Source organism: Myotis nattereri (genome assembly GCF_964212035.1).
Source record: "Myotis nattereri genome assembly, chromosome: 9".
Classification (NCBI taxonomy): Eukaryota; Metazoa; Chordata; class Mammalia; order Chiroptera; family Vespertilionidae; genus Myotis; species Myotis nattereri.
This window is the reverse complement of record NC_138084.1, coordinates 81,125,361-81,261,074: the sequence shown is the minus strand read 5'-3', so window position 1 is coordinate 81,261,074 and position 135,714 is coordinate 81,125,361. Positions and strand designations below refer to the sequence as shown.

The window sequence follows — 135,714 nt, the reverse complement described above, 5'->3', positions numbered from 1 at the left end:
GATGTTTCCATCTCTCTCTCCCTCTCTTAAATTAATAGAAATATTTTTTAAAATAAAATAAATATTAAACAATGCTGCAGTGCATAACCTTGAATATATATAATTTAGCAAATTCATCTGTAGCACACATTTCCGGAGTGGAATTGTGAGGGATGCACATTTGAGTTTTGATGGACGTTGACTAGCTGTTCCCTGTAAAGCTTGTACGACTTCAGACCCCAGCAGTGTTTCAGTGCCTCTTTCCCCAAACTTCCCCCAAAAAGATTTTTTTAGCTTCTTGAGCTTTGCCAGCCATATTTTAATTTTTTTCAAAATGACAAGAGGAGACATTTAAGAAGGGAACCCCAAATTTTGCCCCTTTCTGCAAACTCATGAATTACTTCTGGTTTGAAGGGACCTCTATATGTTCATTCCCTCTTCCCCTCCCTGGAAAGACATCTCATGGCAAACCGGTACTGTGGTGGCATTAACGTGGGCGCAGTCACAGATCTGGGCGTGAATCGCAGGGCCGATAATTGGAGCTACGGAGTCTTCAACCAAGCACCTTGGCTCCTCCTGCTCCTCATTTGCAAAAATAAGGATATTAATAGCAACTTCGTAGGATTATTATGAAGATTGAATGACATAATCTAAGCAGAATGTCTTCTCACTCAGATAGAAACACTTACCACCCAGGGATTTCCATAGTCACTGGCCAAGATACCCGCTCTCAAACCATCCATTTCCTTTTTCCAAACAGGCCTCCAGGGGAAAACATAGAGTTAGGAATCCCAAACGTCCCCCTGCTGAGGAAATGCGGTGGCTGTCACTTCAACTTCCCCATCGTCCCTGAAGAGAGTGCTGCTCCAGTTCTTCGGTGCTGCTTTTTCGTGGGGAGGGAAGGGCCTCTCCGCTATTCTTCTCCAAAGGCACCCCTTCCATTAGGTAAGCACTGGCTGCGTTTGCTACTGCCCTGCACCCGTGAGCGTGTGCTTCTGCCCTCCCACGGAATTAGGTGTAGCTCCACCTGTGACTAAAAGGACTGTAATTACTCATCCCAGCGTGGACAGGTGGGGGCAGTCCTGGCCAAAGGCAAAGACGCAATGGTTTGGGGCCATGAGCTCCTGCAGAGCAGGCCCTGGGTGTCGCTGACCCCTGGGCCCCGGTGCCCGGTAGCCTCTGTTCCAGCGCAGGGAACGCCTGCAGGGTAAGTGACCCTCCCAGCTGCACGCTGGGACCTTGAGATTCACACCCAAGGGGTCTTGTGTTGTCAGAGGACGTGGCAATCACATAGGCTGGGCTGGCTTGTTTCTGTTTGTTTGTTTTGTTTTCACGCTTTATTTAAAATCAGTTAAATTGTCGCAATGAAATTATACCAATGAGCAAAATTCACATCTCTCAAAGAGAAAAATGACAGGAATAATTATTATTTGATTATTATTGTTTCACCTGGTACAAGCTTGAAGGAAATGTTGCACTAAAACATTTCCTTTCTCTTTCTTTCTAGTTGTCTGTAAATTGTACTCTTAGCCCAGCTGGTGTGGCTCAGTGGTTGCGTGTCGAACCATGAACCATAAACCAGGAGGTCATGTTTTGATCCTGGTCAGGGCACATGCCCGGGTTTCCCACTTAATCCTCAGTAGGGGACGTGTAGGAGGCAGCCAATCGAGATGTTGATGTTTCTCTCTCTCTCTCCCTCTCCCTTCCTCTCTCTAAAATCAATAAGAAACATATTAAATTGTACTCTTAGAGTAGTCCTTGTCATCCTCCTCTGTGCCTGGTGGTTTTCTGTCCTTTTACTTATTGAACATTAACTCTGTGCCAGTTATTATGTTAGAGCTGGAGATGCCAAGATGCTGTCACAAACGTTCACAGAAACATGAGAAAGAGAAGGGCTTTGAGAAACAGAGTACAGTGGGGCCTTGACTTACGAGTGTCCCGACTAACGAGTTTTTTGAGATACCAGCTGTCTCTTGGCCGATTTTTTGCATTGAGTTGATAGAGTAATTTGAGTTAACGAGCTCCTTAATGAGCTCGGTCTCAGAAAGAATTAAACTCGTAAGTCAAGGCCCCACTGTACTTCATTGTGGCTTGAACATAAGGTGCATGTGGGAAAGCGTCAAACAATGTGGCCAGGCCCTGACCGGTTTGGCTCAGTGGATAGAGTGTCGGACTGTGGACTGAAGGGTCCCAGGTTCGATTCCAGTCAAGGGCATGTACCTCGGTGGCGGGCACATCCCCAGTAGGGGTGTGCAGGAAGCAGCTGATTGATGTTTCTCTCTCATTGTTGTTTCTAGCTCTCTATCCCTCTCCCTTCCTCTCTGTAAAAAAAAAAAAAAAAAATCAATAAAACATATTAAAAAAAGAAAAAAGGATGTGGCCAGATTATTAAGGAATTTGAATTTTATCCTAGAAAGGCAGGGAAAAAACTGAAAGATTTCAAAGAGGGATTGATGATGGAATTTGTGCCACATCACTGTGGCAGCTAAGCGTAAGAAAGCAGGCTGATGGTAAGACTAGAGGCAGAAAAGGCAGGTAGGATATGTCTGACCACCCCCATATGCAGTGGTCCAAATGCTGGGTGCAGGGGCCTGAAGACCTAGGGATGAAGACGGCTTTCAGAGATACTTAGCAGCTGGAATGACTTTTGGTGTCCATTTATTTTATTTTATTTTTTTAAATATATTTTATTGATTTTTTACAGAGAGGAAGGGAGAGAGATAGAGAGTTAGAAACATCGATGAGAGAGAATCATCGATCAGCTGCCTCCTGCACATCTCCTACTGGGGATATGCCCGCAACCCAGGTACATGCCCTTGACCGGAATCGAACCCGGGACCTCTCAGTCCGCAGGCCGACGCTCTATCCACTGAGCCAAACCGGTTTCGGCTTGGTGTCCATTTAGATGTGGGACTTTTCTCAGGTTGCCAGCTGGGGTTGATCAAGCAGTTGGTGATATCACCAACTACAAAAAGGACAACAGGAAGAAGATGTTTTCCTTGGGAAATGATGAGTTAGGTTTTGAAACAGTTGAGTTTGAGGTGCCTGTGAGATCTGCAGGTGGAACTGTCTAATGGGCACCTGTATAGATTGGACTGGCGCCCAGAAAAAAAGGCTTAAAATATAGATCTGGGACTTGGAAACAGAGATATGGTAGTTGAAACTCTTACCAGTGTTGGGGTTCTTGGGTTCCCCAATAGAGAAATCAAGAGGGCCCTAGCTAGTTTGGCTCAGTGGGTAGAGCGTCAGCCTGAGGACTGAAGGGTCCCAGGTTTGATTCTGGCCAAGGGCATATGCCCAGGTTACGGGCTCGATCCCCAGTAGGGGGTGTGCAGGAGGTAGCCAATCAATGATTCTCTCTCATCATTGATGTTTCTATCTCTCTCCCTCTCCCTTCCTCTCTGAAATCAATAAAGATGTATTTAAAAAAAAAAAAAAGAAGAAATCAAGAGGAACCCCCAGAGAATTTTCCAGATAGATTTTATTGAGCTATACTCGAGCACCAGGGAGGCAGCACAGAGGGATGAAAGGTCCTCTGAACTGGCTCCTGGGCTGGCTTTGCTTGGCTGCTTTTATAAGCTGGGATGAAGCAGGCTTGCACAAAACAAGCAGGCTTGTGAAGGGTTCAGGGAGTGGAATTTTCTATGTCAGGGTGGGGTTACTTCCTCCTTCTGTCAGGTTGCTTGGCAACTAAATGCATACTGGTGCTGTTGGGGCAAGATGGCAGTGTTGCTTATTATCGAAAACCCAGGAAAGTCTAACAGGGGCTAAATCTTGACCAACTGTGCATGCAAAACTGTGGTTTCCACGTCTTCTGGCCACCTGGTCTTAACTTGGCTTCCTGGCCACCCAGTATTTTTCCGTTCCCTGACCCACGTCCCTATACTGTCTCAAAACCATGGGCATGAATAAGGCCACAGAGAAAGAGTGTGTGTAGTACACAGAACCAGTAGAAACCCAGGTCTATTGGGTGGGCTAACAAAAAGGAGCCAATGAAGGGACAAGAAATGGGGCAAGAGGGAAACCAAAGGAGAGAGAGTTTCAGACAGAGGAGCTGTCAGCAATGTCAAATGTAACAGGGAGGTCGAGAAGCAGAAGGACTGAAGAGTGTTCCTCATAGTCCTGGGGAGTCACAGAAGGTCTCAGCAAGAGAAGTTGCTGGGAAAGGTGGTCGGAAGTCAGAATGTACTTGGCTGAGGGGAAATGGAGAGGGCAAAGGAAGAAAGTGGAGTCAACTCTTTGAGAAGCTCAGCTGTAAAGGGGGAGAGAAGGACTTTAGCTGGAGCCCCAACATATGGTTAAGACTTTTCATTTTTAAGCTATGTTTTGATTATTATAAAAATAATAGCCTGACTGGCATGGCTCAATAGTTGAGTGTCGACCTATGAACCAGGAGGTCATGGTTCGATTCCCAGTCAGGGCACATGCCTAGGTTGCGGGCTTGATCCCCAGTAGAGATTGTGCAGGAGGCAGCTGATTAATGATTCTCTCTCATCATTGATGTTTCTATCTCTCCCTCTCCCTTCCTCTCTGAACTCAATAAAAACACATTTTAAAAAATAATAAATGCAAGGTAAAAATTTTCAAGAATGGAAGAATATAAAATAAAAAGTTTATCACCAGAAAATCTGTTATCTAATGTTTCAGAAGATAAACAAGCACATATATAGACATATATAAAATATCTGTCCATATATAGACACACATAACATAGACATGTATGTTATGTGTGTCTATATATGGATGTAGGCACACATGTTTTCTTTACTCACTGTGATGGTACCTGGCCCTCCCATCTTTTTTCACTTAAATCATGTCCTGGAAGGCTTCCCATGTCTTTCTGACCTTGTCTCTTGCCTCTCTCTCTCCCCTTCATTGTGTTCTACTGCTTGGAGCTCCTTTCAGTTCCTGGAACACACCAGGCACGTGCACCCCTAAGGCTTTTGCACTTGCTGTTTCCTCTGCCTGGAAAGTTCTTGCCCTCCCCACCCCCCACCCCCCGTCCCCTGCCATGTCCTCTTGGCTTCTCTCTCCCTTCAGATCTCTACTTAAATGGTCGCCTCCTCTGAGAGGCTGCCCCTGTGGTTCAAGAGGCCTTACCTTGCTCCATTCTCCTCCACAGCCCGATCATCCTCCACCTGCTGACCTGCTCCATGAGGGAAGGACTGCTTCTCTGCGCCACATCAGAGCCTAGGACAGCACCGGCCCTCACAGTATTCAGGCCTGTAGAGCTGGCACAGAATCAGGCCTCTAGAGCTGGCACACTTAGTGTAGTATTATGATCAACAACATGGTGAGTAAGAGTACAAGCTCATGCCCTGACCGGTTTAGCTCAGTGGATAGAGCGTCGGCCTGCGGACTGAGGGGTACCAGGTTCCATTCCGGTTAAGGGAATGTACCTTAGTTGTGGGCACATCCCCAGTAGGGAGTGTGCAGGAGGCAGCTGATTGATGTTTCTCTCTCATCGATGTTTCTAACTCTCTATCCTTCTCCCTTCCTTTCTGTAAAAAATCAATAAAATATATATTTTTTAAAAAGAGTACAAGCTCAGCCTGGCCAGTGTGGCTCGGTGGATAGAGTGTTGGCCTGCAGACTGAAGGGTCCTGGGTTCAATTCCAGTCAAGCCACATGCCCAGGTTGTGGGCTCCATCCCCAGTGTGGGGTATGCAGGAGGCAGCTGATAAATGATTCTCTTTCATCATTGATGTTTCTATCTCTCCCTCTCCCTTCCTCTCTGAAATTAATAATAAAAATTATACACACACACACACACACACACACACACACACACACACACATACTAGAGGCCTGGTGCACAAAATTTGTGCATGGGAGAGGATGTCCCGCACCCTCTCTAATCTAGGACCCCACTCGGGATGTCTGACTGCCGGTTTAGGGATCGGGCCTAAACCGGCAGTCAGACATCCCTCTCACAATCCAGGACCACTGGCTCCTAACCACTCACCTGCCTGCCTGCCTAATGCCCCCAACAGCCCTCCCCTGCTGGCCTGGTCGCCCCTAATCCCCTGCCAGCCTGATCTCGCCCCTAACTGTTCTCCCCTGCCAGCCTAATCGCTCCTAACTGCCTCTGCCTTGGCCTCCACCGCCATGGCTTTGTCCGGAAGGAAGTCAGATGTCCAGAAGATGGCCGGTTGACCCGGTCTAATTAGCATATTACCTTTTCATTAGTATAGATAAACAAAGAGTGCGAGCTCAAACTGCTTGGGTTCTAGTCTTTATTTCTCTGTAGGTGTGTTTACTGGGGTACGTGAATCGTTTTCTCTCTGTAAAACAGGGTCATACTAGGGCCCAGCTCCCTGGGTTGCTGAGAGGCTTGTGTGATGTGTGGACATACGGAACATGGTTAACTGTAACAAGTGCTCTTTGCCACCGTATTAGGAGTATTCTAGAACAGCGTCCTCCAACATGATGCCACCCTCCCAGGTCTTCTTCCCTCCTTTGATTACTTCTCGGCCTCCTTTCCCTGCCCTTCACCCCATAACCCTGGTTGCCTTCTCTTAGCCCAGTGGTCGGCAAACTGCGGCTCGCGAGCCACATGCGGCTCTTTGGCCCCTTGACTGTGGCCACGAAGTTTCAATCGCACTGTACGTGCGCGCCCACACGTGGCATTTTGTGGAAGAGCCACACTCAAGGGGCCGCAGTTTGCCGACCACTGTCCTAGAGTGAACTCTTGGTTTTCACTGCCCCCGGGCTAAAGTGGCCGCAACTGCTGCCCCAAAAAGCGCCACCCCTGGGGCCCCGGACTCTCACATCCTTGTCAGGGTATCTGACGCCCTGAATGGTGGCTAGGCTTCCTGGAGGGCAGGGAGAGTTTCTTGTTCACCTTTATCTCTGCTTCTTAGGGATCATGCTCTTGGTAGTTACACTTTGTAGGTGCTCACAGTCTGGTGAAGGGAAGCAGGCAATGCGTGCGTTGCTGTAATAAGGCAGCTGGTGGCAAGTGCTCTGTCAGTAGGATAAAGACAGCAGGGAGCTGGGAAAGGCTGAGTGCGTATTTCCCTGCAGGGTGGGGGTGTCCGGCCCGGGACGTATAAGGCCCAAGAAATCATTGGGGGTGACTTAATTACTAGTAAATGCTTGACCAAATGTAGCAGGCAAATTTTTTTAATATATATTTTTATTGATTTCAGAGAGGAAGGGAGAGGGAGAGAGGGATGGAAACATTAATGATGACAGAGAATCATTGATCAGCTGCCTTCTGCACGCCCCCTCTTGGGGATCAAACCCACAACCTGGGCATGAGCTCGGACGGGGAATTGAACGGTAACCTCCTGGTTCATGGGTTGACGCTCAGTCACTGAGTCACACAGGCTGGGCTTTATTCTTCTTAAGCAATCCCATCTAATACTCAAGGTCCCAGTCACCCTCTGTGTGCTTGTGACTTCCATATTTACGTCTCTGGCACTAACCACTCTTTTTAATTTTAGACACATAAAATCAATACTCTGCTGGGCATCCTCACTTGTATATCTTTAAACTGAATTCCTCTTTTTTTTTTAAAAAAAATATTTTTATTGATTTCAGAGAGGAAGGGAGAGGGAGAGAGAGAGAGAAACATCAATGATGAGAGAGAATCATTAATTGGCTGCCTCCTGCATGCCCCACATTGGGGATTGTGTCCGCAACCTGGGCATGTATCCTTGACTGGAATCAAACCTGGGACCCTTCAGTCCACAGTCAAACGCTCTATCCACTGAGCCAAACTGGTTAGGGCACCCGATTATATTTTTGCATTGATTTTTAGAGATAGTGGCGGGGAGGGGGAGAGACACAGAGAGAGAAACATCGATGTGAGATACACATCGATTGGTTGCCTTCTGCCTGCGCTCTGACCAGGGCTAGGATAGAGCCTGCAACCTCGAATTACGTGCCCTTGACCTGAACTGGATCTGAGACCTTTCAGTCTGCAGGTCGATGCACTATCCACTGAGCCAAACCAGCCAGGGCTAAAAGCTACATTTATTAATGTCTCTCATTTGTGAAGTTATATGAGCTCCTGATATCAAGTTTAAAAACTGAGAACTTGAGTGGGGAAAGGCTAGAAGGTAAAGGATGCTCAAATATGTAGCAACAAAAGGAGCCTAGATGTGAGTAGTAAGCACACACAGTATAGAGATATTGTATTCTACAGTTGTACACCTGAAATTTATATAATGTTATTATCCAATGTCACCCCCAATAAATTTTTTTTTGTTGTTGTTAATCCTCACCCAAATATATTTTTCCCATTGATTTTTAGACAGAGTGGAAGGGAGGGGAAGAGACAGAGAGAGAAACATCAGTGTGAGAGAGACACATCGATTGGTTGCCTCCCGCACGCACACCAGGGATTGAGCCCGCAACCAAGGTACATGCCCTTGACTGGAATTGAACCTGGGACCCTTCAGTCGGCAGGCCGATGCCCCAACCACTGAGCCAAACTGGCTAGGGCACCACTAGTATATTTAATTTTTAAAAATTGAGAATTCCTTTTGAAACATTATAGATAGAGACTGGGTAGTTAAATGATCACTGATTAATGTACCTTTTAAGATGTTTAGGATTAGGTGTTAGCCTCTCCTCTTTAGCCTCATGCTCTTCTCTAGTCTGAGCCATCTCTATTAACATCTAACCAATCCTATTGCTTAAAAAACAAGGAAATATCAAGGTTCTGATGTAGATTATACCTTAGGAATCGCTTGGTTCTGCTAAAGTTGAAATGTTGTGTCTTACAGGTGGGTTAGAGCTCAGGTGTAAGTTTCTGAATAAAAGCATAAAAAGCAAACTGTCTCCCTTCCCCACCCATCTCTCACAGTGCAGTACCACCCTAAATAGCTGAGATTAGAGAACCTAGTTAGGGAGGAAACGGGAATAAGTCCCACAGGCCAGTCCTCCACCTGCCTCACTGGTTTTATTTCATTTCATTTTGCACTGAAAAGTGAGGAAAGTAACATTTTTTAAAATCCTCACCTGAGGACATGCCTAGAGAGAGGGGGGGGGGGAGAGAGAGAGAGAGAGAGAGAGAGAGAGAGAGAGAGAGAGATCAGTTACCTCCCGCATGCATCTAGACCAGGGATCAAACCCTGCAACCCAGTATGTGCCCTGACTGAGAATCGAACCCACAACCTTTTGGTGCACAGGACACTGCTCAGTCAGCTGGGCCACTCTGGCTGGGCTACATCTATACTAATAAAAGAGTAATATGCTAATTAGACTGGATGTCTTCCAGATGTCCATCCAGACAAAGCCACCGCGGCTGCCAAGGCCCAGGGCCGGCAGCAGGGAGAGGGAGAAGAGCTGCCCGCCCCGTGCATGAGTTTCATGCACCAGGCCTCTAGTATTGTGTTAAAAGAGAAAAATACTGGGCTTTGTTGCTGATTTGTGCTCTTGAGACTGCTGCACATAACGTTGGAAGGTTATCCATGTTTGTAGGCAGCTTTCTTCTGGAATGGGGATGGGGGTCGGATGGTGATGGTAAAGCCAACAAACTCAAGAGTCCCAAACCCAGGGCCACTGAGCATCAGTTTCACCCTCAGTGCAGTGCGGGTGAAATTTGGAGACCTGCGTAAGGTGGAGATTAGTGCCCTAATATAGTAGTAACGTAGGCATCATATAATAATGTATATTTCTACTAGCACATTCAAGACAGATGAAACCATAACAGGGTTCAAGTAATGATCAAAATATCACTCCTGCCCATCTGGTGTGGCTCAGTGGTTGAGTGTCGACCTATGAACCAGGAGGTCATGGTTCAATCCTGGTCAGGGCACATGCTCAGGTTGTGGGCTTCATCCCAGTAGGAGACATGCAGGAGGCAGCTGATCAATGATCCTCTGTCATTATTATTATTTTTTTAGCAGAGAAGTAATATGATCTTAGTTATATTTAAAAAAAATCTTTATTGTTACCCTAGCCCAGTGGTCGGCAAACTGCGGCTCGTGAGCCACATGCGGCTCTTTGGCCCCTTGAGTGTGGCCACAAAGTTTCAATCGCACTGTCCGTGTGCGCCCGCACGTGGTATTTTGTGGAAGAGACACACCCAATGGGCTGCAGTTTGCCCACCACTGCCCTAGCCAATTGGGCTCAGTGGATAGAGTGTTAGTCAGCAAACTGAAGAGTCCCAGGTTCGATTCTGGTCAAGGGCATATACCTTGGTTGCAGGCTTCTCTCATATCAATGTTTCTCTATCTCTGTCTCTCCCTCTTCTCTTGCATTCTGTCTAAAAATCAATGGAAAAATATCCTCGGTTAACAACAACAACAACAACAACAAAAAGACCAACAGAATCTTTATTGTTGAAAGTATTGCATATGTCTCCTTTTTTCCCACATTGACCCCGTCTAACCCACCCCTGCCCCCAGAAGAAAGATAGGGAAGGGTTGGTGGGTGGGAAGTGATCAACCAAAGAACTTGTAAGCATCTATGAGGTTCTGCATTCTGTTCTATGCTTTTATGTCTCCGGATCTATTTTATTCATCAGTTTATTTTGTTCATTAGCTTCCACATATGAGTGAGATCATGTGATATTTGTCTTTCTCCAACTGGCTTATTTTCCTTCCTTCATTTTGAAGTCTGTTTTGTTAGATATGAGTATTGCTACCACAGCTTTTTTTTCCTTTCTATTTGCATGGAATTTTCCCCCCCATCTCTTCACTTTCATCCTGTGTGTATCTTTTGTTCTGAGGTGGGTCTCTGGTAGACAGAATATAGCTGGGTCATGTTTTTGTATCCATTCAGCCACTTTATGTCTTTGGACCAATAATAACCTATGTTTACATTTAAGTTTATTATTGACTAGAGGCCGGTGCATGGATTTGTGCGTGAGTGGGGCCCCTCAGCCTGGCCTGCGCCCTCTCGCAATCTGGGAGCCCTCGGGGGTGTCGGACTGTCAGGCTTTGGCCCAATCAGGGCCTGCGGGGATCGGGCCGAAACCCAACAGTATAACATCCCTCCAGGGGATGTAGCAGTCTGAAGCGGCAGGTGGCTGGGGAGGAGCCACAGCGGGACCGGGAGCAGCTCCATTGCTGCTCATCCTGTCCCACTGCACCTGCTGTCACTTGCTGCTTGGTAGTGCTGTCTTGGAGGCTGGAGAGGCTCCTGCTATCGCAGCTGCGCTCTCCGGCTGTAAGACCAGCTTCTGGCTGAGCAGTGCTCCCACTGTGGGAGTGCACTGACACCAGGGGACAGCTTCTGCATTGAGCGTCTGCCCCCTGGTGGTCAGTGCATGTCATAGCGACCGGTTGACCAGTCGTTCTGGTCATTCGGTCATAATGGTCGCTTAGGCTTATATATATATATATATATATATATATATATATAGAGAGAGAGAGAGAGAGAGAGAGAGAGAGAGAGGGAGAGAGACTAGGGGCCCAGTGCATGAATTTGTGTACCTTGAAAGGAACTGTGGGCCATGAGGCTGCGGTGGGCACAGGGGCAGGTCTTGGCCCATACTCTGTGCCCCCGCCTGGCCTCTCCTGCCATGGCCCCCAGTCCCTTGTCGGCCAGCAGCCCCACTCCCACTGCCACCGCTCCCACACACTGACAGTGCTGGCCCCACTTGCACCTGCTGATGGTGCAGAGCGATTGGGGCTGGCGCCAGCAGTGGGTGCGAGCAGCAGCTGCTGCCCTGATAGCCCCTCAGGAGAAGGGGGAGGTGGAGAAGCCCTCAGGGGCAATTGGGGCTGGCAGCCGCCGCTCGCATCCACTGAGAATACTGAGCATTTGGGGCTGGCGCCGGGTGCCAGCAGCGAGTGTGAGTGGTGGCTCTGGTGCCCCACCTTGGTCTGGCACCCCTACTCACCTGCTCCACCATCCCGATGTGGGACACCCTTTGCACTCTGCCACCTGCTGCTGATGGCCACCATGTTCTGTGTGCACCCCCTGGTGGTCAGCGCACATTATAGTGACCGGTTGTTCTGTTGTTCTGCCGTTTGGTCTACTTGCATATTAGGGTTTTATATATATAGATAGGTATTTATTGCCATTTAAAAAATATATTTTTTTTATTGATTTCAGGGAAAAAGAGAAAGAGAGAGATAGAGAGATAGAGAGAGAGAAACATTAATGACTAGAGAGAATCATTGATCAGCTATCTCCTACACAGCAACCTGGGCATGTGCCCTAACCGGGAATTGAACCATGACCTTCTGGTTCCTAAGTTGACACTCAACCACTGAGCCACTCCTGCTGGGCTTTATTGCCATTTTAATTCTGTATATCTATGTTTTACTATTTCTTCTTCTCATTGCAGCAGACCCTTTAGCATTTCTTGTAGTGCTAGTTTTGTGATGATAAACTCCTTTAGCCTTTTATTATTTGGGAAGCCCTTTATTTCACCATCTATTTTGAATGATAGCCTTGCCTGATATAGTAATCTTGGTTTCAGATCTTTGCTTTTCATTACCTTGAATAATTCATGCCATTCCCTTCTGGCCTGTAGAGTTTCTGATGAGAAATCAGCTAACAGCCTTATGGGAGCTCCTTTGTAGGTAACAGTTTGCTTTTCTCTTGCTGCCTTTAAGATTCTCTCTGTCTTTAATTTTTGTCAATTTAATTATGATGTGTCTGGGTGTGGGCCTGTTTGGGTTCTTCTTGCTTGGGACTTTCTGTGCTTTCTGAACTTGTGTAACTTTTTCCTTCACCAGGTTTGGGAAGTTTTCTGCCATTATTTCTTCAAACACATTCTCTATCCCTTGTCAGTTTCTTCTCCTTTTGGCACTCCTATTATACAAATATTGTTACATTTCATGTTGTCCCACAGCTCCCTTAAGCTGTCTTGTTTTTTTTTTTTTTTTAAATATATTTTATTGATTTTTCACAGAGAGGAAGGGAGAGAGATAGAAAGTTAGAAACATCGATGAGAGAGAAACATGGATCAGCTGCCTCCTGCACACCTCCCACTGGGGATGTGCCCGCAACCCAGGTACATGCCCTTGACCGGAATCGAACCCGGGACCCTTCAGTCCGCAGGCCGACGCTCCATCCACTGAGCCAAACCAGTTTCGGCAGCTGTCTTGTTTTTTAATTGTTTTTTTTTCTTTTCTTTTTGGCTCTCTGATTGAGTGATTCTTTCAACCTTGTCTTCTAATTCACTGATCTGATCCTCAGCTTCCCCTAATCTGCTGTATATTCCTTCCAATGTGTTCTTTATTAGTGCTATGTCATTCTTCATAATTCCTATATTTTGTCTCATGCTATTGAGCATCTTTGCCATCATTATTCTAAATTCTATCTTTGACTCATTTCTCTCCATTTCATTTAGTTCTTCTTCTGGAGAATTCTCTTGTTCTTTCATTTGGGGGTTGCTCTTTTGTCTCCCCATTTTGGCTGCCTGTTTGGGTTTGTGACTATGTATTAGGTAAATCTGCTACACCTCTCAATCTCCAGTGCAGGAGGGTGTCAAATGCTGTTTCTAACTAATTAGAACAGGCAAAGACTCAAAGCCTCCAGAGACCCGCCTCTGCCTGCAGACTCATTGATTTCAGTCTTTTTTTTTAAAAAAAAAATACATTTCTTGATTGATATCAGAGAGAAAGTGAGAGAGGGGGGAGAGATAGAAGCATCAATGATGAGAATCATTGATTGGCTGCCTCCAGCAGGTCCCCCACTGGGGATGGAGCCCGCAACCCAGGCATGTGCCCATGGCCGGAATCGAACCTGGGACCCCCCAGTCCACAGGCCAACGCTCTATCCCCTGAGCCAAAAAAACCAGGGCAGTCTTTTTTTAAAAATATACTTTATTGTTGAAAGTATTACATATGTCTCCCTATTACCTCCATTGACCCCCTCCAGCCTGCCTCCATCCTCACCCCAGGTCCTCACTGCCTCATTGTCTGTGTCCATGGGCCATGCATATATGCATACAAGGTCTTTTGTTGATTAGCTCCCACCCACCCACCCTCCCTTGCCTTCCCTCTGAGATTCCACACTCTTCTATGCTTCCATGTCTCTGGATCCACAGTTTATTTTGTTACTTAGGTTCCACATATGAATGAATCATGTGATACTTGTCTTTCTCTGACTGACTTATTTCACTTAGCATGATACTCTACAGGTCCCTCTATACTGTATCAAATGGTAAGAGATCCTTCTTTTTTACTGCTGCATAGTATTCCATGAGATAAATGTACCACAGCTTTTTATTTTTTTGCTGCCAGTGTGAACTTCAGCCTGGAGGTGGGCTATATCTCCCAGCTGGAAGGTGGGGGACCTCTTCTTAGAGCTCCAGTTATCCTCCATCAGGTACAGGGAGAAAACCAGCTTCTCCTCCGAAAACACTATGGTCCTGAAGGGCACCCAGGTGGGCAGGATGGCATGGCTGCTCACATTGCCCTGCCTGGGGAAGCGGCATTCTATGGGCACCTCCACGTGGTTAGTCCTCACGATGGACAGATTTCCAACAGGGCGGGGGTTGTGCAGCAGGAAGGTGCTGTACACAAAGGCATCCTCTGTCACCTGCAGGCTGTTGCCACACTCATATAGCCCAACCTCAAACCTGACCACATCATCGATGTCCATAGAGACCAGGGGCTCACAGTCCTCGGGGCCCAGGATGAGGTCTGCAGGCCTGATGAGCTTCCCGGTGCCAAAAAGGTCTTTGCTGACAGTGACCACGAGCTGGGCCTCCAGACACTTCACCACAATGCGGGGAGGTCCCTCTCTGCCATATGGACTGGGAGTAGCACAGCTCCATGCCTCCCCAGAGCAGAAAGCAGATGAAGAGCCCATAGCTCAGCGCCATGACACCTATAGGCACTCCCTCTAGTAACTCACCACAGCTTTTTTTTTTTTTTTTAAACAGAACTCTTTTTTTTTTTTAATATATTTTATTGATTTTTTACAGAGAGGAAGGGAGAGGGATAGAAAGTCAGAAACATCGATGAGAGAGACACATCGACCAGCTGCCTCCTGCACACCCCACACTGGGGATATGCCTGCAACCAAGGCACATGCCCCTGACCGGAATCGAACCTGGGACCCCTCAGTCCGCAGGCCGACGCTCTATCCACTGAGCCAAACCGGTTACGGCCACCACAGCTTTTTTTTTTTTTTTTTTTAAATATATTTTATTGATTTTTTACAGAGAGGAAGGGAGAGAGATAGAGAGTCAGAAACATCGATGAGAGAGAAACATCGACCAGCCGCCTCCTGCACATCCCCCACTGGGGATGTGCCCGCAACCCAGGTACATGCCCCTGACCGGAATCGAACCTGGGACCTTTCAGTCCGCAGGCTGACGCTCTATCCACTGAGCCAAACCGGTTTCGGCACCACAGCTTTTTTATCCACTCATCTGCTGATGGGCACTTGGGCTCTTTCCAGATCTTAGCTATTGTAAATTGTGCTGCTATGAACATAGGGATACAATCATTCTTTCTGATTGGTGTTTTGGGTTTCTTAGAATATATTCCTAGAAGTGTCATCACTGGGTCAAATGGCAGTTCCATATTTAATTTTTTTTAGGAAACTCCATACTGTTTTCCATAATGGCTGCACCAGTCTGCATTCTCACCAGCAGTGTACTAGGGTTCCCTTTTCTCAATATCCTCACCAGCACTTATTTGTTGAGTTGTTGATGGTAGCCATTCTGATAGGTGTGAGGTATTAGCTCATTGTTGTTTTAATTGACATCTCTCTGATGATCAGGGACTTTGAGTATTTTTTCATATCTCTTGGCCTTCTGTATGTCCTCTTTGGAGAAGTGTCTATTTAGGTCCTGTGCCCATTTTTGCTTTTTAAAGTTGTGAACTAGGATTACTTTTATTTCTTTATGGTACCAATGTCCCTACTCAATAGAGAATGTTTCTTGAACAAATAAATTATTTATTTTTTTTACATTCCACCAATTTCTTTTATTTTTTGTTTTGTTTTTTAATTAAATCTTTATTGTTCATATTATTACAGTTGTTCTTCCCCCCCATAGCTCCCCTCCACCTGGTTCCCACCCCACCCTCTGCCCTTACCCACCCCCCCACTGTCCTCATCCATAGGAGTACGATTTTTGTCCAGTCTCTTCCCGCACCCCCCACACTCTTTTCCCCCCTGAGAATAGTCAGTCCACTCCCATTCTATGCCCATGATTCTATTCTATTCACCAGTTTATTCTGTTCATCATATTATTTATTCACGTGATTTTTAGATTCACTTGTTGATAGATGTGTATTTGTTGTTCATAGTTTGTATCTTTACCTTTTTCTTCTTCTTCCTCTTCTTAAAGGATACCTTTCAGCATTTCATATAATATTGGTTTGGTGGTGATGAACTCCTTTAGCTTTTTCTTATCTGTGAAGCTCTTTATCTGACCTTCAATTCTGAATGATAGCTTTGCTGGGTAAAGTAATCTTGGTTGTAGGTTCTTGCTATTCATCACATTGAATATTTCTTGCCACTCCCTTCTGGCCTGCATAGTTTCTGTTGAGAAATCAGCTGACAATCTTATGGGTACTCCCTTGTAGGTAACTGACTTTTTTCTCTTACTGCTTTTAAGATTCTCTCTTTGTCTTTTGCTCTTGGCATTTTAATTATGATGTGTCTTGGTGTGGTCTTCTTTGGATTCCTTTTGTTTGGGGTTCTCTGCACTTCCTGGACTTGTAAGTCTATTTCTTTCACCAGGTAGGGGAAGTTTTCTGTTATTATTTCTTCAAATAGGTTTTCTTTTTTTTCGTTTCTTTTTTTATTTCTTAAAGTATTACAAAGAGTATTACACATGTCTCCTCCCCCCCTTGACATTCCCCCAACCTCCCCCACCCCCCAATGTCTTGTGTCCATTGGTTATTCTCATATGCATGCATACAAGTCCTTCGGTTGATCTCCTACCCCCACCCCTCCCCAGGCTTCCCACAGTAGTTTGACAGTCTGCTCAATACTGCTCTGCCTCTGTATCCGTTTTTGTTCACCAGTCTATAATGGTCCTTATTTTCCATAAATGAGTGAGTGAGTTCATGTGGTATTTTTCTCAGCTTCCCAGGGGCTGTCTCAGGCTCACAGGGGCCATCTCAGCCTCACAGGGGCCGTCTCAACCTCACAGGGGCCATCTCAAGCTCACCGGGGCCGTTTCAACCTCACCAAGGCAGATTTGACCTCATCAGGGTGGTCTCGACCTCACCGGGGCTGATTCAACCTCACTGGGGCCGTCTCAACCTCCCCAGGGCCGTCCCAGCCTCACCAGTACCGTCTCAGCCTCACAGGGGCCATCTCAACCTCACATGAGCCATCTCAACCTCACCGGGGCCATTGCAACCTCACCGGGGCTGTCTCAACCTCGACGGGGCCGATTCAACCTCGCCGGGGCCGTCTCAACCCCACCGGGGCCGTCTCAGCCTCACTGGGGCCGTCTCAGCATCGCCGGGGCCGTCTCAGCATTGCTGGGGTCGTCTCAGCCTCACCAGGGCCGTCTCAGCCTCGCCAGGGCCGATTCAACCTCACCGGGGCCGATTCAACCTCACCGGGGCTGATTCAACCTCACCGGGGCCGTCCCAGCCTCACAGAGGCCGCCTCAGCCTCACAGTGGCCGCCTCAGCAACACGAAGTTTGGCATTCTGTCTGTGTTGTGGGCGGCTCCTAACTGGACAAAATCTCCAGGCGTTCCTGGTGGCTGAATATCTGGTATGCTTTCTTGGATTTCATTTTCTACCAAGTGCACAGACTGCCTGTCTGCCGTCTTCCAGTGTCCCATGTGAGACTGGATCTGGTGGACCTGCCTGTGTGTTTGCTGGTGCAGAGGTTCCACGTCACTGGCCCAGCCGGGTCCGGCTCTGGCTTCCTCCGAACCTGATTCTGCTTCTTGAGTGTGCCCCTTATGTATGCAAGGAGTTGAAATCTGCATTCTGCTGGGCTGGGCTGCAAAAGTGCCGGTGATTCCTTTGGGTGGGGATGTAAATTGAGTAGGGCAGGGTCCCCGGGAATCACCAGGGAAGAGCAAGGGGCAATGGCGTCTCCACGACTCCTCGCCTCTCAGCGACTCAGCATCTCGCATCCCTGAGTGCCAGCTAGCAGCTCCATGAGACAGCCACTCTCATTCTCTGGCCCGTTGCAGGGCTGTCCCGCCTCTCCCTGTAGGGGTCTGGGACCTCAGGATCCTGCCCCAAACAAGCTCAGTGGATTTGAGAGTCTGCATCCCCTTCCGATTGAAAAAAACCTCGCATCCAGTTGCAGCTCGCTTGGCGCACAACTCCACACCTCTGTTCTTGGCGAATCACCAGGGTGGGGCATAGGGCAATGGCATCTCTGTGACTCCTCACCTCTCCGCGACCCCACGTCCCCGCGTCCCTGAGCGCCGGTGGGCAGCTCCGCGAGACAGCCACTCTCGCTCTCCGGCCCATTGCAAGGCCATCCCGCCTCTCCCCAAAGGGGTCTGGGACCTCAGAATCCTGCTAAACAAACTAGTTCAGTGGACTCGAGAGTCTGTGGCTTCTTCCGATTGATAAAAACCGCACATCCAGTTGCAGCCGCCTGACACGCGACTCCATACCTCCGTTCTTGGAGCCTCTGCACAACCTACTCAGTCTCAGTGCTCTTCTTTCTTTCCTTCCAGTTGTAGAGCTTCCACTGGGCTAGCTTTCCCATGGTTCTGAATGACAACTTTTTGTTTTATAGTTGGTAGTCTCGATGTTGTTGTGGGAGGCAGCCCACACAGGTCTGTACCTTATGCCGCCATCTTGGTTCTCTCTCCAAATAGATTTTCAATATCTTGCTCTCTCTCTTCTTCTGGCACCCCCATAATTCGGATGTTGGTATGTTTGAAGTTGTCCCAGAAGCTCCTTACACTATCTTCATATTTTTGGATTCATTTTTCTTTTTGTTTTTCCAGTTGGGTGGTTTTTGCTTCTTCATATTTCAAATCTTTGACTTGATTCTTGCGATCTTCTAGTCTGCTGTTAGAACTCTGTATAATATTCTCTATTTCAGTCAGTGTATGCTTAATTTCTAGTTGGTCCTTTTTCATAACCTCGAGGGTCTCACTAGATTTCTTGAGGGTCTCATTAAGTTTATCGGCGGTTTCTAGAGAATTCTTGAAAAACCTTAAAAGTGTGGTTTTGAACTCTATATCCAGTAGTTTGCTTTCCTCCATTTCTGTCATTTGTGACCTGTTTCTTTGTCTCCGCATTTTGGCTGCTTCCCTGTGTTGATAGAGTGGCTTTGTGTGCTAGGGGTCCTATAAGGCCCAGTGGCTCAGCCTACCCAATTATGTGAGGTGCACACTCTTGGTGCACCCCTTTGTGGGCTTTGTGCACAGTCTTGTTGTAGTTAAGCCTGATTGTTTTAGGTATCACTGGGAGGAATTGACCTCCAGGCCAATTGGCTGTGAGAATCAGCTGTGTCTGCAGTGGGAGAACTTCTGTGCTGGAGGCACCCTTCTGGGGCAAGACTTGCTTCAGTGGTGCTTTGGTGCTCACTGAGTCTGCCCCCTGAGTGTGTCCCTTATGGATCTGAGGAGTTGTAATCTGGATGGTCCCACTCTGACCACTGGGTACACTGGCTCTTGGATTTCTAAGGAGGTGCTAATTTAGCTTCTGCCTGAGGCTACCCAGCAGGAGCCCAGCTATGAAGCAATGCAAGCTGCTGTGGGGCCTTGGGTCTTCTTTTGGAAGTTCTGGGTTTCTTTGACCTAGGTGCAGTTTGTTAGGTAATTTTCAGATTGCAAAGGGCCAGGCCATTCATATGCAAAAGCCTCTGAGCACAGCTTGGGTGGGGCAGAGTCTCTGGGGATCAACAGGGTGGAGCAAGCAACTATGGCTGCTCCTCAGTCCTACCCTAAGAGGCCCCGGGTCTCAGTGTCCCCATAATCGCTGCAAGTACCTCTGAGAGAAAGTCACCCTCAAGTTCCAACCAATGCCAGACAGTCCAGTTTCTCCTCATATGAGTCTGGGTCCCCAGAGACTCATCCGGAACTGGAGTTCAGAGCAGTCGGGAGCTTGAGCCTCCCTCCCGATTGAAAAAGACAACTGTGTCTTCAGTTTCCAGCCCTTTCCACGTGCGCCGCATCCTCGGCTGCCAGCCCTTTCCATGTGCGCTGCATCCTCAGTTGCCAGCCCTTTCCGAGTGCTTCTCTGTACCTCTGCACTTTACTTTCACACCTCCTCTGAGTCTCAGTGTGCTTTTCTCTTTCCTTGTAGTTGTAGAATTTCCACTCAACCAGCCTTCCTGTGGTTCTGGATGATGTCCGTTTTGTCTTTTAGTTGTATTTTTCCTTTGCCCATTTTTTAATTGGATTGCCTTCCTTTTGTTAAGTTGTATGAGTTCCTTATATATTTGGATATTAACCCTTTATCAGATGTATCATTGCCAAATATGTTCTCCCATACAGTGGGCTCCCTTTCGGTTTTGGTGATGGCTTTTTTTGCTGTGCAGAAGCCTTTTATTTTGATGTAGTCTCATTTGTTTATTTTCTCCTTAGTTTTCTTTACCCTAGGAGATTATCCGTAAACATATTGCCTGGAGAGATTTCTGAGTTTTTGCTGCCTATAATTTCTTGTAGGATTTTTATGGTTTCACTACTTACATTTAAGTCTTTTATGCATTTTGAGTTTATTCTTGTGTATGCTGTAAATTGGTGGTCTAGTTTCATTTTTTTGCATGTGTCTCCTCTAATTTTCTCAACACCATTTATTGAAGAGACTCTCTTGACTCCATTGTATGCTCTGGCCTCCTTTGTCAAATATTAATTGATCATAATGTCTTGGGTTGATTTCTGGGGTCTGTGTTCTGTTCCATTATTCTATATGCCTGTTCTTGTGCCAGTACTAGGCTGTTTTGATTACAGTAGCCTTGTAATGTAAATTGAAATCTGTTTTGTGATTCCTCCATCTTTGTTCTTCTTTTTCAAGATTGCTTCAGCTATTTGGGGTCTTTTTTGGTTCCATATAAATTTTTGGAGTATTTCTTCTAGATCTGTGAAATATGTTGTTATTTTAATAGAGATTGTATTGAATTTGTAGATTGCCTTGGGTAGTATGGACATTTTAATGATGTTGATTCTACCAACCCATGAACATGGTATATTCTTCCACTTGTTTATATCTTCTATCTCTTTTTTCAACATCCTATAATTTTCCAAATACAGATCTTTTGCCTTCTTGGTTAAGTTTATTCCTAACTATTTGAATTTTTTTGTTGCAATGGTAAATGGAATTGTCTGTTTAGTTTCTTTTCTGAAAATTAATATTGGTGTACAAAAAAGCCATTGATTGCTGGGTGTTGATTTTGTATCCTGCTACATTGCCAAATTCATTTATTAAATCTAGTATTTTTTTGGTGGAGTCTTTAGGGTTTTCTATGTATAATATCATGTCATCTGCAAACAATGAGAGATTTACTTCCTCCTTTCCAATCTGGAGGCCTTTTATTTTTTCTTCTTGCCTGATCACTGTGGCTATAATTTCCTGTACTATGTTGAATAAGAGTGGTGAAAGTGGACATCCCTGTCTTATCCTTGTTTTTAGGGGGAATGGTTTTAGTTTCTGCCCATTGAGTATGATGTTCGCTGTAGGTTTGTCATGCATGGCTTTTATCATGTTGAGATATGCTCCCTCTATTCCCACTTTGCTGAGAGTTTTTATCAAAATTGGGTGTGGGATTTTGTCAAATGCTTTTTCTGCATCTATTGACATGATCATGTGATTTTTGACTTTCAGTTTGTTTATGTGATGTATCATGTTTATTGATTTGCAAATATTGTACCAGGCTTGCATCCCTGGAATGAATCCCACTTGGTCATGATGTATGATCTTTTTAATATATTGCTGGATCCGATTTGCTAAAGTTTTGTTGAGGATTTTAGCAGCTATGTTCATCAGGGATATTGGCCAATAATTTTCTTTCTTTGTAGTGTCTTTATCTGGTTCTGGAATTAGGATAATGCTGGCCTCATAAAAAGAGTTTGGAAGTGTTTCTTCTTCTTGGATTTTTTGGAATAGTTTGAGGACTATAAGTGTTCTTTGTATGCCTGGTAAAATTCCTCTGTGAAGCCATCCAGACCTAGGCCTTTGTTTGCTGGGAGTTTGTTGATTACTGCTTCTATTTCACCAGTTGTTATTGGCCTATTCAGATTTTCTGATTCTTCCTGATTCAGTTTTGGGAGATTGTATTTTTGTAGGAATTTGTCCATTTTGTCCACATTGGCCAGCTTGTTGGCATATATAGTTCATATTATTTTCTTATAATCCTTTGTCTTTCTGTGGTGTCGGTGGTTACTTATCTGCTTTAATTTCTGATTTTATTTATTTGGTTCCTCTCTGTTTTTTGATGAGTCTGGCTAACGGTTCATCAGTTTTGTTTATTCCTTCAAAGAACCAGCTCTTAGTTTTTATTGATTTTTCAAAAATTTTTTAGTCTCTATGTTATTTATTTTTGCTCTAATCTTCTTTATTATTTCCTTCCATCTACTTACTCTGGGATTTTCTCACTGTTCTCTTTGTAGTGCTATGAACTTCCTTGTCAGGACTGCTTTTGCTGTGTTACAGAGATTTGGGGTTGTTGTGTGTTCATTTTCATTTGTTTACAGGCAGTTTTTTCTTTCTCTCTCTCTCTTTTTTTTTTTTTTTGCAATTGGCCTTCCTTTAGTCCCACTGCCCCCTCCACGACCCCACCCTACCTTCAGTCTTCAGGAACTGCCCCAAGACCCACATTTCTGTAGAGTTTAAAGTTCTGTGAGGTAGAGCATTCCTTTCAATGGGATCTAGAATTTGTGGGGTTGCAGAATTTTACTGACTAGACACTGGAAATCTGAAGAAGTCAGTTGCTTGGAGCTTGTCTCAAAACCCCAAGGGAATTCTGAGCTCTATAAGGCCCAGAGATCTGGAACTGTTGGAAGCCTGAGATAGGTCTAAGGCAGAAGGTGACCACGATGATGTCGTTATAGCTTGAAGGTGTATGCAATAATGTCACTACACTGGAGCAGTGCATACCGGTTGGAGTCTGCAGCTGCAACACATAGAAGTTGGCCACGTTCATGACGGTGGCTCCGAAGTGGGTGGTCACATGCACACCCTCATGCGAGGTGAAGCTAATCTGGCGACCCACGATGGCCAGCAGGCTGCGGAGGTAGCGTTCCTGGAGGAGGGCTTTGGCCTGCTGTTCCTGGGATTCCTGACATTCACGAACTACAGGAGACTCTGGGTGCCCTATGTCCATCAGGGGCAAAGCCTCTCCTCAAGCCCTCGGGGCCCCAGGAGAGCTGGCGCACAGGCACCGGACTAGTCAGTGGAGTCTGCGTTGTCCAGGCTGATGATGGACCAAAGAACTACTGGCTCTGGATTTGGTAGACCCTGAAAGACGACCAGTTGATGTCTTTCAGGCCAGGAGAGATGGTGCTAGGAAGGTTCAGACCATCCAAGGTCTGTATGCTGGCGCCCCGACTTCTGCTGGTGTCCCTCCTCCCTGCGGCAGAGGCTGGGGTGGACCATGAGCTGCCCAGCCTGCGTTCTGCCATGGATGCAGCCACCCCATATTTTATTTCCTTCTTGATCTTGTTGGCAACCCATTCATTGTTTAATAACAGGTTATTTACCCTCCATGTGTTTGAATGTTTGGGTGTTTTTACTGTAGTTGAGTTCTAATTTCATTCCACTGTGACCTGAGAAGATGCTTGATATGATTTCAATCTTCTTGAACTTGTGGAGACTTGTTTTGTGTCCTAACGTGTGGTCTATCTTTGTGAATGATCTATGGGATCTTGAGAAGAATGTATATTCTGTAGCTTTGTAGTGAAATGTTCTATAAATGTCAAATAAATCGATCTGACCCAGTGTATCCTTTAGATTCACTGTTTCCTTGTTAATGTTTTGTTTGGAAGATCTATCCATTGAAGTCAGCGGGGTGTTAAAGTCCCCTATTTTGACTGTGTTGTTGTCAATATCTCCCTTAAAATCCTCTAGAAGGTTTTTTTTTATTAAAAAATATATATTTTATTGATTTTTTACAGAGAGGAAGGGAGAGGGATAGAGAGTTCAAAACATCGATGAGAGAGAAACATCTATCAGCTGCCTCCTGCACACTCCCCACTGGGTATGTGCCCGCAACCAAGGTACATGCCCTTGGCCAGAGTCGAACCTGGGACCCTTGAGTCCGCAGGCCAACGCTCTATCCACTGAGCTAAACTGGTTAGGGCTAGAAGGTTCTTTGTTGTTGTTGTTGTTGTTTGTTTTTAATATATTTAGGTCAGCGGTTCTCAACCTGTGGGTCGTGACCCCTTTGGCGGTCGAACGACCCTTTCACAGGGGTCATCTAAGACCATCCTGCATATCAGATATTTAAATTACGATTCATAACAGTAGCAACATTACAGTTATGAAGTAGCAACGAAAATAATTTTATGGTTGGGTCACAACATGAGGAACTGTATTTAAAGGGCCAGAAGGTTGAGAAGCACTGATTTAGGTGCTCCTATATTGGGTGCATATATGTTTACCAGGGTTATATCCTCTTGTTGGATCAATTCCTTTAGTATTATGTAGTGACCTTTGTTGTCTCTTGTCATGGCCTTCATTTTGAAGTCTATTTTGTTGGATATGAATATTGCTACTCCAATTTTTTCTCTTTTTCATTAGCATGAAAATTTTCTTTCTATCCCTTCACTCTCATCCTGTGTGTGTCTTTTGTTCTGAGGTGGGTCTCTGTAGATAGTATATATTTGGGTCATGTTTTTGTATTCATTCAACTACACTAGGCCTTTTGATTGGAACATAAAATCCATTTACATTTAGAGTTATTATTATTATTGTTATTATTATTTAAAATCTTTATTGTTCAGATTATTACAGATGTTCCTCTTTTTCCCCCCCATAACTCCCCTCCACCTGGTTCCCACCCCACTCCAGGCCTACCGCACCCTCCGCCCCACTGACCTCGTCCATAGGTGTAAGCTATTTGTCCAATCTCTTCCCGCACCCCCTTCAACCCCTTCCCCCCAAGAATTGTCAGTCTGCTCCCTTTCCATCCCCCTGATTCTATTATATTCACCAGTCTGTTCTGTTCATCAGGTTTTTTATTCATTTGATTTTCAGGTTGACAGATATGTATTTGTTGTCACTTTGTTGTTCATAATTTTTTATCTTTACCTTTTTCTTCTTCTTCCTCTTCTTAAAGGATACCTTTCAGCATTTCATATAATACTGGTTTGGTGTTAATGAACTCCTTTAGCTTTTTCTTTTTGTCTGTGAAGCTCTTTATCTGACCTTCAATTCTAAATGATAGCTTTGCTGGGTAGAGTAATCTTGGTTGTAGTTCTTGCTATTCATCACTTTGAATATTTCTTACCACTCCCTTCTGGCCTGCATAGTTTTTGTTGAGAAATCCACTGACAGTCGTATGGGTACTCCCTTGTAGGTAACTAACTGTTTTTCTCTTGCTGCTTTGAAGATTCTCTCTTTTGCCCTTGGCATTTTTATTATGATGTGTCTTAGTGTGGTCCTCTTTGGATTCCTCTTGTTTGGGGTTCTCTGTGTTTCCTGGACTTGTAAGTCTATTTCTTTCACCAGGTAGGGGAAGTTTTCTGTCATTATTTCTTCAAATAGGTTTTCAATATCTTGCTCTCTTCTTCTGGCACCCCCATAATTCGGATGTTGGTACGCTTGAAGTTGTCCCAGAGGCTCCTTACACTATCTTCATATTTTTGGATTCTTTTTTCTTTTCTGGTTGGGTGTTTTTTGCTTCTTCGTATTTAAAATCTTTGACTTGATTCTTGGGATCCTCTAGTGTGCTGTTGGATCTCTGTATATTATTTTTTATTTCAGTCAGTGTATGCTTAATTTCTGATTGTTCCTTTTTAATATCCTTGAGGGTCTCACTACATTTCTTGGAGGTTTCTAGAAGATTCTTGAATAATTTTATAACCGTGGTTTTGAACTCTATATCCAGTATTTTGCTTTCATTCATTTCTTTCATTTGTGACTTGTTTCTTTGTCTCTGCATTTTGGCTGCTTTGCTGTGTTTGTTTCTATGCATTGGGTAGCTGCTAAGTCTCCTTGAGTTGATAGAGTATCCTTTTGTGGTAGGTGTCCTATAGGGCCCAGTGGCTCAGCCTCCCCAGTTATCTGAGGTGGACGCTCTTGGTGCACCCCTTTGTAGGCTGTTTGCACAGTCTTGTAGTTAACCCTTGATTGCTGTTGGTATCACTGTGAGGAATTGACCTCCAGGCCAATTGGCTGTGATGTCCAGCTGTGTCTACACTGGAAGATCTGTTGTGCAGGATACACCCTTATGGGGCAGGACTTGCTTCAGTGGGGCTTTAGTGCTCACTGAGTCTGCCCCTTGAGTGTGTCTCTTATGGATGTGAAGAGTTGCAATCTGGTATGGTCTCACTCTGACCACTGGGTACACTGGCTCTTGGATCTCCAAGGAGGTGCAAGGTCAGCCACTGTCTGGGCTGTCCAGCAGGAGCTACAGAGATATCTGCAGATTCCTCCTCTTTGTATGGGGTTTGGAAGTGCCCAGATGAGGCCCAGCTATGGCTGCGGCTGCTGGGCCTTGGGCCTTCTTTTGGAAGCTTTGGGGCTCTCGGACCCAGTTTCAGTTTGACAGGTTTTATATGGAGAAAAGACAGGCCATTCATATGCAAAAGCCGATGCACACAGGTTGGGTGGGGTTGTAAATTGGGTGGGGCGGGGTCTCTGGGAATCACCAGGGCAGAGCAAAGAGCAATGGCTCCCAGTCAGCCCTGCCCTGCGTCTCAGTGTCTTGAGCCCTGGTGCAGGAACAATGATCTCTGCGAGCACCTCTGAGAGAAAGCCACCCTTGCATTCCTGTCCCAATGCCAGACAGTCCAGTTTCTCCCCATATGTGTCTGGGTCCCCCAAAGTCTCACCCAGAACTGGAGTTTAGAGCAATTGGGAGCTTGTATCTCCTTCTCAATTAAAAGAGCAGCACATCCAGGTGCCAGCACTTTCTGCATCTCCCCACCTCTTACCAGTCTCAATGAGCGTTCTTCACCTCTCTTGTTGTGAAACTTCCACTCAGCCAGCTTTTCCGTGGTTCTGGGTGGTCGTTGTTCTGTCTTTTAGTTGTAATTTTGATGTGGTTGTGAGAGGCAGCAAATATAGGTGTTTACCTATGCTGCCATCTTGGTTCTTCTCCTCTAGGGTTATTATTGATAGGTACTTACTTATAGTCATTTTTATTCTGTATGCCTAGGTTTCTGTTTCATCTTCTCATTACAGCAGTCCCTTTAGCATTTTTTAAAATATATTTCATTGATTTTTTACAGAGAGGAAGGGAGAGGGATAGAGAGTTAGAAACATCGATGAGATTGAAACATCGATCAGCTGCCTCCTGCACACTCCCTACTGGGGATGTGCCCTCAACCAAGGTACATGCTCTTGACCAGAATCAAACCTGGGACCCTTGAGTCCTCAGGCTGACGCTCTATCCACTGAGCCAAACTGGTTAGGGCGCTTTAGCATTTCTTGCAATGCTGACTTGGTGGTGATGTACTCCTTTAGCCTTTTTTTGTTGTTGTTCATGAAGCTCTTTATTTGACTGCCTATTTTGAATGATAGCCTTGCTGGATACAGTAATCTTGGTTTCAGATCCTTGCTTTCATTACCTTGAGAACTTCATGCCACTCCTTCTGGCCTATAGAGTTTCTGATGAGAAATCAGCTAACAGCCTTATGGGAGCTCCTTTGTAGGTAACAGTTTGCTTTTCTCTTGCTGTCTTTAAGATTCTCTCTTTGTCTTTTATTTTTGGCATTTTAATTATGTGTCTGGGTGTGGGCCCGCTTGGATTCTTCTTTGTTGAGTTTTCTATGTCTCCTAAACTTGTGTGACTTTTTCTTTCACCATGTTTGGGAAGTTTTCTGCCATTATTTCTTCAACACATTCTCTATCCCTTTCTATCTTTCTGCCTCTTCTGACACACCTGTTCTAATATTTTTATGTTTCACATTGTCCTACAGCTCCCTTAAGCTGTCCTCCTGTTTTTTAATTGTTTTTTCTTTTTTCTTTTTGGCTCTCTGATTGAGTGATTCTTTCAATCCTGTCTTCTAATTCACTGATCTGATCCTCAGCTTCTCCTAATCTGCTGTGTATTTCTTCCAATGTGCTCTTTATTGTTGTTATGTCATTATTTCTGTTTTCATAGTTACTATATCTTTTCTCATGCTGTTGAGCATCTTTACCATCATTACTCTAAACTCTGTTTCAGATAAGTTTCTTATCTTTCATTTATCTCTTCTTCTGGAGAATTCTCTTGTTCTTTCATTTGGGGGTTGTTTCTTTAGCTCCTCATTTTACATGCCTGTTTGGGTTTGTGACTATGTATTAGGTAGATCTGCTATGCCTCTCAATCTCTAGAGCAGGACAGTATTAAATACTGTTTCTGACTAACTAGATCAGGCAAAGACTCAAAGCCTCCAGAGACCACCTCTGCCTACAGACTGATAGGGTTCTGATTTGAATTGCTCTCAGGCCATCATCTTCAGTTGTGATGAGAGTTTTTTTTCAACAGGGTGGGGCAGTTGCTTCTGCTTGGAGGCTAATTGTTAGTTTTAGGAACTCCACAGCATGGGGCAAAGTGTTTTCCAATAGAGTGGGTCAGCTATCTTTTCCCCAGGCAAGGCCTTCTGTATAGCAAATGTCTGTATGGGAAAGATGTCCTCTGCTGTGTGAGGGAATGACTCAGCACAGGAAACCAGTGGTGTCTGCCTTCTGAGCTCTAACCCCTGAGTTCCCAATCTTGGCTTCTGCTCACACAGCTCCAGTCCACTCTGCTCTCCCTCTGCTGGTGCACAAGTTGAGTGGCTCCCCAGGGAATTTTTAGAGTTGGCCCTTTTAGAGGGTACCTGAATTTCCAGCTGTCTCTCCCTGGCAGACAGAAACCCCACTGCTTTTCACAGCCAGATGTTATGTGGGTACCCTTCTCATTTCTGGTGCTCTCTGCTGGGAGGCCCAGCTTGGGAATTAGATCCTAGAGTTCTCAGTGGAAACTCCCCACAGCTGAGATATCTCTCCTGAACTTTGTTGCTGTCTTTGGGAGCCCTGCAAGCCCTTCCTTTCCTCTGCCCTCCTACCAGTCTCTGTGCAGTCTCCACTTTAGGTCCTCTGTTATTACGGTTCTCTCCAGCGAGTTTGCCTTTGATTATTCAGGAAGTTTTTCTGTATTTTAGTTGTAATTCCAGTTTTCCTTGGAGCATGTCTGTGTAGCATCCACTTACTCTGCTACCATTTTTAGTCTCTGGTTTTAGTCTTGAGTAGGCTCAGGCAATGGTCCACAGGTGGGATGAGAGGTTTTCCAAAAGGTTGGGGCAATTGCTTCTACCGGGAGACTAATTGTTATTCTCAGAAATGGGCCTCAGAAACTCAACTGGGTGAAGTAAGGAGTAAGGGTGAGTCAACTGCCTGCCTCCCCAACCTCCAGGCAAAAACTGCCTGAATAACAAAGTTCTGCCTGAGAAAGATGACCTCCTCAGCATAAAGGAACAACTTAGTACAGGCAAGCAGGGTGTCTGCCTTCTGAGTTCTAACCCCAGAGCCCCCAACCCTGACTTCTGCTCACACAGCTCTAGTCCACTCTGCCCTCCTTCTGCTGGAACCCAAGGTGAATGGCTGCACACGAAATGTTGTGCATTGGCCCTTTAAGAGGATGCCTGCATTTCAAGTTGTCTCTTCCTGGCAGACAGTAACCCTGCTGCTTTTCTTTTATTAAAATACTTTAAAAATATGTTTTTATTGATTTCAGAGAAGAAGGGCAAGGAGGAGAGAGATAGAAACATCAATGATGAGAGAGAATCATTGATCGGCTGCCTTCTGCATGTCTCCCACTGAGGATGGAGCCCACAGCCTGGGCATATGCCTTGACTGGGAATCGCACTGTGACCTCTTGGCTCATAGGTTGATGTTCAACCACTGACCCAGGCTGGCCAGGCACCCTGATGCTTTTCACAGCCAGATGTTATGTGGCACTTTTCTCAGTTCTGGAGCACTCTGCTGCAGGGCCCAGCTTGGGGTTTATACACCAGAGTTCTCAGTGGCAGACCCCCCAGCTGAGATACATCTCCAGAACTTCCGCTACTGTCTGTGGGAGCCTCCCCAGTCTTTTCGTGCCTCCACCCTTCCTACCTGTCTCTATGAGGCCTCCACTTTCCATCCTTGGTTATCAGGGTTCTCTGCAACTAGTCTTCAGTTGATTATTCAGGATATTTTTTGTATTTTAGTTGTAATTCCAGTTTGGTCTTGGGAGCATATCTGTGTATCATGCACTTACTCCATCGACCTCTCTCATCATTGATGTTTCTATCTCTCTCCTTCTCCCTCCCTCTCCGAAATCAAGAAAATATATATATTTTAAAAATATCACTCATGACTTAATATTTTTTTGACTAACATTACTTCCCCCACCCTTTTTAAAAAACTGATCTTGGGTTAAAATGGCTTTCTTTCTTTTTTAAAAAATTAAATTTTTATTGTTCAGATTATTACAGTTGTTCCTCTTCCCCCCCCCCCATAGCTCCCCTCCACCCAGTTCCCACCCCACCCTCTGTCTTTACCCGCCCCCCCACTGTCCTCATCCTTAGGTGTACGATTTTGTCCAGTCTCTTCCCGCACCTCCCCCCCCACACTCCTTTCCTCCCCAGAATTGTCAGTCCACTCCCTTTCTATGCCCATGATTCTATTCTATTCACCAGTTTATTCTGTTCATCAGATTATTTATTCACTTGATTTTTAGATTCACTTGTTGATAGATGTGTATTTGTTGTTCATAATTTGTATCTTTACCTTTTTCTTCTTCTTCCTCTTCTTAAAGGATACCCTTCAGCATTTCATATAATACTGGTTTGTTGGTGATGAACTCCTTTAGCTTTTTCTTATCTGTGACGCTCTTTATCTGACCTTCAATTCTGAATGATAGCTTTGCTGGGTAAAGTAATCTTGGTTGTAGGTTCTTGCTATTCATCACATTGAATATTTCTTGCCACTCCCTTCTGGCCTGCATAGTTTCTGTTGAGAAATCAGCTGACAGTCTTATGGGTACTCCCTTGTAGGTAACTGCCTTTTTTTCTCTTACTGCTTTTAAGATTCTCTCTTTGTCTTTTGCCCTTGGCATTTAAATTATGATGTGTCTTGGTGTGGTCCTCTTTGGATTCCTTTTGTTTGGGGTTCTCTGTGCTTCCTGGACTTGTAAGTCTATTTCTTTCACCAGGTAGGGGAAGTTTTCTGTCATTATTTCTTCAAATAGGTTTTCAATATCTTGCTCTCTCTCTTCTTCTGGCACCCCCATAATTCGGATGTTGGTACGCTTGAAGTTGTCCCAGAGGCTCCTTACACTATCTTCATATTTTTGGATTCTTTTTTCTTTTTTCTTTTCTGGTTGGGTGTTTTTTGCTTCTTCGTATTTCAAATCTTTGACTTGATTCTTGGGATCCTCTAGTGTGCTGTTGGATCTCTGTATAATATTCTTTATTCTTTATTAAGTGTATGCTTTATTTCTAGTTGGTTCTTTTTCATAACCTCGAGGGTCTCACTAGATTTATTGAGGGTCTCACTAAATTTATCTGTGGTTTCTAGAGAATTCTTGAAAAACCTTAAAAGTGTGGTTTTGAACTCTATATCCAGTAGTTTGCTTTCCTCCATTTCTGTCATTTGTGACCTGTTTCTTTGTCTCCACATTTTGGCTGCGTCCCTGTGTTGATAGAGTGGCTTTGTGTGCTAGGGTCCTATAGGGCCCAGTGGCTCAGCCTCCCCAATTACCTGAGGTAGACACTCTTCATGCACCCTTTTGTGGGCTTTGTGCACAGTCTTGTAGTTAAGCCTTTATTGTTTTAGGTATCACTGGGAGGAATTAACCTCCAGGCCGATTGGCTGTGAGAATCAGCTGTGTCTGCAGTGGGAGAACTTCTGTGCTGGAGGCACCCTTCTGGGGCAAGACTTGCTTCAGTGGTGCTTTGGTGCTCACTGAGTCTGCCCCCTGAGTGTGTCCCTTATGGATCTGAGGAGTTGTAATCTGGATGGTCCCCACTCTGACCACTGGGTACACTGGCTCTTGGATCTCTAAGGAGGCGCTAATTTAGCTTCTGCCTGAGGCTACCCAGCAAGAGCTACGGAGAGATCTGCAGATTCCTCTTCTTTGTTTGGGGTTTGGAGGTGCCCAGATGAGGCCCAGCTGTGAAGCAATGCAGGCTGCTGTGGGGCCTTGGCCTTCTTTTAGATGTTCTGGGTCTCTCTGACCCAGCTGCAGTTTGTTAGGTAATTTTAGATTGCAAAAGGCCAGGCCATTCATATGCAAAAGCCTCTGAGCACAGCTTGGGTGGGGTCTCAGGAAATCAACAGGGCGGAGCAAACAACTATGGCTGATCCTCAGCCCTGCCCTAAGAGGCCCTGGGTCTCAGTGTCCCAAGGTAATTGCTACAAGCACCTCTGAGAGAAAGCTGCCTTTGAGTTCCTCCCAATGTCCGACAGTCCAGTTTCACCCTGTATGAGTCTGGGTCCCCGGAGACTCACCCGGAACTGGAGTTCAGAGCAGTTGGGAGCTTGTGTCTCCCTCCCGATTGAAAAAGACAACCGTGTCCTTATTTGCCAGCCCTGTCTGCCTGCGCCTCCGTACCTCTGCACTTTAGTTCCGCACCTCCTCTGAGTCTCAGTGTACTTTTTTCTTTCCTTCTAGTTGTAGAATTTTCACTCAGCCAGCCTTCCTGTGGTTCTGGATGATGCCCGTTTTGTCTTTTAGTTGCATTTTTTAAGTGGTTCTGCCAGGCAGCAATTTCAGGTGTCTACCTATGCCGCCATCTTGGTTTTTCCGCCAAAATGGCTTTCTTTCTAATGTTCCATCTGAAAATCATTAAAAATTGGTAATCACTTTTCTACCATTGCCTTTCAATTCACTGTTATTTGAAAAATATATTTATTCAATCATTCTATTATGTTCTCCATCCTCTTGAGACCCAGAGTGAGAGGACACCAAGGTGAAAATGCCTCTGTCCTTAGGGAAAAAAAATAGCTATTCTAAAAAAGAGACTTTTATTGATTTCAGAGAGGAAGGGAGAAAGAGAACAAGATAGAAACATCAATGATGAGAGGGAATCATTGCTAGGCTGCTTCCTACACGCCCCACACTTGGGATGGAGACCACAACCCAGGCATGTGCCCTCACCGGGAACGGAACCGTGACCTCCTGGTTCATAGGTTGATGCTCAACCCCTGAGCCATGCCGGCCAGGAGAAACAATAGCTATTTTAACAAGTAGGCTATAATTCAAAACCACATAAATATATTTTAATAGTTTTTTAATTTGACAATACCAGAATGCTTTAAAACCTTCCTTACTTTGTGCAAGAAGTCCAATATGTAATTCTTATAAAAACCCATCCAAAGGTTGCATGGGTCAATCCTGTAAGGAAAAGTGTGGTGCTACATACCTACAGGTGATACGCTTCTTTCAGCTCCGCTCAGGATGTAAGTCCTGAAGCCCAGGCTAGGTGAAGAAAGAGGGAGCTAAGATGATCAATTCCTAAGGAATTTCTGCGATTTCAGGCGAGGTATTCTATGAAGGATCTTCTACTGCCTACCCTCTCATTCTTCCTTCCTCGGCCTGATGCAAAGGCAACCTGCATGAACTTTACAAAGTAGAGAAGGGCTGCCCATCGAGGACCAAAATCACCATTTCAGGGTTAGAGGCCGAGATGTAGGAGTGACTCAGCTGGCATCAGCTTTGTAGCAGCCTCAACCTACAGGACTTCAGAAAAGGAGTCCCCGACACGCAGCTCCCTCTGTGGCCACCTGCCACTAAATTCTGTTTATCAGTCCAGCACCAAGCACAGTAAGTAGCGTTTTCTGTTTCATTGTTGATAACCTGCTATATGCAAGTGAGATAAGGTGATAGGCTAGAATTACAAAGGTGAATTAGATACTCTACCTGCTTTTCAGTTTAGCAAGGGAAGTAAACACATGTAAACATATCATTAGTGTACAATGGTGTGTGCTGTAAGAGGCCCAACAGGAGGGCAAGGGGAAACAGTTTGGGGAAATCAGAAAAGGCTTTTCAGAAGTTATTAGCTGGTTTTGAAAGTGGAACAGAGGTGTGCCACGTAGAAAGGGCCGGATGAAGGCAGCATTTACAAAGGTATGGATTCATTGATGGGTAAATTAATTTATTCACACATCTGTATTGAGTAAACACTATATGCTTGGAGCTTGGGATTTATCAGTGAACAAAATAGATTTTAAAAAATGTCTGCCTTTGTGGGACTTGTATTTATTTTAGCAAGGTAAAACAATTTAAAATATTCATAATAAACCAATAAATAATATAGAGTGCGAGATGTTGAAATTTTTTTGGGAAAAAGATAGGGTAAGGGAAAAGAGTATTTGGAGAGAGGTTTCTTGCAATTATACTGAGGGTGGCTGGGGAAGCTCACATTGAAAACATTGAGTTGAAGTGAGGCAGCTCGCCCCACGCGTATCTTGGGGAAGGAAGGGCATTTGAGCGGAGGAACCAGGAGTTGCCTGGTTGCGTGAGGAGGAGCACATTGACAGTGAGGCAGCGTGGGGAAGGGGAAGAGTGGCAGGAGGTGAGTGAGGTCAGAGACAGGAGAGAAAGGCAGATCTTGGGGGTCCTGTAGGCCACGGTAAGAATTGTAGTTTGAATCTGAACGAGGTGGGAGCCATTGAAAGGTTGTGAGCAGGGGAGTGACATGATCTGACTTACATTTGATAGCATCACTCTGACTGTGGACAGCCCAGCTTGAAGTCAGAGGCCCTTTTAACAATCCTAGTGAGAGATGCCAGTGCCTTGATGTTAGCAGGGAAGGTGGGAAGAAATGGTCTGATTCTGGATCTATTTTGAAGGTAGAACCAACAGAACTTCTTCATGGATGGATGTGATGAGAGATAGTAGTCAAGTTCGACTCCAAAGATTTTTAGCCTGAGCAATGGGAAGGTTGGAGTTGCCATCAGTGAAGAGGGAGAAAAATGTTGAATAAGGTTGGGGGGCGGGGGGGATGTGGAAGAAAATCAGTTCCATTTTGGACATGTTAAGTTTGAGATGTCTATTGAGATATCAAATAGGCCGTGGAATATATTTCTGGAGTTCAGAGGAGAGGTATGGACTAGAGCAGTGGTCGGCAAACTCATTAGCCAACAGAGCCAAATATCAACAGTACAACGACTGAAATTTCTTTTGAGAGCCAAATTTTTTAAACTTAAGCTATATAGGTAGGTACATTGTTATTAACTTAATTAGGGTACTCCTAAGGCTTAGGAAGAGCCACACTCAAGGGGCCAAAAAGCCACATGTGGCTCGATAGCTGCAGTTTGCCAACCACGGGACTAGAGCCATAAATTGGTGAGTCATCAGTATACAGATGTTATTTAAAACCACGAGATTATCCTATATAATAAAACCTTAATATGCAAATCAACCAAACAGTGGAATGACCGGTCGCTATGATGCGCACTGACCACCTGGGGGCAGAAGCTCAATGCAGGAGCTGCACCTTGGTGGTCAATGCGCTCCCACAGAGGGAGCGCTGATCAGCCAGAAGCTGGGCTCACAGCTGGTGAGTGGCGGGAGCCTCCCCTGCCTCTGTGGCACCACTAAGGACCCCTCTCGAGTAATGTCCTACACTGGCAGGCGGACATCCCCTGAGGGGTCCCAGACTGCGAGAGGGCGCAGGGACCCCCTCCGCATTCATGCACGGGCCTCTAGTTTCAACAATAAAGATTTTAAAAAACAAACAAAGAAACAAACAAAAAACCCCTAAGAGATTAGATGAGATCACTAATGAATGAGTCCAGAGGAAGTACTGAGCCTTACCTTTGGGATATTCCAAAGACAGAATCCAGGAAAAGGGGGAACTGGGAAAGGAAACTGAAATGTGAACAAAAAATAAGGACTAAGAAAGGCCAAAGGAAAGCTCTGGAGGTCAAGGGTATCAGAAAGTGCAACAAGCACGAGGAAATACCTCAGTCAAATACTGCTGAAAGCTCAAAGTGCCTCTTGCATTTAGTATGTAAGAAGAGCAGCTTCGGCGGTGCGGTAGGCATGAATACTAGTTGGAGTGAATCAAGAGAGAACAGGGATCCGAGGCAGGGAGTAAATACTTTAAATTCTGAGGTGTTTTGCTGCAAAAAATGATTTTGTAAAAGATGGTCTAGAACAGCCGTGGGCAGACTACGGCCCGCGGGCCGGATCCGGCCCGTTTGAAATGAATAAAACTAAAAAAAAAAAAAGACCGTACCCTTTGATGTAATGATGTTTACTTTGAATTTATATTAGTTCACACAAACACTCCATCCATGCTTTTGTTCCGGCCTCCGGTCCAGTTTAAGAGCCCATTGTGGCCCTCCAGTCAAAAAGTTTGCCCACCCCTGGTCTAGAATCTAGATAATAGCAGGTGTGTGCATTCATAGAAACCCTAGAATAGAGGGAAAAGCTGATATTGTAGGAAAGGGGGGAAGGACATTGAGGGGAGGGACTGGCTTTGAAAGGAGCAGGAACAACCTAGTTAATGCAGAGTAGAGTATACAGGGTGGCCCCTAAAATGTATATGCACTTTGAATAATTATCAATTACAATGGGTTAAATCTTAAAAGAAACGTTAATTGAGCTATCAGCTGTAGAAATGTGTATACTTTTTTTTTTTTTTTTTTTTTTTTTTTGCTATTGGAGCCTTTTATTGCCCTTGGAGTTCCCTGCTTTTGGAGGTCGCTTTCTGTTGCCACAGGGTCCTGGGGCCAGGTGCCAAGCAGCAGCAGCAGTAACAGCTGGTTTAGTTGGTGGATGGCTTAGCCCACTCAACGTTGAGGATGAGGTGGTCGTAGCCAAAGCCGGACACTCTGGCAATGGTGCGGGCAGCGTCCTTACGGCAGTGGAAGCTGATGAAGGCAAAGCCCTTGGACTGGTCGGTGGTCTTGTCCTTCGCCAAGTAGATGCGGGAGATGGAGCCACAGGGTCTAAAGAGCTCTTGCAGGTCTGTCTCATGGGTGTCCTCTGACAGGTTGGTGACGCGGATGGTGGCATTGTCATCGGCTCTGCTGTTGGGCTGCATGGACTCCCCGCGGCAGCTGGCCCCATCCCGCAGGCTCGGTGGCACGTACTTCCCTGTCTTGTTCTGGGCCGCCTGCACAGGCTCCAGCTCTCCAGGCAGTTTCTCCTTCTCACCGGTGGACAGGCCCAGTTGCTCAGCCAGCTCCTTCTGCATGGGCCCCAGCGTGTCCTTGTAGGGACAGCGGGTGGTCCCGTGGTTGACCTTGCAGATACGGCAGGACACGATCTTCTGGCCCTTGAGCTTGTTCATTGGGTCCTCCTCCTCCTGGCAGTTCAGATCCTCCTTGCTGGTGATAAAAATGGACACATCATCGCTGACCATAGTGGTGGCCACATTGGGTCCTGGTGGGTCAAACTCTGAGTTCCCAAACTTCTTCCAGTTCTTCCTCCTTGCAACTGCCTTTGAGGCCTTCCGGGTCTCGATTCTGAAGGTGCGGACAATCTTGAACTTCTTGCCATCTCCATCTATCTTGTACTCGGTTACTGTCTTGATGTTCCCATTGATGACCTCCTTGGGTACCAGAAGTGGAGCTCCTGGCAGCAGCTCGGGCTCTGGGCTCGTGTCGCCAGTGGCCAAAGGGATCCCCTTGAGGAGCTTGCTGGAGACGCATTTGTCATCCTCTACCTCCTCTACCTGGTTGGCCCAGCTGGGCTTCGAATCAAAGTCTCCGGCGGGCATTGCAGAACTCCTCCACGCAGCCCAAACCTGGGCCAGAGACCAGAGTTATACTTTTTTTTTTTTTTTTTTTTTTTTTTTTTTTTTTTTACCATAAAGTTTAATTATGGCTCAGAAAAAAGTGAGTAAATAACTTTCTTTGAAAAAATTATGGGGGTGGCTGGTAAGTTAAATTACTCTATTTTCTATTCTGAAAATGACAGAAAGTCCCATTTCCAGTCTGATTATAGAGATGCATGTGCCAAAAAGGACTGAGAATAAATATCATAAGAGAGGCAAAAGCTGTAGCCCTAGCTGGTTTGGCTCAGTGGATAGACCATCATCGACCTGTGGAGTAAAGGGTCCCAGGTTTGATGGCAGTCAAGGGCACATGCCTGGGTTGCGGGCTCAATCCCCAGTAGGGGATGTGCAGGAGGCAGCCAACTGATGATTCTCTCTCATCATTGATGTTTCTATCTCTCTCGTCTCCCTTCCTCTTTGAAATCAATAAGAATATATTTATTTTTTTTAAAAAGGAAGGCAAAAACTGTAAATCTATGGCATGCTATAGACTCCAAGAAAAAGTCTTAGAAATACCCAAAGTGGTGACAAGAAACATTTGGCTGGAATTTGGAGTTCTTCTCAGTCATCTTTGCCTTTTGCTCCATGTTTAAAGATGCCTGTGTAATTTCAATGTAATTGAAATTTCCCATTTTGTCAATAGACGTTTGTCTGTACAGCTCCTCCACTTCCTCCATAAACTTACCTCCCATTGCTGTCAGCAGCTCTCAGGTAATTTCCCTGAATGGTGCCAGTCACTTCTTCATCAAAGCAAGTGAAAGCATTTCTGATGCTATCTTCTGGATCTGTGCTGTTTAATTCTCACCAAACATCCTGAGGAACATGGTGAGATGTATGGGACCTGGAGCCTCATTCATCATGGCATCTAGATACTCATCGGTTGGATCTTTCCCCATGGAGGCAAGCATATCATGTAAATCTTCCTAGTCAATGAAACCATCTCTGTTCTGATCAGTCATGTTAAACTCCTGAACCTGTGATTGATCAAACATGGCTAGCAAATTGGATGTTTCCCACTGCAGGTGCTTCTTGGTGGTCTTGGTCTGTGCCCTTTTGCTCAACATGGTGGTGGTTAGATCCCTGCACTGCCACTTCAGTGACCCTTCTACACCCAGAGTTGCTAAAATACAACGCTTCCCGCCTCCCCTTAGCAAACTAGAAAAAAGCTCAGTCACCATTCTCAGCCAACAGAGTGGGCCTGACTTGATGGAAAGGTGATGGGGGCACAATTTTGACCCAGTGCGCAGGAAGGAATATACAGCAGTGACTTAGAACATATGGTAACGTGTGGTGACTCGTTGGGTCTGATGTCTGAGTCAAGTGTGTATACATTTTGGGGGGCCACCCTATCCTATATAATAAAGAGGTAATATGCAAATTGACCAGCACACCCTCGCACAAGATGGCCAACCCCATGTGGTCACAAGATGGCTGCCACAAGGGAGGGCAGTTAGGGGCAACCAGGCTGGCAGGGAGGGCAGTTGGGGGCAACTGGGTAGGCAGGGGAGGGCAGTTGGGGGCAACCAGGCTGGCAGGGGAGGGCAGTTGGGGGCAATCGGGCTGGCAGGGGAGTAGTTAGGGGGTGATCCGGCTGGCAGGCAGAAGTGGTTAGGGGCAATCAGGGAGGCAGACAGGCGAGCGGTTGGGAGTCAGCAGTCCTGGATTGTGAGAGGGATGTCCGACTGCTGGTTTAGGTCTGGGGCATGTTGTCACCAGCTGCAGCTTGTTTGAGAGAATTTTAGCAAAGTTTAAAGCTTAAGCCAGGACAGTATATTTACATGGAAACGCTGCTGCAAATAGCTTGTGTGGGGCTGCAAATTGGATGGGAAGGGGCCTCAGGGAATCCCCAGGGTGGAGCAAACAGTGTGCACCAGTCTGATGGAGACTCATATAAAGCCCTGTGACAGGGGAGGTCCCAGCACAGGAACAATGACCCCTGTGAGCACTCCCATCTGGGAGAAAGCTGCTTCTGAGTTTCTCCTCCAATGCCAGACAATCCAGTTCTTCCCCATTCTGGGTCCCCCAAAGCCGTCTGCTGCTGGGAGTCCAAGTAAGTTCATGCACTGGCCCTTAAGAGGGACACCTGGGTCTCCAGCAGCCTCCGTGTCCCTCAGCCACAATCCCCATTGATCTTTACAGCCTGTAGTGGGGACTTCTCTTCCCAGCTTTGGGACCCTGGGCTGGGGGTCTGATGTGGGGCCAGGACCCCTTGCTCTTCATGGGTGGCCTCTCAAGGATGTAGTTTTGGCAAATGAGTACAACAGTGAGTGAGAGGCAAAGAAGTGGAGGGTATATTGGAGAGTGGTCATGATTGATCATGGTATACAAAGAAGTTGGTTAAGGAAGAAAAAGAGGACATCCAGGTGGTGAAGGAGATGGTAGTATCAGCTTATGAATGGTCATAATGACTCCAAATTGATGTGGTTCCCATATCAGAGGGAACAGGCTGGAAATATAATAGGTGGTCAGATAGAGGGATGCATGGCAGAGTCCAGAGTAGTTAATGATTGGTGATGACATGGGAATGAATGCTCAAGGAAGGTGGGACATTATTGGACCTTAAAAAATAGATTTTTTAATTGATTTCAGAGAGGAAGAGAGAGGGAGAGATAGAAACATCAATGATGAGAGAGAATCATTGATCGGCTGCTCCTACATGCCTCACTCTGGGGATTGAGCCCACAACCTGAGCATGTGCCCTGTCCGGAAATGAACCCAGGACCCTTCATTCCACAGGCCAACGCCAAACCAGCTAGGGTGTCATTGGACCTTTTAAGGGAACTGAGAAGCCAATCTATTGGATCATTTATGTCAATGTTCCTTAATCTTTAGTATTAATCAGCATTACATGAAAAACTAATTAAAACAGGTTGCCAGATGCCACCCCCAGAGTTTCTAGGTAGAATGTGATTGCTTTTATTTCTAAGTTTTCTAGTGCTGCTGCTGCTGCTGCAGTCCAGGGACCATATTTTGAAATCCACTGACCCATATGTATGTTGAAATTGCCAATAATTAAGATAGCAGTTTAGATTTGCAGTGAACAGGAGAAAAAAAATTGTCAAGAAATAAAGAAGAGTGGTCGTTATAAAACTACCAACAATCAGGGACAGAGGGTATACAGGTGGGTAAAAGTAGGTACATTATCAGCCATCATTACTTAAAAAATAAATCACAAGTAAGGATATGAAATAATGACAATAATAAAACAAATAACACAAATAAATAAGACAGTAATTAATAATACAATAAGCTGTTTCGTGAACTCACAACTGTAAACCTACTTTTGCCCCTCAGTATAACCAGATAATGACAGTTAACCTGGGAATATTTATGGAGTGGTTAGCTGTGTGGTTGAAACAGTGGTTGGTAGCAAAAGAGATTAAGGCAACACCAAAGGCAGATTGTTGAGGCCTTGCAGGTCAGTATTTCATTAGTATCAGGGTCTTTTATTTGGTGAGCAGGTCTAGTGTAAATATCTGTTAAGGGAATCTCTGCAGGAATTGCAACTTTATTCATCTCAAGAATGATCACAACTTTAGCAATTTATATTCTGCTAATTAGGAAATATTAAGTCCTACAAAGCTAGATATCACTTTACATTAAGATTAGGTAAGCTGAGACAACCAAGATGGCGGCATAGGTAAACACCTGAACTTGCTGCCGTGCACAACCACATCAAAACTACAACTAAAAGACAAAATGAATATCAACCAGAACCACGGGAAGGCTGGCTGAGTGGAAATTCTACAACTAGAGGGAAAGAGAAAAGCACATGGAGTCTGGTAGGAGGTGCAGAGGTGTGGAAGTGTGGAGGTACAGAGGTGCACGTGAAAGGGGCTGGCAGCTGAGTACGCTGTTGTCTTTTTCAATTGGGCGGGAGATACAAGTGCCCGACTGCTTGAACTCCAGTTTCGGGCAAGAATTTGGGGACCCAGACTCATATGGAGAGAAACTGGACAGTCTGGCATCGGGCTGGAACATGAGGGCGGCTTTCTCGCAGAGGTGCTTGCAGTGGTCCTTGTTCCTGCACGGGGCTGCGGGACACAGACCCCAGGACTGCTCCGAGGCAGAGCAGACTGGCAGCCATTGTGGTTTGCTCCACCCTGGTGATTCCCTGAGACCCTGCCCCACCCAATTTACAACCCCACCCAAGCTGTACACAGAGGCTTTTGCATATGAATGGCCTGGCCTTTCTCTGCCTAAAAACCTGTCAAACTGTAGCTGAGTCAGAGAACCCCAGAGCTTCTGAAAGAAGGCATAAGGTCTGTCAGCAGCCTGCATTATTTCACAGCTGTGCCTCATCTGGGCACCTCCAAACCCCAAACAAAGAGGAGGAATCTGCAGATCTCTCTGTAGCTCCTGCTGGGTGGCTTCAGGCAGTGGCTGACTTTGCACCACCTTGGAGATCCAAGAGGCAGTCTACCCAGTGGTCAGAGTGAGGCCATCCAGATTACAACTCTTCACATTGATAAGAGACACACTCAGGGGGCAGACTCAGTGAGCGCCAAAGCCCCACTGAAGCAAGTCCTGCCCCATAAGGGTGTCTCCTGCACAGCAGCTCTTCCATTGTAGACACAGCTGGTCCTCACAGCCAGTTGGCCTGGAGGTCAATTCCTCCCAGTGATACCAACAGCAATCAAGGTTTAACTACAACAAGACTGTGTACACAGCCCACAAAAGGGTGCACCAAGAGTGTCCACCTCTCACGTAATTGGGGAGGCTGAGCCACTGGGCCCTATAGGACACCTAGCACACAAAGCCACTCTATCAACACAGGGAAACAGCCAAAATGCAGAGATGAAGAAACAGGTCACAAATGAAAGAAATGGAGGAAAGCAAACTACTGGATATAGAGTTCAAAGCCAGTTATAAAGTTACTCAAGAATTTTCTAGAAACCTCTGAGAAATTTAGTGAGACCTTCAAGGACATGAAAAAGGACCAATTAGAAATTAAGCATACACTGACTAAAATAAAGAATAATATACAGAAATCCAAGAGCAGACTAGAGGATCCCAAGAATCAAGTCAAAGATTTAAAATACGAAGAAGCAAAAAACACCCAACTGGAAAAGAAAAAAGAAAAAAGAATCCAAAAATATGAAGATAGTGCAAGGAGCCTCTGGGACAACTTCAAGCATACCAACATCCGAATTATAGGGGTGCCAGAAGAAGAGAGTAAGATATTGAAAACCTATTTGAAGAAATAATGACAGAAAACTTCCCCTACCTGGTGAAAGAAACAGACTTACCAGTCCAGGAAGCGCAGAGAACCCCAAACAAAAGGAATCCAAAGAGGACCACACCAACACACATCATAATGAAAATACCAAGGGCAAAAGACAAAGAGAGAGTCTTAAAAGCAGCAAGAGAAAAACAGTTAGTTACTTACAAGGGAGTACCCATACGACTGTCAGCTGATTTATCAACAGAAACCATGCAGGCCAGAAGGGAGTGGCAAGAAATATTCAAAGTGATGAAGAGCAAGAACCTACAACCAAGATTACCCAGCAGAGCTATCATTCAGAATTGAAGGACAGATAAAGAGCTTCACAGATAAGAAAAAGCTAAAGGAATTCATCACCACCAAACCAGTATTATATGAAATGCTGAAGGGTATTCTTTAAGAAGAGGAAGAAGAAAAAGGTTAAGATAAAAATTAGGAACAACAAAGTGACAACAAATACATATCTATCAACAAGTGAATCTAAAAATCAAGTGAATAAAAAATCTGACGAACAGAATAAATTGGTAAATAGAATCGAATCAGGGGCATAGAAAACAAGTGGGCTGACAATTCTCGGGGGGAAAGGGGTGTAGGGGGTGCGGGAAAAGACTGGACAAAAATCGTACACCTATGGACGAGGACAGTGGCGGGGGGGGGGGGTAAGGGCATGGGGTGGGGTGGGAACCGGGTGGAGGGGAGCTATGGGGGGAAAAAGAGGAACAACTGTAATAATCTGAACAATAAAGATTTATTTAAAAAAAATTAGGTAAGCTGACATCTGTTGGGACAATAAAGCTTAACTGGCTTGATAGTAGGGCAAGACAGGACTGAGAGTATACAGGAATACAGAGTGAACTGTGAAGATATCAGGAGTAGTCAGGGGAACTACAACATGGAATCATCACCTGGCCGTTAGTGGTTCCAGTGCTTAAAACTCACAGGATCCTAGTTAAATCATGTTTCTGTGCTTGTTTCCTAACTTGTTAAATGGGTCTGTCATTTAGCCCTCAAGCTTCAGAGGATGTCTGAAGGCTAAATGAGTCAGTGCAAGTGCTTTGAAAAGGTAAAGTACTATACAAATTGAAATATTAAAAAAGTAAATAGTATTGCCCTGGCCAGTATGGTTAAATGGTTAGAGTGTAGCTTGTACACCAAAGGGGTGCAGGTTCAATTCCTGGTCAAGAGCACGTACCTGGGTTGCAGGTTCCATCCCTGATCCTATTGAGTTGCATGTGGGAGGCAATCCATCCATGTGCCTCCCTCACATAGATGTTTCTTTCTCTCTTTGCCTCCCTTCCACTATCTCTGAAAAATCAATGGAAAGAATATCCTCGGGTGAGGATTAACAAGGTAAATAGTATTGAGCTATCCTTAGAAATCATGGCAGAACCAATACTTAGGCATGGAAGAAATGAGTGGAAACGTATCCAAGGAGAATAATGCTGAGAATAATGTTGCATGCACAAGATTAAGCATGCAATGTGGACAGTTTCACATTCCATGTGGCCTTATAAATGAAAACCTCATAAAAGGGCTTTGCTGATCGATGTCTTTCTCCCATCAATGTTTCTCTCTCTCCCCCTTTCAAAATCAATGGAAAAAATGTATCCTTGGGTGAGGATTAATAAAGAAATAAACAGAGAAGTCTTCACTGTTGAAATATTGTTAAAAAATTTATTTTTCTATAGTGATTTCCGTAGGAATTATACCTTTGGACCATAGTGACTATTTGCCTAACTGGCTTGAACTTGAGCAACGACACTCTCGCTCATGTCTACTACGCAGTATGTTTCTATACAGTGAGGAAAACGCAGGCCACTTCATGTACCCCAAGCAGGTTTCTATCCAGCTTGTGACCTGGACTGAATCGCCACTTGCTGTTAAGACTACAGAAACAGGTAGGGATTGTGCTCGTCAGTCCTCCGATGGCATTCCAGTCACTGTCCTTATTTTAAAAATCCACTCTTTCATATAGCACGTGTACTTCATGCCCTGGTCTCCAGCATCTCTGGTCTTACTACTCTCTTCTGAACCTGGCATTCAGCCATGCTTGCCTTCTTTCAGAACCTCCATGTGCAGACTTCCGCACAGGCTGCTCCGCCTGCCGGTGCCATGCTTCTGGCTAATCTTCCTTTCCTGGGGTCCTTCCATGATCAGTTCTTTTAACAGTCTCTTGAGCACCCTTCTCAAGTCTGGGTTAGCCCCTTTCAAGCACTCCCCTCAGGACAGCATGTCATGTGACTAACTGCACACTTAATCACGTCCCAGCTGACCACTCTTGTGAAACAGTTACATATATAGTCTTGGTCACGAATGCCTCTACCACTTAGCACAGTACCAGGGCTTTGAGGTGCACAATGCATTTCTGAGGCCTGAGCCATTGCTGTGAACTCTTGGCACACACCAGTTCAGTGAGACAGCCTTCACTTCTCCACTAGAAGACAGTACCCTTGGGGTTTAGGAAGCCAAAAAGGAACCGGCTGTGAAATGGCCACCTGGAAGAGCCGCTGCCATCTTAACCTATGAAAATTCTGTACCTGCAGGATTAGCCACCGTACATCAGAGGAGAGCTGTTAGGGCAAAGGAGGAAGAAGCCAACAGTGGAGTGAGTAGTAAATGCTCATTCTGAAAACTTTCTGGGGTGACCATGTGGTTTAAAAAAACACAGCCCTGGCCAGTTTAGCTCAGTGGATGGAGCATTGGCCTGCAGACCCAGGGTCCCAGGTTGATTTCAGTCAAGGGCACATGCCCGGGTTACGGGCTCGATCCTCATTAGGGGGTGGGCAGGAGGCAGCCAATCAGTGATTCTTCGTGATCACTGATGTTTCTTTCTCTCCCTACCTCTCTGAAATCAATAAAAATATTTTTTAAAAAATAAAAAGATCACATCTCTGTATATAAAAGGCTAAGTGACTGATGGCTGGTACATATGACACGCACAATTTAAAAATAGATGTTGACTCGCGCATGTGCGATACATATAAAGCTCTTGCTGGCGCCAATTGCATATGTTTCGATCTGTCATTGTTAATCGTGAATTTGGTTGATACTTCTATTATAAAGGGCGAATAGCGATATTAAAATATTTCTTCTAGTTAATTTCCTTTCAATGTGCGCAAATCCATGCACTGGGCCACTTAGTTACATATAAAATCAAGATTTTTAGTTAATTTTAATATTACATGAAAGAGAAATTCATAAAGATCACCACTACTGTAGTAGTCAATGTCTTTTTAGTCTTCTGCTATGAATGTTTAAGATATTGAATGTGCTCTGCCAGTGTGGCTCAGTTGGTGGGAGCATCATCCCATACACCAAAAGGTCACAGGTTTGATTCTCAGTCAGGGCACATACCTACGTTGCAGGTTGGATCCCTGTTCGGAGATTTCCAACTGACATGTCTCTCTTATATCAATGTTACTCTCTTCCACTCTCAAAATCAATGGAGGCTGGCCAGTGTGGTTCAGTGGTTGAGCGTCAACCCATGCATGAACCAAAAGGTCATGGGTTTGATTTCCAGTAAGGGCACATGCCTGGGTATGGGCTTGATCCCCAGTAGAGGTTTGCAGGAGGAAGCCAACCAATGTTCCCCTCTCATCGATGTTTCTATCTCTATATCTTTCTCCCTTCCTCTCTTGCTAAAATCAAGTTAAAAAAAAAAAAAGTCAATGGAAAAAATACCCCATATCCTCAGGTGAGGATAAAAAGTTATGGAGTGCTTTTTGAAAAGAGGTAGTTTCAATTTGGACCATCTCTTATCTATTGTACAAGTAGTGTTAGACATTGCTTTATATCCCAGCAGAGTAGCAATCTCTATGGACAGTTTATCTATATAAAGCCTAAGTGACTGTTACAACCGGTTGACCAGTTGCCATGACACACACTGACCACCAGGGGGTTCAGAAGCTCAATGTAGGAGCTGCCCCCTGGTGGTCAGTGCGTTCCCCCAGCCAACCTCCCAAGGCCCTTCCTCCTGGCTGGCCAACCTCCTGCAGCTTCCCTCCCACCCCCAAAATGGCCAGCCAACCTCCTGCGGTCCCTCCCAGCGGCTGGGCCCACCCCCCGCATAGGCCTTGATTGCCAGCCAGGCCGAGGGACCCCACCCATGCATGAATTTGTGCACCGGGCCTCTAGTCACTTATAAAGCTAAAGCAGCGGTGTTCTAATTGCAGTGGGTACATTTGGGGCTGACAGGATAAACATGAATACTAGTAAGGGGTGAATGCTACATTGTGAGCGTGATGCTTTGGTTACCAGCAGCTGGTACTGCATGTTTTGCAGGGGCTGCAGGAGTTATAATGGATTCAGAAGGTACCAGTGAGCCATTCAAAGACCCCCCCCCCCCCCCAAAAAAAGCCAATGAATGATTATAATGTCTCTCCTATATCCTCAATACTATTGCTTAAGATGATAGACTGATAACTATTCACTTCTAGTTATTTTAGGACATAACATACTTTTCAGATCCATGGATGATACTAAATTATAAACTTGTTTAAATATCCATAGAGTATTTTAGCAAAGACAGGTTCTAAAAATCATAAAATGAGATAGATTAATAATGATATAGATATCAAGATTAGATTACAAATGTTGGTCATGGTTCTTACCCACTGTCTTAGTGTTAAAGATGTCATAAAGAAAAAAAATACCTCATCAAATACCCCAATATTTATAGACATAGGGGTTGTCAAAAGGTCTTCCTCTGACTTCAGCAAAGAGAAACAATCCAAATTTTATCCTTTAACTACTGGTTTAACTCTAATACAAGTTAATACTATTTCTCCTACTGCAGCAAATTCTCATTTTCTCAAGGCCTTTTCTTCAACTTTTCTGGAAGTAAAATGTCATATTTGCCACCTTCAAATTAAAATGTTATCCTCATAAATATTATGTACCAGGTTGGTATATTCACTTAGATGCTTTCCATATTTCAGGGTAAACAAAGACATGTATTTAGAGCTCTAGTAATTATTATTAAAGCAAAACACAATCCAACCAAATATCAAGAGAAATTATGACCTTCCCATGCAGTTGTCTGATACAGAAAACATTGATTTTGACATATCTCTTTTTATTCAAATACCGTTCTGATCACTCATGGTCCAAGAATATTCAAATAATAAACCAAAAAAAATCCCAGATGGTAAAGATTGGTTTTCAAACATTATAGCCAATGATGCTGCGCTTGCCGATGATCTCGCCGACATAAAACCACATCCACACCTCAGTGGCCACCAACCCATTCAGCAGAGCTTCCTGGGGGGGTGGGGGGGAGACAAAAAAGGAAGCATAAACTTTAATGTACATCTTTTTGTTACACATTTAAAACTATTATTTTATAGGATTAAGTGACAGAGAACATAAGGATGCCATAAAATCAGAGCAGTTTTAGTCAAAGTCAAGAATGACTGATGCTGTTCAACTGCTGAGAAGCCCTGAAATCAGTTATGTAAGGTAAGTAGTTCAGAGCTTATAAATTCTTTTAAGCAGCCTTTAAAGATCTCAACTGACTTAACACTTTCATTATTAGTTTATGAGACACTTTATGAGCTCCACAACAACCCACATCCTGGAAACAGCTGACACATTAAGACAGGGCATTCATGAAAGGATGGCTATGGGAAGAAGGCAAGTCTCTGAAATGACATTTCTGATAGAGAAAAATCTGTTGAAAAATAAAAGACTCGGTTCTTCTCCTTTAGACATCATTTTTATGCACTTATTATTTGCCTTAACTCTTGTATTTAGTAATTATTCAGTTTCACAAATCAGTGTTTTACTGCCTTGAAGAGAAAAATAGATAGTTCCAGAAAGCACTATTATATGTAAGTGCAAATATGGATCTTGAAAGTCTAATTGAAAAAAATACCCTTCCCCTTCAAATTAGATCAGAAATACTGGAAATTTCCTGAAAAAAATATTCGTATTTTCCAGGATGTAGTTTCTTAAGTCAACAATAATTTAGTTATTTAGGGTTTTTTGTCCTATGCTTCAATCACGCAAGCAAACATACAACACAAGTTCCAGCCTGGCTGGCCTGGCTCAGTGGTTGAGCGTCCACCTATGAACTGGGAGGTCATGGATCAATTCCCCAACCTGGGTTAGGGTTCGATCCCCAGTGTGGGGCATGCAGGAGGCAGCCAATCAATGGTTTTTTGTCATCATTAATGTTTCTGTCTCTCTTTCCCTTTCCCTTCCTCACTGAAATAAAAATATACTAGAAAAAAATAAAACACAAGTTTCAAATTCTTATAATTTTTAATTTTATCTTCACACAATTCAATAATCCTTTATAGCATATTATATGCTTGTTAGGTTTTGATATTTTTATCTTTCATGTGAATGTTAGCTACCTGCTTGTGATATATTCTAAGAGATCTTTTCACCAAATTGAGAATAGTTCCGACTACAGATGAAAACAAGTAGAGTGAGCAAAGTAAGCCCTTCTATGTTAGCGCACTCACCAAAACAGGAAGAGAAAAATGCTGCCCAGAAAAACACTCACTTCTTTGTTACAGCAATAGAAAAGTAAGATACAGAACAGCCCAATCAATCAGCAGTCAAGAGATTATCTCTCATTATGTTACTTTCAGCCTTACTGGGAAATACATGTATTAATCAAAACAATCAGAAAAATCCCAAGGGAAGACATTTTCTGTTATGCATATGCTATTAGTTAATTAATTAACCCTCACCTGAGGATATTTAAAAAAAAAAATTGATTGCAGAGAGAGAAATATCAATTGGCTGCCTCCTGTTTGCACCCCAACTGAAGATGGCACCCGCATCCCTTTGGTGTACTGGATGACGCACCAACCAACTGAGCCACCTGGCCAGGGCCAGACGTTTTCATTTAGCACAGTTACCTTAACGGTGAGCTGTTTGAAGCTACCAGTCTGAGCACTCCGGACTATTTTTTTGAAGCTCTGAATAGCTGTAGGGATCTCAGCAGGGGTTGGAGGAATCAGCTCAACCTTGGCATAGTGCCAAAATGTGGCCAATCGAGGCTTCGAGTAAGTCACAGCAGCTGGAAAACAGAACAAACACAACAGGATGAGCTCACCAGAGACCGAAAGCAGCAGATGTACGGGCTGGACACATGTTTATTCAGGCATCACAGCCACTCATGGCTGCATCAAATGTGCGCCGGCATGAAGGTCAAGGCGGCTCCCTGGTCATAAGGGCCTTTTAAAGATGCAGAACACCTTTGTCACAAGGAAGTTCAATCAGGCAGGAAGCATTCAATTTTGCCAGACTTCACCAGTGGGCAGCAAGTACTGTTACTTTATTTATTTATGAATTAGAGGCCTGGTGCACAAATTTGTGCACAGGCAGGGAGTGGACATGGGAGGTTGGCTGGCCAACCCTGCCCCTGATCGGGGTTGGTGGGGAGCCGATCAGGGGTGGGGCTGCAAGCAATTGGCTGACCAGCCCCGCTCCCTGGTCGAACTTCCAGGTTGAAGGGACAATTTACATATAATAAAATGTAGGATGGCAAATCTAGTTATCTGTAAAGTTATTAGAAGTTGGACTGAAAAACAAGAGAACAGCAGTAATGTAACACTTTCTTGGTAGAGAGAACAGAAAATGTGGAGGGAAGAGGTACAGTTGGGGAGGAAAGGAGCTATGCAGAATGGCATCCTTCAGAATAAGATTAAAACTTGTGCCCTGGCCGGCTTGGCTCAGTGGATAGAGCATCAGCCTGTGGACTGAAGGGTCCCAGGTTTGATTCTGGCCAAGGGCACATGCCTGGGTTGCGGGCTCGATCCCCAGTGGGGGGCGTGCAGGAGGCAGCCCTTCAATGATTCTCTAATCATTGATGTTTCTCTCTCTCTCTCCTTCTCCCTTTCTCTCTGAAATCAATAAAGAAATATATTAAAAAACAAAACAAAACTTGTCACAATACTGGCCATAAATCCAGATGGAATTGTACATTGGCATCCATTTTTGGTATCCTTATCAATACGTGATGGACTAAATCTATTACAAAAGCACAGTTGATCCTCCTTCGAAACATTACAAATAATAAAAATAAAACCTACTTGTATTGTTAAGAGCTGCCAAAACTCAAATCTATTACCAATTCCTCAAAGTATTTACTATTTCAGGAAAAGAAGATTTTTAACAACCAGTGTGTAGATATAAGACTATGATAGTGATTTCATCAAGAGGAAGGCATCTTATTAAAAAAAAAAATTACAAGACAAATGTAATAAAAGCACAAATGCATGAACATCCACAAAGTGTCTATTGTTCAAAGATAGATTCAAAGCTTCTAGTACTTTTTCTATTATTAATTGCCTGTGTTTAGTATTTCACTACTCTTAGAATTACTATTTCCTTCATCCTCTGTGCTTAAGGCTATGGGCAAATATTTTTTAAAACTGATTTTATGGAGAAAGGGAGAGAAGGAGGGAGTGGGGGAGGGAGGGGGAAGAGAGAGAGGAAACACCGATTTGTTGCTCCACTATTTATGCATTCGTTGGTTGATTCCTGCATGTGCTCTGACTGTGATGAAACCTGCAACCTTGGTGTGTTGGGACAATACTCCAAACAACTAGCAGCCAGGACAATGGGAACTTTAAGGAGACACAAAGTTCTTGGCGATGGCTCTGAATAGAATGATAAACACCCGAAGATGGGGCTGTCAGAAAGTGCAGTGTCCGTCCTGGCCAGTGTGGCACAGTTGGTTGGGCATCATCCTGTGCACTGATAGGTGGCTGGTTTGATTCCCAGTCAGCGCACATCCCCACTAGGGGGTGTGAGGGAAGCAGCTGATTATGTTTTTCTCCCTCTCCCTCCCTCTCTCTTTAAAAATCAATAAAAACATTTTTTAAAAAAGTACAAAGTCTGTGTAACTCTTTAAAATTTAATTAATTTCATCCTTAAAAAAAAAAAATCAGTAGACTGTACACAAACAGTGTTCTTTAGGAGAAAAGTTACAGCTAGAAAAGCAAAGCAAGAATAAATACCACGTTACTGGATGAGAGTTGGAGACATTCATATGAATTTATGTTTAACATATGCATACAGAAACAATCCTATATAATAAAACCCTAATATGCAAATCGACCAAACTGCGGAAAGACTGCTTGCTATGACAAGCACTGACCACCAGGGGGCAGACGCTCAATGCAGAAGCTGCCCCCAGGTTGGGGCCGGTGAGAGGGTGGTGCCAGTCAAGACAGGTGCCAGCAGGAGGTCCCCCAATCACCCCACCGATTGGCCCTGATCACTGGCCAGGCCTAGGGACCCTACCCGAGCACTGGGCCTCTAGTTGTATACATGCATGTGTACACAAGGTTTAGTGTGTACACACATACCCTTGTTCACCAAGAGGGCCTAGAACAATGATATAATTTAATAGCAAGGAATATATCTAGTGCTTAGCTTTTAGTTTCAAAAAAACATTGTCCAGTAAAAAGGAACTAGGGGCTCCTTGGAGAAATGGCTGATTCTAAGGCTCGGGCAAGGAAAGTAAAAAATGAGCCTGAGGCATCTTTTAGTACCAGGAAGTAAAGGGGGCAGTCAGGACAGAGGTGCCAACCTGAAGAGTTCTCAACGGTCACAGCTGCAACAACCTGAGCACAACAAAGAACATACTTCTGGAGGTATGGAGTATGAAGTAAATGCAGAGTCCATACAATAAGCGATTGAGCAGGTAAATGAACAGGAAAGAGACAAATCTTTCTCAGAATTCCATTTACATGTATGTAGGTACTTCCTCATCCAGGAGATGGACTCCCTGCTGATGGCACAGCTACTCCCAGCCCCTACTCCAGGGGTGGGAACGTCTGACCCAGACCATATAGGCCCTCAAAATCATTTGTTTTGGCCCTTCCAATGCATTAGGGGTGAGTTAATGACACGTTTGATCTAATAAAGCAGTTTATAAGTATTCCAATGGCCCTCGGCAGAAAAAAGGTTGCCCACCCCTGCCTTACACCATGGGCTAGCTAGACTGTTACTTGCTTGTAAACAATAGCGTATGGACAGGGAAAAATACCTACAGTGAAGAGACCTAGGGGACATCACCTTCACCAAGCGATGAAAGCTCATTTCTCCACTGACGTGACGTGGGTATCACATGCATCCTGTGATCAGATGCACTTCACTTCTGTGGGATTCTTTCTCAAAACCCATAGCTCCAGACTGACCACGAGAAAAACATTAGACACCTCTAGATAGGAGACCATCCTTACAGGATACACACACATACTTACAGATACCTTAACACTGTCAAAGTCATGAGAGGGAAGGAAAGACTGGAAAACTGTCACACCACAGGAGGTAGGGAGATTGACAAAATGCAATGCGGCACCCTGGATTGGCTCTTGTAACAAAAAGATTAATAAAAAAAAGAAAGAATGGGTGAGCCCTGGCCGGTGTGGCTCAGTGGATAGAGCATTGGCCTGCAGACTGAAGGGTCCAGGGTTCGATTCCAGGTCAGGGCACACGCCTGGGTCGCGGACTCAATCCCAGTGTGCGGTGTGCAGGAGGCAGCGGATCAATGCTTCTCTCTCATTGATGTTGCTATCTCTCCCTCTCCCTTCCTCTCTGAAGTGAATAAAAATATATTTAAATAGAAAAGGGTGAAATCCAAATAAAGTATCAAGCTTAGTAAAAAGGGAAAAAAAGGATACTCTGAACTTTGTGGGGAAATTTAATGCTAACATTACTTAATTTGTAAGATTCTTTGTCCTCCAAGAGAATTAACAGATACAGTAATTTTAATTAGACATTTAACATTCACATTTAATAAGCTGAGCCATATTATAAAGCAAATATATTTCCACGTTCACATTCTGACCCCATTTGACTTCTCCTTTCTGAGTACTTTTGCAAGAATAGCCACCATTATCTTTCAATTATTCAAAATAGTAAAAAATTTACCTATTTCATGATAAAGTTATTTTTGTACTGCCTTTATTTTTAGATTTTATTAAAATTCGTTTGCATTTCACCAACACCCACAATCTAAATGATCTGAAAGCCACTTGAAACTTAAAAAAATTCTGCCTCATATCATCCGAAGTCCAAAGAATGAAACCCTTGCTCCTTCTCCTTTCACTTATGTGAAACTGCAGAGCTTTGGGAGATGTGCGGACTGCTGACATAACCAGGAGAACAGCTACTGACAGCGCCTGCCGCCGGAAGGCCTTCCATCCCTCACGGCTTGTCTGCCGACGGAGGAGAGGCAGGGGAGAAGAGCAGAAAATTCCAATAACAGTGTACGTTAAAAACCTATTCGCATTTCATAATCCAGTGTGCGCGCCAGCTCCTCAGACCCGCGCTCCGCGCGGACGGGACACCCGCGTCCGAGAAGCGGCCTCGCCCCGGGACAGCGAGCCGCTGGCCGCCAGCGCGCGGCGGGAGCGCGGACCCGCGCGGGGTCCCGGTGCCGCCGCTTCTTCCAACAGGACACCCGTGAGTGCGACGCTGCGGGAGTCAGCCTGGCTTACGGCCGTTTGTATGCTCACTGGGGCAGGGATCCTCGTCCCTGAAGCCAATGCCCCCTAAACATCCTCCCAGAGCTGGCGTGGCTCCGCGGCTGAGCACCGACCCCGAACCAGGAGGGCATCCCGGTCAGGCACAGGCAGGGCTGCCGGTCCGACCGCGGTGCGGGGCGTGCGGGAAGCAGCCAGTCAATGAGCCTCTCATCACCGATGTCTCTCTCTCTGGAACCATTAAAAATATGCATTTAAAAAACCCTCCCAGAAGCTGGCCGGTACAGAAAGCAAAGCCAACGTTCAATAACTCACGCAGCCTGAAGGACTTCTGCAGACGCCAAGCGGACAGGCTGACGAGGCCCTTTCGTCCTTTCCCACACCGCGGCCCCCTTTCCCCGATGTCCCCACAGAGCCACGCTCCCCATATCCGACCCCAGGGCAGCGGCGGCCCGCGGGCCCTCGGCGCCCACCGCCAGGGCAGGCCCCGCTGCGCTCACCGTTCACCAGCGCGGGGGCCTTCTCCGCGAGGTTCCGGACAAACTGGGCCATGGCGCCGGGAGGGACACTGCAGCCCGAACCTCCGGCTGAATGTCACCCTCGCAAGGACCCGCCGAAGGACCCCGCTCCGCGTCCAAGGTCAGGCCGTCCTCCTCGCGCCGGCCCACGATATTTAGATGTCCCACGGCCCTTCCGGAATCCAGCTGGTGAATGTAGCTTCTTCAGCCACAGAGGAGAGTGGGCACGGAAGGGCGAGAGTCTTCGAGGAGAACCCAGGGTTCCCGGGGGAGCAGGCACTTCTTGGGGCAGTCGCTCGGAGCCGGAATGCAGCGCATGCGCCCTGAGGCTCTCTGGACCCACCCCCCCACTCTCCGCCCCGCCGCCCGGAGCCGGAAGACGGCGAAGGGAGACGAGGCGCATGCGTCCTGCGGCTCTCTGGACCCGTCCTCCACGCTTCCGCCCCGCCGCCCGGAGCCGGAAGACGGCGAAGGGAGAGGAGGCGCATGCGTCCTGCGGCTCAGTGGACCCGTCCTCCACGCTTCCGCCCCGCCGCCCGGAGCCGGAAGATGGCGAGCGGAGGAGAGGTGCGTGCGCCGAGCGGCACCCCGGACCCGCCTCCACTCTCCCGCCCAAGGGCTTTGGAGAACTTAGGGGATGAGGGCTTGCGCTGACCCTTTCAGGCCAACTCGAACGCTCTACAGAGCCAGAGAGGCTCCTGGCCAAACATGTCAAGTCCGGGGCAGAGCCTTTCTTTAGCTGGAATTCCGGTTCCCCCTCGTCCTCTTAAAAGGATTGGAATCCTATTCCCCCAACTCCCTAACCAGCCGCGGAAACTATGCAGATAGGAGGAACAAAACCACGTTTACTGAGGATTCCCGGTGTGCCTGGCATTTTGATATAAAGCTGTAAATTGGGTAGTGTCCTCATCTGATAAATGGCCGCGTAGCGATGAATGGCAGAGCCGGGATCTGAAGAGGTTGCAGTGCAGACAGCAGAATCGGATTCGGCGTGCTGCTGCCCTGGAGAAGGGTGAATGGATGGCTACCTGGACGACTACCTACTACAGAGTTGAAGCTTTAGAGTTGAGCATGACAGGAAGAAAGCATGTAGTAGGGACGTGGCACTTGAAAAACTGTCTGAGGTGCCCGGGAGGCCTGAGAAGGAAAACTTGGACTGATGGAATAGCGGTGGCAAGAAAAACCAGGAGCCCAGGGCAGGATTTCGGTGGGTGGTTCAGCTGCCTTACACTAAAGAGAAGTCAGTTAAGGATGGGGACGTTGAGACGGCAATATGGAAACATTAGCTGGAGCAGTTTCAAAAGATTAGAAGTCAGAGTGAATGAATGAAGAGTCATGGCTGTAAAGGAAAACAAGTCAGAAAGCCACACAGGGATGTGGAAGTCAAGGGAGAAACGGGGGATAGAGAAGGGGCTGACGTCCTGATGAGGCATGAAAGCAGGCTGGAGGGATCAGCCTTGGGAAGGTGGGCCTTCCTCACAGGGGGATGATGGGAGAGAATGTTTGAAAGTGAAAAAATTATATATATATATTTTAAATATATTTTATTGATTTTTTTTACAGAGAGGAAGGGAGAGGGATAGAGAGTTAGAAACATCGACCAGCTGCCTCTTGCACAACCCCTACTGGGGATGTGCCCGCAACCCAGGTACATGCCCTTGACCGGAATCGAACCTGGGACCCTTGAGTCCGCAGGCCGACACTCTATCCACTGAGCCAAAGCGGTCAGGGCGAGAGTGAAAATCTAAGTGTATTTTTCTAGTGAATTAGAAAGCAAGGTCATCTGAGTGTGAAGGGTGAGGCTTTGAGAAAAGAGGTTGGAGTTTGGAATAGCTGTTGAAGTTACGGACACAAAGGCTTTTGGGCAATGTTAGAAACCACAAGTTGATGGTAAAGATGGTGTCATTTTTCTCCAACAATGGCCTGTACTTTGGATACTGGAACAGGGGAATGGTTGGGTTAACCTAGGCTGAGTCTTGCACGGCAGAGGGTACAGAAACACGGGGCAAGGGAACATGACAGTAAATCAGGGGTCCTCAAACTTTTTAAACGGGGCCAGTTCACTGTCCCTCAGACCGTTGGAGGGCCGGACTATAGTTTAAAAAAAAACTATGAACTAATTCCTATGCACACAGCAGCGGCAAAAACACCCGGCGGGCCGGATAAACATTTTCGGCGGCCGCATGTGGCCCGTGGGCCATAGTTTGAGGACCCCTGCAGTAAATGATTGAAAGACGTGGGGTGTAGGCCAGATAAAGAGTGAGCCCAAAGCGAACTGATTAGGAGACTCCCCTTCCAAGATGACTACAGGATCCAGAGGCTAACTGCTCAGGCAGATTAGGTCAGCCAGGTCACAGTCTGAAACTGCTGTGAGCTTTTAATACTGTCATAAACGAAGTGATGACAAAGGTTGTAAGTTAGGAATTCATTTATTACATACAAGCTTTGAACAAATACCCCCAGGTGAGTTTGACAAGAAATAGCCTTCCTGGAATGTTTCAGAACACAGTTATGTCCATCAAGTTTTATTTCAGTCAACCTTTTTGTTCTTATTTTTTTGTCTTTAAGTTCGTTTCCTGTGTAGCAGGTAGAGCATGTGCATTACGTACTCATGTCATCAACAGTGCAGCATCTGCCCCGGCTGGTAAAGGCACCCAGTACACTTACGCTCTGTGCAATGGCTGCTTCACAACCAGCATCAAATAAAGGAATAAAGCTGTTGTAGAGTGTGAAACCTTTAAAGTTTCTTTCAGGTTTTACATATCCATTTAAAAAAAACAGATTATTTGATGAAACCTATTAAATTTCCTAAGTTCAGTATTACCCTCTTAGTAAGCACTATTAGAGCTGATTAGAGTCTCCACTTTCCTATCATACTCCAGCAAAGCCAACACATCAAACTAGGTATGTCAGAGAGTCTGCTCTTATAGATTTTGAGCTGGTTTTTAGTTCCAGATAACAAAATACCTCTTCAAGCTTCCAAGTGCATATATGCACTGCGTTGTACCAAAATGATAACTTTTAGTCTCATTTTTGGATGTTCTTAAATTACATGGTTTCTTACCAGTAGTGGCTATGCACTTGCCTATGTAATGAGTTTAAGACATTCAGCAGCATTAATGGTGCTATAGCGATTCATAAATTTCAGGAAAAGGGCTTTAATAATTAAAAAAAAGCTTGCCAGAAAAGGCTTACAATCTGAAGACACGTGGAATACATATACAGATACAAACATACAGGTTGTTGACTAGAAAGCTGCTGGGAACGCTGCCTTTTGAGGTTTTGTGCCCATTTTCCCTCTAAATTTCTCCTATAAAAACCTGGTCTTTTAAAGAAAACATCCTATGTGTTTGGGCTGGGAAGATAATGCAAGGTGGTAGAAGCTTATTGTATACACAGTTCATTCTCAGTAAAGGAGGCTAATAAATATGACATGAAGCTTATTTTAAGGAAATAAACAAATTCTGTCAACCCATGCCTTCAAGGCCTAGGAGGCAACACTGAATTCCTATCTGATGTTCTGGCATTTGCACAGCAATAGGCAACATCTTTAATCTAGTGTGGGATGCCCTCTCATTGTTTTTTTTCCAGTTGATAACCATCAAAAACATATCAAGGGCTGGTGACAGAAACTTGGAATATCATGAAATTGACATCTTATTTGAAAGATGCCATGGTTAATAATGTCCTCTAAATGAAGCAATGACCGTTTCCAGATCACACCCTTCTTCTTGTCACTTAGGTTATCTTGGCTTAGAGGGACAGTGGTACAGACAGTCCAGAGGGGAATGTGCCTCACTTAGCATGTAAGCTGCACAGCTGAGTAGGGAGCTCAAGCTCAACTTGTAAAAGTGGGGGCCCACCCACCTATTAACTATACGGGGCTAAGCTGCTATTTAAAATGGTTTGTGGGCAACGCTGTCCTCAAATTCCTTTGTTAACTGCTGACCTAGGCTGAGTTAGAAGCAGTTCTTGGGATTCAGGTCACAAGCTCAAACATTAACTATATACATTTCACAGTCTCGGAATTTTATCTAGAAAGTGTGTGAGTGGCCACATACTGTAAATACCTTACCATGGAAGAGACGATTTAAAGTGGAACTCAGTTTACACTAGGCCAATATAAAAAAACACATGGTGTATATATACTGAGATATACTGTTGATATTAGTGTCTTAAAATGACATTTTTCTTGCTTACGATATTTGTTAACCAACTTCTCTACTTAGCAACAGATTTCCATAAGCTAAATTGGGTCCAATAGCCTCTTTTATTGTTTCACCTCAGAATTTTCTGGATAGTATCAAAACTGCAAGTTTATCCTGTGAGTCCTCCCCAAACTACTGTAGGGGTTCTGTGGTAATGACAACCCCATGGGACAGTGTTTGTCCTCTACCATGTCTCTGAGTTATGGAGATAATACAAAATTAAGAGCTATCAACAGAATTGCATAAGATTCCTTTCTTTTTTCATCTCATCTATCATCTCACAGTGTACTCAAGCGTAGCTACCTGCTTTGATGTGGAAGGTTACCCTTAATACTGCAGAGCTGTACAAAAGAAGAGCTGAAGTCGGGGCCTCGAAGACTCGTCAGTACCTTGAGAACACAGGGCTTTTTAACGATATCAGCTGTCACTGAAATATGTGACATCATATACTTCAAAGCAGTGCTCACCAAAGATGTCTGAGCAGTTCTTGGAAGAAAAACAGAAAGGTGGCAGGAAGTTTTAGCAGTGGGAATTAATATAATTTAAGGTAGGAAAGGGGAGAAGAAGGAATAGGGAGAGGAACAAATGGTAAAAATTAGTGATGATTTCCAGGCTTGGTGGGGTATAATTATACCCTGTAAGCTAGGAGAGCCTTGTCAAGTTCTTAGGAATCTTAATTATCATAATCTGAGCAAGAGCAGTTCTCCAATTTAGCAAAAAAAGAGAAAGAAAGAAAGAAAGAAAGGAACAGAACCGAAGAGAAGTCACAAACAACTGTTTATCTTCACTCTGGGGTTGGTTTTGGCGGCTTAGGTCGCAGTATTTATTCAAGTTGCTCCTTCTGTTGTTTCCTCTCTGCGAGCCACCGCTGGATTTTTTCTTTTAGTTCCGTGTTTGGCCGGATCTGGTCCATGGTGAGGGGGCTCCGGTTAAAGGGATCTGTTTGGTCACTGGGACAAAGAGAGAAAGGAAAATGGGGTTATTTTCATCAGTTCTAACATCCTAAGCCAAAACTACTTGGGATCTTACTTGGAGACTGAAGCTAGAGTGCATTTGAATGAAGTGCTGAATTGAGGTTAGAAAGAATGATTCAGGAGGTTTTTTCCCTTTTCAGATTATTTAGCTACTTTGTCTTTCTGCTTCTAAACAAACTTTATTTCAACATTGTTCAGATATCCGATTCAGTTTCCCTCTTTGGAGACCCTGCACACTCACGTCAGCAGGAAGAGCTTAGTTTTAGTGACAGGCTCTCAAAACAGAAGGAGATGTCAGGGGATAAAGCCTTGTGAATGGACACCTGACCCAGTCAGCTGACTGCTATCCAAGTAGATGCAGATCATGGCTTCCTGAGAGGTAGGAAGGTTTATAACATACTTTAAGGGCTGGTATATCTTCTCCTTTTTATTCTGAGGCCCCAATAAAATGTAAATTTTCACTCACACTTTGAAAAGATGTCCCACCTAGCACAGCATCATGCATATAGTGAATACTTAATACCAAATACCATGAAATAGGAAATCCTTTTCCCCCAATATTTAAAAATTGTATTTCCTTAAATTTGGGTCAACTTCCATAACTTCATTTTAAACAGGCAAGTCTCTCAGGCCCTTTCTAGGCAATGCTGCCCTGAGAGAGGCAGCCGGGAGCCCCCTGGACACCACGACCGGCAGCAGCAGCAGCGGGAGATGTGAGTTAACCCGTGGGATGAATACAGTTTAAAGCCTGAATAATAAAAAGACACCCCTGCCTTTTATATTTTTATAACATTAAAGCAATTTAAATCCACTCAGACTCCAGGTTAAAATATTTTATAGCATGTTAACAAATTATTTCCTTAAGGAAGGAATAGATAAGGTTAGACCAGTATTTCACAACAAGGTTTCTTGTTTTGAATGTTTAAATCCTTAACAATCAAGTGAAACACCTCCACCAATGCCTCCCCATCACATTAACAGTCAGTCATCTCCGGCACCTACGGGGCGCACCACACCGTGATCAGAAAGCTGGGAGAAAAGGTGCAGCAGTGGCCGTCCGCCTGCCCCGAGGCTGCCTGCGGCCGGGCGTACCTGAGCAGATGCCTGGCGATGGTGGACCTGTCCACGGTGACTCTGGAGGACGGCAGCACCACAGGGTCAGACATCAAGGTGCTCATGATGGGGTCCAGGAACTCATCGCAGGCGTCCGCGTAGGTCTCCTCTTCCTGCTGCTGCAGGTCTGCGAGGGACTGAGCACAAACAGCCAGCACTGAGCTGGGTTCACAGTGACGGTTCAGATGCCCAATGACTGCACCTTAAAGGGTGGCGAACCTGAAAGGCGTGTTTTCAAGGTAATGACCCTTTACAGTGACAGTGACAATTCTTTGCTTTCTAAACAAGCCAAGATAGATATTATGGGGTCAAATTTAGCATCCAGCCTCAATTCGGAAACTTGCATTGGCTCGGCTGTTAGTAGTTAAGAATGGGTTAAAGTGTTAGCAGGAAAAGAAGCACATCACATACATCTTTCTGGCAACAGTCCTGTTGTAAATGTCAGAATCTAAAATGGGAGGAGCTGGAGGGTTATTATTTGCATAATCACAGCCACTCATGAAGTTTCCGGGGTTAGGCACAATCAGGTGTAAGAATTTAAAAGCGCCTTCAACCTTTGATTCTTTCATGACTCAGGGCCCCATCTGGCTAAACTGGAGGCGAAGATGAAGCCCAACTCAAGAAATAAGTAACTCGATGAAGGGAGGACTGACATCAATAAAGAAAGTTTTCTACCGGACACTGTGCCATGATTTTTCTGTTTTCGTAACTGCTAATGAAGCTCTGTCATACCCCAAAGGGGTTATTAGCTAAATACAATGCAGTATTTTAATCTTTAAAATGTATGGCTATTCCCACATAAGCCAACTACCAATCACAAATATAGAGAACAGAGAAAACCAATAAAAATAACTAAAACAACTCATCTTGAATTCTATTCTAAGAAGTTCTGCTTTTTAGCATTAATATAGATTTTCAAATTTATTAGTAACACTGCACAAACATTTTCATAAAAACAGCCTACAAAACTCTGTATACTCTTCTAGTAGAAGCTTCTTAAATCAATTTTTCTATTCTCACTCTCACACTAGAGAAAGTAGTAGTAGTAGTAGTGCCTGGCCAGTGTGGCTCAATGGTTGAGCATGTACCAAAGAGTTGCTGGTTCGATTCCTGGTCAGGGCACATGCCTGGGTTGTGGGCTTGATCTCCAGTAGGGGGTGTGCAGGAGGCAGCCATGTTTCTCTCTCATCAATGTTTCTATCTCTCTCTCCAGAAATTAACAAAAAAGCATATTTAAAAAAAAACCCCCAATAAATTGAAACAACAAAAAAAATAAGAATAGTAGTATTGCCTTGGTTAGAGCGTCGTCCCCATAGGCCAAGGTTGCAGGTTCGATCCCTGGTCAGGGCACATACAAGAACCAACCAATGAATGCATAGATAAGAGCAACAAGTATCAATGTTTCTCTCTGTACCTTGCTCTCTCTCTCAAATCAGTAATAAAAAAAATAGCAGTATTAAGAATTCAGTAGTTCTAGTTATTGACTAATCATGTTTATATTTTCTCAAGGCAATGTTTCTGCCTACCCTCCAAAACAGGGTAAAGAGCAGTACAGCTGAGTCAATAATGTAATTTTAAAAAAAAGTTTTTCTTGATCTTTAGAGAGACAGAGGAAGGGGGAGAGAAACTTCTACCTGTTGCCTCCTGTACACACCCTGACCAGGGATCGAGCCTGCAACGTGGGTATGTGTCCTGGCAGGGAATTAAACCAGCGACCTTTCGGTACACGGGACAATGTTCAACAAACTGAGCCACACTGGCCAGGGCAACCATGGGATTTTCATAGAACATGTTAATAAACAAACCCTCCTCCTTCTCACCTTGATTCTCTCTGCTAAGTTGGTGAAAGCCACAATCATATCTCCAGGCTTATTTATTTTCTTCAGAACTCGGATGGTCTGTGCAAGAAGAGTCGGGGAATAGGAACGTCCATCTTTGGGCACGGTGGCACAGAAATTCTCCTCATTCCTGGAAGCCAGCATGGGAAGGGGTTGAGGAACAAGGGTCCCATCACTTAAATGCCATGAACGCTCTCTGGATAAACATTTCTCATTCTTAGGAAGGAGGCCTATCAAGCATTCTGAGGCTTTAAAGGAACACTGCTTTTCCAAACAACAGTACAACCGGCAAAGTTTATCTTTGCACAAATCAAGGCAGAATGTTGGAAATTCTGAACAATGTCTGTCCCACAGGTAACACAAAAATCTCATTTAAAACTACAGAAGATTCTTTCATCAACCAACTTGAAATGAACCATTTCTTTTCTACTTCCACATTATTCTATTATCAAAGCCCCCAATTAAAACATTAGTATCCCCCTCGGGCTTGCCCAATTGAAATCTCAAGTACCCAAGATTTAAGTAGATCGTGCAGATATCTGATACGAGCTGCTGGGGCTTGAAGTCAAATTCACTGAAGTCCTTGACTTTCAAGGCCCCCATCTTGGGGCCAACCAGGTGCTGCAGGAAGTAGTTCAGCATGGAGATGATGCGCTCAGCCAGGAAAGGGTGCACGAAGAGTGATTTGATCTCTGGAAGGAAAGCCAGACTGAAAACTCAATCCATTAGCAATTTTTTACTTATGTCTTAGAGTTTCGCTGGGAGACCTCTGGAGACTACTACTTTTTAAAATTACATAAGTAATTTTAATACACTTTCATTGCAGTAATATTAGAAAATACAGACAAGCAAAAGCAAACAAACAAAATGTAAAAACTACCATCCAGAAATAAAGACTGTTAACACCTTGTTTATACAGTTGACCCTTGAACAATATAGGCTTGAACTGCATGGGTCCACTTATATGCAGTTGTTTTTTTCAATAAATACTGTAAATGTATTTTTCTCTTCCTTATGATTTTCTTTTTTTATATTTTTATTGATTTTAGAGAGAGGAAGGGAGAGGGATAGAAACATCAATGATGAGAGAGAATCATTGATCAGCTGCCTCCTGCACACTTTCCACTGGGAATTGAGCCTGCAACCCGGGTATGTGCTCTGATCAGAATCAAACCGTGACCTCCTCGTTCATGGGTCCACACTCAACCATTGAGCCACACTGGCTGGGCTTCCTTAGGATTTTCTTAATAACATTTCTTTTCCCTATCTTACTTTATTCTAAGAATACAGTATATAATACATAAGACATACATATGTGTTAATCGACTATATATTGTCAGTAAGGCTTGCAGTTAATAGTAGGCCATTAGTAGTTAACTTCTGGGGAGTCAGAAGTTACACGTGGGTTTTCCACTGTGCCGGGGTGGGGGGTCAGTGTCACTAACCCCTGCATTGTACAAGTGTGAACTACATTTTAGTGTAACTCTGGGGTTTTTGTTTGCTTATTTTCAGAGAACCTATCATTAAATCTTCCTAAAATTCTTCACCAGAGGGGAGAGATTAACCAAAGGACTTGTATGCAAGCATATAAGCACAACCAATGGACGCAGACACCAGGGGGTGTGGGCATGAACGGAGTGGGGTGGGGCGGCAATGAGGGAATAAGGACACATATGTAATACCTTAATCAATAAAGAAAAAAACAAAACAACTCTTTATCAGAAATGTAAAACTCCCAATAGGATAATTTCTAGCAGTTCTGCATTTTGGGAAATGTTCTTTCTGTAAGTTTCCATCTGTCACTCCAATCTGGACTCCTTGCTCTGTAGGTCTGTTGTGTGGTGGTTATACGAGCTCCTTCTACCATCATCCTGGGAACTTCCTTTGTGTCTCTTATAGGATTCCATCTAGCTCCTTCTGGGTTTATTCTCTTATTTTGATAGAGTGTATCTTTTTATTTTTTTTTTAATGTTTTTATTGATTTTTACAGAGAAAGAGAGAGCCTCCTACTGGGGATTGAGCCTGTAACCTGGGCATCTGCCCTGACTGGGAATCAAACCATGACCTCTTGGTTCCTGGGTCAATGCTCAAACGCTGAGCCACACCAGCTGGGTGAGTATATATTATTGTAGCTTTTTAAGAAAGGGCACACTGAAAGTAAATTTGATGCCTTCATATCTGAAAATGCCCTTATACTTTACCCTCTAATAGAATTGATAGTTTGGCTGGATATAGGATTCTAGGCTGAAAAAAATATTTCCCATCAGGAATGTGTTCCAGCTTCAGATGTTACTGTTGTGACTTTCAAAGACATTTTGGTACTTAAACAATTGTATATGACCTGACTTTCTCTCTGGGACCCTGTAGAATCATTTTTTTACTCTGATTTTCTGAACTGTCACAATGATAAATCTTAGTATGGGGTTTTAAAAAATTCTCTGTGCTAGCCACTTGATGGCTCATTTCAATTTAGAGCAAGCATGTCAAACTCAAAGGCTAACACGGGCCAAATAAACAAGGTTTAAGTTTATGTGGACCACAAAAAAACGAAAGCTTCAATTTTCATAGAGACGTAGGTTTATTTTGAAAAGTATAGTATATAAAAAAAGAACAAGAGCAATGATAAAATTAATGTTTTCTTCCTGACACTTGGCATCACTTCTCTGATATAATTATCATTCTTACTTCTGGGGAGATCTTGTTCTCAGTGATTACGTTCAAAACTGCCCCAAGGTGAATGTCAGTAATTCTGGATCTGACAGGAGACTTATTTCCTCTCATAATTGTAATAACTATTTACACCGATAAGTACTTCCAAACATGGAAATAATTTCATGTGAATTTTCAAAGCTGGCAGGTAAATATTTGTAAAATTTAGGCATGCCAATTTCACTGAATTTTGCCTTTAAATCTGAATCGCACTGAATCTCAATTACCTGCATTTGCGTTTGATTAGGTACTGATTCTATATTTATTGAAAATATTAAAGAAAACAAAGAAAACTTGTCTTCCAAAAATTTAAAATCTGCAAACCTTGTTTCAAATTCAGTTCTAAGGCTTACAATTTTTTGGTATGATGCAGTTTCACTTAAACTTGATTTGTTCATGTTGCATGTCAGAAAGTACATTAAATCTTCATTTTTCAACTGCTTTTCCCAAAGAACGAGCTTACATGTGAATGCTTTGACTTGGTCACACATGTTTATAACAATCTGATCTTTTCCTTGCAGTTTTAAGTCATATAAGTGTTTTGTTATATCAACCATGAAGGATAAATCCCGCAACCATATTGTGTCAAAAAACAGGCTTATGTCTTGATTTTTAGTTATTAAGAACTGACATAGTTCTTCTTTCAAGTCCCAGAATTGTTTAGAACCTTGGAGCAGGATAGCCAACGTACCTCGATATAGTAGCACAAGCCGGAATATTTACTAATTCACTTAAGAAAGCAGAGAACTGTTGCTGATTAAAGCTTTGAGATCTTATGAAATTGATAATTTTTTTGATAGATGTCAACACATTTTCCATGTTTGTTACCTTTGTGCATAATACTTCTTGATATAATGCAATGTGTATGGTGAATCCTGGCTCTGTCATAAATTTCACTTTTTATTTTTGCAGTAATGCCGTGAAACCATTGTTCTTTCCAGTCATTGAAGGAGCTCCATCTGTAGCTACAGACGTTAATTTTGAGAGAGGTAGACTGTATTTTTGCAGAAGTTTAAAAACAAAATTAAATGTATTTTGTCCTGTACTAGTGTTACGCATTAGTACTAGTTCCAATAATTCCTCAAAAATGTTGAAATCCGTGTCGCAAGCACAAAGAAACACAGCTAGCTACCTGAGCTACGCCTCCAATGTCCATACTCTCGTCACAGGCAATGGAAAAAGCTTAGAAACTAGATCATTTTACTTTGATCTGAATACTTAAATTGTCGGCCAAATCAGTAACTCTTTCCGCAACTGTATTTCGAGACGAAGAGATTGTTTGAAAAGACTTCACATTTCCAGGACTAACAATTTCTTCTGCTTTAGACATTCCTTGATGAACCACCTTCAGTAAAAGGTTTTGAGTGTTTAGCTATCAACTCTGACAAGACGTACCTTGCATGCACCACTGCTTCACTTTCTTGTGATACTTTAGTAAACATGAACTGCTGTTTTTTTAGTCCCAGCTTGAGCTCTTTCAACTTTTCTTGCCTCATTAATCCCTCATAATTATCATATTTTGATTTATGTTGTTCATAGCGACAATGAATGTTGAATAACTCTGGTACACTAACAGCATTAATACATATCAAGCAGATTATTTTAGTCTTCACTTCACAGCAAAAATACTCCAATTCCCCCTTTTCTTGGAAATTTTGATGTTTGTCAGCAATTTTTCATTTATTTTTACTACCACTTGATTTTGATAGACATGCTGAATACAAAGGGCTGAAATAAATGAGTAATCGTTAACATAAAATAGAACATTTTAATAAAAATTAATATTTTTACTTGAACATTAATTACCAGACACTGAATAACTACACAAATTAATAAGTGTAACACAAATAAACCTATTTTTCTTGTTCTCCAAAAGCAAAATATTTCCTGTTGTGCACACCAAACAAGTCAGTACAAGACTAATGATGTAGCAATCGGCTGCTAAAATATTTGCTGCTAGTGTTAGTGGAGAGAAATGGTGCGCCTGCACCTAAGTAAGGGAAATGAATGCAACATGATTGCAGTAATCAGTCGTTAGCGAATGTTGTAGTTTGTTATTGATAATTGTATAAAATAATTGTAAAAATTAAGTTACAAAATTTTTATGAAAACGTTTCTTACATACCGTTGTATTAGCTGGGCCACACAAATATTCACTGTTGGCAGCATGCGGCCTGCGGGCCGTGAGTTTGACATGCTTGATTTAGAGGCTTTTACTCTTGGGGATTTTTTTGGATATTATTTCTTTGATAATCCCCTCCCTAACAGTTTTCTTGTTTGAGACTTTTTAGATAGATCCTTTATTTTCTTGCCCTTTTCTTATTTCCATCTCTTTCTGTTCTGCTTCCTTTTTTTGAATTCATTTTACATTTTTTATTTTTCAATTACAGTTGATATACAATATTATATTAGTTTCAGGTATATACCCAATGATTACTAATAGATATTACATAACATACTAAGTGGTCACCCTGATAAATCTAATACCCATCTGACACCATGCAGTTATAAGGATACTAGAGGGCTGGTGCACGAATTCACGCACAGGTGGGGTCCCTCGACCTGCCCGGCGATCGGGGCCGATTGGGGCTGTCTCACCTAGTCCTGATTGGGTCAGCTGGCCAGGGGGGAGGGACTACGGGATGATGGTTGACCACGGGAGGTTGGCTGTGGGAGTGCAATGACCATCAGGGGGCAGCACCTGCATTGAACGTCTGCCCCCTGGTGGTCAGTGTGCATCATAGCTACTGGCCGGTCATCTGGTTGTCTGGTCGTAATGGTCGTGTAGGCTTTTATATATAGACTAGAGGCCCGGTGCATGAAAATTCTTGCATGGAGGGGGGGGGGTCCCTCAGCCCGGCCTGCCCCCTCTCACAGTCCAGGAGCCCCCAGGGCGGGAGGCAACCTGGTGATCAGGGGAAGGCGACGCTCCATCACACCCCTGCTGCTGCCACTACTGGCAGCGCAAGCCTCAGGTGGCCCTGGTTACCTGAGCCTCAGGCCAGCCCTGGGTGGCTGGGGGGCTGAGGAGACTGGGGGACTCTGGAGGCAGGTGGGTGAAGCGGCCAGGCCTGTCATCCCGTGCGCCTGCCACCCTGGCAGGGCTGAGGGGACTGGGCGCTGCCATCTTGTGGCTGTGGGTGCTGCCATCTTTGAGGGCGGGGCAGTCAATTAGCATATTCCCTCCTTATTGGCTGTGGGTGCCACCATCTCTGCGACGGTGTGAGGGTCAATTAGCATATTCCCTCCTTATTAGATAGGATTGACTATGTTCCCTGTGCTGTACTTTACATCCCATGACTATTTTGTTACTATCAATTTGTACTTCTCCATCTTTTTCACCTTTTTCTCTCGAGCCTGCACCCCTTCCATTAGGCAATCATCAATATTTTCTCTGTATCTATGAGTCTATTTCTGTTCTGTTTATTTATTTTGTTTTTTAGATTTAATTGCTGGCAGATATATATTTATTCACATTATTCATATTTATCTTTTGTCTTTTCATTTTTCCTTCTTTTTAAAGAAACTTATCTATATTGTTTAAAGTATTATAGATGCCCCTCCCCCCCATTTATTTCCCCATTGACCCCCTCCACCCGACAGCCACTCCTCTCAGGCCTTCACCACACTTTTATCTGTGTCCATGGGCTATGCTATTTGCATATAAGTTCCCTGGTTAATCTCTCCCCACCCAACCCACATCCCCTCTGAAATGCATCAGTCTGTTTCATGCTTCTCTGTCTCTGGATCTATTTTGTTCATCTGTTTATTTTGTTCATTAGATTCCACATATGAGTGAGATCATGTGATACTTATCTTTCTCTGACTGGCTTATTTCACTCAGCATAATACTCTCCAGGTCCATCCATGCTGTTGCAAATGGTAAAAGTTCCTTCTTTTTAACCACCACTTAGTATTACACTGAGTAAATGTACCAAAGCCTTTTTATCCACTCATCTATTGATGGGCACCTGTTTCCAGATCTCAGCTTTGTAAGTTGTGCTGCTATGAACATAGGGGTGCATATATCCTTTCTGATTGGCGTTTCGCGTTTCTTAGGTTAAGAAACTTCTAGTCTTAGAAATGGGATCACTGGGTCAAAAGAGAGTTCTATTTCTAATTTTTTGAGGAAACTCCATACTGTTCTCAACAGTGGCTATACCAGTTTGCATTCCCACCAGCAGTGGACTAGGATTCCTTTTTCTCCACATCCTCTCCAGCACTTGTCATTTATTGATTTATTGATGGTAGCCATTCTGACAGGTGTCAGGTGATACCTCATTGTCTTTTTAATCTGCATCTCTCAGATGATTAGTGACTTTGAGCATTTTTTTCATGTCTCTTGGCCTTCTGTATGTCCACTTTTCAGAAATTTCTATCAAGGTCCTTTGCCCATTATTTAATTGGATTGTTTGTCTTCCTTTTGTTAAGTTGTATGAGTTCTTCACGTATTTTGGAAATTAACCCCTTATCAGCTGTAACATTAGCAAATATGTTCTCCCACACAGTGGGCTCCCCTTTCATTTTGTTGATGGTTTCTTTTGCTGTGCAGAAGCTTTTTATTTTGATGTAGTCCCATTTGTTTATTTCCTTCTTAGTTTCCTTTGCCCTAAGACCGTGGTGGGCAAACTGCGGCTTGCGAGCCACATGCGGCTCTTTGGCCCCTTGAGTGTGGCTCTTCCTAAGCCTTAGGAGTACCCTAATTAAGTTAATAACAATGTACCTACCTATATAGTTTAAGTTTAAAAAATTTGGCTCTCAAAAAAATTTCAATCGTTGTACTGTTGATATTTGGCTCTGTTGACTAATGAGTTTGCTGACCACTGCCCTGAGATGTGAACAGATTGCTGCAAAAGATGTCTGAGATCTTTTTTTCCTTCTTAAAGAAGACCCTTGCCCGGCCGGTATGGTTCAGTGGTTGAGCATTGACCTATGAACCAGGAAATCATGGTTTGATTCCCAGTCAGGGCACATGCCTAGGTTGTGGGCTCAATCCCCAGTAGGCGGTGTGCAAGAGGCATCTGGTCAGATTCTCTCTCAGCATTGATGTTTCTCTCTTTCCCTCCCTTCTCTCTTCCTCTCTAAAACCAATAAAAATATATATTTAAAAAAAAAAAAGAAGATCCTTTAACACAGGGGTCCTCAAACTTTTTAAACAGGAGGCTAGTTCACTGTCCCTCAGACCGTTGGAGGGCCGGACTATAGTTTTAAAAAAAAAACTATGAACAAATTCCTATGCACACTGCACATATCTTATTTTGAAGTAAAAAACCAAAACGGAACAAATACAATATTTGTATTTGCACGTGGCCCGTGGGCCGTAGTTTGAGGACCCCTGCTTTAACATTTCATGTAATATAGGTTTGGTGGTGATGAACTCCTTTAGCTTTTCCTTGTCTGGGAAGCTCTTTATATGTCCTTTGATATTAAATGATAGTTTTATGTTTTTTAAAAAATATTTTTATTGATTTCAGAGAGGAAGGGAGAAGAGATAAAAACATCAATGATTGCCGAAACCGGTTTGGCTCAGTGGATAGAGCGTCGGCCTGCGGACTGGAGGGTCCCGGGTTCGATTCCGGTCAAGGGCATGTACCTTGGTTGCGGGCACATCCCCAGTGGGAGATGTGCGGGAGGCAGCTGATCGATGTTTCTCTCTCATCGATGTTTCTAACTCTCTATCCCTCTACCTTCCTCTCTGTAAAAAATCAATAAAATATATTTAAAAAAAAACAAAAAAAAACAAAAAAAACCCAAAACATCAATGATGAGAGAGAATCATCAATCAGCTGCCTACTGTAGGCCTCTTACTGGGGATTGAGCTCACAACTTGGGCATGTGCCCTGACAGGATATCGAACCATCGCTCAACCACTAAGTCATGCCAGCCAAACTCCGTCATTATTATTATTTTTTAAATACATTTTTTATTGATTTCAGAGAGGAAGGAAGAGGGAGAGATAGAAACATCAATGAGAGAGAATCACTGATTGGCTACCTCCTGCATGCTCCACACCGGGGATTGAGCCTGCAACCCAGGCATGTGCCCTGACTGGGAATTGAACTGTGACCTCCTGCTTTATAGGTTGACAATCAACCAGAGTCACGTCAGCCAGGCTCTGTCATTATTTTTTAAAATAGGTATTCAATTTCTTGCTCTCTCTCCTACTTCTGGCACCCCCCATGATGCGAATATTGTTACACTTGAAGTTGTCCCAAAAGTTCCTTATACTATTGTAATTTTTTTCTTTTTGCTGTTCTGGTTGGGTGATTTTTTGCTTCCTTATTTTTATTTTTTTTAAAAAATATATTTTATTGATTCTTTACAGAGAGGAAGGGAGAGGGATAGAGCGTTAGAAACATCGATGAGAGAGAAACATTGATCAGCTGCCTCCTGCACACCCCACACTGGGGATGTGCTTGCAGCCAAGGTACATGCCCTTGACTGGAATCGAACCTGGGACCCTTGAGTCCGCAGGCCTATGCTCTATCCACCGAGCCAAACCGGTTAGGGCTTTTGCTTCCTTATTTTCCAAATTACTGTTTTGATTCTCAGCTTCATCTACTCTACTGTTGATTCCCTGTAAATGAGTCTTCATTTCAGTTAGTATATCCTTCATTTCTGACTAGTTTATGGCTCCCATGTCCTTTTTTATGCTGTTGAAGTCCTCACTAAGTTCATCTACTCTTCCTCTAATTTCGTTGAACAGCCTTTTAACTGTGTTTTGAACTCTGCATCTAGTAGATTGCTTGTCTCCATTTTTTTTTTTTTTACTTCTTTTTCTGGAGTTTTGTTCTGTTCTTTCACTTGGGACATGTCTCCTTGTCTCCTCGTTTTGGCAGCCTCCCTGTGTTTGTTTATATGTATTAGGTAGAGCTGCTCCGTCTCTCAGGCTTGGTAGAGTGACCTTATGAAGTAGATGTCTTTAGGGTCCAGTGGCACAGCCTCCCTATTCACCTGAGATGGGAGCTCCATGTGTGCCACCATGTGGGCTGTGTACACCCTCCTGTTGTAGGTGAGCCTTAATTGCTGTTGGGATGTTAATGGGAGGGATTTACCCCCAGGCTGACCAGCTGCAAGGACTGGCTGCCACCACTGTGCAGGGGCCCACTCCACAAAGCAGGACTTACTTCAGCAAGTCTCTGGTACCTGCTGAGTCTGCCCCTTCTGTGTGTCACTTATGAGGTGGTTGGGTGTTGCTCTGATGTGGTCTGAAGCTGTCCACCAAGTATACAGGCTCTGGGGCCTACCAGGAGGTCCAGGCAATGGACAGCCATTGCCTGTGTACTGCCTGTGGCCACCTAGCATGAGCTACAAAGTGATGTGCAGATAGCTGCTACCTGTGCTGGCTTGGAGGTGCCCAGGAAAGGCCAAGTTGCGAACCAGGGCCAGCTGCTACTTGTTTGAGAGATTTTAGGTAAATTTGAAGGCCATTTATATGGAAAAGCCACTGGAATCAGCTTGGGTTGATTGGCAAGTTGGTGGGGTGGGGTCTCAGGGAATCCCCAGGTGTGTTGAACAATAACAGCCAGTTGATAGAGACTCAATATGGCCACTACCTGTTGGCCCTGTGTAGGGGGAGGGCTCAGCAAAGTAACTATGGCCTCTGGGAGAAAGCTGCCCCTCCAGCTCTCACCCTGATGCCAGACAATTTAGTTCCTTCCAGGATGTCCCTAGTGCCTTTTAAGGTGCTGCCCCATAGCTGGAACTAAGAGGGAGTCTGAGTAAATGCATGTGTGGCTCCTTTAAGAGGAACTCCCTGGGACTCCAGCAGTCTTAATCTCCATCAGCCTCAATCACCACTGGTTTTTCAGGCAGAAGTTATGGGGACATCTCATCCTGGCTCTGGAACCCTGGGATGGAGGGGCCTCGTGTGGGGCTGGGATCCCTCACTCCTCAGGGAAGATTCTCTGCAGCAGAGATATCCTTCCTGATTTTTTTTTTTTTCAAGATTTAAAATAATTGATTTTTAGAGAGAGAGGGGGAGAGGTAGACAGAAAGAGAAACATCAATGTGAAAGCAAAAAATTGCTGCCTCCTGCATGTCCTCCCTAATCCCCCCTCTGGGGATGGAGCTTGAAACCCAGGCATGTGCTCTGGCTGGGAATTGTACTGGCAACCTTTTAGTGCATGGGACAATGCCCAACCAACTAAGCCACAATGGCCAGGGCTTCCTCTCATATTTTATCTGTTACACGTTGATGTGGAACTAACCCATTCAGCATCTCCACCCCATGTGGCTTCTTTAAATCCTTAGTTATATGACTTTCATTCAGCTAGATTTTAGGAGGTTCTCAATGATGGTTATTCTGTAGTTTAGTTTTTTGTTTTTAAATGCAGTGCCTCCCCCCCAAGCCCCCAATTTTTTTTTATTGCTTTCAGAGAGGAGAGGAGAGACAGAAACATCAATGATGAGAGTGAATCATTGATTGGCTGCCTCCTGCAGGCCCCACACTGAGGATCGAGCCTGCAACCTGGGCATGTGCCCTGACCGGGAATGGAACCATGACCTCCTGGTTCATAGGTTGACCACTCCATCATAGAGTCACGCAGGCCAGGCTGTATAATTTTAATTCTAATGTGCTTATGGGAGTCCTTTCTGTGCTGCTCTCAAGAGTTCCTTGAATTTATCTTTGACCCTTCTACTGATATGCTGTATCTTCTCTTATCCCTCTGAGATTATGAAAATTTTTATGAAAGTGTTCATGTATTACCCTGGCTGGTGTGGCTTAGTTGGTTGGGCGTTGTCCTGTGCACCTTAAGGTTGCCAGTTTAATTCCTGGTTAAGGGCACATGCCTGAGTTGTGGGCTCGATCCCCAGTGGGACATAAGCAGGAGGCAGCTGACTGACATTTGGCCCTCATATTGATTTTTTTAAAAAAAATGTGTTTTTTATTAGAGTGAGAGGAAGGGAGAAGGACAGAGAGATAGAAACATTGATGAGAAATAAACATCATCAATTGGCTGCCTCCTGCACACCCTCTACTGCAGTCTGAGCCAGCAACCCAGGCATGTGCCATGACTGTGAATCAAACCAGTGACCTCTTGGTTCCTGAGTCAACGCTCAACTGCTGAGCCACACTGGCCAGGTGCACTTACTTTCTCTCCCTTTCTCCCTCTCCCTTCCTCTCTCTAAAAATCAATAAACTGAAAGGAAAAAAAGTTTTCACATATTATCTGTTTCATGCTAGATTTCCTCAAATGTCTGGTGATTCTTGGTTGTCATTTTGCGTGAAATCAATATAAAAATTATTATTTCTTTTTTAATACTAAGTACTGCAGTATATATTTCCTTATAGCACATCTCAATTCAAACTGGCCACATTTTAAATGTTTGATAGCCATATGTGGCAAGAGGCTACTGCACTGGATAGTGTAGCTGACGAGGGGGTGGAGATAATGTCTTTGTTTGATCTACATTTAATCAGAGTTCCAGACTATTTTTCAGGTTAATTTTCCTCCTCTCCACCCGATATATTCATATTGCTAACTTGTCCGTAAGAAAATGGTACCCATTTGTGCTTTCTGGCAGCAGTGTGCGGTGGCCGTTTCCTCATTCCCTGCCCACAAGGCTTCATCGTGTTTCCGGAAGCCCCGAGTGATTCATTTCTCTCCCACATTGTGGAGGATAATGCCACCAGAGTCTGAATACTTCGTTTCAGCTGGGCTGGGACCGCAAATGAAGCAGGTCTTGACCACTGCATTTTGGGGAAAGCGGTGCTCTGTGTACTTACCTGATGTGAGAAAGGCAAGGGTACCAATTGTTTCGTTGGACATGATGTTATGGAAACGTGCCAGCTGTCCAAACATCTGCAGGCCAGCTTCCTTCTCTCGGCGGGCTTCTGGAGTCAGACTGTCCCATTCACCTCGGTCCTTTTCAATCTGCTGGATCTTTATCTTGCTCAGATACTATGGGAACCAGAGGCAGAATGTATCATCGAAGAAGTTCAGTTGAAGGGAGGATCAGACTTGAGGTCCCATTTACAATCTAGGCCACTATGCTGGGAAAACCAGGGACGGCCACAGAGACATGAGGCTTTATTTCTCAGCAGAGGGCTGAAGCTAAAAGAGAAATTCTGGGGAAAAAGAAAAACTGTGGCCCGTACAGTTTTGTTTCAGCCTAGGTAGACTTAAGGGTAATTCCTCTAGAAATATTATAGAGACTAAGTGGTGTAATGTGTGAAACCCAAGCAAAAACAAATAGGACGAAAAAGAGGATGAACCCTTCCTGAATGATGGAAAAAATAAAATGAAATCCCCCAAAGCTGTATTAAAAACCAAAGCTTTATCAAACATGCAAGACGCCAGGAAGGAGAACCATAGTTAAAACCCCCCTTTGCTGTTACAGCAAACATGTTAAAATTACAGTCCCATGAAAATGCCATTTGGGTCATTGTTTGTATCACACAGCTCTTACTAGAAGGGGCTGTTTACTGTTTTCTAAGAAAATCTATCTAAAATCTTACAGGATTACTAGAGGCCTGGTGCATGGATTTGTGCATCAGAGGGTTCCTTCGGCCTGGCCTGCACCCTTTCACAATCCAGGACCCCTCAGGGATGTCAGACTGCCAGTTTGGCCTGATCCCCGCAGGCCAGGCTGAGGGACCCCACCAGTGCACGAACTGGTGCACTGGGCCTCTACTATGCATATAAGATCTTTGGTTAACCGCTTCCCACCCTCCCTCCTCCCCCCTTCCCTCTTCGATTCATCAGTCTGTTCCATGTTTCCATGCCTGTAAGTTGAGCGTCTGCCCCCTGGTAGTCAGTGCATGTCATAGCTACCGGCCGAATAGTCAGGCGGTCGCTTAGGCTTTTATATATATAGATGCAAAAAGCAGGAAAAATTTCTCACAAGTTGCTGGGAGACTGCTAATCAATAGGAGGAGCTCATGGCTCTCCAACAGGCTACCCTCATGATGTTCCTGCCTCCTCTCCAGCTGGTCACTGCTTGTCCCTTTGCACACACGGGAAGTTTTTACATGAGCAACAGGCAGCTCCATAGGGATGGTCCAGGATACAAAACCCCAAAGGGGCTGAGAGGCACCAGCTGTCCATGTTGTGAAACCCATGTTTCTATACAGCTAAAGATTTGGGGGGTTGTGGAGAGATGGAGAGTATTGGCAAGTCTTTACATGAAAAAACAACCCAAGCTAGTTTTTTTCCAAGCAGTGGTGTAAAAATCACATCTTTCAGGAGAGGGATAAGAAGCGTTGCCTCAGTGAGCCACCGTTACTAATGTGTTGGGATGGAAAAGGTTGAAGAGAAAGTCACTGACCATATGCGAGGTTCTGGCTTCTGTGGTGCTAGCTAGTTAGTTCTGGCAGTCTACCTCAGTTTGGCCTCATCATATATTCTTTTCCACCCTCTGCCAAGGCATCATCCCAGCTAGAGGCTTCAATGAGCCTTGCTTTTGGTCTTTAATGGAACCACGCTTCTCGAGCTCTGTAAGGGGAAGGCTGGTAGTACACTGCTACTTGCAGATTTCTAGTGTCTAAAACTGGTACTAAAAGCATGAAGATTGCTCTACTGTGATGAAAAGTTTAAAAGTATGTACTGGCCATGATTTGAAGGTGTAGGAGCAGTTAATCTGTTTGGTTTTTTTTACCTGTATGGCTTCATCCAAAAGGAATATGGCATCATTCATTAGCAGGTTAAGAAAGCGGAGAAAAAGTGGGGGATTCATGGCTTCTAAATTCTTAGAGGCATAGTCAGCCAAATCCTGTAAGTCCCAGCCCAAGAGAAAACCATTTTAGTACTGAACCGCAACTTATGGGGTTTATCTGAAACAAAAACTCTGATAACTTAGTCTGGTTTCACCGAAAACTCTTACCTTAATGCTCTCTCGATAGGTATCTGTTCCCCACATGTACCTTAGAATGGGATACATGGGACGGCGGTAATTGAACTTCTGTTCAAACTGATGGGGGTCTCCTGGAGTAAGGCAAGAGCAGAACCCAGCAAAGGTGTTAAAGGTGCCATCAGAGAAAGAGTACGAGCTTATGTCTATGTGTGGCCATTTTCCTTGACTCTGAATGTGTCAAGGCTGACAAAATCTGCCTTGAGAGCTCATAGGCCTAGAGCTGTAGGCAAGCATTTGCTTACTTCCTCACTGACAGAGCAGAAGAATACCTTGTCCTACAGAAGAGGACAAGGTCTGACCTACACAATAAAAGCCAAGGGAAACAAATGCTTCCACATGAAATGTAGAGTATTTATCAGACTCTAAATGAGCCTCTGCCTGCCACTATGGCAGACAGCCATGTGCAGATGGGAAATCAAATAATCCCCACAATCTTCACAGATAATATGCCAGATGTGTGGCCAACCCTTCCTTCCTTCTTTCCTTCCTTCCTTCCTTCCTTCCTTCCTTCCTTCCTTCCTTCCTTCCCTCCCTCCCTCCCTCCCTCCCTCCCTCCCTCCCTCCCTCCCTTTTCTTTCTCATTTCCTTCTTTCAATGTATTTTTATTGATTTCAGATAGGAAGGGAAAGGGAGAGATAGAAACATCAATGATGAGGGAGAATCATTGATTGGCTGCCTCCTGCATGACCCCCACTGGGGATCGAGCCCACAACCTGGGCATGTGCTCTGACCAGGAATCAAACCCGGGGCCTTCAGTCCACAGGCCAACACTCTATCCACTGAGCCACACCAGCCAGGGCCGTTTCTTAATTACTCTGAAAAATCAGGGCAGAAGCTGAAAACCTGTGGCTTATATTGCATTTGACCACTAGAGCATACAGGTCAGGTCACATAATAAAGGAAGAGCATGGGGTATGGAGTTAGAAGACCTAGGTTTTCCTTCCGCTCCACATCATGCAAGTCTCTTAACCTTTTGCAACTTTCACTTCCTCCGATATAAGACAGGGATTATAACATATCCTGAGATAACTGCAGGAAACTAAGGAATTGTGTTATGAGATAATGAGGAAACTGCAGCAATTTATTGCTCAACTGCATTTACCTACGAACCAGGAGGCTGCCTATTTGATTCCCGGTTAGGGCACATGCCTGGGTTTTGGGCTCGATCCCCAGTAGGGGGCATACAGGAGGCAGCCAATTGATGGTTTTTATCCATGTTTCTATCTCTCACTCTAAAAAAGAGCAATAAGATATTAAAAAAATTAAATGTCTCTTTATAATTGTCCAACAACTATGCGATATACCTCAAACTAGTAAAAAATAATATTGAATGTAAACTGTGATGGAAAAATAAAATTAAAAAAATAATAAATGTTGTATTTGTCATTGGATACTAGACCCCTTTAAGAGGGGTCTAGCCCTGGCCAGTGTGACTCATTGGTTGGAGTGCCATTCCACTCCGAAAGGTTGTGAGTTCGATTCCTGGTCAGGGCACACACCTAGGGTGTGGGTTTGGTCCCCAATTGGGGCATATACAAGAGGCAACCAATTGGTGTTTCTCACATCGATGTTTCTCTCTCTCTCTCTCTCCCCCTCTCCCTCTCTTTCTCTCTCTAAAAAAACCCCCCAAAACCCTCGGTGAAGATCAAAAAAATAATTAATAAAAAGTAAAAAGGGTCTTAAGTAACTGCTTAACATCCTGTTTACTGGTTGCGATGGGGTATTGTTTACTCAAACACAGCATCTCAGGGTTAGATCTCAAAAGGCCGAGAGAGAAAGGGAGTGTCGCCTGCTGTTCTTTTTTTGTTAATCCTCACCGGAGGATACTTTTTTCCATTGTTTCCAGAGAAAGTGGGAGGGAGGGAGAAAAGAAGGGGGGTGGGGAAGGAGAAAGAGAAAGATCAAGGTTGATTGGTTGCCTCTGGAATGCACCCCAACTGGGAGTGGGGAGCAAACCTCAACCTAGGTATATGCCCTTGACCTGGAATCAAACCCTTGACCCTTTGGTGTGCAGGCTGACACTCTAACCATTGAGCAACACTGGCCAGGGAGCCTGCTGCTATTCTTAATCTAACAATTAGACTATTAGACAGTTTGGATAAAAGAATATTTCAATCAGCACACTGTCTCATTATCCACTATTCTGCAATTTTGAGGCAGAGAAAATAAAGTCTCGGGTTTTAATCAGACAGCCTAATTTATTTGAGTATGGTTTGATCAAGCAGTAAATAATAAAGTTGGTAAGAGTATGTGTTGTTTTTTTTGAGGAGAAAGACCTAAGCCTACCACTCAGTTGTATGACAGACAAATAATTTAATTTTTTTGAGGATCCATGTCCTTATATGTAAAATGAGGATAATACAGTAAAACTTTCCAGATGGTGACAAATTCATGAAACAATGTAAAAAAAAAAGCACTTAGCATCAAGGTGGCACATAGTAGGAATTCAATAAACGATGACATTTTTCTGATATTCAAATACTGACAAGAACTCAAACTAGTAAAAAATATCAGCTATGAAACTGCACAAGTATCAGCTTTTTAGTTCTTGTCTGCTTTACCTGTGAACTCAATGTCCACAAAGACCTTGATCAGAGCTTCCGCAAGGTGGGCTGCGTAGGGAAAGTTGCAGAACACACGTTTCCGGTGGAACACGCTCGACACCAGGGGACTTGGGGTCTGATCCAGGTGGGGCATCACTGCTTCCAGCACCTCAGCCAGCTTGGCCCTCAGGTGGGGATTCTTCATCCTGCAAACAGGGCAGAGAGCAAGTTGAGCGGGCAGATTTTAAAAAATGGTGACAACAAAGACTTTACTACTTAAACCTGAAGTTACTGGTGACCCTTCTCTCCAGGCAGAGTAACCAAAGACACAAATCTGTAAAGAACCTAGAAGAGGCGTGAGCCAGGCTGCTGGGAGCCGGAGCGCATACCTGCACTTCAGCTGGGCAGGTGAGCCAAAGCCACGGGCCGCTTCCTAGGACTTGAACCTACAGTTTCTCTGACAACCCTTTCAACAACTGCATTCCACTGTATCTTCTTAAATACAAAAAAGCAGTCCTCGTAATAAAATCACATTTCCCAGAATTATACACAATACATTCAGAACCACTGACTGCTTTTTCTTTCCCTTTTCCCCTTGAACGTGTAGGTGTTTGTCTCTTGTGCTTTCTCCTTCTATGTCAGATAAGGGCTGTTTGAAAACTATTTCATTGTCTTCATCAACATTCATTTCAGCCGCTTCAGGTTTTTATTTCTCCGAAAATACTGGTGTACACTGGTGCAGGGCCCTGGCTAGCCAGTCTTCTCAGGAGTATGAAGAGTAACTGTAGGGAAAGAGGTTGGCCGTGCCCTCTACGACCACCATGCCAAAACCGTCCAAGCCAAGGAGTCAAATTGTCTCCAGAGGAGCAAACATCCCACGCCAGCACTGTGGGAAACAGGGCTCTGTGGCTCTAAGTCTGTCAATTTCTGGGGGGTAATGTAGGGAATACCATTCAACTTTGAGGTCACAGCTTACCAAGTGTGAGGGTGAGTACTTGGGTTTGTATTTACTGCTTAGCCATTCTGTGTACTTCTCTATAATGCATTCTTTCCTGCTTACTATTCTGTTTCATCAGGGATACACTTGCCTTTCCAAGCGTTCTGAAAGCAAAGGCCAGGATAATTATTCTATGTTACCGACAGTGCATACCAGGTGCGCCTAATAAATACTTGCTGACTTATGTTTCCTCATTAGATCTGCTCAGCTCAGTGAAGGATCGCTTTTACCTACTTCTCACTGACATGGCTCCAAGGACTGTGGCTCATTCTCTTCTCCGTGGAGCAATCCTCACTACGTACACACTGTTTGTTTCCTTGGGCCGAGGCACCAGAAACATCAGAGAGGCATCTCTACCGTCAGTGAGAATCGTCCTTTGGCAAAGAGGACTAGAAGCGATGAACGAGAAAGACTTGAAATCAGAAAGCATTTACCTAAGTTTACTGCTCACCCAACTCAGGACTTCAAGAGCAACCAGTATCATACGGTTATTAAAAGATCATTAGCACCTGGCTGCCACGGGTCAGGTTTCTGCATTAAGGTAAGTTTCACTAGGGGCTGGCAGTGGCATGCCTATCAGGTACCTTATAGGAAAGTTCAAATTCCCTGTGGGCAAGAGTGGGGTTTCTGGCTACCCATAGGATGGTCAGGTGATCGACAATGTAACACAGCTTCTGGCTTGTCCTCGGTGAGAAGTCTCTGAACGCTTTGCAGCTCTAACCAGGGAAGCTGAGCCCCAGCGCTTCACCTTTCTATGCTTCCCGTGAAGACAGTGACGAAGTGAAGCACGTGCTCCAGGGCGTCTGCGGACGTCTCCAACATGTCATCCGCAAAGCGGCGGAGGAAGATGAGGAAATCACCCAGGTTATCTGCAAAAAATTCTGGAAAAAAAGTCACTGGAATTAGCCAAATGCCTGACTTTCTGTACATACAAATTCTACACTGTATTCAGTGAAGGTTAACAGAACCCAAATGTCTTATAGATACTAGGAATGGTGACAAGTTAATAAATGTAGAGTCTCCTTTAAATGTGTCAATTTTTATTTTTATCCAATAAATATAAGAGCAGTAGGGACACAAAAATACTGTTAACACATCAGTGCAGTTTCAGAGAGTACACCGATTTCCCACACTCAACCTTAACTGGGCGCTAAACAACCCTTTAGATGTACGAAGGGTCTGAAACACTCTTAGGTGGCCATGCTCGCCAGTCTCCAGGACGGTCCTAACCTCCTGCCACTCACGCCCTGGGGGTCCTGTCCTGCACTCCTCCGGGGAGAAGATACACCCTGAGGCATGCACAGCTGCTGCATGTCAGCTCCATGATCAGTGGTAAGAGCAGCTCCCATTGGGCCCCTTGCTCTGCGGGGAGCCAGCCGCCCTATCAGGAGTGGCACTGAGCAGGGACCTGTGTGGTGTAGAAAAGAGGCCAATAGGTAACCACGGGACAGGCTTGTGAGCAGATCCTTCAGCAATGGCCGAGTCCTCAGATTCCTATGGCCCTGGCTGACAGCTTGGCCAAACCTCACGCAAGACCCAGAATCAGAACCATGCAGCTAGGCCGCTCCTGGGTGCCTGACACCACAGACACAGTGTGAAACAATGTTTGCTGTCTTACAGTTTCTGTGTTTTGGGATAATTTATTACTCAGTAATGGATGACCAATACAGTTTTCCAGAACATATACTCTAATTTTGATGGATATGTCAACCACATCCATATACAGTTTCCCTTCCTGGTTAACCAACAGGAGATGATTTCCCCCTACAGACTAGCACAGGCAGAGTTAGGTAAATTTCCAAGTTGAGCAACAAACAGTATCCATGATGGGAACTGACAGCGCTGGAACCCGACTCTGAAAGGCCTCGCCTGTCTTCTGATGTGCGCAGTGGGAGGCCACAAGGCTGAGGACAAGGCTGCTGGCCCCACACGTGCACCAGGAGGTGGCACTGCAAGTAGGAGCAGTTTGTCCAAAAACAGCCGGATGATGACTAAGGAAGGGTTTACCTTCCAAGGTGACCCAGGTAAACCTCAGTGGCTACAGACAGGAAGCTCCCAAGCAGGCCTGCTTACCTGGCACGTAGGCCAAAGAGCTATAGCCGTCGGGCAGAGGGAAGGTCAGCTCTACGGGCTGGGAGCCCTCATTGCCTATGGCCAGTTGAACGAGGAGAACGGCCATGGACACCTGCAAGTTGAGGCAGTTTAGCAGCATCTGCGGCTCAGTCATGGCGGTCTTGGTAGAGAGATAGATGGTCATAAGTCGCTCAAACTGCTCACGCAGGTTGTCAGCCGCGGGGCTAGAGCTTTGCTGAGCATCTCGCCAGGCGACCTGCAGCCGGTGCAGATTTTGGTTGATTTTTACCATCTGATCATGCAACCTGCCTCCAAGAAAGCAGAAGAAACTGGGTCAGGAGGCTCATATAGGGATAGTTGAGTACTTTCCATTCCAGAAATACAAATCCTCATTTTATTTTTATAATAGTTTTTTGTATCTTTTAAAAAATATATATTTCTTATTGATTTCAGAAGAACGGAGAGGGAGACAGAGATAGAAACATCAATGATGAGAGAGAATCATTGACTGGCTGCGTCCTGCATGCCCCCTACTTGGGATCGAGCCTGCAACCTGGGCATGTGCCCTTGACCAGAATCGAATCTGGGACCTTTCAGTCCACAGGCCGACGCTCTATCCACTAAGGCAAACTGGCTAGGGTCAAATCCTCATTAATTTATTCTAGTATCTCTTTTAGGATGTAGGAAGTTGCAATTATGACAATACAGAAGGCACTCATGAAAGTTATTGACAAAGAGGCAGGGGGCACAGCACTGGAAAATGTTACCAAGTCTTCAACATAATTATAGGTAATTACAAATAGTAGGCAGGGTATAGATTGGGATATTACTATGTCAAATAAATAACTATTAAGCAAAGTACAAGAAGGCCAGCAGGAGAATTCGACAACCCACAAGTGCAATGACTGTACCTAGATATAGTTATATGGACAGTCTTCCCATGGTTAGAAGAGAACTAAAGCCCTGGTTGGTGTGACTAAGTGGCTAGAGCATCGGCTGCTGTAGGTTCAATTCCTGGTCAAGGGCAGGGGAGGTTCGATTTCTGCTCCGGTCCAGGTGCGTATGAGAGGCAACCAATTTGTCTCTCTCTCCTCCCCACCTTTCTTCCACTCTCTCTAAAAATCAATGGGAAAAATATCCTCACTCCTTGGGTGAGGATTAAAAAAGAGGTTCTACAGTAATAGAGACCACCTATAAGCGAGCAGCCACCGGGCGGCGATGAAAAAGCCTTCTGTTCAGTATTCATTATCTTTCACAAAGGGCCAGCCAAATGTTCTCTAAGGAAAGGAAGACCCACAATTCAATGTTATGGGTAGTTTCTCTACGTGTATAGCACCAAATCATCTTCTCTGGCCCTGAAGGTGATGTCTGTTGGGGGAGGTAGCCTTACTGGGAAACTAGATGACATTCACTTTTGTGTTTGAATCTAGGTGGTTGAACAGGCCAAAAACATGCTGAATGAATTGTTATCTATTGTCTCATTTAAATTGTCAATGAGAGGGATAGAAAATCTCTAATAAAGATGTAATTTCATTTTTTAAGAGATTTGCTAAGTTTTGAACAATGCCCTGTCAATTGAAGTACCCTGATAAGGTATTAAAAAACTGCTACCCTCAATATCCCATCCTCTAGACCAGAGGTGGGGACCGTCCGGCCCATGAAATCATTTGGTCTGGCCCTGCCACGGCATTAGGGGTGAATTAATTAAATGTTTGACCACATAGAGCAGGCTAATTTTTAAACTGATAATTTTGTGTGGTCTGTGAATGATGTTATAAATAAGCAACCAGCCCTTGGCAGAAAAACGGTTCCCCACCCCTGATGTAGACTACAACTATGAATGAGTAGTTTTTTCTTATTTATACTCGTAGTCATAATCAGCTGAACCAGAGGGAAACAAAATTCTAGAGTAACTATAGCTAGCTAGAACCAGAACCATTTTTGAAAGTTATACCCTCTAGTTCTAGAACCTTCACACTTCTAGAATCCCCTTTATCTTTGAAACGTGAATCTTTTGCAGTCTTACGGACCTGATTGGAATCCCTTACAAACATTTCTTTAATCTTGTCTCTACACCATAGAGTACAGCTTGGTCTTTTCTCATCAGGAGTAGTAAGTAATGAATATTCAAGAGCAGAGAGTGAAATATTAAATGAAAACAATTCCACTTTGACAGATAACAATAGAAGACAGTGATTTTAACATTTGCAAGTTTAGAGAAAAATACTAGTGTATCTTTAATTTTAGTAAGTTTAACACATTGATAATTAAACATAAATTCAAGTTATTTGGACAAAACCAATTCATGTAAACACAAATAAATGCAAATAATGCCTTTTCCTACCAGACCCTAATGCGAGCCTTCTGGAGGAAGTGAGGTTGCAAGATGCCTCTGAGCTTCCTGCCCATCAGCACGACTGTATGTTTCTTTCCTAGCACCATCAGGAGAGTTACCTGTGAAATCCCAAGTGTAAGGTGTACTCTGTCAGCACAAGGTTCTCCGTTACGAGGTTGTAGTTCTGGGGAAACTTTGGCTCCTGCACAGCTGGGATAAGACAGGTTTCTTTGTCCAAACCTCAAAGAAGTCAGAAGGCACAGTAAACAGCTTGCCACAGGCATCTCTCCTGGTCTCCTGGGTCCCCTGATTCTAGTTCCACTTCCTTACTGCTACCAGTGATATCTTTCTTTTTAAAGTAATATCTTCTTAAAAACAAATCTTATCACATCACCACTCCTTTGTCTAAAAACATCTTTTGGCTCTCACTATTCACAGAAATGCAGTTAAATTTCTTTAGCTTGAGGAGAAACCAAGATGGCGACATAGGTAAACACTGGAAATCGCTGCCTCCCACAACAAATTCAAAAATACAACTAAAAGACAAAACGGACATCATCCAGAACCATAGGAAGGCTGGCTGAGTGGAAATTCTACAACTAGAAGGAAGAGAAAAGCACACTGAGACTCAGAGGAGCTGCAGAAGTAAAGTGCAGAGGTACAGAGGCACACGCTGCAGGGGCTGGTGACTGAGGACACGGCTGTCTTTTTGAATCGGGAGGGAGTCACAAGCCCCCGACTGCTCTGAACTTCAGTTCTGGGTGAGTCTCTGGGGACCCAGACTCATACGAGGAGAAACTGGACTGTCTGGCAGTGGGCAGAACTTGGAACTCGAGGGCGGCTTTCTCTTAGAGGTGCCTGCAGCGATTACTGGGACATTGAGACTCAGGGCCTCTTAGGGCAGGGCTAAGGATCAGCCATAGCTGCTTGCTCCACCCTTTGATTCCCTGAGACCCCGCCCCACCCAAGCTGAGGCAGAGGCTTTTGCATATGAATGCCCTGGCCCTTTGCAATCTGAAAATTACCTAACAAACTGCAGCTGGGCCAGACAGACCCAGAACTTCCAAGAGAAGGCCCAAGGCCCCACAGCAGCTTGCATTGCTTCACAGTTGGGCCTCATCTGGGCACCTCCAAACCGCAAACAAGGAAGGGGAATCTGCAGATCTCTTTGTAGCTCCTGCTGGGTAGCCTCAGGCAGAGGCTAAATTAGCACCTCCTTAGATCCAAGAGCCAGTGTACCCAGAGGTCAGAGTGGGACCATCCAATTACAACTCCTCAGATCCATAAGGGACACACTGAGGGGGTAGACTCAGTGAGCACCAAAGCCCCACTGAAGGAAGTCTTGCCTCATAAGGGTGTCTTCAGCACAGAAGTTCTCCCACCGTAGACACAGCTGACTCTCACAGCCAATTGGCCTGGAGGTCAATTCCTCCCAGTGATACCTACAACAATCAAGGCTTAACTACAACAAGATTGTGCACAAAGCCCACAAAGGGTGCACGAAGAGTGTCCACCTCAGGTAATTGGGGAGGCTGAGCCACTGGGCCCTATAGGACACCTAGCACACAAAGCCACTCTACCAACACAGGGAAGCATAAGAAATGCGGACACAAAGAAACAGGTCACAAATGACAGAAATGGAGGAAAGCAAACTACTGGATATAGAGTTCAAAACCACACTTTTAAGGTTTTTCAAGAACTTTCTAGAAACCGCTGATAAATTTAGTAAGACCCTCAAAAAGTCTGGTGAGACCGCCGATAAATGTAGTACGACCCTCAAGAAATCTAGTGAGACCCTCGAGGTTATGAAAAAGGACCAACTAGAAATTAAGCATACACTGACTGAAATAGAGGGCATTATGCAGAGTTCCAACAGCAGACTAGAGGATCGCAAGAATCAAGTCAAAGATTTGAAATACGAAGAAGCAAAAAACACCCAATCGGAAAAGCAAAATGAAAAAAGAATCCAAAAATACGAAGATAGTGTAAGGAGCCTCTGGGACAGCTTCACGCGTACCAACATCCGAATTATAGGGGTGCCAGAAGAAGAGAGAGAGCAAGATATTGAAAACCTATTTGAAGAAATAATGACAGAAAACTTCCCCTACCTGGTGAAAGAAACAGACTTACAAGTCCAGGAAGCGCAGAGAACCCCAAACAAAAGGAATCCAAAGAGGACCACATCAAGACACATCATAATTAAAATGCCAAGAGCCAAAGACAAAGAGAGAATCTTAAAAGTTGCAAGAGAAAGACAGTCAGTTACCTACAAGGGAGTACCCATATGACTGTCAGCTGATTTCTCAACAGAAACCATGAAGGCCAGAAGGGAGTGGCAAGAAATATTCAAAGTGATGAACAGCAAGAACCTACAACCAAGATTACTTTATCCAGCAAAGCTATCATTCAGAATTGAAGGTCAGATAAAGAGCTTCACAGATAAGAAAAAGCTAAAGGAGTTCATCACCACCAAACCAGCATTATATGAAATGCTGAAAGGTATTCTTTAAGAAGAGGAAGAAGAAGAAAAAGATAGAAATTATGAACAACAAATACACATCTATCAACAAATGAATCTAAAAATCAAGTGAATAAAAAATTGGATGAACAGAATAAACTGGTGATTATAATAGAATCAGGGGCACAGAAAGGGAGTGGACTGACTATTCTTGGGGGGGAAAGGGGTGTGGGGGATGTGGGAAGAGACTGGACAAAAATCGTGCACCTATGGATGAGGACAGTGGGGGGGGGGGTGAGGGTGGAGGGTGCGGTGGGAATTGGGTGGAGGGGAGCTATGGGGGGAAAAAAGAGGGACAACTGTAATAATCTGAACAATAAAGATTTAATTGGAAAAAAAAATTTCTTTAGCTTGATCATGAAATACGAAAAATTAAAAGGAATGATAGATAACTAGATTTTTCAGATGCTACAGAATGGATCACTATAGCTACCAGGTATTTTGTGTTTTTCTGTATTTAAGATTATTTGCTTTTGAACATGTCTTACGTTTACAACTCTAATAAGAGTTATAAAACTGGGAGGAATTACATTCACTGAAATTAAGCATGATTCATTCTGAGTGGTAGAATTATGAATGATTTCTTTCTACTTCTCTGTAATTGTTGTTTTCTCTAATCTGGTCTCAATCTTCTGCCTCCCCAGACTCATTTCCTGCTGTTCCCATACCCTACCCTCCTCCCACCTACCCCTTGCTTTAGCCACAATGACTTTCTCACTATTCCTTAGTCAAGCCTCTCCATAGCTTTGTGCCTTTAAACTTGTTAGTCCCTCTTATAAAGGGATTCTTTTGCTGCTTTCCTGTCTCAAAGATCAGCTATGAAGACCTCCAACTTCTGTAGAATTTCTTACTCCTTCCTCTGTGTTTCCATAGCTCAGCCCTACACCATATTATGGTTAGCTATCAATCTATCTGCCTTCTCCTGGAATTTCTGAATTCATAAAGGATAAGGACTGTGCTTCATTCATTTTTAAAGAAATAATGAATACCCAAGGTTACCAAATTCAGAGAGAAGGTCTCACTAAAGCACAACAACTGAAAGCCACCAGTGTTATTCTGAAAAGCCTGTCCTTGTAAGATTTATAACAGCTCTTCTCTCTGCCTCATGTTCTACGAGGCACCTTTGTGAGAAAGGATAAGGTTGTGAGTGCCTGACACACACAGACACACGTTGTGGGAAGCCCAGTACTCCCCTACCTCTCATGTGTACATTTTTTATTTTTCGTTCTTCATCATTCAACTCCTTCAGCGCACAGTAAGTGGGGTTAAAGGTGAGGAGCCGAGAGGACCTGGGTTTGCAAAACGGCTGGCACAGCTTCAGGAGAGCAGCACCCAGGTTGAGAAAGAAGGCATCCGAGGCATACATCTGGAAGAAGATTTCTGGCATCTGGTTGGCCCAGATCTTGGTGCGGCCTGCATTTACATGCAAACAGTTTCCCAGCCAGGACAGGACGCAATGTCTGGTTTCTGGGGAGAGCTGGAGTAAGTTCTTCAGCATCTGGTAGATCTTTTCATGGAACTGAGCCATGAACTGTTTAACCAGAAAACATAACCACAGAACATTCCAGTTTCACAATCCTAATATTTGTTGCTCCCAAACCTTAGCCACTGTCAATTTCTAAAAATATGCCAATCCTAATCTTTTCCGTACTCTTCCTGTGCCTTATCCCCAGTTCTAATTTAAGCAATTTTCTGGGCACTTACGAGAGATTTCCTGACAAGCTGCCCAACTGCAGGGGGCACTGATGGAGCTTTAGAGTAGGGTCAGTAACCTGTTTCTGCAGAGGGTCAAATGATAAATATTTTTGGCTTTTCATGCTGTATGGTCGCTGTAGTAACTATTCAACCCCACCGTTATGGCATGAAATCAAACCATAACCACACATACACAAATGGGCATGGCTGTGTTCAATCAAACTATTTACGAACTATTTACGAAAGCAGGCAGGATCTGGCTGCTGCTGTAATGTGCAAATCTGGGCTTTAGAGAGTTGTGAGGATGGGAGATGCAAACTACCCAATTCAACCATTTGCTGCCTCATGTTGGCCAGACTTCTACTATAATGAATGCTAAGAAGCCCAAATAGAGAGGACACAGGAAGGAGGGACAGGAAAAAAATTAGTTTATAGGCTGGAGGTCAGTCAGAAGATTTAGGAGCTAAAGTTATATGAAACAGGTCGACGAGGAAAACCAGGGCCAAGAGGAAGGGGAGCAGCAGGTTAGTCTTTACCCGCTGAAGGTTTTCCTCGACTCTCGCACACTAGGAGGGCTTTGCTTTGCACGGTTATAGCAGAGAGCCACCCCCCTCAACCTGTTTGCAGCGAGCTCAAGCAGCCTCATCCGGCCCTGCTTCCCGAGGAAACGACTTAACCTAAGACAGGGGCTGGGATACACATAAACAGTCCACCTGATGGATGTTGGCCTCCTGTACTTTGATCTCCTGGGGGCTGGAGCGAGATGGATTCAAGAAATAGCCATGATTTTCCACGACACCCGGAGTCTTTAATAAGCAAGAGATATTTAGGATTACTCCCAGCAAGGTCTTCTGGTACATCTGCCCATTGCTAAGGTCCTTGGGCTGAATGTATTCCACAAAAACCTGTAGGAGAGAAGTCCTACTTACTTGTTTGTATGATGAGATAAATGTGATGGATGAGAGGGCCTGAAGAAGTTAAGTCTACACAACAACAGCACATCTTTCTCTCATTCAGCAGGTAATGTCCTAGTGCCCTCGGGACAGGGAAGCACACATTACTGAATCTCCAGGTCGGTGCTGACACCTCCGTTACCTTGGCCATGTCCTTCTGCCTGGTGAGATAGAGCAGGATGTCCAGGTACGCGTACAGCAGCATCTGGCAGAGCTCCAGGTCTTTTATTCGGCCCAACAAAATATCAAACACTGGGGTCATGACCTCTGGAAATGTTCGGACTTCCTCATCCAATAGCAAGGCTTCAATGACCTCTTCCAGAAATTCAGTCACATCTTCAAAATCTAGCAGAAGGCAAAGGAGAAAGGAAAGAGACCACAGGAACTTTATGTGCTTTACACCCCGCTTTTTACTCTGCTACTGTCGGTAACTATACTGATATTCAAGGTGTGAATTCGCATCCTTAATTTTTCTGGAACCGCAGTGGCTCCGAGGCTTTCCAATGCACCAGGAAGAGTTTTATATTTGAATCCCCACCGGTATGTGCCTGCAACCCAGGTACATGTCCCCGACCAGAATCGAACCTGGACCCCTGAGTCTGCAGGCCGACGCTCTATCCACTGAGCCAAACCAGTTAGGGCTGGAAATCAGAATGTAGAGGAGCACAGCTCTTGCTTATGTACTCACGGGCTCCCTGGATGGCCTCCAACATCAAATCTACCAGCTGCTCATGGATGTTCTGGTCCACATAGATCTCCGGGGTGAGGAGGACCGTCCGTGTGTTGGACACAGTGAGGTTCCTGCACTGCACCGCGAAAGGCAGCAGGTTCTCTGGAACCTTGGTAATCTGGGAACAGCATAGAGAAGAGAGGGAAGAGCCTGGTTAACGACCTGGAATAGGGGTGCACACAGCAAAGACCGCGTGTTCCAAACAAGGTTGTTCTTGAACATTCATGCGAGTTCATTCTTTAAGGAATCACCCACCTGCTAGAATTCCAATCCTGGAAGTGACACGCATGGCCTACTCTATTACCACACCTCTGTGAAAAGGATTTATCAGACCTTCCTTAAAGGTGTGATGTGTACGAGGTTTGTAGGAAGAATCAGAGGCACTGGTTCACTGGGAAAGGGTGGGTCCCAAGCACAGAAACACTAAAACTTTAGAACACAAAACTAATGGTGCCTCATATCAGCATCCATTACAGGCATACTGCGATGCATATACACTGACATAAAAGACACGGATCCAACTCTTTGGCTTACATGTTAAAGTCATAGCCAAGAGAACAAAACCTGCTCAGCGGGAATTATTATCATTGTTACCTCTTCCTTGGCTCTCTGGAAGCAGGAATAAAGGTAACAAAAGGCGTGCTTCTCCCCTGCATCTCGATCGGCAGAGAGATTGATCGTCGCAGAAGAGGTCATGTTGATCAAGTGGTTGCCGGGATCTTGAAGTAGTAAGCGAGCAAAGACAGCCTATTAAGAAAAGACCCAAAAAACAAAAATACTAAACCACTGCAAAGTCAACCCTAGAACATCAAGATGTAAAAGGTAATTCTGACACAGGTTATTGTGAGAATCACAGGATGTAGTGTAAAGGGGAAAACAGTACCCAGTGTGTTATTACTATAGAAGATATTATATATACAACATAACTGTGTATATATAAAGTTATCCTAAATCAAGCTCAAATGTTTAGTATTGCCCCTAGCACAGAGAAAGCATTAAAAGAATATTTGTTGAATGGTATAGAGAATCAGCAATTAAACTCACGTGAAAGCTACTACACTGTGATTGCTGACCTTACTCAAACTTATATGAAGATAATTTAAATGTACAAAGTTGTCAATGTCTTCCCTATCCGACTTTTATCCCTTTAATGTTAATTAGGCACCTATAAGGTAAAATGCCTGTTTTGATTTTGGTAAAGATAAAAAGAAGAAAGAGATGACATTTTAACTGGCCTTAAAGAGTGGGTAGATTTGGACATGTGGCCATGGCTGGTAAGAAGATACCAACAGAGGAACACCCCAAACCACGGAGAGATGGAGGAGAAAAAAACCGTGGCTGGAGAAAGGTAAGCAGAGCTCAGCTGCACGGCTAGCTTCTGCTGACGGCACACATAAGGAACATGTGAACGCTACCTGCTCAATGTTGTTCATATCAAGCCAGTCTTGATCTTCGAGGTCTCCTGCCATTTCTTCCAAATACACACAGCGGCTGGGGATACCATTCCCACTTTTCATGCTCGGGTCACCTGGGAAATGGTTTTAATCTGGTAGGTTAAGGATAATGCTTCTGTTTTATAGACAACCCATCTAGACAGCACTTCTCTTGAACTCCAAGTTTGATCGGGTGATATTAGAATAACCTTGACCTATAAAGCAGCATCTGAAGATTTAAGTCCCCCCGCCTCCCAATTACTGAGCATGGACTTGGTATAAACCTAACACCATGACATTTAAAGAGTAAAACCCAGACATTCGACTAACTTTGGGTTTAACTGCAGAGAAGGCACAGAGTGGAAACATTGTCTCATACCGCTGGAAGACTTCCATCTAAATGCTGAGGTCACCGCTGAGGTAGTAAAGGCAAGCAACCATATAGCACAGTCAGTATCAAGCTTAGAATGAAAGTTCCATCTGTGTCTAAACACTGATTTTAGGTTACGTCAAAGTTTCACTGAAATCCAAGCCCCGTGTTCCAGGGAGTACAGCAAGTTTGTTTAACCAGTAGATACAACAGATTTCTGAGAGCAAGTCCCTAGCCTGAGAGGGAAGAGCAGAGCAACGAACAGACCGGTTGCAAGTGTGTAACTCACTGTTGTCCAGAGTAATGAGGAAGATCCTCTGGATCATGTGATTGATGTTGAGTTGCTCACATATTTCCTGCTGTGAGCGGAATGAGCGGCTAATTTCAGCCACAGAGTAATCAAATTCATCCAGGCTCTCTGACACGCTATTATCCGAGTCATCCGGGCTAGGCTGGAGTTCATCTGCCAAAAACGGAAGCCATAGCAGTCACACTCCTCTCTCTTAAGAGAACCAAGCATAGTTCCCAAAATGGTAAGTATAACCAAGAGAAGGATAATTTTGCAGGTAAAACAAGTTAATCAGCTAATCAGTGAACATCTCAAGTCAGTCAATATTTTAAAAAAATTGCGATATAACATTTAGTTCCAGGTATATAAGATTTGATATTTGTATGTATTGTGAAATGTTCACCAAAATAAGTCTAGTTAACATATTTCACAATACGTTGTTGGAATTTTTTTTTCTTGTGATGAGAACTTTTAAGATCTACTCTGTTAGCAACTTTCAAATATGGAATATAGTATTATTAATTATAGTCACCTGCTATGTAATTACAACCTCATGGACTTATTTATAACTGAAAGTTCCCATCTTTGGATACCTTCACTCATTTAGCTCACTTCCCACCCCGCCTGTTCTCTATCTGTGAGCTCTTTTTTATTTCACATACTAGAGGCCCGGTGCACGGATTCACTTGTCCACTGGTGGGGTCCCTCAGCCTGGCCTTATCATCTGGGACCCCTTGGGGGATGTCGGACTGCCAGTTTCGGCCTGGTCCCTGCAGGCCAGGCTGAGGGACCACACTGGTACATGAATCTGTGCACCAGGCCTCTAATATGCATATAAGACCTTTGGTTAATCTCTTCCTGCCCTTCCCCATTCCCCCTTCCTGCTGAGATTCATCAGTCTGTTCCATATTTCCATGCCTGCACATTGAGCATCTGCCACCTGGTGGTCAGTGTGCATCATAGCTACCAAACGGTCAGTCACTTACACTTTTATATATATATACACTAGAGGCCTGGTGCACAAAATTTGTGCACTCGGGGGGTCCCTCAGCCCAGCCTGCAAGCTTCACATAGTCTGGGAGCCCTCAGGGGGATGTTCTACAGACAGCTTATGCCCACTCCTTAGCACTGCCGCAGAGGCGGCAGAGGCTCCTGCCACCGCTGCTGCGTTTGCCAGCCGTGAGCTCGGCTTCTGGCTCAGCAGCGCTTCCCCTGTGGGAGCGCAGTGACCATGAGGGGGCAGCTCCTGCATTGAGCATCTGCCCCCTGGTGGTCAGTGCTTGTCATAGCAACCGATCGGTCCACCATTCCGTCGATTTGCATATTAGCCTTTTATTATATAGGATACTAGTGGCCTGGTGCATGAAATTCATGCAGGGGGGCGGGGGTGTCCCTCAGCCCAGCCTGCACCCTTTCCAATCTTGGACCTTTCGGGGGATGTCCGACTGCCTGTGGGATCAGGCCTAAACCGGCAGTCGGACATCCTAACCGCTTCTGCCTGCCAGCCTGATCACCCCCAAGGCTTTTACTAGTATAGATAGATATAACCCTTCACAGAAAATTTCACTAACCCTGCTTTACAATAAGGGCTTGACGACTGAATCATTGGGGCCAAGATTTCCTTTCTTTGAATAGTAGAGGGAATAATGATCTTGTCTTTAAGTTGCCCTGAACTTCAAATGAGATAATGACTTAGAAAAGTATAAAAGCATCACATAAAGACAACTGTCTTTTTCATGTACTGAAAAGACAATAAAGTGGTAAAATGAAAAACACTATTTTTCATTTATAGCCTTTATTTAAACTTTGAAATTGAGAAAAATTTCACTCCTAGTTTCATTTCTTTACATTCAATATTTATTTTGTATTAGTTTCAGGTTTTATATTAGTTACAGAATAGTGGTTAGACAATCATATACTTTACAAAGTGTTCCCCGATATTTCCAGTACCACCTGGCATCATACTGTCATTACAACACTGTTGACTATATTCCCTATTTAAGTGACAATAGGTCTACAGGTTCCTACCAATCTTTCTTTTGTGTTGCTCGACCTTCCTTTTCTTTCTCACCTCTCCCCTCATTTTCTTTATATAGGATTTCAATTGGCCCTCATAGCTCAGTGAAGGCGCTGGGACACGCTTAATCCATTTTACAGAGCAGGAAACTGAGGCCAATTCCAGTTGGCTGTGGAACTGGACTCCTCGCGCAGGAGCCCTCACAGCCGGCTCTCCGCCTTTCCTCAGGGACAGCCGCGGGGCAAGCAGAACAACCCTTCCCGTGAGGCTTCCAAGCCTCACTCTCCAGCACCTCTTCATCATGGATGCTCCACAGTCTTTCCTCCCCCCCCCCCGCCCTCATTCTTTACTGCCCCCCCCTCCAGGAGCAGGTGGTAGGCGTTGCACTCACCGTGCAGGCGCGTGCTGCCGCGGGGGCCGGCGGAGCAGGTTGGGGTGGGTGCGGGCTTGCTTTTGGGCCACGGTGGGAGCAGGAGTCTAAGCCTCTCAAGTGCGCAGGCCGTGGCGAGGCCTGGCTAGCGCCGGGAGCTTGGCCGAACCGAGGTGGCACTGCCCCTCAACCCCCGCCTCAGGGCTGCGGGTCCGTGCCCCTCTGCCCGGGGGTCCTTCCATGTCGTCAGTCATTGCCTCGTTTCCTGCTGGGCCGTGCCGCATCTCGGGGCCACTGCAGAACCTCGCTCTCCACGGGTGAGGCAGATACCCCCCACCAGCCCTGTCTGGTGCACCCTGCCTCGGCGCCACTCTGCACCCCTTGGGCCACCCGCCTCCTGGCCAGCTGCTTCGCCAAAGCTTCCTCTTCCTTCAGCCGCTCTCCTCAGACCCCCTGGCGGCCCCACCCGTCCGTGGCTCCCTGTAGCTCCCGTCCCACTTGGCTCTCCCGGACTGCCCACCTGTCAGGATACTGGCAGGGTGCCCTGCTGAGGGCAGCGTGGTCCTGAGGCACGGGGTGTGGGTGTGGGGGGCAGCTCCAGGAAAGTTTAGTAAACCCCAGGTCGGTGTTGGGATTTGGCTGTGGGCCATGGGGGAGTCTGCCTGGGTGGGACGAAATCGTGCTTAGACCTGGAGTGCCGCCCTGAAGCCACGCCGACCCTGTGAACGGTCGTGATGTGACACTGTCCTAGACAAATTTGCATATTCCTTCATTTGGTATATATATATATATATATATATATATATATATATATATATGACTAGATGCCCGGTGCACAAAAATTTGTGCATTTGGGGGGGGGGGTCCCTCAGCCTAGCCTGTGCCCTCTCACAGTCTGGGACCTCTTGGGGGATGACCACCTGCTGGCTTAGGCCCGCTCCCCGGGGGATTGGGCCTAAACTGGCAGTCAAACATCCCTTTGGCAGCCCAGGAGCCCTCGGGGGATGTCCACTGCCCAGGGGGAGCAGGCCTAGGTTGCAGTCGGACATCCTTAGCTCTGCTGAGGAGGCGGGAGAGGCTCCCACCACCACCACTGTACTGGCAGCCATCAGCCTGGCTTGTGGCTGAGCAGAGCTCTCCCTGTGGGAGTGCACTGACCACCAGGGGCCAGCTCCTGCATTGAGCGTCTGGCCCCTGGTGGTCAGTGTGTGTCATAATGACCAGTCATTCCCAGTCGTTCTGCTGTTAGGGTCAATTTGCATATTACCCTTTTATTATATAGGATAGAAGCCTGGTGCACAGGTGGGGGCTGGCTGGTTTTCCTGAAGGGTGTCCTGGATCAGGGTGCTTGGCCAGACTGGGTGAGAGGCTGATGGCTGTCTGCAGCAGGTCACATCCCCTTCAGGGTGGGGGTCCCCACTGGGGTGCCTGGCCAGCCTGGGTGAGGGGCTGATGGCTGTTTGCAGCTGGTCACATCCCCTTCAGGGTGGAGGTCCCCACTGGGGTGCCTGGCCAGCCTGGGTGAGGGGCTGATGGCTGTTTGCAGGCTGGTCACACCCCCTTCAGGGTGGGGGTCCCCACTGGGGTGCCTGAACAGTCTGGGTGAGGGGCTGATGGCTGTTTGCAGGCTGGTCAAGCCCCGCCCAGTGGGGAACCTCACCCCATGGAGGTTTGGCCAGCCTGGGTGAGGGGCTGATGGCTGTTTTCAGGCTGGCCACACCCCCTTTAGGGTGGGGGTGCCTGGCCAGTCTGGGTGAGGGGCTGAGGGCCATTTTCAGGCTGGCCAAGTGCCTCCAGCGACAGAAGTTCCCAGCCTCTCCTTTTTTTCTTTTTTTTCCCTTTTATTCTGGGATTTATTTACCTTCTATAATTGAAACTTTGTAGCCTTGAGAGCCAGGCAGGGCAGGCGGGAGGGAAGCTTAGCTTCCTCCATCGCCAGGGGCAACCCAAGCCTCCTGCTCGCTCCAGCTACGTGGCCATGGCCTGCTGAAAGCAGGTATCTGGGGCTTATTTACCTTCTATAATTGAAACTTGGTTGCCTTGAGTGGAGCTCAGAGCGGGCCGTGGCAGGCAGGAAGCTTGGCTTCCTCCATCATTGGGGCAACCAAGCCTCCTGCTTGCTCCAGCTCAGTGGCTGCCGGCTGTTATCTTGGTTGGGTTAATTTGCATATAATCGCTGATTGGCTGGTGGACGTGGCTTAAGGCATAGCAAAGGTATGGTCAATTTGCATGTTTGTCTTTTATTAGTGCAGACAGACTAGAAGCCCAGTGCATGAAATTCGTGCATGGGGGGCGGGTCCCTCAGCCTGGCCTGGGCCCTCCTGCCACTGCCGCTGTGCTCACCAGCTATGAGCCTGGCTTCTGGCTGAGCAGTGCTCCCCCTGTGGGAGTGCACTGACCAGCAGGGGGTAGCTCCTGCATTGAGTATCTGCCCCCTGGTGGTCAGTGTGTGTCACAGCAACCAGTCATTCTGCTGACAGGCCGAAACCGGCTCTCTGACATCCCCTGAGGACTCCCAGATTGTGAGAGGGTGCAGGCCAGGCTGAGGGACCCCACTGGTGCATGATTGGAGCCAGGGAGGGATGTGGGTGGTTGGCCTGCTGGGGAGGGACTGCGGCAGGGCTCCAGGGTGTGTCTGGCCTGTCTTGCTCAGTCCCAATCAGCCAGACCCCAGCAGCAAGCTAACCTACTGGTCAGAGCGTCTGCCCCCTGGTGGTCAGTACACATCATAGCGACTGGGCGACCAGTCAACTGTCTGCCCCCTGGTGGTCAGTGAACATCATAGTGAGCAGTTGAGCAGCCTTAGCATATCATTAGCATATTACTCTTTGATTGGTTTAACGGCCAATTGATGACCGGACACTTAGCATACTAGGCTTTTATTATATAGGACGACTAGAGGCCTGGTGCATTAAAATTCATGCACTGGAGGAGGGGTCCCTCTTCCCAGCCTGCCCCCTCTCACAGTCCAAGAGCCCTCAGGGGCAGGAGGTGACCCAGCGATCAGGGGAAGGTGATGCTCCATCACACCTCTGCTGCTGCCACTGGTGGCAGAGCAAACCTCAGCCAGTCCTGGTTACCTGAGCCTAGGGCGGCCCTGGATGGCTGGGCAGCTGTCATCTGAGGCTTGTCTGTGCCTCGGGCCGACCCTGGGTGGCTGGGGGGCTGAGAGGACTGGGGGACTCTGGAGGCAGGCGTGTGGAGTGGCCGGGTCTGCCTGGGGGCGGGCCCAGCCTTGCCACGTGCCTGCCACCCCGGTTGGGCTGAGGGGACTGGGCGCCGCCATCTTTGAGGGCCGGTCAGTCAATTAGCATATTCCCTCCTTATTGGCTGTGGGCGTTGCCATCTTTGAGGGCGGGGCAGTCAATTAGCATATTCCCTCCTTATTGGCTGTGGATGCCACCATCTTTGCGACGGCGTGAGGGTCAATTAGTACATTCCCTCTTTATTAGATAGGATAAGTGAGATCATACAGAATTTGTCTTTCTCTGTCTGATGTATTTCACTTAACATGATACCCTCAAGGTCCATCCATGTTGTCACAAATGGCAAGGTTTTCTTTTCTTTCTTTTTTAAAAAATATTTTATTGATTTTTTTACAGAGAAGAAGGGAGAGGAATAGAGAGTTAGAAACATCGATGAGAGAGAAACACCAATCAGCTGCCTCTTGCACACCCTCTACTGGGGATGTGCCTGCAACCAAGGTACATGCCCTTGAACGGAATTGAACCTGGGACCCTTCACAGGCTGGCTCTATCTACTGAGCCAAAGCGGTTAGGGCAAGATTTTATTCTTTCTATTGCTGAAGAATATTCCATTACATGTATATGTCACGTTGTTTTATCTGTACTATGTGACAGTTCTAGTTTTAATTTTTTTTGAGGAACCTTCATACTGTTTTCCATAGTGGCTGTACCAATTTACATTCCCACCAACAGTGCACCAGGGCTCCCTTTTCTCCACAGCTTCACAACACTTGTTATTTCTTGTCTTTTTGATAATGGCCATTCTAGCAAATGTGAGGTGGTGTCTCACTGTGGTTTTAATGTCATTTCCGGTGATTAGTGATATTGACTGCCTTTTCACGTGCCTGCTGGTCACCTGTACGTCCTTTTTGGAAGATGGTCTCTTCAGACCATCTGCCTATTTTTAAATTGGATTGTTTGTTGCTTTGTTTTATTTTTTGTTTTGCTGTTAAGTTGTATTAGGCAATATCTTAAGTTCAGATTCTGAAATCCTGGCTAAGTCCTACCACCTTTTGCAAATCAAAAGTTTCATTCTTTCTACTCATAATTAATTGCACACCACAGTGCTAAAATTAGCAACATGATTTTCCCTACAGAATCCCAGGGAAAACTTTTTATCCTAGGGATAAAAAAATTACCTACTAGATCAATGTGCCTTTAATTATTTTAAATGTTTTTTTTTTCTGGATTTTAAGAGAACATATATTTTTCATTTTTTAGTAATACATTTTATTAAATATCTACATGCCACAAAATTATTTCATTGTAAATTACTCAGGAAATGCAAAACCACTTAACTGGCTCTCTCCACCTAAGTTTGGTTGAGGAACTCTTATAGGGAAACAGAAGGAATATAATACGTACTCACGGCAGGAATCACTACACGGAACAGGTTTGAGAACGAGAATCTCTCTCACTCTGAAGACTGTTTTAGACCTTGTTCATAGATGTCTTCAAGATGAATACTTTAAAAATAAATTCATGTAATTCATATAATTATTCAGACTTGTTTGGTGATGCCGGTTTCAGAAGGCTGGTGAGGAAATCATGGAGAAGCAACCACTTCAATGCTGAGTGCCTTTTCTTTGAGGTGCCCTCCACACCGTGGCTCTCAGTTCCCGGGCGCAGGGGAGGCTTGTTGGCCCACTTGCAGAGTTTCTGACAAATTTCTAGGTGATGTTGTTGGTGTTGGTTTGGACAAAACACTTTAAGAATCACTGCTTTAAGATATATTTTCAGAATTTAAACTAATAAGCAATGCCCATAGGCCTTTGCTTTTACTAATAGTAAATAAATAAAAGAACATTTATATTTGGCTCCATCAAACTTTACATTTTCAGACTTTTGGCATATCCTACTTGAACTACATAGATAATTTTTTCATCTTGGCTCATAATAATTCCCATGAGTTCAAAAGACAGAACCACAGGATAGTCCAGTATTGGATAACCTGTGACTGCGTGAAAACATTTACTTACAAAATATACAGTAACTTCAGGGTACAGGGCTCTTGCTCCTGTCTCGTCCACATCTCTTTCCTTTAGGAAACCCAGTACAAAATAATGAGAATGAGAACACGACCTATCATGCATATAGACACAAATGTCACAGTGCACAGCCATACTGATGGCAGACTCAGGAACTTTGCCAAGCAGCAATAATTCTCTACAAAACATACCTGTCTGTCCTCATCTCTAATCACTAGTGTAATGAGAGGACCCTTTGGTGACCTGTTGGAATGGACACCTTAACAACAGGACCAAAGCCTGTGCAGAAGGCTTCAGTAAGGAAATCTTGTGTCTGTTGCCTTGGGTGATTACAGTTTAATGATTTCATCAGATCAGAATCTTTGGGACAACCACGGTGGGCGCTTCCTGCATCCCCAAAAGCAAGTAACTAGGAGACAGGCCCTCCTTTGTCATATCCGACTTGGAAAACGCCTCACGGAGCCCCAGACTGAGGATAATTTTATACTGGCACTGGTGCTGCAGAAATCAAGCCCCTGTGGCCTCAGGCTCCTGAGCACTGATTTCACGAACTGTCACCACTCTTCTTCCAGAAATAGTAGCAGCAAAGGGTGACCAGACCTTGGTACACATCCGAAATGCAGTTAAATTCCTGGCACAGGACTTGACTCAAATACAGGTAAGCCGTCTAACAGGGCGGCTAATTTGAAAAGTAACAGGCTCCTCCTGAACCTTAAACTCTTGAAATGTTCCAGCCCGAATGAAAGCATTTGTTTGCAGGCATTTGGCGTTTTTCACTGCGACCTTGATTCCATTTTCAGTAGTGAAGTGCTTGGCATGTTCTTGGACATGTGGCCTCAGGACTGTGGCGGTCCCGCACGTTGTCGAGGCTGGCCACCGGGCTGTCGTCACTCACCTGGAAACTGCTGGTTTGTGAGGGGCCCCGTCCACCACGTGAGGGATGCCCCTGGGGCAACACCTGTTCCCGGGGACCACAGGCACCTTTGTGTGGGGATGGAGGCCTGAGAGCCTTTCCCAGCCAGCGCACGTTTGTTTTAACAATTCCAAACTGTACAGGAAAACATACTGTAAATATGGCCAAACTACAGTTCTTTATATTTTTTAATATATTTTTATTGATTTCAGAGAGGAAGGGAAAGGGAGAGAGAGAGAGAGATAGAAACATCAATGATGAGAGAGAATCATTGATCGGCTGCCTCCTGCACATTCCCCACTGGGGATCGAGCCCGCAACCCAGGCATGTGCCCTTGACCGGAATTGAACCTGGGACCCTTCAGTCTGACACTCCATCCACTGAGCCAAATTGGCTGCAGTGGTCGGCAAACATTAGTCAACAGAGCCAAATATTAATAGTACGACGATTGAAATTGCTTTTGAAAGCCAAATTTTTTAAATTTAAACTATATAGGTAGGTACATTGTTATTAACTTAATTAGGGTACTTCTAAGTCTTAGGAAGACCAACACTCAAGGGGCCAAAGAGCTGCAGTTTGCCGACCATGGGGCTAGGGCAGGGGTGGGCAAACTTTTTGACTCGAGGGCCACAATGGGTTCTTAAGCTGGACCCGAGGGCCAGAACAAAAGCATGGATGGAGTGTTTGTGTGAACTACTATAAATTCAAAGTAAACATCATTACATAAAAGGGTATGGTCTTTTTTTTTTTTTTTTAGTTTTATTCATTTCAAACGGGCCGAATCCGGCCCGCGGGCCGTAGTTTGCCCACGGCTGGGCTAGGGCCATACCTCTGTTCTTGAACATTTCTCATTGCCAACAATTCAGTTCTCGACCAAGTTCACAGAAAATATGTCTCAGCTGAGGAACAAAACTTTGATTCTCTACCTGACAACCCTTTCCTGCCGATACCTCAGCATGACATGGTTTCTCAGGCTGCAGACAAAGGACAGCAGGCAGTTTCCCCAATAAATCGCATTGTCAACATTACAGGAGATTGTGCTTGAATTTTTTTTTTTTTTTGCTTTTGTTGCTGGTGCAATGGATTAGGACAATTTTAAAACATAAAGAGGCCATTAAGAATGTTAATGGGGGGGTGGGGGGCAAAGGGGGGTTAAAGACACATATGTAATACCTTAATCAACAAAGAAAAAAAAAAGAATGCTAATGTTGCTAAGAATGTGAAAGAAACAATGACCACAGGCAACGGAAGAGGTAGAAAACTGTGGCTGATTTGGATAAATGAAAAGCAGTGAGCCGTGACTGCGCTCTGGAAGCAGCGATACATGAAAAAGCGCAGATGTGAAGATGCCGTGTGCTGACTTCCTGAAAGAAACCCCTGGACCGAGTGCTGAAAGCGACTTGTTTAAGGCTGGGAAGGGGTGGCTCAATACATTTAAGAAGCTTTTGTTCACAGATTAAATAGTACATTAGACATGTCCTGTCTATAAAAAAGGTTAAAACAGGGAATCATTTGGGGGTCTGGAACGGATTAATTCAATTTACGTTATTTCTAATGGGAAAGAAATGATTCGGTTTTTGAGCAAATCGCTTCTTGAACAGCTTTCCAGAACGAATTAAGGAGAACCAAGGTTCCACTGTAATATTTTCTGAACCAGTTCCCTATGGACAACCCTTTAACTCAGCAAAGTTTTCCATATTTTCCCCTATTCTGGTGCTATCATTTATTAGTGTGATTTTTAGTTTTTATAAAAAATGGAATCATATTGTATACATTGCTTTTCAGCTTGCTTTTTACACATAATCAGCACCAACACCTTTCTCTGTTAAATTACTTATAGGCCAACCTCCTTCATTGTATTGCATTGTATGTACAACTGTGATTTATTTATTTATTTTTTTAAAAAAATATTTTATTGATTTTTTACAGAGAGAAAGGTAGAGAGATAGAGAGTTAGAAACATTGATGAGAGAGAAACATCGATCAGCTGCCTCCTGCACATCTCCTACTGGGGATGTGCCCGCAACCCAGGCACATGCCCTTGACCGGAATCTAACCTGGGACCCTTCAGTCCGCAGGCCGACGCTCTATCCACTGAGCCAAACCGGTTTCGGCAACAACTGTGATTTATGTAGCTACTTCTCAACTGATGAAAATTGTTACCAATTTTGCATGATTTCAAACAATACTACACAGAATAAAACTTACTCTTTTTGTGCACTTGTATTTCTGCAGGCTAAATTTGTAGAAGTAGAATTGCTGGGTTAAGGAACTTGAACATTTAAAACTTAACATATACTACTAAATTACCTCAGAAATACTGCTCTGATTTACATGCTCAACAAGAATATTTTCATAAATGTCACAGCTAAAAAGAAACTATAACCATCTAATTGTTTTTAATGGGCATTTCTCTAAATACTAGTGAGACTGATTTTTTAAAATCTTCGTTATTGTATCTATATTGCTTGCTCATATCTTTTGTTCTTTCTAATTTGTTACCTTTTTCTTATTGATTAATCTGTTTACTTCTTTTTATTTTTTATTTTTATTTTATTTTATTTTATTTTTAAAATATATTTTATTGATTTTTTACAGAGAGGAAGGGAGAGAGATAGAGAGTCAGAATCATCGATGAGAGAGAAACATCGACCAGCCGCCTCCTGCACATCCCCCACTGGGGATGTGCCTGCAACCCAGGTACATGCCCTTGACCGGAATCGAACCTGGGACCTTTCAGTCCGCAGGCCGACGCTCTATCCACTGAGCCAAACCGGTTTCGGCTGTTTACTTCTTTTTTAAAAAAAATATATTTCTTTATTGATTTCAGAGAGGAAGGGAGAGGGAGATAGAAACATCAATGATGAGAGAGAATCATTGATCAGCTGCCTCCTGCACGCCCCCTACTGGGGATCGAGCTCACAACCCCGGGCATGTGCCCTTGGCCAGAATCGAACCTGGGACCCTTTAGCCCGCAGGCTGACGCTCTATCCACTGAGCCAAACCGGTCAGGGCTGTTTACTTCTTTATAAAGCAACTTAAAAGACTGCTTCGAGAATGACACTGGCGGTCAACGAATTTAAAAGCGGCATTGTTCACTCAGCGCCACCCAGGACTCTGCATGTCACTGACAAAATGGTTACTTAGAAAGTCCATGGAAAAGTCTCAGAAGAGTGCCTTCACTGTGGTGAGTTTAGTAAAAGTGAAGCTCAGCTGGGCCGGCGTGGTTCAGTTGAGTGTCGACCTATGAACCGGGAGGTTATGGTTCAATTCTTGGTCAGGGCACACGCCTGGGTTGCAGGCTTGATCCCCAGAATGGGGCATGCAGGAGGCAGCGGATCAATGATTCTCTCTCATCATTGATGTTTCTATCTCTCTCTCCCTCTCTCTTCCTCTCTGAATCAAAAATAAATAAATGATGAATAAATAAATCCTATATAAGAAAAGCCTATTATGCTAAGTGTCTGGTCGTCTGTTCAACCAAAGTGTAATATGCTAATGATATGTTAAGTCCGTTAAACCACTCGCTATGATGTGCACTGACCAGCAGGGGGCAGATGCTCTGACTGCTAGGTTAGCTTGCTGCTGGGGTCCGGCCGATCGGGACTGAGTAAGACGGGCCAGACATGCCCTGGAGCCCTCCCGTGGTCCCTCTCCAGCTGGCCAACCTCCCGCGTCCCTCCCTGACCCTGATTGTGCACCAGTGGAGTCTCTCGGCCTGGCCAGCGCCCTCTCACAATCTAGGACCCCTAGGGGGATGTCGGAGAGCCAGTTTTGGCCCAATCCCACAGGCCAGGCCGAGGGACCCCACTGGTGCACGAATATGTGCTCTGGGCCTCTAGTAAATAAATAAAAGTGAAGCTCAATATATGAGGCAAAGGTTTGGGCAGAGTGCTCACGGGGCTGGTGGAACAGGTTAGATGTGGTGGCCTGATAAACCCAGTGCAAACAAACTAAGACAATGAGGTGCCAGGATAGTAACAAAAGGGCATGCACCTGATTTGTCCCCACGGCCTGGTGCCCACAATGCTCCCCGCTCAAGCCAGCCTACGTCCGTTTACAGTCAGAGGACACGCCCATCCCTCTGCTCATATACTGTTAAGTTCTCTGAACTCCCAAGAGTGACAGGAGCTAAGACTTAGCAAAATTTTTTTCTCATTTCCTTATTTTTTCCTGTTCCTCACTCTCCTTTCTCACCTACTACCTCCTAATGAAGGTTTCTCATTCTAAGCCCATATCCTACGATTCTGGGAGAGGTTTCAGAGGCTGAGACCCAGACCAGCCTCTTTCTAGCACACGAAATGTCAGCAGTTAAGACGCACTGCCTGCTGTTTCTCTCCTGGTCTCTGGCAGCAAGTGGTTATAAACACACACACAGGTCAGCATTACAGTTATATCTCCCTTGCTTTGGCCACCCTCTCCCTCCTGTCTACCATGCGTCCGTCTTCCCTTACCTCTTTCCTATTCAATCCTAATCACAGAGCACAGCTACAACCCAGCTACATATCCAAACACTTCTGAAGTAAGCAAAATAAAGGGAAATACAAACATTTCTCCTTTCCTACAAAGAAAAACACTGTAATTCTGTGGTGAGAGGGGGGCAATTTCTGGCTTGAAAAACTGTGACACTCTCTGAAGACTGACAAGCCTGGAAACACACCCCGACTCTCCTGGGCTGCCTCCTCACAAGCAGAAGCGAGGCTGCATCTTAATTTTGGTTCCAGATGAGCCAACTGCTTTTCTGCCCAAGTGAGCTACTATCCTGACTTTTCTCCCATGAAGGCTACGGATCCTGTTTTCTGGGGATCTGTTCTCACAGCAGGAAGCTACAACAGTGACCACTCCATGGTGTGGAAGAAGCATTTCACTGGAGACAGACTCTGAAGTACTGGGCTTGAGAACAAATCTCATTTACTTGTCGGGAGGCCAAAACTTTTGTAATATTTCCGTTGACACATCTGCTTTCTATAGTTGTGATTTGCTTTCCATATCTCTACCTAAAAGTTCAGTTTCTACGTTAAAGAGATTTATTTAACTATCTTTTACCAGACGATTTAAAAAATAAACAACTTGACGTCTGCGGTCCTGATTGGCATCTGTTAACACAAAATCATCTTTTTCTGCAGGGGCAGGACAGGGAGGAAAGGACCCCATAACAAAACAAATAAAAGTGAACAATCCTGGGGACCCCAGCTTATGACCTAAACAAACAAACAAAAGCAACTTCGCCCCAAACTTAACTTCCAATGGCAACGAAGGACCCACAGACACTGAATGTGGGAAGACCCGCTCCAGGTCACCTCAGCTGCTGCTGTCGGCTCCTCCACTTACCAGACTGCTGCTTCAGCTGCTCCTTTTGGATAGCTGCAAACTGCTTGGCATCAGCCAGAGAGCCAAAAAGAGCAGCAAAGGGGTTACTTGAGATGTTGTTGTTATTCTCCTGGTCTGTCATTTCACTTTAAAGTGTCCTCCATGCAGACCTGGGGGGATGGGCTATAGAAAGGAGAGGTGTTAGACACAGAAGGTCAGATAACAGTTGTAATATGCCCACAGCTGTTTCTTTTCCCATTTCTCAAATACAACACAGTTCAAAAGGTTTTGGATAAGACTATAAAACTACTGTTTCAAGATTCAAGATATTTTGGCAAAAACGGTTACAAAGCTACCAATTAGACAAGTTGGCTTCCTTTAGGTGTAGCTAAAATAAACAAACAAATACACGCCTTGCAAAATGTTCAGCTGGAATGCATTTATCTAATGACATACTTCCATTTGTTTTCAAAAATAGGTAAAGTAGAAAGAAAAAGAGGGCACCCACCTATTAATTGTAAACAATAATGTGAGATTTAAAAGTAATTCCACAAAGCCAATGTAGCGCAGTGGACAGAGCGCCAGCCCTCGCACTGACGGGTCTCGGGTTTAATTTGCATTCACCGCACATACCTGGGTTGCAGGTTCGATACCCAGCCTGGGTAGGGGCGCCTTAGGGAGGCAACCAATTGATGTGTCTCTCTCACATTGATCTCTCTCTCTCTCTCCCATACCTTCCTCCCTTCCACTTTCTCTGAAAATCAATGGAAAAATATCCTCGGGTGAGGATTAAAAAGAAAAGAAAAGAAAAAATAATATCACAAAAACTACAGATTAAATCTCTAGGCTGGCCAACCAGTTTTCAGTTACCATGAGCATAAGGTGGCACTTGCTCAGGCTACTGTGACTTTAGTGGAGCTGGAATTCCTCAGCTACATATAAACTACATGTAAGGCTATCTAAATTAAGACATGGAAATCAGGATAGAAACCAGATTAGCAGCATGTTGTGGGTTTTAAAACACACACACACACACACACACACACATCTCTACCCGTAGGCTTAAAACTACTGATATTTCTTCCACTAAAAACTAAATGATCTTTGATAAATCATACAGTGGGGCCCTGACTTATGAGTTTAATTCGTTCCGTGACGGAGCTCGTAACTCAAATTACTCGCATGTCAAATCAAAAAGTGAACGAGTGAGACACGTGATGCTGGGCTGATGTTGTGGCGTTCACTGTGATGATCGCTGCGCCAACTAGCGGTGGGGTATCTGAAGCTGGCTCGTAACCCGAATTTTAGCTCGCAACTCAAAGCAAAAAACCGGCCGAGAGACGGCTCGTATCTCGAAAAACTCGTTAGTCGGGACACTTGTAAGTCAAGGCCCCACTGTGTGTGTGTGTGTGTGTGTGTATGTATATATATACATATATACATACACACACACACACACATATATATATATATTGTTAATCCTCATGGAGGATATTTTTCCATTCATTTTTAGAGTGAGTGGAAGGGAAGGAGGGAGGAGGAGGGGGAGAAACATCGACTAACTGCCTCCTGAAGGTGCCCTACCGGGGCTGGGAATTGAACCTGCAACCCAGGTATGTGCCCTTGTATGGGAATCGAACCCAAGACCCTTTGGTGACGCTCTATCCACTGAGAACACTGGCCAGGGCTGATTAATTCTATCTTTAACTTTTACTGTTTGTCCAATGGTTTATCATACCGAAGGCACACAAATTCCTAAGGTGTGTAAGTAGCAGACGAAGGCCTCACGGGTACTGGTGGCCCCGAGTCTGCACTAGCACTCACTCTTCTGAGGACATTTCTGCCTCAAGCCCCAGGGCACTTAGAGGCACAGCAGGATGAGCAGAGCCCCCTGAGGGGCTTTCTCCTGTTTCTGACAATATGAGCCACAGCACAGATACAACCCAAAGCACGGAAGAGAGGAGTCTCCTGTGTGGAAGGAAGCGCAACTGCTTCCTTCAATGGAAAAGAGGCCTCAGCAGAAGTGAGGGGAGGGGAATGAGGAAGGAGAAGGAAAGAACACTTAGTCTACCTTTAATTTATTGAGTGAAGACTCCTTACTGAATCTGATCAACAACAGCTAGTGCAAATCCGAGAAATTACCCTTGTTTTTGGAGGAAGAGAGACTATAATAACACTTGCATCTCATCAGTTGCTTCACGTTCCTCTGTGGAGTTTTCTGCACAAGAGCTAATGGCTAATTAGCTGTAATGACTTGGGCAGGCAGTCTGGTCTCCTCCCAGCATGGTACTATGCTTTAGTGCTTCCAGGGACTGTTAGACGTTGCTGTATTTTATTTTTTGCTACATATAGTTTAGTTGAGCTTAATAATGCAAAAAATTAGCATATGTAGTGTTAAAATGAACAACGATGCTGGAGAGCACCTTCCCCCATTTAACCACTGCATACACTTAATTATGGCCCTAATTCATGTAGAGGACCAAGAACTGTCTCATTGCTTCCTGACTGCCAGCCACCTGCTACCCGGAGGCACACCAACGTCCTGAGCAGAGAGCATGCTGAGCGCTTGTTCCTTTCTGTCTCCAAACATCCTCCTCCATTTCCAACACAGCATCACACCCTCCCCTGGGCTCCGTCCCACTCCCAGTCCACATATTAAAAGGGGATGGCCTCACCCACTAGCCTCCAGAAGGGGCACATGAATCTGGCCTGGCCAAAAAGAATATAGTCTTCTTTGGCCAAAGCGATGATTCAGGAGTGGGAATGAGACCCCAGCAAGTCCTATCAGATTCAATAAACATTAGCTTCAGGCCTTTGGCTGGATCTACAGAAAAGGAAACTCTTTTTCCTGTTTAAGTTGCAAGGCCGGTTAAGATATAAACATGGAATTGCCATCTTTACACCATCTAGAATGACCCAACCTAAAACTAAGCCAACATACCGGAAAACAGAAGTGAGAGATGGAGTTTGTCTTTTGTTTTGTTTTCCAGTCATAAAAGCCAATAGAGCCCTGGCAGGTTGCTCAGTGGTTAGAGCGTTGGCCTGTGGACCAAAGGGTAGTGGGTTTGATTCCTGGTCAAGGACACATATCTCGGTTGCAGATTCCCCAGCCCCGGTAGGCGTGTGTGTGTGTGTGTGTGCAGGAGGCAACCAACCAGTGTGTCTCTCTGGCGTTGATGTTTCTTCTCCCTACCCCCCACACCTTCCCTTCTACTCTCTAGAAATCAATGGAAAAAATATCCTCCGGTTAGGATTAAAAAAACCAAAAAACCAATAGATTCCCCTCTATTGAACGGGTTTTTGGAAACACAACTGAAAAGGGCAGGGTGGTACAAAGGAGATGCACCATCTGTACCATCTGTAGAAAGAAGTGCAGTTGACCCTTAAGAATGTGAGGTTGGGACAGCAATCCCCATGCAATGGAAAACCACTTTATTATAACTTTTCACTTAACTAATAGCCTACTGCTGACCCATAACATAAAAAGTCAATTAACATATATTTTCTATGTGGTATGTACTATATACTATATTCCTACAATAAAGTAAGTTAGAGAGACGAAAACGTTACTAAGAAAATCATAAGAAAGTACATTTATAGCACTGCACGTATTTACTGGGAAAATCCACATGTAGGTGAACCAGCAAGTTCAAACCCATGTTGTTCAAGGTTAGCTGGAAGTTGAAAGGAATATAGAACATATGACAGACAGGTTCTTAAGACTATCAAGAGAGATAAAGAGAATAAAAGGAATTATTTCTTCCTTTTTCAATATTATACAGGCATTATTTAAAGAAGCTAGCTTCTCATTACATTTCATCTATCTATATATTTTTAAAGAATAGTTAATTGATTTTTAGAGAGAGAAAGGGAGAAAGAAAAACATCAATGTGAGAGCACATGGAATGGCTGCCTTCTGCATGCCCCCTACTGAGGGGTGAACCTGCAACCTGCGCATGTGCCCATGATCAGGAATCAAATCAGCCACTTCCTAGTGCACTGAACGATGCCCATCCAACTGAGCCACACCAGTCAGAGCACATCTGTATATATAAAAGGCTAATAAGTTAAGTGTCCCTCCACCTGTCTGACCAGTCACTATGACGTGCACTGCCCACTGGGGGCAGATGCTCAACGCAGCAGCTGCCGAGCTACAGTGACTTGGCAGTGGTGGTTCTTGGGTGATGCACCCCGAAACCAGAGAGGAGGGAGCCCAATTCCTTGCAGGGCTGCGCAATTCCACCTTCAGCCATGGGTTATGTTGTTGCTGGGCACTGTGGGCCCCGGATCTGGTTTACCGCACACTTGTGCTTGCGTTCCACACCCTGTACGACAGCGACTTTGCAGTGTGCCCTCTCGCATGACGGGTCCCCTCAGGGGATGTCAGAGAGCCGGCTTTGGCCTGATCCCCACAGGCTAGGGCCCAGGGGTGGGCAAACTTTTTGACTCGAGGGCCACAATGGGTTCTTAAACTGGACCCGAGGGTTGGAACAAAAGCATGGATGGAGTGTTTGTGTGAACTAATATAAATTCAAAGTAAACATCATTACATAAAAGGGTATGGTCTTTTTTTTTTTAGTTTTATTCATTTCAAACGGGCTGGATCTGGCCCACGGGCCGTAGTTTGCCCACGGCTGGGCTAGGCCAAGGGACCCCACCTGCCAGAGGGACCCCCGCTCACTCCAGAGACGTCGGCTCCAGGGCATGTCTGGCCTGTGTCACCCAGTCCTGCCCTGCCAGCCACCTTCTAATTAATTTCTTTTCAACGTGCATGAATCCATGTACCGGGTCACTAGTTTTATCTATATTTTAAATAGGATTTATAACTTTTGACATTGTGTTCCTAATGCAGATTACCTACTGTGTTAGATTGTAAGCAACTGGAATAGAGGTTCGTATGTGATTATTTTTTCCTGTGTCTGGCATTATATATTACAATCACAAAATCCCAAATAAATTCTTATTGACTGGTTCAATCTTACACGTTATCAACAGCAGCATCACAAACCTACTTTCAGGTAAGGGTTTTACTATCTGCCTTGGATCGCAGTGGAAGGTCAAGCCAGACACATGGCTCTATGGTATCTCAGCGTGTGTAGCACAGAGGATGGAAATAGAGCTGCTGTCATCTCTGCTGTTTGTCTTTTTGAAAAACAAAACAAAAATGGTTTTTGCCTACCCCACTAACCTCACCTTTTTCACGTGCACCTCAAGTCTGTGCAGAAACTATTTCCATAGAAAAAGGGTTAATGCCATGTAACCACTTACAGGATTTTACAGGAAACAGGAGGACTGATCACTTGCTGAGACCCTTGTGGAGATGACCGTTGAGATATGTTCAGTGGTCTCACAAATGTAAAGAGAGTACCTAGACATCACCCACGCTCAGGAAGAGGTCTGATAAAACGGAACCATGATATTTTGTTTTGAATTCAACACTGGTAATTTATTGTCTGCTATTTTCAACTACCATAGAGCTATAGCAGTATCCTATTGTTAGCTGTAGGGATAGCACAACCACCAATCTTTAGAGCTTTTGGATTTGATTATTGTTTAATGTAGTCCTTAAAAGTATGTTTCACTCTGATAACCTCACTACAAGGGTCTACATCTGTAATAGCTGCCTACCTCCATCCTACAAAATCCTCTGACAGTCCCCTGATTCAATTTCTTGTTTAAAACAGTACTGCTAGCCTTCCTGTACACTAACAATGAAACTTCAGAAAAAGAAATGAAAAAATTCCTTTTGCAATTGTAACCAAAATAATAAAATACCTAGAAATAAACTTCACAAAGAACATGAAAGACCTATATACTGAGAACTACAAAGCAAAATTAAGAGATTGAAAAAGACAACAAAATGGAAAAAATATCCCATGTTCATGGATTGGGAGAATCAAGACAGTTAAAATGGCCTTGCCCTAACCGGTTTGGCTCAGTGGATAGAGCATCGGCCTGTGGACTCAAGGGTGCCGGGTTCGATTCTGGTCAAGGGCATGTACCTTGGTTGTGGGCACATCCCCAGTGGGGAGTGTGCAGGAGGCAGCTGATCGATGTTTCTCTCTCATCGATGTTTCTAACTCTCTATCCCTCTCCCTTCCTCTCTGTAAAAAATCAAAATATATATATATATTTAAAAATGGCCTTATTACCCAAAGCCATATACAGATTTAATGCATTCCCCATCAAAACCCCAATGCCACTTTTAAAAGATAGAGAATAACAAAATCATCAGATTTGTACGGAACCACAAAGGATCCCAAATAGCCAAAGTAATCCTGAGAAAAAAAGAACGAAGCTGGAGGTATCACACTACCTGACTTCAAATTATACTACAGAGCTCTGATAAAAACAGCACAGTATTGGCAGAAAACAGACACACAGATCAATGGAACATAACTGAGATATAAAACCACATGTATATGGGCAGATAATTTTCAACTAAGGAGCCAAAAACACACACTAGAGTAAAGAAAACCTCTTCAATAAATGGTGCTGGGAAAACTGGAAAGCCATATGCAAAAGAAAAACTGGATTAGAGTTTGTTTCCATTAATTTTTGCACAAAAATTAATTCAAAATGGATCAAAGACCTAAATATAAGATCTGAAACAATAAATTACATAGAAGAAAGCACAGATACTAAATTTATGGACCTTGGTCATAGAGAACATTTTATGAACTTGACTCCAAAGGCAAAAATAAATGAATGGGGCTATATCAAACTAAAAGCTCTGCCCACCAAAAAAACCAACAACAAAACAAAGACACAGCCAGCCAAATGGGAGATGGTATTTGCAAACAATAGCTCCAACAAGTTTAATCTCCAAAATATATAAAGAACTCATAAAACTCAACACCAAACAAACAAACAACTCAATCAAAAAGTGGGCAGAGGACCTGAACATACTCCCCTCCCAAGAAGACGTACAAACCAATAGATATGAGAAGATGTTCAAGCTCATTGGCAATGAGGGAAATGCAAATCAAAACCACAGTGAGCTACCACCTCACACCTGCTCGAGTGGCCATTATCAACAGACAAGCAACAACAAGCGCTGGAGAGGTTGTGGGAAAGGGAACCTCGTTCACTGCTGGTGGAATGTGGACTGGTGCAGCCACTATGCAAAGCAGTCTGGCGATTCCTCAAAAAAGTAAGAATTGAGCTACCATATGACCCAGCCATCCCACTCCTGGGTATATACTTGAACAACTCGAAATCATGTAATCACAAAGATATTTGCGCCCCCATGTTCATGGCAGCATTATTCACGGTGGCCAACACACGGAAACAGCCACAGTGCCCTGCGATAGAGGACTGGATAAAGATGTGGTCCATGTACACAGTGGAACAGCCATCAGAAAGGATGAAGTAGCGCCATTTGCAACAGCATGGAGGGACCGTGAGAACATTATGCTAAGTGAAATGTCAGAAAAAGCTAAAAACCATCTGATTTCACTCATGTGTGAGATATAAAACAAATTTGTGAACACAAACAGCAGTGTGGTGACTGCCAGAGGGAAAGGGGTGGGGGTGAAAGGGACGTAATATATGGGATGGAAGATGATTTGACTTTGGGTGGTGGGCACAGTGCAATATACAGATCTTGTCACACAGAAACCCACACCTGAAACCTGTATGATCCTATTAACCAATGTCACCTCAATAAATTAAAAAAGAATCATAAGAAAAAAAGAAACAAAACTAGTACCGCTAATCTCTTAAGGGAGATTATCAGCTTTCAAGGGGGAGGGTACACAAATGTCTTAACATCAGACATTGTATTGCGCTTAAACAGAAATGTCTGGAGCACTTTGTGAAACTGGGGTGATCAAAATCAAGCTCCATTAAACCATAATCTGTAGGTTTCTGTCCTGATGGGTAATACACATCAAACAAAAAGGAATTAAAAAACGTTTTCATTGTTGTATGTTCCACCCTCCCAACACATCAGCACGCTTGAACATCAGGTCAAAAAGCTGACAGCCCTCCTAACCTGGCCCCACGTCCTCTCAGGGGGCCCCATGGGAGGCCTACAGTCCCCGGCAACGAGCCCGACCACATCCTTGCTCTGGGAGTGAAACGGGTCCCACAGAGAGGAGCCATCAAATGGAAGCGCCCGAGCTGCAGCTCCTCACTCTTAGAAGTGGCTCCGAAACCTGCGCCCGAGGGAGCGCAGTCGAGTGGCGACTGACACTTTGCTTACGAAACGTCACCACTCCCCACGGTTTCAGGTGGTTTGGGCAGCAGGACTCCGTCTAATGCTGTCTCCCCTGGCATCTGGCTGGCTGCGGTCCACTCCGTATACTGCTATCCCTCCGGGTTCCATAAGGACTTGGCGGCAAGGGAGCCCCACCCACTCGGTGCACGTTCCAGAGAAAGGAAGTCACCGGTAATGCAAGGCCGGCACCCCGGCCTTTCCCAGGGAGGAACGGCCAAGAGTGGGAGCCCTGCCAGAAGCTGGAGCACAGAAGGGTTCCCAAACCAGACAGGGTCCAAGTTCCCGGAGCGAGTCGGTGGTCAGGAGAGCGCAGGGCAGGGAAACGGGAGGAGGCGGGAGTGCAGAGGCCGGAACTGGCGCTCGGCTGGGAGAACACACCCGGTGCAGACCCCACGACTCCCTCCCCGCAAGCGATGTGCTCTCTTACCGGAGCCTGAAGGGCCAGCAGCGACGACACGCGACAATCTCACTAGCCAGAGGGTTCCCACTTCCGACTCAGTCGGGAAACCGGAAATTACGTCACCACTAGGCGCCGGACCCTGCGGCCGCCGCCTGCGCCGGAAGCAGGGTGTGCCACCACCGCGGGCTCCGGCGCGCAAACACGCCCAGGGCGCAGGCGCCACCTGCCGGGGAGGGGCGGGGCCTGTGAGTGGGGCGGGGCTTGGCAGCGGGGCGGGGCGGGGCGCGGGGCGGTGAGCCTGGGAGGGGCTGGTTGGGACTCGGTGAAACCGGTGTGTGGCTCGCAGATACGACGTCCGTCGTGATCCCGGCACTGCCGCAATTTCTTTGGGCTTCTGCTTTCTATTTTTCCTACCGGTCTTATGCCTTTTTGAAGCTGTTTCTGCTACTCCTCACTAATTATTATTTGCTATGAAGCAACAACAGTAATAACAACGGAAAAATTTGAGCTCGGATTGGTTGTCAAGGCAGTGTGCTAAAATATGCTATCTAAATTAAAAAAAAACTGTTTCTCAATCCCAGCCCTGGCTGGTGTGACCTGGTTGATTGGAGCGCCCTCCCGTACACCCAAGGTTCTAGGCTCGCAGTGATGGCGAACCTGTGACATGAGTGTCAGAGGTGACACGCGGAGTCATTTTTTTGGTTGATTTTTCTTTGTTAAATGGCATTTAAATATCCTATATAATAAAAGGGTGCCTAACCGGTTTGGCTCAGTGGATAGAGCGTCAGCCTGCGAACTGAAGGGTCCCAGGTTCCATTCTGGTCAAGGGCATGTACCTTGGTTGCGGGCACATCCCCAGTGGGGGGCGTGCAGGAGGCAGCTGATGGATTTCTTTCATCGATGTTTCTAACTCTCTATCCCTCTCCCTTCTTGTCTGTAAAAAATCAATAAAATATATATTTTTTAAAAAGGGTAATATGCAAATCGACTGAAATTCAGAACTACCGGTCACTATGATGCACACTGACCACCAGGGGGCAGACGCTCAATGCAGGAGCTGCCCCCTGGTGGTCAGTGTGCTCCCCCAGGGGGAGCGTCACTCAGCCACAAGCCTAGCTGGTGGCTGGCAAATGCAGTGGCCCACCTCCACAGCAGCGCTAAGGATGTCCAACTGTGGCTTAGGCCATCACTCAGACATCCCTTGAGGGCTCCCAGATTGTGAAAGGGGGCAGGCCAGGCTGATGGCATCACCCCCCCCCCCCCGCAGTGCATGAATGTCATGCACCCAGCCTCTAGTATAAAATAAATATCAAAAATATAAGTCTTTGTTTTACTATGGTTGCAAATATCAAAAAATTTCTATATGTGACACGGCACCACAGTTAAGTTAGGGTTTTTCAAAATGCTGACACGACGAGCTCAAAAGGTTCGCCATCACTAGAGTCTAGGGTTTGATTCCTGGTCAGGGCACATAACCAGGTTTGGTTCCATCCCTGGTAGGACGTGTAAGGGAAGCAACTCATATACGTCTCCATTTCTCTTTCTCTCTCTTTCTAGTTCTCTCTCTCTCCCTCCCCTCTCCTGCTGGGGTCCAACCCCAGCAGGTCCAGGGGTCCCCAAAGGTGTGGACGGAGTCGGCGAAGAAGGAATGACATGGAGACAGCGTTCAGTTGATCAGCAGCCTAGCCAGGATCTCTAGCCAGGATCTCCAGCCAAGTTCTGATCAGGATCTCCAACGAAGTTCTGGTTAGGATCTCCAGCCAGGTTCTGTGTCCATGTTCTCTTGCTAGGTTCTCCAGCCAGGTTCTCCAGGTTCTCCAGCCAGGTTCTGTAGCCATGTTCCCTCGCTAGGTTCTCCAGCCAGGTTCTGTAGCCATGTTCCCTCGCTAGGTTCTCCAGCCAGGTTCTGTAGCCATGTTCCCTCGCTAGGTTCTCCAGTCACGTTCTGTCACCAGGTTCTAGTCAGGTTCTCTTGCCATGTTCTATCCAGGTTCTGTCTCTAGGTTCTTCAGCCAGGTTCTCTCGCTAGGTTCTGTCTCTAGGTTCTGTGGCCAGTTTCTGTCCAGGATCTTTTGCCATGTTCTCTCCAGCGAAGTTTTTCTGTCTCTAGGTTCTGTGTAGGTTCTGTGTCTAGGTTTTGTGTCTAGGTTCTGTGTCTAGGTTCTGTGTCCTGTTGTCTCGTTACATCTGTATTTATACCAGTTGATTCCAATCCTATCAATCTCTATTACAAAGGTTAGGGCGTTTCTTATCTCCATTCCAGGGAGTAAAGATTATGTAGCTTAAGCATGATTGTTTGTAGTTAAAGTGATTAATTACCCGCCTGGCACTTAGTTAAGGGGTTTTATTCCCTCCCTAACTTCAGGGGAAAATCCCTACCTGGGGAAACAACCTTTCTCAGAGAGGTGGCCTTGGTTAAAACACATAGTGCCAAGAAGGTGAGCAAACATATTAAGAACAGTATGCCATATATGCCAGGTCCCTTGAAACAGCAAGGATGGACCGGCTCCCGGCACTCTCCCTCTCCCTTCCTCTCTCTAAAATAAAACAAATAAAAACATATACTCAGGTGAGAATTAAAAAGCATTTTTTAAAAAAAATATTTGTATTGATTTCAGAGAGGAAGGGAGAGGGAGAGAGAGATAGAAACATCAATGATGAGAGAGAATCACTGATCGGTTGCCTCCTGCAGGCCCCCTACTGGGGACCGAGCCTGCAACCCAGGCATGTGCTCTTGACCAGAACTGAACCCCGGGACCCTTCAGTCTGCAGGCTGACGCTCTGTCCACTGAGTCAAACCGGCTAGGGCAGGATTAAAACGTTTCTTAAAGTTATTTTTCAATTTCAGTTGACATACATTATATTAGTTTCAGGTGTACAGCACAGTTCACTTTGGAAAAACTTTAGCAGTTCCTTAAGACGTCAAACATAGAATTACCATGTGATGCAGTAATTCCATTTCTGGGTATATACCCAAAAGAATTGAAAGCAGGGACTCAAACAGATACTTGCACACCACTGTTCATAGTAACATTATTCATAATAGCCAAAAGGTGGAAACAACCCAAATGTCCATTGGCAGGTGAGTGGATAAACAGAATGTGGTCTATACATACAACTGACTATTTTTCAGCCTTAAAACGCCTGAAATTCTGTTACATGCTACAACATAGATGGACCTTGAAAACGTTAGTGAAAGATACCAGGCAAAAAATAACAAATATTGTATGCTTCCATTTACATGTGGTGCCTAGAAAAGACAAATCATAGAGACAGAAAGACAGAGCAGAGAGTACCAGGGTTGGGGGGAGCGGGAGGAAATGGGAGCTATTGTTTATTGGGATATGGAGTTTAGGGTAATGAAAAAGTTCTGGAAATGTATAGTGGCAAAGGTTGCACAACATTGTGAATGAACTTAATGCCACTGAATAGTATATTTAAAAATGATTAAAATGGTAAATTCTATGTTATGTATATTTTACACACACACACACACACACACACACACACACACACACAGTACTATGCAATCTTGAAGTGCCTATCTTGTTCTAGCATTATTCTGGTGCCTAAAGATACAGTACTGAAAACACACAAGTCCCTTTCTTCGTGGAGTTCACAACGTGGTAAGGGTTAGAGTGGTAACATAGCATTTAAAATAGTCAAGGGGATATAAAGCACAGCCTAAGGAATATAGTCAATAATCCTATATAATAAAGAGGTAATATGGAAATTGACTGTCATGCCCTCACACAAGATGGCCACCCGCATGTGGTCACAAGATGGCCGCCAAAAGATGGCCAGCAAGGGAGGGCAGTTGGGGGCAACCAGGCTGGCAGGGGAGGGCAATTAGGGGTGACTAGGCCGGCAGAGGAGGGCAGTTGGGGGCGATCGGTATGGCAAGGGAGCAGTTAGGCGTCAATCAGGCTGGCAGGGGAGTGGTTAGGGGGTGATCAGGCTGGCAGGCAGAAGTGGTTATCTTGCTCTTTCTCTTCTTCTGGCACCCCTATAACAGCCAAACCAGTTAGGACTCTTTGTCTTTAATCTTTTGCATTTTAATTATGATATGTCTTGGTGAGGGCCTCTTTGGGTTCATCTTGTTTGGGACTCTGCACTTTCTGGACTTGTGAGTCTGTTTCTTTCACCAGGTTAGGGAAGTTTTTCATCATTATTTTTTCAAATAGGTTTTCAATTTCTTTCTCTTTTTCCTTCCTGCACTCCCATGATGCCAATGTTGGTACTCTTGAAGTTATCCTAGATCAGCCGTGGGCAAACTACAGCCCGCGGGCCGGATCCAGCCCCTTTGAAATGAATAAAACTAAAAAAAAAAAAAAGACCATACCCTTTTATGTAATGATGTTTACTTTGAATTTATATTAGTTCACACAAACACTCCATCATTCTTTTGTTCCGGCCCTCCGGTCCAGTTTAAGAACCCACTGTGGCCCTCGAGTCAAAAAGTTTGCCCACCCCTGTCCTAGATGTTCCTTACACTGTCCTCATTTTTTGGCTTTTTTTTCTTTTTGCAGTTCTGATTGGGTGTTTTCTATTACTTATCTTCCAAATCACTGATTTGATCCTCTTCTCCACATACTCTACTGTTGATTCCCTGTAATGTATTCTTCATTTCAATTCATGTATTTTTCATTTCTGACTGGTTATTTTTTACGTTTTCTCATTCTGTTTTTATGTTTCTCATCTCTTTGTTGAAGTTCTAAGTTCCTCTACTCTTCCCCTAATTTCATTGAGCATCCTTATAACCAGTGTTTTGAACTTTGCATCTGGTAGATTGCTTGTCTCCATTTTGTTCAGTTTTTTTCCTGGAGTTTTTCTCTGTTCTTTCATTTGGGACATGTTTTTTTGTCTCCACCTTTTGGCAGCCTCCCTGTGTTTGTTCCTGTGTATTAGGTAGAGCTGCTACATCTCCTGGGCTTGGTGGAGTGGCCTTGTGTAGTAGGTGTTCTAGAGGGCCCAGTGGCTCAGCCTCCCTGGTCACCTGAGCTGGGTGCTCCAGGTGCACCCTGTGTGGGCTGTGTGCATCCTCCTGTGGTAGTTGAGCCTTAATTGCTGTTGGTATGTTAATGGGAGGGATTTGTCCCTAGGCCTGTGGTCAACAGACTGCGGCTCGGCTCTCAAGCCACATGCAGCTCTTTGGCCCCTTGAGTGTTGCTCTTCCTAAGCCTTAGGAGTACCCTAATTAAGTTAATAACAATGTACCTACCTATATAGTTTAAGTTTAAAAAATTTGGCTCTCAAAAGAAATTTCAGTCATTGTACTGTTGATATTTGGCTCTGTTGGCTAATGAATTTGCCGACCACTGCCCTAGGCTGATCGGCTGTGAGAACTGGCTGGCTGTGTGGACTGGCCACTAGGAGGACTGGCCAGGACCACTGTGGAGGATCTGCTATGCAAGGGCCAACCCCATATTTCAGGGCTCAGGTACCCGCCAAGTCCATGCCTGAGTGTGTTGCTTGTGGAGGTGTTGATTGGTGCTTCAGCGTGCTCTGAGGCTATCCACCAGGTGCGCTAGCTCTGGAGTCACACACCAAGTGCATGCTAAAGTCAGCCACTACTTTTACCCTCCTGGGGCCTGAGCCACAAAGCCATCAGCAGATGGCTGCTATTTATGCTGGGCTTGGAGGTGCCCAGGAGAAGCCAAGCCATGAACCAAGGCCTGCTGTTGCTAGTACGGGGCCTGGGGCTACTTAGCAAGCGGTATGGGTCACACTGAGCCAGATGCTGTTTATATGGAAAAGCCACTGGAAAGGGCCTGGGTGTGTCTGAAAGTTGGGTGGGGTTTCAGGGAATCACCAGGGCAGGGAGAACAGAGTAGCCAGGTTGAGGGCGTCTCAGATATGGTGCCTGCCAGCCTGCTCTGTTGGGGGAGGGCTCAGCAAAGGAACAATGGCCTCGGCCAGCACTTCTGTCTGGGAAAAAGCTGCCCCTCCAGCCCTGGCCCTGATGTCAGACACTTTAGTCCTCCCCATGTGTCCCTGGGGCCTTTCTAGCTGCTGCCCCACTGTTGGAATTCTGAGCAAGTGAGTCTGTGTAAGTCGGTGCATGGGCCCTTCAGCAGCACTCCATCTCATTCAGCCACAATCCTTGCTAGTTTTTACAGGCAGAAGTTATGGGAAGTTCTCTTCCTGGCACTGGAACTCTGGGCTGGGGGGCCTGGTGTGGGGCCGAGACCCCTCACTCCTCAAGGCAGAGCTCTGTAGCCGATATATCCCTCCCCATTTTTAACTACCACATGTGGGTGTGGGACCAGCCAGTTCTACCTCTCTGCCTCTCCTACCAGACTCTCTGCGTCTTCTTCGTTATATCCTCAGTTATATTACTTCTGTTCAGGTAGACTTTAGGTGGTTCTGAATGATGGTTGTTCTGTAGTTTTGTTATAATTATGATGTGGTTATAATTTTGATGTGAAACAGTAATTTTAAAGTCTTACCCAAACCTTGTAAACTGTGATGGAAATTTCAGTTAGTTTCAATCTCTTGCTCATACAATGAATGGTGCAATGACTAATGTTGTAAAAATGTCTTTTAAAAAAATAAGTGTATTGAGGTATAATTTGCTATATAATGCATTCATTTTGAGTGACCTCACCTGTTCTTAGTAATTTTTATCAAATTTATCCACTTAAGAATATCTGGATTAAAAAAAATTAGTTGGTTCAGAAAACCAAATGATGCTTGGGCCCTGTTTTCCTGATTGAAACTTCTGATTGATTGATTGATTGGTTGATTGAAAAGCTAATATAGATCAGTGGTTCTTAACTAAGAGTGATTTTGCCCCTAAGGGGACACTTGCAATATCTGGAGATAATTTTGGTTGTAAAAATGGGGGTACTGCTAACCTCTGGTGACTAGAGGCCAGGGAGGCTGTTACAAACCCTACAAAGCACAGGACAGTACTCTCACCATAAGAATTACCTAGACCAAAAGTTTTTTTTAAAAATATATTTTATTGATTTTTTACAGAGAGGAAGGGAAAGGGTTAGAGAGTTAGAAACATCAATGAGAGAGAAACATCAACCAGCTGCCTCCTGCACACCCCCCACTGGGGATGTGCCCACAACCAAGGCACATGCCCTTGACCGGAATCGAACCTGGGACCCTTCAGTCCGCAGGCCAACGCTCCATCCACTGAGCCAAACCGGTTAGGGCTAGACCAAATGTTTTTGTCTTTTTAAATCATTATGGTTGAAAGTATTACATATGTCCCCCTTTCCCCCCCCATCTATCCCCTCCAGATCCCCACCCCCTCGCCGCCCACCCCAGGCCCTCACCACCCCACTGTCTGCATCCATGGGCTATGCATTTATGTATACAAGTAGACCAAAATGTTAATAGTGTGGATGTTGAGAAATATTTATATAGAAATCCTATATAATAAAGAGGTAATATACAAATTGACCATCACACTCTTGCACAAGATGGCCACCCCCATGTGGTCAAAGATGGCTGCCCCATGTGGTCACAAGATGGCCACCATAAGGTGGCCAGCAGGGGAGGGCAGTTGTGGGCAATCAAGCCAGCAGGGGAGGGCAGTTGGGGGCGACTGGGCCTGCAGGGGAGGGAGGACAGTTGGGGGCGACTGGGCCGGCAGGGGAGGGCAGTTGGGGGCAATTGGGCCAGCAGGGGAGCAGTTAGGTGTTGATCAGGCTGGCAGGGGAGTGGTTAGGAGGTGATCAGGCTGGCAGGCAGAAGCGGTTAGGGGCAATCAGGCAGGCAGGCAGGCGAGCGGTTGGGAGCCAGCAGTCCCAGATTGTGAGAGGGATGTCTGACTGCCCCTGTGGGATCGGGCATAAACTGGCAGTTGGACATCCCCTGTGGGGTCCCAGATTGGAGAGGGTGCAGGCTGGGCTGAGGGACACCCTCCCCTCAGTGCACGAATTTCAGCATTCCTCTTCTGAAAGGATTTAAAGATATACACAGCTTTCATATTTTTTTAGGTCAAGAAAATTTGCACTAGCCCCTGTGTTTTTAGAAATGGGCTTCCACAATCAGCCTGCACCCCCACCCCTGGTCTTCATAGCTGCTTGGGGAAAGGAGACAGACTTGGCACAGGGAGGGCAGGGAATGCGAAGGCACTGCCTTGGAAATGGTGTAGGACACAGCTCCTCGGAGTCCTGAGCTCAGTTTCTCCTCAGTTGGTTTCCTTGCAGGTGGCTGTATTGGTCATCTTCCCGATCCTTGAGGGGCTAAAAGGACAGCACAGTCACAAGCGCAATCCCCTATCCTTCATGAATTAGTAAGATGCAGGTGTACTGAGTGCTTTTTATGTGCAAGGCTTTGAAGTGGGGGCTTTGTGATCCTGGGGGCAGAAAGAGGACGAGCAGATGGAGGCTTTTCCTCTCGGTGTGTTCTTTGGTTTTGCTGACTAGATCCTGAGCTCAGCCTCTCTCAGTCCTCCTCCTTATTTCATCCTTTCCACCCAGAGGGATAACTATGCGATCATCTGGCATGTCCTAAGCAGTTTCTTATCTGTCTAGTATCTTCCAAATAACTTGCCCCCACCCCCATTTCAAAATGTTAAACCACCACTAATTGTAGCAAAGTTTGTCATGCCTTATTCCCTTACCTGGTAGAGCTGGTCATTGGACAACAGGGTCTGCTTGTCTGAAGCTGCACAAAAGATAAACAAAACAAAACACACACACACACACACGCACAGTAGAGAGGATGATAAATTGGGTTATAGTCACACAATGGAATACTAAATAGCAATAAGAATTAGTGAAATACACCTACATACAAGAATATGAGTGGATGCCCGGCTGGTGTGGCTCAGTGGTTGAGCATCAACCTATGAACCAGAAGGTCATGGTTCGATTCTTGGTCAGGGTACATGCCCAGGTTGTGGGCTCCATCCCCATGAAGGGTGTGCAGGAGGCAGCCAATCAATGATTCTCTCTCATCATTAATGTTTCTCTCTCTCTCTCCCTCTCCCTTCCTCTCTGAAGTCAATAAAAACATATATATATATGTATATATATGAATATGAGTGGATATCACAAGCACATTATTGAGTAAAAGAAGTCACACACAGTAGTACTTACTGTATGAGTCCATTTACATAAGGCACAAGAACAGACAAAATTAATCAACGTTGTAAGTCTGCATAGTGCTCACTTTTGGGGATAGGGAGAGTCTGCAAGTGACCACAAGGGGGACTTCTAAGATGTTGGTGATATTCTTTCTTAAACCGGGTGCTGGATTCGTGGGTGTGCTTACTTTATTAAATCTTATTGAGCTGTTTGCTTGTGATCCATGCCCTTTTCTGTATGTAGGTTTTACTTCAATAAAGAGTTTTCTAAAAACCATAGAGGATGAATCAGGGGAGTTGGATCTTGAGACAGGTAAATATGCTGTGAAAACACTAGCGTTCCTTCTGGCCACAGAGAGAGCCTCACCAGCAGGTGCCGACAACGTAGGCGCTTCTCTTGGGGCTATTTTGGTTGGAAGAAAGTTGAGGGCCCCAGGTGGTCTCATATTTCATCTAAAAACATTCTTTTACCTCTTGATTGGCGAACTCCATCCTGCCCAGCAATGAAGTACACCCCAACAGCAAGGAAGAAAATGCTGAAGATCTCGGCGAAGACAAAGCCAGACACAGTGGATGCATTCAGCTCAATGCAGTTCTGACACACTGTGAGGAAAGGAGAGATGAGTCTGCTTCAGGGTGTGAAAGTTGTTTTTCTGGATCTTTCTGTCCTGTCTACCAACAATATGCCTTTGTCTAGCTAAGGCACCAGTCTGCTCCCTCTGTGGGCTGTATGGCAAGGGAATGGCCCGGGAAGATCCTTGGACTAAGAATGCAATGCTTCTTGATGTTCCTCTCTCTTCCCAAAGTCCTGGAGAAGCCCATGTAGTCTTACTGCTGGGCACTGTGTGGAACAGGACAAAGACCAGATGTGCTTCTCTGTGCTCAGTTCCTTCTACATCTTACTGCTGCTCACTGTGTCATCTCTCGTCTCCCCTGCCCACCCTAACTTAGTTTATGCAAATTGCTAACTGCTCCAATCCAGGGGACCCACACAAAGGTAAGTCAGTCTTTGGGGACTGGCTGTGTTTTACCAAGAAGATGGTGGAGCCCTCCCTGGTTTGGCTCAGTGGATAGAGTGTCGACCTGCAGACTGAAGCATCCTGGGTTCAATTCTGGTCAAGGGCCCATGCCTGGGTTGAGAGCTTGGTCCCCAGCAGCGGGTGTGCAGGAGGTAGTAGATCAATGATTTTTCTCTCACCATTGCTGTTTCTATCTCTCTCTCCCACTCCCTTCCTCTCTAAAATCAATAAAAATATACTTTAAAAAAAGAAGCTGGGGGAACTGTCTTGTTATTTTCAAAGAGAGGCAAGCTGAGATGAAGAAAACTGAATGTTTAGCATCTATTTTATCACTCTTCAGTATCTACTTTTCACTCATTCCGTACAGAAAATCACCAACAGCAAGTACAGCTTAATTTCACAGCAAGCAAACCGAAGGGGGGTCACGTACTTCTATAATACACGTGGAGTGATTGCGAGTTGTTTGTTGATCCTCGACACCAATATGTCCCTTGAGGGTCCTTCAAACTGCTTCCCAGGTTCCATGTTTTTCCATTTGTAGTAACTATTTCCTTCCCATCTTTAAACCACTTGATATCTTTGCCTTCCAAGTTACAAGTCAGAAGTACTGAACCATCTTCTTGATTGTCATCCACTGTTATCAAATGGTTTCCTGAAAAGGGAAAAGCCGTGGTCTGTTAAAGATCTTGCCTCTGACATTCTTTCTACCCCAGGGTAACAGAAGAAGACTGCGTTATCGCAGTCTTCTCAAACATCAATTTGTACATGAAGCACATGGGGATCTAGTTAGAACTTCAGGTTCTAAGTGAGTAGTTCTGGGGAGGGGCTGAGATGCTACAGTTCTCCCAGACGATGTCTATGCGGTTGGTTCATGGGTAACATTTTCAGTAGCGCCCACCTCCTCCAAGAATCAGACAATTAATTGCTGGTCATGACTGGCCACTGATTTGGTTGACAATGGAGAAGTTTGTTACTCATCACTATCTCATCTAGAGCTACTGTTTTAGGAAGGCATATTTCCATGAATTTCCTCAGAGTTTCAGCAGAGAAAGAAGCCTTTTCCTTACCTTTTTTCGACTGGGCAATTGTACCTGTAGGGACAGAAGAGAGACAGAGGATCAGCTGGGCATGGAGTTATTCAGATGCCCTGTGGTGTCATTTAGGTGGTCATTGCGGCCAAAATGAAGAGAGATGCTAGTCCACAGGAGTAACATATCTATACCTATGTCCCTGGGTTGTTAACCCGAGCCACCAAACTGAATCCCGGGTGTTGTGTAATGAAGAATTTATCAGGTCACTGTCATGAATTCCTGGGGAGAGTTTCTGAGCCCTTGGAATTTAAGGAGTGCCTTTGTTATTCTTGGTGTGCCCTTGGGCAATAGGTGAGTTTACCACTTTATGAATGAGATGATTCAGGAAAGGGTTGGTCAAGACCAAGGAGGTGATTTGAGAATTGGAACTTTGAGCTCTAGGAGGGGAGGGGCACTGGAGATTGAGTTTAGTCTCTGGCCAATTATTCAATTATTCATGCCTGCGTAATGAAACCCCAAGAAAAACTCAGTGGCGCTTCCTGGTTGAACACATCAATGTACCAGGAGGGGGATGTCTCCTGATTTCCCGGGAGAGGCACGGAGGCTCTGTGCTCAGGAACCTCCTGGATCCCATCCTATGTGTCTCTTCATGTAGCTGGTCCTGATCTCATTTTTTTAGAATAAAACTGTAATAGTGAGTATAGTGTTTTTCTGAGTTCTATGAACTGTTACAGCAAATTGATAAACCTGAGGGGGTGGAGGGAACCCAGTTTGCCAGAAGTGTGGGTGTCCTGGAGATCCCTGAACTTGTGCTTGGCATTTAAAGTGAGGGAAGTCTTTCCCTAGCCAGCTTGGCTCAGTGGATAGCGTGTCGGCCTGCAGACCAAAGGGTCCCGGGTTCGATTCTGGTCAAGGGCACGTATGTTGGTTACAGGCTACTGCCCAGCCCAGGCTCAGGGCCCGTGTAGGAGGCAACCAATTATATGTTTCTCTCACATCAGTGTTTCTGATTTTCCCTCTCTCTTCCACTCTGTCTAAAAATCAATGAAAAAACATCCTCGGATGGGGATTAACAACAACAAAACAAACAAACAAACAAAAAATAAAGTGAGGGCAGTCTTGTTGGTGACTGCTCTTAACTCCTGGGCCTTGATGCTCACTCTTAGCATCAGGGTTGTATTGCAGCATATGGAAGGGTGTCGTCTGCACAGGCTGGAGCACAGTCCCTTCAGCAGCTGAGGTCCTGGCAAGGCGTGAGTGTGCACGAGCTAAAGCCTTTCAGAGCGGAGTGACTGCTAAACCCTTCAGTTTTGACGACTTATTTCTTGTAGAAACCCTGGATGTCCTATGGGAGTTAGCTGTTCAAGATCCCAAATCTGTCTCAAAATCTAGAGTAGTAGAGTTGTATGGTAGGACTACGACAGAGAACTAGCACTGGAGTTCAATCCAATTGGATTCGATGCAAACATTTACTGGGCACTATGGTGTTCCTGTCATGATTAAGCAGCGAGAACGGAAAGGGTGGGGATATGAAGAACTAGATGCTGCTTCCAAAGGGTTTACAATGAAGGGGGAAAAAATAAGCACATATGTAATTAATGTAATAAAACATAAATTATCATTTAGTATTTATAAGAATACATGTGAAAGGGGATAGAATCTATTGATTTTGCCCAACGGTGAGTGACAGGAAAGCTTAACAGAGAGGAATTCACGAGGCAGAGAAAGGCATTCTGGAAAGAAAGGATAGCTAAGCAAGATACAGGCCTGGAAAGGACAAGAGAGGTAGTATGGCTGGAAGGAAATAATGGGGCATGACTAGAAGTATGATGGCCTGGGTGCCATGGCTCAGTTCATAGGAGTGTCAACCTATGAACCAGGAGGTCACAGTTCGATTCCCGGTGAGGGCACATGCCCGGGTTGTGGGCTCCATTCCCAGTAGGAGATGTGTAGGAGGCAGCCAATCAATGATTCTCTCTCATCATTGATGTTTCTATCCCTCGCTTCCTTTCCCTTCCTCTCTGAAATCAATAAAAATATAATTAAAAAAGAAGAAATAAAAGAAAAAAACAAAGTATGATGGCAGTAGTTGAAAGGAGTCAACTGTCTTAGGAAGTGACACAAGGCTGAACTCTTCGTGACTGGTACCCAGCACAGTGCCTGGAACATAATAAGAGCTTTATATTTGTTGAATAGGTGCATAGGTGAATAAATGAGAACAAATTTAAAAATCAAGACAAACAGTTAAGCAAGATTTCTCACTAGCTCTTCTCCCCAACCGCCTGCTCACTATGGGAGGGACAAAGAGGCCCCTTATTTTAACGCAGGTTCCGTAGGAAAGAGGGTCTAACTGACTGCTGGCATCCTTTAATTTTGCTTATCTGAACCCTGCTTCCTTTTGGGACAAGAGAGCTCATGTAGTCAAGTTTCCCGGGTTGAGTGCTGAGAGAATGAGCCCTGCGGGAGCAAGAATTGTCGGAGTTCACGCAGCGCACTGCGGGTGGGCGCGGGCTTCTGTTGCCCAGCCTGGTGCTCCTTCTGCCTCACACGGGCCTATGCATGGCCCTTCCACCTGTGTCATCCTGCACTCCCCGCAGAATATTACACACTCACTGTCCCCTTCATGACCCACTCAGTCACCAGCAGGTGGCATTGTCTCCCTCTCATTTTGAGAACATAAACGCTGCCATGGCCCTTCCTCCTGCAGCTTTCTTCTGCAAGCCTACCTGTGGCTGAAGCCATCTGCACTTCCTCCCTTCTAGTCTAGAGGGTGAGGTTGCCTTTCCCGCTGTGCCATTGATGCCACTCTTGACTCCATCCTTTCAACATCAACTCCAGGATCTCTATTCACTATCTTCTCCTTCAGCCTAGAAACATGCTTAAATTTCTTTCACACTCAAAAAATTTATTCTTAGACTCTGTTTCCCCCCTATTTACCACTCAAACTATCCTTTCTTTTCTTCCAAACTTCTTTGAAGAATAGTCTATGGCCAGTGGTCGGCAAACTGCGGCTCTCAAGCCACTTGTGGCTCTTTGGCCCCTTGAGTGTGGCGTCCTAAGCCTTAGGAGTACCCTAATTAAGTTAATAACAGTGTACCTACCTATATAGTTTAAGTTTAAAAAATTTGGCTCTCAAAGAAATTTCAATCGTTGTACTGTTGATATTTGGCTCTGTTGACTAGTGAGTTTGCCGACCACTGGTCTACGCTTTCTTATCTTTATTATCTGCCCTTCCCCTTCAACTCATTTCCATTTGACTTCTACTCACACTACCCCAAGGAAATGGTTCTCAATTATCCATGACCTTTATTTTGCCAAATCCCACAAACTTAAACTTATAAATATATTCTTATATTAGTGGATCACTCTTTAAAATTTCATACTGTCAGTGACTTTCTCCTTTGGAAACTTTCTTCTTCTTCGGTTTCCATAGTATTGGAATCATCTGATTATTCCAGCTCTTTGATCATTCCCTTATCTCTTTCCAGAGATACTTTTTCTCTAACTGCCCCTTAGAGGTTGGTATCCTCACAGTTCTATCCTCAGCCCCCTCATCCTCACGTTTAACATAGTACCTGTGTGATTCCAACAACTTTCCCGGTGTTAGCTTTCCCATTGTGTGGAGAACCATCCCCAGTCCATAACGTAGGCATTGGCTCGGTCCACCCACTTTCCAGTGGATAGTTACAACTGAACATTCATACAGCCATCTTTTATTGGACCTAACATTCAATCTGGAAACACTGAAACTTATTCATATAATTAGTTTATGAGTTCTTTAGGCAGAATGAATTTTTTTTTTTTTTTTTACAGAGAAGAAGTCCCTATAGGGGAGGGAGGGAGAGAAAGAGAAGAAGAGAGATTGATCAGTTGCCTCTGGCATGTGACCCAACTGGGGACTGAACTCCACAACCTAGGTATGTGCCCTGACTAGGAATTGAATCCACCACCTTTTGGTGTATGGGATGATGCTCTAAGCAACTGAGCCACGCCAGCCAGGGCAGGACAGAGGTTTTCATTTATCTTTATATCTTCCTGGTCTCTTACATAATAGGACCCCCCCCTCCCCCCATCCTGGTTGATCAGTTGATGGACTTGACCAACTGAGTGGGTGCTTTACAGGTTTACTCCTCACCCAGCTGATTTAAAAACACATACCTTTTCTTTTCAGGTTCCTGGCCTGTGCCCTTTTCGGCTACATTCAAACCTAAGATGGTGACATCCGGGTTTTCTCTCTAGACAGCTAAGTTCTCTGATTTGATCCCTCCGGAGAGGAGGACCCACCTCTCTCATGGGACACTGCTTCCTCTAACAGAGAATAGTAAGAGGCTTTATTTTTACTCTGCTTTCTCTGAACTCCAAGGTGATAGCCGAGGCTGGCTCAAGGTCATGGATCCCAATATTCTTGTCCCATGGTGGTGGCCTTGAGTCTCTCTCCAGGCTGCCAGGCCCCCTAAGCCGCCCTTACCTTGAAGAAGAGAGATTGCCAGGATGAGGCCGGCCAGACGCTTCCCCTGCTCCATGTCGGTCTCTGTCCTTCTCCCGCAGAAGCACTGAGCAACGCTAGCAGCCAGCCAGCCTGCGCAGTACTCGCCTGGCTCCACCCAGTACCCTTCAGGCTGGGGCCCCTGCGAGAAGGCAGGAACCCAGAGCCTCCGCCCTCAGCTTCAAGTGTGGTCAGCTGGGGCTCGGCAGGCTGCAGGTGCAGCTGTCCTTGCTCTTCCGTTAAGGAGTCAAGGGTGGGGGGTGGCGTGGAGGGAGAGAGGGCTGGATTCCCATTGCAGAGACTCTGGCTTGCACAGAGAACAAACAGCCTTGGGTGCTGGGTAGTCAATGGCCTGGGCCTGTTTCTTCACGAGGGAAATAACATTGCTGACACCATTTGTTGCCGGTATCTTAGCCCGTTGTTGCTTGTTGCTAGTTGTTGCTGGAACTAACGAATAAAGGTGGGAACTCTTGGGTGCTCAGGGCTGGAGCTCTGACAAGAGAGCCACTTCACTCCGGGTCCTCATACAGGAATGTTTTACTGTCCTTTTGAGATGAGATCATCAAAGAGGTATCTGCTTGGAAGGAAACAGGACAATTCCAACAAGACAGCCAAGCATTGCCAAGGACAGGGACTGAGCTGAGTTTCCGAGATCTTAGGCCCTATCTCTCCCAGCCAGTCAGTCAGCGAGTCAATAAAAATGGATGGAACTCTTATCATGTGCTAGGCACAAGCCAGGTGTTGGAAACACAGAAACAAGTGAGATATACATGATCTCTGCCCTCAGGTAAATTATAGTTTAACTACAACCGTGTGGTTTCAGAACCCCACAGGCCATGGGGCGAGGGTGGGAGTGGGAAGGGGAGTACATTTGTCTCTTGGGAAGGCTCAACTCTGCCTACAAGTCAATCATATTGTTATTAATAACTATTTCTCACTGAACACATATGATGTGTCTAGTATCATGCAAACATCATGTTCAAATCCTTATCACAAATGACGAATACATCAGAGCGCATCAACGGCAGATTAGAGGAAATAGATGATTGAGTCAATGATTTGGAAGACAAGGTGGCAGAGCCCGGCTGATATGTCTTAGTTGGTTGAGCATCATCCCATGTATCAAGAGGTCCCTGGTTTGATTCAGGGCACATGTCCAAGTTGATGGTTCGATCCCTAGTAGGGAGCATGCAGGAGGAAGCCAGTTCATGTTTCTCTCTCATCGATGCTTCTGTCTCTTTCCCGCTCCCTTCCTCTCTCTAAAAAAAATAAAAATAAAAATAAATAAAAAGTTATTAAAATAAAAAAGGCAGTGGAAAACACCCAATCAGAACAGTAAAAAGAAGAAAAAAAAAAAGGAAATAGTTTAAAGGACCTCTGGGACAACATAAAGTGTAACAACATTCACATCATAGGGGTAGCAGAAGGAGAGAAAGAGCAAGGGATTAAAAATCTATTTAAGAAATAATGATGGCCTAGCCTGTTTGCTCAGTGGTTAGAACATTGGCGCCCACACTGAAGGTCACGGGTTCAATTCTGGTCAAGGGCACCTACCTTGTTTGCCGGCCTGATCCCCGGCCTTAGCTGGGGCCTATGCAGGAGGCAATCAATCGATGTGTCTCTCTCACATCGATGTTTCTCTCTCTGCCTCTCCCACTTCCTTCCACTCTCTCTAAAAATCAATGGAAAAAGTATCCTCAGGTGAACATTAACAAAAAACAAAACAAAACAAAAAGAAATAATGATGAAAAACTTTCCAGATAAGAAAAAGCTAAATAAGTTTACTACCACTAACTAGTACCACAAGAAATGTTAAAGCGTCTTCTTTAAAAAGAAGTAGGAAAAAATAAAAAATATGAATAAGAAAATATTGCAAAGAAAAAATGTCTCACTGACAGAGACAAACACATAATACAGTCAGTAGATCGACCAACACTAACGCTAGTACAAAGATTAAAAGGCAGAAATGGTAGATCAACCTTGGCTGGTTTGGCTCAGTGAATAGAGTGTTGGCCTGAGGTCTGTAGGGTCCCTGGTTTGATTTCGGTCAAGGGCACATGTCCAAGTTGTGGGGTCGATCCCCAGTAGGGGGCATGCAGGAGGCAGCCGATCAATGATTCTCTCTCATCATTGATGTTTTTATCTTTCTCTCTCCCTTCCTCTCTGAAATCAATAAAAATATTTTAAAAAGTGGGAAGATTATGTGTAATTACAACAGTAAATTAAAGGATACACACAAACACACAAAAAAACATGATAACAACATAAATATGAAGGGGTGAGTAAAAATGATAGTGATTTTAGAAAGTGTTTGAACTTAAGCGACCATCCACTTAACATGGAAGGTGTAAACATGGCTTGGTATATACGAAACCCATGGAAACCATAAACTGAAAAATCTACAAGAGATACAGAGGAAACAAGATACAACACTACAGAAAGTCAACAACATGCAAGAGGGCTGGGGTGGGGGGCGGGGCAGGCTAGAAGAGGTCAATGGGGAAAATGGGGACATATGTAATACTTTCAACAATAAAAATGAAAAAAATACAAAAGAAGGGAGCCAGAGAATAAGAGAGGAACAGAAACTATAAAAACAGTCAGAAAACAATGGATAGGATGGCAATAACTGCTTACCATGAAAAAGAATGAAATCTTACTATTTACAACAACACGATGGCCCTCGAGGGTTTGTCCTGGATGCAGTGAGTCAGACCGAGAGGGACAAGTGCCACATGGTCTCACTTACATGTGGCGTCTCGAAAGCAGAATACACAGCCCTGACCAGCGAGCCGCAGTTGGTTGGAGCGTTGTCCTTGCACTGGAAGGCTTTGGGTTCGATTCCCGGTCAGAACGCATACCTAGGCTGTGGGTTTGATACCCGGTCGGGATGCATATGGGAGGCCACTGATGATGTATCTCTCTCAGATCAATGTTTTTCTCTCTCTCTCTTTCTCTTCCTCCCTCTCTAAAAGCAATAAAAAAGTAGAATAAACAAACAAAACAAACTCATAGATACAGAAACAAACTGATGATTGTCAGATGGGAGGGGTGGGAGGCTGGTGAGATAGGTACAGAAATAAAGAAATACAAACTGAGCCCAGCCCACATGGCTCAGTGGTTGAGTGTCGACCTATGAACCAGGAGGTCATGGTTCAATTCCTGGTCCAGGCACATGCCCGGGCTGAGGGCTTGATCCCCAGTGTGGGGTGTGCAGGAGGCAGCCGGTCAATGATTCTCTCTCATCATCTATCTTTCTCTCCTTCTCCCTTCCGCTCTGAAATCAATTATATATATACTAGGGGCCCGGTGCACGAAATTTGTGCACTGGGTGTGGGGGGGGGGGGGGGAGAGTGTCCTCAGCCCAGCCTGCCCCCTCTCACATACTGGGAGCCCTCAGGCGTTGACCCCATCACCCTCCGATCGCCTGATCGGCCCCTTGCCCAGGCCTGACGCCTCCGCCAGAGGTGTCAGGCTTGGACAGGGGACCCCCAACTCCCCCCGATCACTGGCTCTGGCCCCTGCCCAGGCCTGAGGCCTCTGGCCCAGGAATCATGCCTGGGCAGGGGACCCCCATCTCCCTCTGATCGCTTGCTCCACCCCCCGCCCAAGCCTGACGCCTCTGACCCAGGCTTCAGGCCTGGGCAAGAGGACCATCATATCCCCCCAATCCCCGGCTCCGCCCCCCGCCCAGGCCTGATGCCTCAGCCAGAGGAGTTGACCCTCATCACCCTCCGATCACCAATCACCAGATCGGCCCCTTGACCAGGCCTGAGGCCTCCGGCAGAGGTGTCAGGCCTGAGCAGGGGACCCCCAGCTCCCCGCGGTTGCAGGCTCCGCCCCTGCCCAGGCCTAACGCCTCTGGTCTAGGCATCCGGCCCAGGCAGCGGGGACCTGCAGTGGCAGCGGGGGGCGCCGCGATCGTGGGCTTCGCTTTAGGCCCAGGCAAGGGACCCCTAGCTCCTGGGACTGCCAGCTTCGACCGTGCCCAGCTCCCATCGCTGGCTCCACCCCTACTTCCTGCTATCACTGGCCAGGGTGGCAAAGGCGCCTGATTCTCCCATCATGGCTGGGGGGCAGGGCAAAGGCGGCCCCAGGGCCGCCTTTGCCCTGCGCCCCAGCTCTTAGCTCCCCCCTGGGTTTCAGATCACT

The 135,714-nt window shown here is 45.1% G+C and overlaps 4 protein-coding genes and 2 pseudogenes across 6 annotated transcripts; all 6 read right to left on the bottom strand.

The window, feature by feature from the left end:
* Positions 1-14,073: 14,073 nt before the first annotated feature.
* On the bottom strand, positions 14,074-14,719 carry LOC308525582 (zona pellucida sperm-binding protein 3-like; annotated as a pseudogene). The gene has a single exon. The product of its transcript is annotated as a zona pellucida sperm-binding protein 3-like (transcript).
* Positions 14,720-36,385: 21,666 nt separating this feature from the next.
* On the bottom strand, positions 36,386-38,556 carry LOC308525381 (eukaryotic translation initiation factor 3 subunit G-like). Its single transcript, XM_081100222.1, has one exon. The coding sequence runs from the start codon at positions 37,628-37,630 to the stop codon at positions 36,674-36,676; it is 957 nt and encodes a 318-aa protein (XP_080956348.1). The 5' UTR covers positions 37,631-38,556; the 3' UTR covers positions 36,386-36,673.
* LOC308525383 (myosin regulatory light polypeptide 9-like) lies at positions 38,249-38,751 on the bottom strand (annotated as a pseudogene). Its single transcript has one exon. The product of its transcript is annotated as a myosin regulatory light polypeptide 9-like (transcript).
* Positions 38,752-47,964: 9,213 nt separating this feature from the next.
* ATP5MG (ATP synthase membrane subunit g) lies at positions 47,965-55,314 on the bottom strand. Its single transcript, XM_081099921.1, has 3 exons — positions 54,862-55,314; positions 49,781-49,941; positions 47,965-48,170 (listed from the first exon to the last, which is right to left on the bottom strand). The coding sequence occupies exons 1-3, from the start codon at positions 54,911-54,913 to the stop codon at positions 48,072-48,074; spliced, it is 312 nt and encodes a 103-aa protein (XP_080956047.1). The 5' UTR covers positions 54,914-55,314; the 3' UTR covers positions 47,965-48,071.
* A 1,977-nt stretch (positions 55,315-57,291) lies between these two features.
* Positions 57,292-116,075, bottom strand: UBE4A (ubiquitination factor E4A). Its single transcript, XM_081098308.1, has 20 exons — positions 116,005-116,075; positions 107,378-107,539; positions 93,514-93,687; positions 92,837-92,949; positions 92,016-92,168; positions 91,380-91,539; positions 90,834-91,036; positions 90,452-90,643; positions 89,241-89,574; positions 85,645-85,765; positions 83,191-83,495; positions 81,866-81,998; positions 80,139-80,326; positions 77,548-77,648; positions 77,323-77,436; positions 75,452-75,626; positions 63,524-63,704; positions 62,995-63,142; positions 61,154-61,311; positions 57,292-60,037 (listed from the first exon to the last, which is right to left on the bottom strand). Exons 2-20 carry the CDS (start codon positions 107,496-107,498, stop codon positions 59,911-59,913), a joined length of 3,201 nt encoding a protein of 1,066 aa, XP_080954434.1. The 5' UTR covers positions 107,499-107,539; positions 116,005-116,075; the 3' UTR covers positions 57,292-59,910.
* Positions 116,076-124,115: 8,040 nt separating this feature from the next.
* CD3G (CD3 gamma subunit of T-cell receptor complex) lies at positions 124,116-131,605 on the bottom strand (the record flags this gene model as incomplete). The annotated part of the gene is made up of 6 exons (XM_081100412.1): positions 131,545-131,605; positions 127,113-127,136; positions 126,476-126,697; positions 125,498-125,629; positions 124,562-124,605; positions 124,116-124,181 (listed from the first exon to the last, which is right to left on the bottom strand). The coding sequence occupies exons 1-6, from the start codon at positions 131,597-131,599 to the stop codon at positions 124,116-124,118; spliced, it is 543 nt and encodes a 180-aa protein (XP_080956538.1). The 5' UTR covers positions 131,600-131,605.
* Positions 131,606-135,714: the final 4,109 nt, after the last annotated feature.

What these genes read in the sequence shown, in the direction of transcription:
- LOC308525381 (XM_081100222.1), bottom strand. Translation starts at nt 37,630, where the DNA reads ATGCCCGCCGGAGACTTTGATTCGAAGCCCAGCTGGGCCAACCAGGTA.
- ATP5MG (XM_081099921.1), bottom strand. Translation starts at nt 54,913, where the DNA reads ATGGCCCAGTTTGTCCGGAACCTCGCGGAGAAGGCCCCCGCGCTGGTG. An exon ending in GGCCCCCGCGCTGGTGAACG is followed by an intron (nt 49,942 to 54,861) that starts GTGAGCGCAGCG and finishes TCTGTTTTCCAG; the next exon opens with CTGCTGTGACTTACTCGAAG. An exon ending in TCAAACAGCTCACCGTTAAG is followed by an intron (nt 48,171 to 49,780) that starts GTAACTGTGCTA and finishes CCACCCCCCCAG; the next exon opens with GAAGCTCTGCTGAATGGGTT.
- UBE4A (XM_081098308.1), bottom strand. Translation starts at nt 107,498, where the DNA reads ATGACAGACCAGGAGAATAACAACAACATCTCAAGTAACCCCTTTGCT. An exon ending in GCAGCTGAAGCAGCAGTCTG is followed by an intron (nt 93,688 to 107,377) that starts GTAAGTGGAGGA and finishes CGTTTTTGGCAG; the next exon opens with ATGAACTCCAGCCTAGCCCG. An exon ending in AAAAAATGTACACATGAGAG is followed by an intron (nt 85,766 to 89,240) that starts GTAGGGGAGTAC and finishes GACTTCTTTGAG; the next exon opens with GTTTGGACAAAGAAACCTGT.